General features: G+C 41.6%; 8 protein-coding genes across 9 annotated transcripts; 5 read left to right on the top strand and 3 right to left on the bottom strand.

The window, feature by feature from the left end:
• Positions 1 to 15,895: 15,895 nt before the first annotated feature.
• LOC147850502 (uncharacterized) lies at positions 15,896 to 20,637 on the top strand. The gene is made up of 6 exons (XM_087336435.1): positions 15,896 to 16,001; positions 17,138 to 17,320; positions 18,211 to 18,539; positions 19,775 to 19,862; positions 19,952 to 20,018; positions 20,263 to 20,637. Exons 2-6 carry the CDS (start codon positions 17,232 to 17,234, stop codon positions 20,320 to 20,322), a joined length of 633 nt encoding a protein of 210 aa, XP_087192561.1. The 5' UTR covers positions 15,896 to 16,001; positions 17,138 to 17,231; the 3' UTR covers positions 20,323 to 20,637.
• A 1,240-nt stretch (positions 20,638 to 21,877) lies between these two features.
• LOC147850501 (uncharacterized) lies at positions 21,878 to 24,135 on the bottom strand. Of its 2 annotated transcripts, none has more exons than XM_087336837.1 (2): positions 23,949 to 24,135; positions 21,878 to 23,346 (listed from the first exon to the last, which is right to left on the bottom strand). In XM_087336837.1, the coding sequence occupies exon 2, from the start codon at positions 23,232 to 23,234 to the stop codon at positions 21,966 to 21,968; it is 1,269 nt and encodes a 422-aa protein (XP_087192963.1). In that variant the 5' UTR covers positions 23,235 to 23,346; positions 23,949 to 24,135; the 3' UTR covers positions 21,878 to 21,965. The 2 variants fall into 2 exon arrangements, with proteins under 2 accessions (XP_087192963.1, XP_087192964.1); XM_087336838.1 differs by having other exon boundaries at positions 21,878 to 23,179.
• Positions 24,136 to 27,188: 3,053 nt separating this feature from the next.
• Positions 27,189 to 31,003, bottom strand: LOC147850500 (Thioredoxin superfamily protein). The gene is made up of 4 exons (XM_087336816.1): positions 30,721 to 31,003; positions 28,608 to 28,751; positions 28,309 to 28,517; positions 27,189 to 27,673 (listed from the first exon to the last, which is right to left on the bottom strand). The coding sequence occupies exons 1-4, from the start codon at positions 30,960 to 30,962 to the stop codon at positions 27,507 to 27,509; spliced, it is 762 nt and encodes a 253-aa protein (XP_087192942.1). The 5' UTR covers positions 30,963 to 31,003; the 3' UTR covers positions 27,189 to 27,506.
• Positions 31,004 to 33,297: 2,294 nt separating this feature from the next.
• TPR1 (Tetratricopeptide repeat (TPR)-like superfamily protein) lies at positions 33,298 to 44,709 on the top strand. The gene is made up of 5 exons (XM_087336570.1): positions 33,298 to 33,613; positions 33,798 to 33,977; positions 43,343 to 43,469; positions 43,706 to 43,819; positions 44,452 to 44,709. The coding sequence occupies exons 1-5, from the start codon at positions 33,320 to 33,322 to the stop codon at positions 44,565 to 44,567; spliced, it is 831 nt and encodes a 276-aa protein (XP_087192696.1). The 5' UTR covers positions 33,298 to 33,319; the 3' UTR covers positions 44,568 to 44,709.
• Positions 44,710 to 46,606: 1,897 nt separating this feature from the next.
• Positions 46,607 to 50,473, top strand: LOC147850498 (5'-adenylylsulfate reductase-like 5). Its single transcript, XM_087336138.1, has 4 exons — positions 46,607 to 47,031; positions 47,528 to 47,706; positions 49,129 to 49,253; positions 49,367 to 50,473. Exons 1-4 carry the CDS (start codon positions 46,801 to 46,803, stop codon positions 49,567 to 49,569), a joined length of 738 nt encoding a protein of 245 aa, XP_087192264.1. The 5' UTR covers positions 46,607 to 46,800; the 3' UTR covers positions 49,570 to 50,473.
• Positions 50,474 to 50,814: 341 nt separating this feature from the next.
• On the bottom strand, positions 50,815 to 56,323 carry LOC147850497 (uncharacterized). Its single transcript, XM_087336159.1, has 8 exons — positions 56,200 to 56,323; positions 53,681 to 53,775; positions 53,351 to 53,587; positions 52,961 to 53,069; positions 51,872 to 51,917; positions 51,467 to 51,555; positions 51,292 to 51,350; positions 50,815 to 51,222 (listed from the first exon to the last, which is right to left on the bottom strand). Exons 1-8 carry the CDS (start codon positions 56,251 to 56,253, stop codon positions 51,087 to 51,089), a joined length of 825 nt encoding a protein of 274 aa, XP_087192285.1. The 5' UTR covers positions 56,254 to 56,323; the 3' UTR covers positions 50,815 to 51,086.
• Positions 56,324 to 59,903: 3,580 nt separating this feature from the next.
• LOC147850496 (uncharacterized) lies at positions 59,904 to 61,778 on the top strand. Its single transcript, XM_087336169.1, has 3 exons — positions 59,904 to 60,146; positions 61,116 to 61,194; positions 61,539 to 61,778. Exons 1-3 carry the CDS (start codon positions 59,992 to 59,994, stop codon positions 61,605 to 61,607), a joined length of 303 nt encoding a protein of 100 aa, XP_087192295.1. The 5' UTR covers positions 59,904 to 59,991; the 3' UTR covers positions 61,608 to 61,778.
• Positions 61,779 to 63,748: 1,970 nt separating this feature from the next.
• Positions 63,749 to 68,084, top strand: LOC147850495 (uncharacterized). The gene is made up of 4 exons (XM_087336171.1): positions 63,749 to 64,157; positions 66,174 to 66,382; positions 66,994 to 67,101; positions 67,245 to 68,084. Exons 1-4 carry the CDS (start codon positions 63,800 to 63,802, stop codon positions 68,022 to 68,024), a joined length of 1,455 nt encoding a protein of 484 aa, XP_087192297.1. The 5' UTR covers positions 63,749 to 63,799; the 3' UTR covers positions 68,025 to 68,084.
• The last annotated feature ends 53,812 nt before the right edge of the window (positions 68,085 to 121,896 follow it).

Genomic DNA, 121,896 nt, shown 5'->3' with positions numbered 1-121,896 from the left:
TCATTTAATCCTCCAAGGTGGGAAAGGGCATTTACGAGGCTTCAAGTGATGGTGGGGGTAAGGGGATATTTGTCTTGTAGATGGTTTCAAGATAATGATGTGGAGGAATATGGCATTATATGTAGATCTCTAGTTGTATCGTTGATGTACATATAACACCATCTTCCTCCACATCATAGTCTTGAAACCATCTGCAAGAGAAATATCCCCTTACCCCCACCATCACTTGAAGCCTCGTAAATGCCCCGCCCCACCTGGGAGGATTAAATGACCATACCATAGAGGATGAGTGCCCAAAAAGCACCTGCACTTGGTCCCACATAGTTCACCCCCCTCTCAAGGAAGTAAAATATTTTGACCTTTCATTTATATGCAAAGTAAGAAAGGATTTCCACGCATCAACTGACGCTCCTGGCCCTACATCGAGCTTGGCCCAATCCAATCTTGTACGGGACACCAACATGTGCCCTGATGACAAACACATATTCGGATTCCACACCAAGTGTTGTTCAAGTATTCCTCCTCATATGTTGGTACACCATGTCCCAACCCTTTATGTAAATGCTACCATGCTCTTAGCTGACTAATTAAAAATTTGTCTTCCCAATTCCTAGTCATAACATGTTATTGAAATGGGCTTGTAATGGAGTCTTCAAGATCGTGGCTTCATTTGAGCAGACAACCAATGGGAAGAATCAAATCCTCAAACACTCACATCTTAAAACATTTGCACAATATAGACAATAAGAAAATAATAAATAGCTCATTTTAAAGTAACCCACACTTAAGTAAATGTAAATAGTTGAAAAATAAACATATAAAGAACACAACTCTTGATTAACGAAGGAAATGATACAATGGTTGGTTTTAGATTAGATTGGCTTTCAACAACCTAGCACTCAAGAACTATGAAGCGCAATACTAAAGGTTGCCTCTCAATCAACAACTAAAACGACACCATTGCTAAAATACCCTAAACTAAGGTTTAATAAGATAATAGATATTATTATTGTCCTTAGAGCTTGGATGTGAGCAATGGAACAAAATGTGAGAGGTGACAACAACGATCAATCCCTTGTAAAACAACTATTTTTCTTGCCTACCTCCCTCCCTCTTACATAGTGCTCCATGACCTTGCACTAAAATCACGTCTTACTTTAAGTGATTGATAGGTATTGGAAGGTTAAGTCTTGATGTCCCTACTTATCTATCTTGTGGGTTCTAATTATTTACATTGTTGGGACTTACATATCCTATTTTCCAAGCTTACACGACCTGCCATTGGGCAACTAGCAAACATGGTCGACATATCTCATTCTTAGCAATTTGTGATTGGTTATTTGCATTGTCTAATGTTTTGCATGTGAGGTGGTTGAATTCAATATATTCCCTTGATGTTATTATAGGGCAATGCATGTGTCATGCTTATAATTTTTTTCAATTACATAATTGGGATGTGTACTAGGAAAGATAATAATATGTGTAAAGCATACATACATGTGTGAGTAGATAAGTTTATGTTTATGACAAGTTTATTGTTTAATTTTCAATATTGACCACTTTGTAGCCATGCAAGTTCTTAAGCTATGAGTTTCTGTATATTATCCTATGCAGGGCAAAATTTTAACAGGTGTCATGCCCGTCAAAGGCCATTTTGCCCGTCAAAAACATACAGATAGTAAAAATGCCCATCAAGTGACATACAAAGTTTCAAATTCCATTTTCATGTGAAAAACCCCTAAAAGCTATACATGTCAAATGACATGCTAAAATTCTATTTTTCATGTCATATATATTATATATATGTGACATATTATCATATAAATATATCATATATGTATGTACTATGAAATGTATATAATAATATATTTTTATAACATGCTTAAAATAATATCATCATCATGTAATAATGATATATATTTTTAAACCTTTATTCTTTACTAATAATATTAGTTTAAATTTGATTGAAATTTTAAACAATAACCTTTATTAAATACTATAAGAGTGTAAACTCTAGGTTTGATTTTAATGTTTTTTTTTTTTCCAAAAAAAAACTCCTTCCATTAGTTATAAAATTTTATAAATGAGGCGATTATGTACAAATCCTTAAAGGGACGCGATAGTTCCATCTAATGTGGAAGCCCACTGACTCAAGAAAGGGAGAGGACGACCATTGTTGGATGAAGGCTATGCGTTGTCTTTCAACTCCCTCGGAGCCACCTTTAAGGCCATCATATTGGCTCTTCAGAGTGGCTACAATTTCACTCCATATCTCTTGCAGTAACCTTGTTGGATGGGTGGTTTTGTTGGAGAAGACTCGCCTACATCGTTGTTTCCATAGAATCCAAAGGGTTATTGGGCTGACCAATTCCAACACCTCTTGTGATTTGTCATTAAGAGGAAAATAGTGGACATTGCCGCTGGAGGAGAAAAGAACCTCTTGTGCTTTTATCACCAAAGTCATCCCCTCCTCCTGATGCTCGTATCGGCCAATTGTAGCCTGCCATGATAGCCAACATATATTTCCCCACTTGATTGAACCTTGCACCTGGCATAATTGCAACAAGCGGCCAACCCCCCGCCATGTTCTATGGGACGTTGGGCAGTCCCACAGAGCGTGTTGTATGGATTCTACTACATGTGGGCACTCTACACAATTAGGAGAGCTAAGGTTCCCACGTTGCCATGCTCCCACTGGTAGGGACTTATGTATTAATAGCCATTGGAAAGTGGTAATTCGCCTCGCGTGTTGTTGCTTCCAGATTTTCTGCCAAAACTTGGTGATTATTGCGGAGGGAACTTGAAATGTGTGCCAGACCTTCGCAACAGTCGGTTCTCGGGCAGCTTGAGCAGCTAGAATGTCGCGACCCAATCTAGTTGTGAATTGGAAGAAAGGGATGGGTTTGCTTCCTTGCCCCGCGTAGGGATCACGCCATGTCCATTGCAAAGGGTCCCAACTGATCTTACGTAGCCATGTGTTTTCATGAGTACATATATGCCAATCGGGTTGTACTTTGATCGGATCAGGATCTACAATCCATTTATGACCAGTGTACGCGAGTACTCAAATGGCGTTATTCTGTGTGGGTGTCTCAGTGTCTCTCACTTCATGGCCTTCAAGCATGTCTGGTGATCCCCTACCTCTCGGGATCAGAGAGCCCTCCTCCTCGTGGCCTATCCATTTCTCCATTGTCGTCCTTTGAGTAGCAGATTCCCTAATCAGTAGCGCGTTAATGATTTTCGATCTCATAGTCCATCCGCCCCTGATTCCATGGAGTATGTTCGCTTGATCTTGTAGTGGCATTGACATAAACCATCGCCAACATTCTATACTTTTGCCTGGACCTTCTGCAATGTATCCCCATGACAACCCCCTACGTGATCCCAGTAGTTGATTGGATTCATCCTTGAGACATGGGTTCCATAGGATACGTTGACTGAGCCAGGCAGGTTCGGATCTCGGTTGATCACACTGGAGCCCCCGACGAATGTCACACCATGCCTTCCACATGGATGCACTGAATCTGTCCTCCAAATGGCGGGAGAAACTAGGTTTGAGATCCATGTTTAGAATCCATCCCGTTTGGGGGGCCCAATTGACCCCTTTTCGTGGCCTAAAGTAAGCGAAACATTACCTCAGTAGCATTTTCCAACAATCATTTCCTGGTTGGAGTCCTCGCACCACAAATTTGGCAAGTAAGGCTTTCGATTGTGAAAGGGGATCAAGAAGACCCAATCCCCCTCTCGACTTAGGCGTTGTGAGTATAGGCCACGCCACCTTGGCGCGAGCTACATGGTCTTTGAATCTGATGTATACTTTCCTTGGAGATTGTCCAGCATGATAGACTGTACCATGCTGTTGCGAGGAGTACCTGATTTGCCACTATGATGCGACCTGCTAGCGACAATTTTTTAGAGCTCCAATGTATCAACTTTTGTCGAATGGAGAGGATAACAGGTGCAATCATAGTCTCTGGCGGTATGTTGAAGCCAATTTGGAAGCCCAAATATTTGGTGCTCGCTCCTTGATTGATCCACTTGAAAGCGGGGTGAGGGTGCCACGCCGGATGTGTTTCCTAAGAAAGCCATATTGCACAGGATTTGTGCCAATTGATCATGGCGTTGGATCGCTTGCAAAATAAAACTAGCCCACTTTCTAGCTTTTGGAGGTTTTCCAGGTCCCCTTGCAGGTAGACTGTTGTGTCATCTGCAAATTCTATATCCATGATGCTTTGGTAAGAATGAGGTATGGGAACACCACGTAGGTTGAGATGCCGTGAGTTGAGAAAGCAAGAGAGTGCTTCGGCGTATAATAGAAATAAGGATGGAACTAGTGGACATCCCTGCCGTATAGAGCGGGATATTCGGAAAAAGGGGCCCCTTTCACTTGTCAGTGAAACACAATTGCTGCCATTCCTATAAAATCCTGCAATGCCTTTGATCCATGCCTCATGAAAGCCGAGTTTCCTCATCACACTTTCTAGAAAGTTCCAACATACCCTGTCATAGGCTTTCTCAAAATCTAGTAGCACCACCGCTACCTTCTTGTTGGTCTGCTTGGCAAGGGCTACTGCTTCCCAAAATGAGAAGAGGTTGTCTAGGATGCTCCGATTTCTAACGAAACCTGTCTGTGACGGATGAATGAGTTCAGGAAGAAGTGGAGTTAAACGGCGTGCCACGATTTTTGCGAGCAACTTATAGACAATATTGAGAAGAGTAATGGGCCGCCACTTGTGAATATCGTTGGCATTCCCACCACTTTTAGGAATGAGATGTATCATCCCCTGTCCAAATTCCTCCGGCATGAGGTGATGATCTCCTCATATGCCTAGAGGAGGTCTTCTTTAATAGTGCCCCAAAGGCATGTGAAAAAGTGCGGGGTGAGACCGTCAATTCCGGGGCATCTCTCAGCATCTAAGTCAGTGAGGGCCTCCCATATCTCAATGATTGATAGAGGGCGCACAAGCCAGGTATTCATTTCCGGTGTTACTTTCTCAGGTATGCTTTGGAGGATAATATCATCGCTTATGTCTTCCCCTGTAGCTATCATGTCTTCGGTAAGTAGGCGGCTATAATACCTTGTGGCAATATTCCTCATTTCGTCGCCATCCTCAGACTGTGGTTGTTCCATCCTCCCGGTTGAGGTTGCGCATCACAGTTCTAGCGTGCCTCGGGCCTTTGGAGTGGAAGAATTCCTTTGTGGTTGTCCCCTACTCGAATCCATCGCGCCATGCTGCCAAGAAATTCCATGTCATATATTGCCTTTTTTGTCATGCTAAGTTCCTGTTTGGCCGTGGCGACTTGTCCTGCGATCCAACTACAAGATGGGTATCTCTGTTGGAGGCGTTGTAAGGCTATTAGTCCCTGTTTTGTCCTCTGTCGCTTCTCCTGAGCATCCTTGCGTCTGGTCTTGACAATCTCATGTAGGAGAGTAGAGGCTCTTGTTAATTAAGCTAAAAGTTTGTCCGTTGCTGATGAGCCATTGACGGGTAATGACCATTGGTTGGATAGTTGGTCCTTCACGTCTATAAGTGTGTAAATAGTGTGTGGGATGCGACTCTGGAATGGACCCCATTTTCGATGCAATTGAAAATTACCAGCTACCGGGTAATGGTCAGAGAAAGTCGTGCCTGGAGTTATGCGACACCACCCTCCCTTCGCTTCTAAAGCCTCCCCCACATAAATGCGGTCAATGCGAGATAGGGTGGGTCCACTATTCCGCCTGTCTGATCGGGAGAATCGGAGAGAGTCCCTTTTTAGTTGGAAGTTGGTAGAATGCCAGATGTCTCACAGGTTAAGGTGGACACATAGCTTCTCCCATTGTTTGCGTTCCCTTCCTTGTAGAACTATGGGGTTGTTGTTGGAGCTATCATGAATGGATTCGATCATATTAAAATCCCCTCCAATGCACCACTCTTCCGCACCCACTACTTGTAGGCGGATGCGGTCCCAGAATGTTGCTCTTTCTGTTCTGTTGTTTGGAGCATAAAAATTCATGAAGTTCCATCGTTGCCCTTGGATGGTCAGCGTGCAAAAATGTGCCCTACCAGGTATAAGCGATGTAGGGGATGAACAAGGCCGTCAGTGCGGAAGAGATCACACAATATGAAACTGTGAGGAAGAAATACTTGTGTATGAGAAAGGCAAGAACAAAGATGCACATAGAGAGAGAGAGAGAGAGAGAGAACGAGAGGCACAAAGAATATATCTATATTCATAAAAGGGCAACTACTACAACAATGAACAACCAAAAAAAAACTTTACAAAAGGTTACAAAGTCACTTTATATAGTGACTCACTTAGGGCAACTGCCCTTTATGTTATTTACAGAAATAGCCCGAACTTGGGCTCTCTAAGAGGATAGTGTGAATACGTCCATTATACATTTGTATTCGACACTCCCCCGTAATGGGCGTATACATGGGTTATCTAAAAAAAAATACGGGTATAGGCATAGGTTCTTGGACAGGTTGGTTTTGTTCGAATCGGCATGATCCGTAGACAGAAGACCAAACTAGTCGGGTCGGAAAAGCTGAAGCCGATCGTCAGTGAACCGATGTCTGTTGTCCGAAACCGTCCTGCACTATGTCCGACTTCAACCGGACCGATATGTTGTTACGCCCATATGTTGCCGAAGAGACTGGAACCGGTCTGCCGAAAGACACTTGGTCATTCCATCTACGACATTATCGGTTGTGGATATCTTCTCTAAACCGATTTTCCCGGAAATGACGTAGTCCCGAACAAAGTGATATCGAACTTCGATATGCTTGGAGGCGTTGTGATGAACCGGATTTTTCGACAAAGCAACGACACTCTGACTGTCGCTGTAGACAACTGGAGCCGAGTCGGAGTCGACTTGCCGAAACGTGTGCGCCAGCCGACCGAGCCATAAAGCTTCTTTCGCTACGTCGTAGGCAGCTACATATTTTGCTTCGGTCGTTGAGGTGGTTGTGCACTCCTGAAGTTTCGACTTCCACAAGATTGCTCCATTGCCGAATTTAAAGCAATATCCGGTTGTTGACTTGCGACTGTCCACACAACCGGCGAAGTCCGAGTCGGTGTAACCGACTACGCTTGAAGTTGAGTTCGGACCGAAAAGGATGTCGTGGTCTTTTGTGCCAGCTAAATATCTGAACACATGCTTGACTGCGTTCCAGTGTGATCGGCTGAGATTGTGCATAAATCTGCTGATGACTCCTACGGCGTGAGAGATATCAGGTTGTGTCGCGACCATCGCGTACATTAGAGAGCCTACTGCCAGTGCATACGGTACCGACTTCATATCTTCCCCCTCCGGACCGGATGTCGGGCAGTCTCGCTGAGAAAGCCGAAGATGATTGGGGAGCGGGGTCGAAGCAGACTTGGCCGATTGCATGTTGAAGCGTTCCAAGACACGTCCGATGTAGTCGGTTTGAGACAGAAAAAGTTGTCTTTTGGCGCGATTCCGACTAACCTTCCTTCCGAGTATGTGTCTTGCTGGACTGAGGTCCTTCATGGCAAACTTCAATCGCAGTTTCCGAACGAGTTCGGTGAGCTCTCCGGTATGCCGACCGGAGAGTAGCATGTCGTCCACGTAGATGATGAGGAAGACGAGAGAACCGTCTTGAGCGGTTTTGGTGAAGAGGCAGTGGTCCTCATCGCTTTTGGAGAAGCCGACCGACTAGATGAAATCGTCGAACTTCTTGTACCACTGTCGGGGTGCCTGTTTCAGGCCGTAAAGACTCTTCCTGAGTCGGCAAAGTAGATGTTCCTGACCGGTGGCCACAAAGCCTTTCGGTTGCTCCATGTAGATTTCCTCCTTTAGATCACCGTGGAGGAATGCCATTTTCACATCTAGCTGAATTAGCTCCAAATTGTTGGCAGCCACAACACCGAGCATGAAACGAAGGGTTGTCATTTTCACCACTAGCGAAAAGATGTCGTCGAAGTCGACGCCATATTCCTGTCGAAATCCCTTTGCAACTAATTTGGCCTTGTACTTTGGGGTGGTCGAGTCAGACGTCTCCTTTAGTCTATAGACCCACTTGCAAGGAAGAGCACGTCGATTCTTCGATAAGTCGACCAGATCCCAAGTCTTGTTGGCGCGGATGGAGTGCATTTCCGACTCCATTGCCAGATGCCAGGTGGCTGAATCGGCAGTTGCCGATGCTTCTTCGTAGGACGTCAGTTCGCCGGCATCGGTGAAGAAAATTACGGGAGAGTACCTCTCCGGAGGTTGCGACAATCTCTCGGATCTTCGAGGTATGACTGGACTGGTCGCACCGGGTGTCGATGTCGGATGGTCGGAAGCCGAGCAATTCAGTTGTGCCGAATCTGTGGATTCGGTGCGAGAGAAGTCGGTTACCCGTGAAACCGATCTCACGTTGTGTGATGGGCCGTCATGAAGGGTTGGCACTTCGGAAAATATTACCCTTCGGACTTCAATAGGCCTTTCGGCCATTTTGTGCATAGTCGACTCGTTGAACATGACGTCCGAACGTCGGACGATTTGCCTATGCTCGGGGTCCCAGAGTCGGTATCCGATCTCGTTGTCGTGTCCATACCCGAGGAAAACACATTTCCTTGATCTTGGTTCGAGTTTTCGGCGGTCGTCTTTCGGTATGAGGGCGTATGCCTCGCAACCGAAAATCCTCAGCTTATCATAATTCGGCTTTCTCTCGATCCATATTTCCTGAGGTATCTTAAGTCCTAGAGGTCTACTTGGCGACATATTGATTATGTGTACTGCCGTGAGTAGAGCCTCTGCCCATAAGCCATCCGACAGTCCGGAGTGTTGGAGCATGGATACAACGTGTTCTTGAATTGTCCGATTCATGCGTTCTGCAATTCCGTTCTGCTCCGGACTATATGGTGTCGTATATTCACGTCTAATGCCGCGTTCTCGGCAAAATTTGACGAACTCATCAGATTTGAAGTTTGAACTCACCTCCATTGTCGGTTCGGAGGCACTTCAATTTCCGACCGGTCTGGTTTTTGATCATTGCGAGCCAATCTGAGAAGATCGAGAACACCCGATCTTTGGTTCTGATGGGGTAAGCCCACACCTTCCGAGTCGAGTCGTCAATGAAACTGACGAAGTACGAGGCACCACCGAGTGACTAATGTGGCATCGGGCCACATACGTCCGAGTGGACCAAATCAAACGGGCTCAACTCTCTTGGTTCTGATATCGGGTGTGATGCAGCTACCTGTTTGCCGTACTGGCAATGCTCGCAAAACTGATGGTCTGAGAAGGAGAGTTTCGGGATGTATCCGGCTCTGGATAGGTGCGTGATGCCGGCCTTGCTGAGGTGTCTAAGTCGTCCATGCCATAAGGATGACACAGGGATATCTACCAGAAATAAGTCACCCTCTCTAAGTGTGACATACAAAGGGTACAATGAGTGTACCTTTGGTCCTCTAGCAAGCAGGAGGTTCCCTCTGTGGAGTGTCCACCCTCCTGATGAGAAACCAGCACGGATGCCAACTTCATCAAGTTGTCCAACTGAGATCAAGGGCCGTGAGAGCTCAGGAACGTGTCGGACGTTGTGTAGTACGAGTGTAGAGCCACCCGAAAGGTTGAGCTCTACGGTGCCGATTTCGATGATAGCACAGTGCTGTGAATTTCCGACCCGAACTGAGTCGGAGTGCCGGTCCGAATATTGCCGAAACTGTGATCGGTGAGGTGTCACGTGATACGACGCGCCCGAGTCCAGAAGCCATGTGCTCGATTCCTCAATCGTAAGCAGAACTTCTGATTCGACTGGATTCTCTATGGACAATATGTTCGGGTCGGTCGTCAATATCTCGGCTGAAGAGCCGATGTAGTTGACTTCCTCATGCCGGTTACTCCTCTGATCAGCTCTCTGAGCTTTGTCTGTCCTTGACTTGAGTACCCGACAATCGGCCTTGATATGTCCCGGTTTCTTGCAGTAGTTGCAGATTCGGGTTTCCCGGGACTTGCTGCGGCTTCGCTGATTTGTTGGCGATCGGGAAGAGCTTCTTCCCTGGTTGTTCGATCGGTCGGTCGAACCTTGTACTACATAGGCTTCTTCTGCCGAGTCTTTGGTGAAAAACTTTCTCTGAGCTGCTTCAGTCAGGATTGCACTTGTGACTTCGGAGTACTTGATGGTAGTCGTAGAAGCGTTGCACACAGTTGTAACGAAGGTTTCCCAAGAGGAGGGGAGATTGCTCATGAGTATCATTGCTCTGAGTTCATCCTCGATTGTCGTCCCCTGTGACGAGATTTGGGAGCTCAAACTTTCGTACTCGTTAAGGTGTGCCTGAACCGAATTAGAGTCTTTCATTCGCAAGTTGTAGAGGCACCGGATCAAATACATCTTTGTTGAGGCGACCTTCTTTTCGTAGGTTTCCGACAACTTCTTCCAAAGTTCGAAGGTTGTCGTGCACGATTGCACTGTGAAGTACATTGACTCCGACAAGTGCATCCGAATCGTGGCGCGGACGATTCTGTCCAGCTTCTGCCACTCATTTGCCTTGTATATTTCTGGAGCAGTTTCATTCTCAATCGGATTGATCTGACCCTTGACTATAAGATAGTCCTGCATTTGCTCCTTCCAAAAATTGAAGTTCGAACCGTCGAACCTCCTTAGACTCATTTCCGATGAGCAGGATGTTGATGCCATCAGATTCGGTTTCGGTTGACAAAGCTGGGTTCGGAGTTGACTACGAACTTTGTTGGAGTGCAACCGATCGGTTCACCCGATATCGTTCTAGTCGGATTTGAACCCGAGTCGGTTCGGTTTTGGATATATGTATTGTTGAACTTGCTCGAATTGACTCTGGTAACTTGAGGGACATAACCGACTGGTCTCCCTGAATGTTGCTGAGTCGGAGTGAGCCCGGTTCGCTTCCGGATATATATGCCAAATACCGATTGTCTGGACCGATTTTGCTTCGGGTGGCTGCAGTGACGAGAGAGACGGATCCAATTGATCCTCCCGAATGTCGAACAGCCGGATGAAGCACGAATTGGGGTTGTTGTCTTGAGACCGATCTGCACCGAGTGGTTACAATGGGCGGCGAGCAGCGTTCGGTGACTTGTTCGGATGCCGTTTAACCGAGTGGAGCACGATCGTGTCAATGTTGCACAAGGGGATTTCACCTCGAGCGGTTACGATCACGAGGAACAGAGTACAGCCGGCTGGCTTACTCCAAGCGAAGATGATCTAACGCGATGAGATGCAAGCCTCGTTTTTCTTCTTCTTCTCTCTTCTCTGTTTCTTCAAATACAAAATAGAAAGAAAAAAAAAACAGAATGTTGTGATCCAAAGATTCGAATGGCGGCCGACAGCGGGATGAAGGACATCCAAGCTCTGATACCAAATGTAGGGGATGAACAAGGCCGTCTGTGCGGAAGAGATCACACAGTATGAAACTGTGAGGAAGAAATACCTGTGTATGAGAAAGGCAAGAACAAAGACGCACATAGAGAGAGAGAGAGAGAACGAGATGCACAAAGAATATATCTATATTCATAAAAGGGCAACAACTACAACAATGAACAACCAAAAAAAAACTTTACAAAAGGTTACAAAGTCACTTTATATAGTGACTCACTTAGGGCAACTGCCCTTTATGTTATTTACAGAAATAGCCTGAACTTGGGCTCTCTAAGAGGATAGTGTGAATACGTCCATTATACATTTGTATTCGACAAGTGATTCTTGGTGTATTAAGCCTTGGGCTAGATGTTCCCGAATCAAAGTGCAAATACCACCATGATTTCCATCCTCCCCAATTGTTGGCTCCCAAATCGTTCGCCATGATCCTGGTAGAAGGTCTCCGACTTCCTGTAATTGTGTGCTATCGAGGTGGTGTTCCTGCAACATGATGATGTCAGCACCACTCCCTAGTAAATGTTCTTCAAGATCCCTTCTTAGTTTCCATCTATTTTGTTGGTCTAGTCTACTTCTGAGTCCTTGCACATTCCATGTTATAATCTTCATACTCATGGAATGGGGTGGGAGGTTGCCAGTTGTGCCTGGTGCTTTGTACAACAGGTCGTGAGTGGGGAGCACTCACCATTTAGACATCCAGACATTTCCAAGGATGGAATAGTGGTCCACATCCATGAGTGGAGTTTGTGGGCTATCTTGTGGGCTTCAATCGCCCCTTCATGCTTCTCATAGAAATAGACAAAGCTTGGAGTTAGTTGGGTGTTTATGATAGTCCGCAGGTGGATGTGGCAAAGATGGGGGTCCTCTTCATCCATGGTGCACCAGAATTTAGTGTTATGCCAATGTTGCTTTAGTTCATTCATGAGCTCTTCATCTCTTATTTGTGCTACAAAGCACGCTGCTTGGCTACATAACATATCTTTAATCTTGGATTTCGACCAATCTTCCTGAGTCGAAAGCAAGAGTGGAAAGGAGATTGAGGTCGTCGGAACTCCGCTATTGATTTTAATGTTTTAAGTTTTAAGTTTTAAGTTAAAACTTAATTTTTTACTAAACTTCTTTTTCGATACAATAACCTTTTTATTTTTATTTTTCCAAAAAAAAACTCCTTCCATTAGTTATAAAATTTTACAGATGAGATTAGTATATACAAATCCCTGTAGGGACACGATAGGTCCATCTTATGTGGATGCCCACCGACTCAATAAAGGGGGAGGACGACCATTGTTGGATGAAGGTTAGTCGTTGTCTTTCAACTACATCAGAGTCACCCTTGAGGCCATCATATTGGCTCTTTAGAGTGGTTATCACGTCACTCCATATCTCTTGCATTAACACTATTGGCTACACGGTTTGGTTGGAAAAGACCCGTCTACACCGTTGTTTCCATAGAATCCAAAGAGTTATTGGGCTGACCAATTCCAACACAACTTGATATTTGGCATTGATAGGAGTTGAGTGGACATTATCAATGGTGGAGAAAAAAACCTTTTATGCTTTTATAACCAAAGTCATCCCCTCTTCCTGATGTTGATGCGCATATTTGTTAATTGGGGCCTGCCATGATAGCCAATATACATTCCCCTACTTGATTGAGCCTTGCACCTGGCATAATTGCAATAAGCGGCCAACCCCCCCGCCATATTCGATGGGACTCTGGGCAGTCCCATAGAGTGTGTCGTATTGATTCTACTACAGTTGGACACGCTACACAATTAGGAGAGTTGAGGTTCCCACGTTGCAATGCACCAACCGGTAGTGACTTATGTATTAATAGCCATTGGAAAGTGGTGATTCGCCTCGCGTGTTGTTGTTTCCAGAGTTTTTGCCAAAACTTGGTGATAATTGTGTTAGGAACATGATATGTTTTCTAAACCTTTGCAGCTGTCGGATCTCAGACAAATTGAGCAAATATAATATGGTGACCCAGTCTAGTTGTGAATTGAAAGAAAGGGATAGGTTTGCTTCTTTGCCCCGCGTAAGGATCACACCATGTCCATTGCAATGGGTCCCAACTGACCTTACGTAGCCATGTGTTTTCATGAGTACATATGTGCCAATCTAGTTGTACTTTGATCGGATCAAGATCTACAATCCATTTATGCCTAGTATATGTTAGTACTCGAATTGCCTTACGTTTTGTTGATGCCTCGTTGTCCTGCAGTTCAAAGCCTTCAATCCTGTCTGGTGTGTCCCTACCTCTTGGGAGCAAATAGCCCTCCTCCGTGTAGCATGTCCATTTCTCCGTTGTCGTCCTTTGATGAGCGACTTCCCTAAAATAACCATTTTATTTCCAAAAAAATAGCTTCTTTTTTTCAAAAAAATAACCTTGTCTTCATACTTAATAGTGAAAACATTAACATGATATTTATTTTATGTATTTCATTATCTTTGTCAGGTAGTTATGTTTATTTGTGTTATAGTAATAACATCTATAACAATGTAGCATTATATATAGAGCTTTTCATTTTTAAAATTTGTATGTCAAATGACATGTTAGTTTTTGCAATATTATGTCATATGACATACATCTTTAAAAATGCCCGTCAAAAAACTTTGATACTAGCCCGTCAAATTTAGGCCCTAATCCTATGTACATTGAATTAAGTAATGGAAGTAGTAAATTTTTGGGGAAAAAATAAAAATAAATATTGACCACTTCTTATATCCTTCCGATCACAAAAAATCTAACATGTGAACTTATACCTAGCCTTAAACTCTTCAAATCACAACTCACTTGACTCCTTGTTACATAGTATTTAGACACAATAAATCCTAATTTGTATAAAAAATATACACACAAATGTCTCTCACCTTATGATGCATTTGAATGCATACATCATAAAAATTAGAATAGATGAACATTCAAATTTATGACCCTCTAAAAATATTGTGACTCTTTTTATGTTTAATTAAAGTTAAGTTTTCTCTAGATATCCTTATACTCGATGATGTGATCCTAGACAATGCTTGATGTTTTTTAGTACTAAAAGTTGAGATGTGATGTAAACACTCTTTTCAAATCAGGTTGGAAGATTCATAAGACATTGGGGAGGAGGAGGGGTCATAAGGGACCCCATTCAACTAGAAGTCATTCAAGCTATGACTCCAAGGGTCATTGTGTTCAAACTACCATATGTAATACATACATATGGTGCAAGAGTGCAACATAATCTTGTCTAACTTGGTATCCTCTCTTTGGTATGACATCCAATCAATCCATTTTTTTGGAAAATGATATATCATTAGGAGAGCCATCTTCAACCTCATTGAGATACCTTGTCTACAATATCTAGGTTCGTTCACAAATATGCATGTGTAGAAGAATCTCTATAACTCCCCATGACCATGTATAAAGTGGTATGGAATGCCCTTAGAGGTGGGGCCCATTGGAAAAAGTCCACAAGGATAAAGACAACTATATAAATCAAAGAGGAGGAAAATTGCATTGATATGCCTCGTAATAGTGGGTTTATCTAATGTTCTATGAGAGCACGTAAGGGATGATGCAGAGAACAAAGTTCAAATTGACAAGTTGTTTCGATGGTTAAAGGAAACATTTCAAAGTGTTAGTCAAGGCCAGAGACAATGACTTCTTCCTTCGTCTACTTAGGAGTGGGTTGATCCATGGTCATTCATCATAGTCATGGTTGAAACACGATGGTGTAGTAAATGATGTCGCCACAATAACATTGGGTGCATTTAGTGAATACCATTATGGGTGATTGGAAAAGGGAAGGGGGGGGGGGGGGGGGGGGCAAGGAAGACATGTAAGAGTACACTCAAAGGTAGGCTTTCATGCTCATAAGGTGGTGGGGTTTCAAAAGATGCTACAACTACATGCATATCGTCGGGCAGGGGCGGGAGGTAACATTGCACGAGGGATAGAAGAACAACACACACATACGTACATACAAGCATTGCATATATACATGCATGCATACAGGCGTACATACATTACATACATACATACATACAAGCAATGCATACATACATACAAGCATTGTATACATACATACATACAAACATACAAGCATTGTATACATACATACATACAAACATACAAGCATTGCATATATACATGCATGGATACAGACATACATACAAGCATTGTATACATACATACAAGCATTACATACATACATACATACATACAAACATACAAGCATTGCATATATACATGCATGGATACAGACATACATACAAGCATTGTATACATACATACATACGTATATACATACACATACATACAAGCATTGCATACATACATACATACATACATACATACATACATACATGTAGGAGGCAAAGCAAGCTGAGAGGATGAGGATGAGTTTTCAAGAGATATTTTCACAGAGAGAGAGAGAGACAGATGGATTACACAAAAGACAGAGAGATATACATATGTGTTGTGTATATATAAAAAGATAGAGAAACAGAGGAGCAGGGGAGAGTGGAGACTGATGTAGAAGAAGAAGAAGAAGAAGAAGAAGAGCAGGCTGTGGGTATCAGAAACACAGCAAAGAAAGAAACGTATTCTTCATCTTTCTCTCGCCCACGCTCAGATCTGCGGAGCTTCCTCAATTTCTATCATATCATGTAAGTTCTCTTTCTCCCCCTTTCGTCCATGTAAGTCTTCCCTTCCCTTCCTCTCTCTCTCTCTCTCTCTCTCTCTCTGCGCTTCGAACGTTTCTTTCTTTCTTCCCCTCCTCCCATTGCCTTTTGGCCTAAAATTTGACTCTTTACAGATCGCATATTAAGTACCTTCCTGACGTAGTAAAGGATCTGTAGGTTGTAATTTGCCTTCAGAAAAACAACCAATAGGTAGCACTATATTTGGCATTTCTTCTTCATGCAGGTAACGAAGCTCAAGACTTGGAGGTCTGTTGCTTATTTGACTTCCACTTTCATCTGCTTCTTCCTTGTTTTCCCTTCAATGGTATATATTTATGCTAAATCTCAGCGCATTATCGCATCTTGTGGTTCTATTTGGACTCATTAACAACCGTTTCCTCCCACAGAGCTCCATCTTTGGATACAGTTTAGTTGAGCTCAATCTTATGGCTGAAAGATCTGTAGGTCTAGTTGAAGCGTTGTGTTTATGCTTCTTGTTGTTTCTATCTGAAATCGTTAATGTCTTCTTGTGGCTATATTTTGATTTGCCATTGAATATTGTCTAATTGAGCGTCTGTCTCACCACTGGAAGATCTATAGTTTCAGGTAAAACCTCTGCGTTTTAATTCCTTTTGAAAGTCAATGGGTGAAAGATCCGTCTTCTGTATATTTATATCTTGTTGTAAATTTTGGCTTCATATCCTTATGCCGCGTGCGTGTATCATCTATGATCCTCCTAGATTCCTAAATGTCTGTGCGTATATGTATATACATGTATATATATATATATATATTATGAACAGATCCATGGAATTCTATATTTGTATTTGTATATAGTAAAATAGACTGGGGAACTATGTCTGCTTTGTTCTTTATTTAACCGATGCATGATAAATAAAACAGAGGATGTGGAAAATGTCGTATAAAACATATGCTGAGGATAAGTCCTCAAAAAAATCATTCACTTTGTCTGAATTTCGAAACTAATAGTGGTAAAAAGATTGCAAAAATCGAAGTTTGAAGTAGAATGCTCTATCATGCCTTGCTATTTGCAAGCATACCTAATTCTATGCTCAGGCAATGCATCTTAGAATGGTGATAATATTTGGCTTTTCTTGCAGTGAATTTCGTCCACATAAAGCAGAGGGGACCTGTCGACCTGTTCAGACATTTATCTACATTGATTGCTGTCAGGTTAAGCAATGTGCCTCCTTGATGATGAAAGATTTGTGGAATCATAGTGATTGGAGCACGTGTTCTTTGGGTCACACAAGCATCTTTACAGAGCGATTCGTGTGCATGGGGTCTGATTCTCAGCAAATGCATTTCTTTTAATGTTCTTGATGCTGTAATGCATGAATGATCTAGATTCTATGCACATGTTTCCATATATTAGGTTCATATTTCATGAATGTGTTGGTCTGATCCGAGGAACCCTGAAATACACCAGAGTTGTACTTTTTCTCTGAATGCCCCATAATTTTCATTGTTTCATCGTATTGACCTTGGTTAAAGCCTCTCGACAGCAATCAATAGCTTTTTTGTAAATAAAGATGGTCCCATTCTGCATGTTCAGTGAGTATAACAATGCGGTAGAAAGAAAACCCATTTGTTTTTTAAACTGTGAGGGTTCGAGCCCCTCTATTTCCGATTGGACAATATAAAGAAAAAACCTGATCTTCAATAGATCAGATAGGTTTTTAGATCGATGTACCTCTATTAGGAGGTAGCTATACTGCTCATGTCATCCACTCATAACTCGATTGATTATGGAAAATTCTGTATTTCCAAACTGAGGGTGCTTCAACTCTGTTTCTGTCTATTTGGGTTAGAAATCATAAATGAACCATTCAGCAAGCCAAAAAGAATAAATGGTCCATTTGAATTAAAGCCACATGAAATTCTGTATTTCCAAACTGAGGGTGCTTCAACTCTGTTTCTGTCTATTTGGGTTAGAAATCATAAATGAACCATTCAGCAAGCCAAAAAGAATAAATGGTCCATTTGAATTAAAGCCACATGAAAACTTTGGGGCATCTAAGGAAATAATGAGAAACTCTGGGACATTTTGTAGTTTTCCCCTTTAGTAATCCTGACATCCTTAGCCAAATTCTGTCTGCACTGATTGAGATATTGCTTGAATGTTTTAAAATTGAGTGTTTTTGCTCACGTGTTGGGCCTTACCACAGAACAGTGGCTGTCTTGGAGGATGTGCAAAAACTACATCTGATGCAGCTGTAGAAAGGTCTTCGAGAAGACACGAAAGATCTTCAAGGAGACACGAGAGATCTTCAAGGAGACACGAGAGATCTTCAAGAAGGCATATTTCAAGAAGAGAATCCCGTGGCTATAGTCTTTCACGTAGAGAGTGGTGGGTTACAAGTTCTGATGAGATGGACAACAATTTTACCAACTCGAGATCATCACAACGAAGCAATTCTTCTGTTAGTGGCATTGGTACTACTCAGGATGGCAGAAATTCGAATAATAATACTGCCAATGGCACCACATTTGTTAATCACGGTAAAATTCAATCATCAGCTGTGGATTCTATACCAATGCTTGGGTTAAGAAGGTTTTTTTTGGGTATTTGCATCTTCATGCTTTTCCAAATGTGGCAATGGGAATATTCCATTTTTTAATGTTATGTTAAAGGGTTTTAGGTTTAATAAGATTTGCATGTGAATTTGGTTTCTGTCTTGTTTTGTATTAGTATTTATGCATAAATGTGTATGTCGGTTTCTGTACGTAAATATATGTACTTACTTATTTATCTTTCCATTCGTCTGATTCAGCATGTGAACATGTGCAATCCAAGGTGTTTCCTCAATTCCGGAATGTTTTATTTGGCATAATTGTATTTCCATACTAAGAGCATTTCATTTTTGAAATCACCTTAGTCATTTCTCATTATCTCATGTTAGCCTCATTAATTTATGCCCTGTTTAAACAGTCATATTTCTTCCTATTTTGAAACTTCTGCCCCCACAATTGTTGGCAACTGTGTTTATAATTCGTTTGGAGCATGTTTGTTTGTAAGGTTATCTATACAAGAGTATAAATAAATAAAGACAACATTGGCTGCAAATTCATGGTAAGGAGCAATTTTGTAATATATATCTTTCTCTTTCAAGAATGAGGATAGTTTAGGCTTAACCCATTTGGTGATACTAACGTCATTATAACATGAGAACGTCATTTTATTTTTAACATGGTAACTGCATGATGTGAATATACACTATGGTGTCATCAGTGATGGGTTGCAGAGAATATAAAAAAGGTGCCAGCTTAGGCTGACATGCATATTTGGACATAACCATTAAGGAGAGTTGTATCACCACTTGAAGAGAACAAACATGTATGAAAGAAGCTTTTCAAAAGAACCCTAAGAACTTAGAAGGGGCTGTAACACAACTAGGAAAAATCACAAACTATAAAATTATTAAATAAGCTCATTATCCTCCAATGGTTCTTTGATAAATTCATTTTTATACATTATTGTTTTTTATGTTATTGTACGGATTGCTTGAATAATGCTAATTGCTTTATATATTACGTTTTATATCACATATTACACTGTCTTATCTGAAGTTCTGTGGGTCTTCTTCATTTATTTGTACAAGTTTGCTTTCATCACTTAAAATGTTTATTTGGTCATCAAAGTCTATCCGAGACAAATTTGTTTCAAGAGCCTTTGCTGGATTTTTGTTAACCTTTACTGCATATATGTTAATTTGTATGTTGTGGGTTCTTTACAGCTCTCATACTTTGGCAAGATAGGAGGAGAGAATGGGTTGGAAACAGACCAGAACCTCGGCATCGAGAACCACGTGAGCCAGTGCTAAGGTACGTTTTCTTCATTTATCCGTTTTGTTTCTTTTTCCATTCAGTACACCTTAGGTACCCATAGCTGAAATAATAGAATGGCATTGCAGCTGGGCAACTACATATGATGATCTGCTTGCAACTAGCAGACAGTTTCCCAGGCCAATACCTTTGACGGTAAATTTTAGACTATTATTTTTTGGTTTATGGCAACTGTTTGTGTTTGGACTGCCTGTAGAACATACATTTTTTTGTAACAATGTGTATTTGAAAGTTAGGACTGTTTGGAGAACATAAGATTTATGGGTTTGTAGGGATGAACTGGTTTTCATCACTTTACATTGTGCTTCTGGACAGTTTGGAAAATATAGGATTTCTTGGTTTGCCATAACAAACTGCTTCACTGCATTCAATGTTACAGGAAATGGTTGATTTTCTGGTAGATGTTTGGGAGCAGGAGGGCCTTTATGATAATTTTTGATACCAAGTTCAGCTGAGCATGAATTACCTCGGTGTATGGAATTCCCTTCAATTTCTGGAAAAATCCATTAAAAAATTCAATGTGCAACTCTGGTTGTGAGATACACAAGGGATCCAATCGCTCTTATGTGCTTGAAATATGTGAAATTACTCAAACCATCCGAGGGAACTATGTCATTGTATTGTGTTAGCTTCAGGTTTTCTCCATTAATCTCACACCCTTTGATTGAGGGTGTCTGAAAATCTTTACTGATGATTTGTGTTGCATGAGTACTTCTAAACCTACAAGAAAGATGAGTAAAAACATTTTTGTGAAGCTGTTTTTTCGTAGAAATGTCAGTATTTACACACTAGACATGTTTGTGAAGCGATTTACCATATAGATTGAGATGACAGTATTCCATTGTTATCGAGTTGAGTGAGGAGTGTCATCATGACAACCTTGAATGTTTTGAGGATATGGTTGAACAGTAGTTATCATAGTTTCTTTGTTATTATATTTCTTTACTAAGAGCTTAATTAACCCATAAACAAACTTAGTATGAATACAGAATAAATCTGAGCATAGCTTCAACATAATAGGTTTACATAAACTTTTACTTTTATCTGCATATGATCCAGAATTCATTACATTAAGGGGTTTATAGTGTGTTTATAACATGAAAATTCTTTCAATTTTGCATGCCAATTGACATCATATGATGTTCAGATGCTTTCCCATAGCAAATGCTCAAAATAGCATTGGTTAAGCTAGTAATGATGTTTGAGACTAAGTGTTTACAGTTAGACATCTTTTGTAATGAGATTGAGACTTTTAGTTTATTTATGGTGACATCTCTACTGAAGTGCATCACAATGTGAAAAATATTAACATTCAATAGTGAATATAAATGTTCAGTACCATATGACCAAAAGGGGAGAGAAAATCAATAATTCAAAGGTCACTGCAACCTGTACAATTAATATAAAAAACACCAGTAAAATTATAAATATTTTGATTATTTTCTCTTGTACAGCAACTGATGTTATACTAATATTGGGTGGGGTTGCATAGAAAAGTGATAGGCTAAGGACTCCAGAACACCTATATCTTGTTTCATATACTCAAAGGACTCTCTGCTAATTTTGAAATTTCGCAGATGCAATGTGACTAAAAGATAAAACATGATCAAATATTGAAGAAAGAGGTCTTATGTTAGGAGTTCAAATAAATCGAAATTTGTTTAAGATCTTATGTTGGAGATGAATGTTCTGCAAAAGTAGGATAAATAAATAGATATCTTGTTAACATTCACAGGAGACTGACTGCTATCTATGTGATGTGCCTAGCCAATCTCATCTTCTAGCATGTTTGAATAGAGAAGCTTTAAAAACCTTCACGGGCGTCTTTTACATAAACTAGAAAAGATTTCATGCAATATATTTTTACCTGCAACAAATCTAAGTTCCTTTCATGTGAAATAACTTCCTAAACATTCATATATAAGGTGGCCTAGCACTGCATTGATTTTAGGAGCACCAAAGAAATCTGGCATAGGAACCTAACTAAAACTATCACAACAAAATTGCCATCAGCTAGAAGGGCTTAATAATCAACCAAAACACTGTCATTGGGCTACTATAAATCGACTTCAATCACATCAACTAAGGAACAAAAGAATTATTTTCTTTTTGTACATGGAGATAAACTTGGGGTTTGATGAGGATAGATCCATCAACTTTAAAGCCATGGAAAACAGTGAATTGGACCAAGGGTAGGAAAAACCCATTTGAAACATAGTTCATTGCATCCATTGTTAGTTCATCAAACTCCGAATCTGGATCAGGATGAAGGATTTCAACTTGATGAATGCGCATAGTGGTAGCAATTACGCTTTGTAGCTCCCAAACATGTTTAGAAGTACTAATGAATTGGATCTTGAGAGGTTCGGACCATTTCTCCTCCTCCCATCCTGCAAATATTTCTAATGCTTTCCTCCCCTTCTTGCAAAACCTTTCAAACTGGAATTCTTCATTCTCCTTTCTTGACATTTTTGAATCTGAGCTGCTAACTATTACTCTTTGTGTCCAAGCAGGAATATTTGAAGCCTTGAATAATATCATGGAAATGCAATGTTCCAAGCCATGTTTTGTATGCGAAAATCTCTCAAAAACAGGACTACCCAGATATGGTTTCATTATCCAAACCCTATCTTCCCTATTTTGAAAGTCCATAACTTCTGAGTCTTTCTCTAGGAACAATAAACTTGTTAACATCCTAATTCCTTCTCTAGCCATCTCAGTGGATCTTTTAAGAGAACACAAACTTCCAGTAGATGGTGATAACATCACACAACTTTGGTTTTGATGATGACTGAAACGACTTCTTAACCCTATCTTATCAGAATCATTGTTTTCTACGAGATTCTTCTGGATACTATCAACCATTTCATGCAATCCTTCAAAGGCTATCTCAACTTGCTTTGTTACAACATCGATTGCATAAAGAAGACGACCAAATTCATTTCCCATATTCAAATCAAAATTCTCAAGGTCTTGATTGATCTTGTTAGTTTCATCTGAACTGCTTGAGTTTCTACATCTTAGACTTGGATTTGCCAGCACTAATTTCATCGTCTTGCCATATACATCCTGTGATTCCTCTGGCTGGATAAGATGTTCTGTCTTTGTCTCCTCTGATCTATCTACTTGAGTGTTCGTTGATGTTCGAAAGCTTGTTTTCTTGGAATAATGTCTTGTATGATTTAATGGATATGATTCATAGCTAGGATGAATGCACTTTTCTTTGAACTCATCATTTATGCTTTCCATTGCTCTCAACATTTTGCTCGTCTTTGTGTTTCCATTGGGTTCAGCATCTGGTACAGTATGACACAGCATGTTTGCACTCTCATTTCTGATACATTTACTCATTCAAAAGCATATAATCAATGCTATGTCTTCATTCCCAAAGAATGAATTTCCACATGATTTTGATCACTCACAAGCATGAGTGCAGATGTAATCACAAATTTTCCCACAATATCTACACATTCAAAGTATGCATCTATATCGTGTTTTTTATTCTGAGAGAGAAATTTTCACCAGAATTAAAGATTTAAATTGTGCATCTACACCATGTTTCCGCTCTTCAAGAAAATCATGGATTTTTTTCCATCAAATCTGATCATTCTAAGCAAGGCCAAGGGTGCATTTATGGCGTGTTTTCATTCTGAGAGAGTGGACTTTTGAACCAAATTTGATCAATCCAAAGACCATGCACTTATACCAATGTTTCCACTCTCAGGGAGAACACAAGTTTCCTTTTTCCATCAAATTTGATCACTCAAAGTATGGTCAACAGTGTCAGAAATATAAGAGAAAAATGTCTGTAAATCGTACAAATAGAATAAACAGTAAGTATCACAGGGATGACCACGAACGCCTGAAAGTTTAATTTAAAGATTAATCCTTCGATGTTAAACCCAAAAGAAAATAAATAAATCCAAAAGCTCAAGACCATCTCTTCTTTCTGCCACACCCTAACCACTAATGAAAAACCACATATCACAGAGAAAACCTCAAATGCTGTTCTCAGTTTTTTTCTTTTTTTCTTTTAGAGTCTGGAAAAAAGAAGAAGAAACTTACCTTGCAGAGGAGAGGAATGAGGTTCTGCTATGCTTCATTTTCTTCCATTCCATTCCATTTCTTTCCCAGAACCCCAAATGAAGCATTACCTTCAGTTCTGTTCTTTACACACCTCTCCTCTCCTCTTCTTTTCCTTAATATCCTTCCTCTTCATCATCATGCAGACCTCCAACCTGTCTATATCTTTATGCTATTATTGCATCTCCCCTGTCTATTCTTATACATATATACATATATATATATATATACATAATACATATATATGTATACATATACATATGTATGTATATGTATATATGTATACATATATATGTATGTATGTATGTATGTTATATTGACTTCTCTTTTTCATATGTATACATTATATGTATGTGTACATACATATCTCATTACACACACTCTGTTTTATTTTTTTGTTCTTTTACTCTCTCCCTCATGTGTTCAAATTTCAATCCCAACTCTCCCCCCTTCCTCTCTTAACCATATTAATATATATATATATATATGTACATATGTATGTATTTTCTTCCCGAAAGCACTCTCGGCTTTTGCACATGTAACGTCTCTCTCGTTTCTCTCTTTGCAATATGACCATGACTTGCCCTGCCTTACACGCGATGTCTTGCTTTTCGCGTTCTTAATCCTATATTATATATGACCAACCAATCTCTTACCACCACCTCCCGCCCTAAACACGTTGCGGCCTCCTGTTTAAATAATATGATCACGACTTGTAGCTTGTAATGTCTCGTTTTTCATCTTCTTAACCCTACATGAGTGTCTTCTTAACCCTATAAGAGTGCCAATGTCTTGTTACCGCCACCTTTCACTGAGGCGCTGCATTTTACAGTAGCAAGAGTGTGTCATAACTTGGAAGCTTTTTGCGAAGCGAAGAAAGTGATAAGAAGTGTCGTATGTTTACAACGTCTATAAGAGGTAGTACAATGGAACACAATTGCAATATCTTGAAAATTTCCATTTAGCAAAGAAAGTGATAGTAAAATGTAGGAGGGAAGCGATGTTGTTTGCTTTTCATTTTTCCTTTATTTGAGATGTTTTTGCAATGTCAAGAATGAGTGGCTAAAGCTAAGGATGGTAGGTACTTTCTCGTCAATTAGAATTCAAAATAGTGTATTCACAAACATTTGTGAAATCCCCTTTACAACCGAACGCGATTGTTATTTTTACTTAAATTAGTATAGATATTAAATTAACACAACGATACCCAAAAAACCTTCCTAACCGTACTATAATAATGAGGATTTTTATTATAAGGTAAACCCCTCTAAGGTGTTGTATAAGACTACAAAAGGCATAAATGTAGCTTGAAGAGCTCAACTACGAGAACTGGCAACTTAAGTTTCCTAGCAATCTACATACTTCTTGTGGTACTCCATGGACAACATGAAACGAGAACCAATCTCACATACTCCAATTGTACCACAAACCCTAATACCAAAGGTAGCCAAACATGACTTTATACAATGCAAAGGTCATAGTTTTGACTCCCTAAGCAAAAACCTAGTGAAAGGGGAACAATAACACATGTTTTATTGTTATTAAAGGTCGTTGCCATAATTTTAAATGTTCTACCTTTATGTTTTTCTTTTCTTTTCATAATATTATGATATATGTGGGTTGTTTTTTATAATCTTACGATGCATTTGCTTTTTGTAAAAGGGCAATGGTATTATTTCCTCAACATTATCAATGTCAATTTTGTAAAACCAATTTTAGGGGTACACCACTAGTAAACATTTTCTTAAACTAAACTAGCAAACATGAATAGACTTTATCATGAAAACTAGTAAACCCATTGCTCAAGACTTATTTTGTCATTATACTTGCATATTTTATGTTTACAAGTTCAAGAAGGCAACCTAATAAAGCCACAAGCAATAGTCTATGAAGGCGTCTAAAGTTTCTTAAACGATGTATAAAGGCGACATTGTCACATTGTACTCTATGATGTGATGTCTTTTTTTTCCAAAAAAAGATACTACATTAGTATTAGAAAACTCCATAAGACGAAACATACAAGATATACCACAGATCCCCTATATTTTTCTAAATTCTAACTATCAACTTAAATAAATACTTTGGTGTTGAGTAAAACCACTCCACCTTATCAAAAAACGGGTAATTTCAGTAATTTGGATAGAGATTGTGCATAATCTCATAGGGTTGTTGAATATGATGTGATGTCTTTATTTTTCATTCTTTTTCTTAATCATGTAGCATTGTTTCTAATATGGATTTCCTTAGATATCAATGTTAAATAAACCAATGTATGTGTTTAAACACATTGAGCATCATGCACTTATGAACTCTTGTCAATTTCTCTTAGTTTTTTACTTTTCTTATGAGATTTGGTTCAAACCATTCATGATACAAATGCGTCCATGAAAACAAATAGAGTGTTAGTTGATCAACGATAGTAATTATATGCGTGGGAATGAGCTTATGAGGTTTTATGTTCAGGTTTTCTAAAACACTTGGGAGAAGTAGGTTTATACACAGTATCAAGCATATGCAACATTTTTTCGAAGTCTATGCAGATCACATTTCAAAAACCATGGAAATGCATAGACAAAACAAATTATCAAATTTCAGATCACGGCTTGAGAACATGGTTTCCCACCACAATTGTATTTTCAAGAATATTGTTGTATCACCAAGCCTTGCAACCATTGTTGGTATTGTCCATAGAAGGGACCAACTTTTGATGACATACAAATATAAATAACTATGTTGAAAGGTATATAATGAATCAAAATAATATCACCACATTTTGAAGTTGTTGTGTTCCACGGGGACAATATGCATTCATAATCCATTCAATTACAGATTGAATAATCTCAATATACTCTCAATGGAATGCTTAATAAAATCTTTACCGACACTATGACAATGCAGTCATGAACACATTGAAATGTAATAGACGTGAATATTCTTCAAGGATGGCATGCAAATGATTCTTATGCGCCCCAAGTAATGTCTATGATATCATTTGTTATGAGCAAGATGCAGATGAATGCCAATGGTAATGGAGATCTCCCTTAAAACCTAATTCAGCATAGAAATTTACTTGGTTGTCTACTACTGGAAACCCTAAACCCATGCATGCTCACCTTCATAGGATTCCACCATTCTAATAAAGTTTAGTGCATAATAAGACGGCAAGTTCCTTTCAAAAATTCTCAATCTTCCTTACTTCACCAATCACCAGAAGGTGTTCAATGAGATCAATCAAAACCTTGTGATTTGAACCTCACCAGCAACCCTACAAATTTTATTTTGGGCGCACCTTTTCTTTGAAAACATTCACTGTGTTCAGAAGTAACACTCTTCCCTCCTGAGAGAATAGTTATATGGTACAAAAATCAGTTGCAAAAAGCAAACAACTCCTCATTTGTGTGCTTGTCCATAGTAAAAACCACTCTAGAAAACAAGTGAATAACCTTGCTCAGCCACATTTACATATTATGTAATGAACTCGTAAAAAACTCTATCTCTCCAGTATGAAAAAAATACTGCATGCTTAAACAATCTGGAGATTCAATCTTCATCATCTGATTCATCATGATCTTCTTGTTCGCGAGTCAAGACGATTTTCTCAAGAAATGCTTTTCTGACTCTATCAGCAACATCTTCTTTGCTTGTCTCTGCATCTTCACCACTACCCACAAGCACTGGACCGTATTGACATAAGGTGAAAGCAACGTCTGTATTAACACAGAAAAAGGTGATGGATCATAAGTTTAAAAAAGGGCAGCTTGCATAACCAGCAAACCTCTGTTAGACTACAAATATTAAGGTTCTGTACATATATAGCAACACTTTAAATATTAGGCAAAGCTGATGTAAGATTGCCAGATACTGAATAGGTTTAATGCCAGTTGAAGTTTTGAGTTTATCTTATCACAAGATCAACTTTATGTCGAAGATAATTTCAGAAATTAATGCGGCATCACAGACATCCAAAGGATGCATCAAAAAATGTTCAAGAACAGCTGCAACAAACCTACAGAGCTCATACCCAATAACCCTTATGGCTAAAAGAAAGCATTTCCCATGACTTTGCTGAAAAGTTTGAATGACATATAACCAGTCTGATACTCAAGAAAGTAAAAATTCTGTCATTTTTATTTGGAAGATCGAACATAAAAATGATTAGGAAGACCTGTACACTCAAACTCAGCAACAGTCAAATAAAGCATTTTCCATGAATTTCTAAAGTTTGAATGCAAAATATAATCAGTCTAATATGCATAATAGACGTATCATAAATCCTGGCAGTTGTATTTCAAAGATTAACCATGTAAAACATGAACTTAATAGGTGAAATCATGTTAAATACCTTCAGGTGTGCATCGACGACCTCCAAAATTATGCAGACCTACTAATGTTGCCTTAACATTCGTCTGATTGTAGATTAGAACTGTAGGCACGTTCCGATCAGGATAATTGGGAATACACTCTGTGGAGATAATCTTTACGAATTTGGTTCCTGTGTACTTTCTTGCTAGTTCTTCAAAGCATAAACCCAACAACTCACAATCTGGAATCCTGGAATGATTCCAAACTCAATTCACATAAACAATCAACCATAGAAACAATATATATAAACCAAGAAGTTTGAAGGGAGCAAGCATATACCCATTTTTGAATAGATGTACAACCACCCAAACATCTGGTGAAGCATTGGATACTTCACGTATGAAATCTGCACCCACAATGTGAAGCACCGATCCGAAACGTGGTTTGCTGTTAAGGTTTTTCAGCTCTGCTAGTCGTTTTTTCCTGACAATTAGACAATGGCAAACTAATTTTTTTCTGTCCATCATTATTAAGTTAAGATCCAACAAATTTCAAATTCATGTGTTATCCATTAAGATTTGAGCAAACATCAGAGGCTTGATATTGAGGTGTGGTGTAGATCCATGAGAATTGTACAGTAAAGAGAACCATTGGGTCATGAGGCCCTGTTTGAGGTATTTATGTATTTGTGATTAGTGGGGCCAAATTTCAATCCATAATAATTTGAAGTCATAAGAAATCACAATAGAATCATATTTCTCTAGGCCAGAGCACAATTTTGTTCAAAACTTTGAATCATTCATAAAGTTTTAGAATCCATACTAGGTTTTCTGTTAATGAAAGCATCAAATTCAAACTCCAACTTTTGGGCAACAGCTTGTCGCAATTGTGAAAACCACTTGCAGTTCAATTTTTTCTCTACATCTATGATGAGGTTCAAAACGCAAATAATGGTGTCCCATGTGTTTACAAAATCCTACAGGTATATGACTAGCCCGTTTTGATTGGCCAACGAAGTTGCCATTCTTGGTCTTACATCATCCACATGACACATATTGCAAATTCAACCACATTAATGTCTATCTGTTTCTTCTTTTTGCAAATGTGAACTTGCATCCGAAAATTCTGCATGATTGATGCTTAATCTTCTCTTTTTTTTGAGAGGTGGCTAATCAACGATGTTTTTCTTTCTTCTTTGCCAGTCATCTACAGAGCTCAACGAGACAGATGCTTAGAATGCATTATGATTGTATATTTTTTATTCTACTGGGATTTAATGGGATCATGATTTGTATCTTTTTATTCAGCTATGCAACCATCAGCATGGTTCCTAGTAGTAGTCATCATGACTCACCACCACCTTTGTAACATTGACTTCTTTTATGAATCACTCTTAGCATTTATATGATACGTAATTTGACATATAATTCATCAATTGATGCTCTGTATTTGTCTTTATGCTTAATTTGAAATCATGGCTAGATTCTGAATCGTGATGCAGTCATGTATGAGATTTTATCTGCAATTATCATGGTAAAATATCCATAAAGAAATAGAGAATCACGACTGAACCCCATGTTCTGCACTTGCTTTTCTGCATGAACACCAAGTTCTACACATCTATACATCCAAATGAAAGCAGTACACCAACCAAACCAGCATTTAATGTAATTTCTACTTGCAAAGTTTGAATTTTGATGAAGTTAAGAGGCTTTATATAATACAATGTTCGAACTACTGAAGTATATCTCCTAATAAATGAATTCCAGCATTTAATGTAATTTCTACTTGCAAAGTTTGAATTTTGATGAAGTTAAGAGGCTTTATATAATACAATGTTCGAACTACTGAAGTATATCTCCTAATAAATGAATTCCAGCATTTAATGTAATTTCTACTTGCAAAGTTTGAATTTTGATGAAGTTAAGAGGCTTTATATAATACAATGTTCGAACTACTGAAGTATATCTCCTAATAAATGAATTCCACAACATCAAATAAAGGTTAATAAACATTTGCTAAATTAGTTTTGTCTAAACACCAGGACAATGTACCCTCTCCAGTCACCATTTGAATATCCATTGGTAATGATTTGTGAATTTGTCTGTTCTCTGCCATGTGATGGTTTCTATGATTGATTGAATTTCTCCATCTCTCTTCCATTTTCTCAAACCCATTAATAAGTGTTTTCTTCAAAATTTGCTTCTTCCCTGTAATAACCTCAAGATTATCTTGTTGTTTAGGTTTCAGCTCTCATAGTGTTGATGAGATATCATATAATATCATGATTGCAACAATTTTGTGTCTTGAAAAACACTATGGTTTCTCTTCGAAGACATTAGTGCAACTTTTTCTTTCTCTCGTTCTATTCTTCACTAATTTCTCTCCTCTATCTAATTAATCCTCGAGATCTCTATCTTTGGAGAGAGAGAGAGAGAGAGAGAGATCCAACCTGTATTCTTCGAGGAATCGATCATCATCGAGAGTGGCATCATCCTCGAGGTCGAGTAATTCTTCTTCGGTTTTCTCATCGATCCAATCTTCGTCTTTGTGAGCATTTTCGGCGGAGGGAGGGGTCCAAGCAGGAGGTTTGAAGGGCTTTTCCTTGGCAGGGAAGTTGCCAAGCTTCCTTTGTATGTCATCCCATTCTGTGGTGGTGCCCTCCACGTCTTTATACACGAAATGGTCACCCATTCTCTCTCTCTCTCTCTGGTTCTAACAGTCTTCTGCTTGTCTGCTGCTTCTGATACTGCTCCTCTCTCGCGGTAGATTAGATCTGAACCCTTCTCTTGTAAAATCCTTCTTTCTTTCTTTCTTTCTTCTGCAGGGAGGATTATCCGGTAGCCTGAATAAATCTCTGAATATCAAAGCTTGCTTTTTGTTGGGTTTATTTGAAGAAAGCAAAAGCAAAATGTGTGTTTTTTGGAAGAAAAAGAAAAAGAAAAGCAAAAGGTGTGGCAAAATGTCTTGTTCTCGTGGGTAGAATATATATACATAATACATATATGTATGTATGTATGTATATATATATACATATGTTCTTGTTCTCATGGGTAGGATATATATACATATATGTATGTATGTATGTATATATATATATATGTTCTTGTTCTCATGGGTAGAATATATATACATATATGTATGTATGTATGTATGTATGTATGTATATGTATATGTATGTATGTATATATGTACATATATGTATGTATGTATATGTGTACATATATGCATGTATATATATATACATATGTTCTTGTTCTCATGGGTAGAATATATATACATACATATATGTATGTATGTATATATATATATATATATATATATATATGTTCTTGTTCTCATGGGTAGAATATATATACATATATGTATGTATGTATGTATGTATGTATGTATGTATGTATGTATGTATGTATGTATATGTATATGTATGTATGTATATATGTACATATATGTATGTATGTATATGTGTACATATATGTATGTATGTATGTATGTGTGTATATGTGTACATATATGCATGTATATATGTGTGTATGTATGTATGTATATGTGTACATATATGCATGTATGTATGTATGTATGTATGTGATGTACATACACACATATGTGTACAAATATATCAATCTTTTCGGTAAAGTATTTTTTTTGTTCTTGTGGGTTTGCAAACATACAAACCATTGATTCCTCGATATGTCCATGTACATAATGTCAGTCTTGTATGCTTTTTTATGTTAAGTTTCGCTCGATGATTTCTTATTGCACATGGCAAAGTTTTTCCAAACATAACCCTAGGCCATGCTTTCTTGTATTGTTTATAAAGAAGGGGGAATCACAAATGCCAAATGTCCAAACCTAACCCTAACCCATGCTTTGTTGTAATATTTATAGAAAAGGGAATCAAGAATGCAAATATTTATTGAGGCACTATATCCATTCCATTCCAAAGTCTCGTTAGTGACGAGAATTCAAGTTAACGAGGAACAAGGAAGGTCGAACATACTTTTGATACTTTGTTCGTGACAAAAGAAACCCAATGCCACATTCAATAATACACCTCAAAATCAAATCATCTACTCCCCACTCTTTTGTTTGCTATGTTGGTGTACACAGTGTTAGGAGTCAACAACGGTTTGGGAGTTTTCAAACTTGAACCAAAGCAACTCCTAATATAGGTTAAGGCTTAACCGGTGTAGGAGCCAATTTAGTCAAACCAATTGGCCTTAACTGGTTTACCCCAAAACGGTTCAGTTTGGCTTGAACCATCCCAAACCAGTTAAGGAAGTTCAAGCTTAAAACGAACTGAACCAAACCACTAAACTGCCAAATCATTTAAAAACAATTGAATGGCTCGGTTCAAGCTTGAGCCAGGCCGTTGCCGACTCCTACTACACACACTTTTTTTGTGACTACACTTCATACAATCCTAGCTTGTAATTCATCCAAGTTATTAGACGAATCACTAAACCCTACTCCTAATCACTCCAGTTTCACCAAACCAACGTTATTTGGCATGGGGATGAGTCACAACAAAGCTTTTCCAAGGACATGTTTATCTGTATAGCTAAAAACGCTGTCTTATCATGTCATAATATAGAGGTGGTTAGCCTCAAGAAACAGGGTGTCAATATTGTGGCAATAGTTTAGACATATGCCAGGATATCATAGAATATGAGCCTACAACGTTTATCACGTCATAATATAGAGGTGGTTAGCCACAAGAAATAGGGTGCCAATAGTTTAGACATTTGTCAGGATATAATAGAATATGTACATATGTACATATATATGTATATATATATATATATATATGTATATATATATATATATATACACATGTAGAATATGTTAGCATATTCTTGAAGTTTTTGAAAGCCCTGGGGGATATATTCTGGTGGTGTCTGATAACTTTAATATCGTGTCGAAACGCGTGTCGGGGGGAAGGCATCGGAATGTCCGAGGGGCGGGATAGGTGTGAACACAGCAGGGCGACCATATTATTAGTTCCTGCCTTTCTACAGAGGAATCAAAATTCAGAAGAGAAACAAGCAAGCATGGTGATCATAGAGCCTGCTGCTCTAGAAGAGCACCCAAAACCAGAAGAAGATGAAGGAATTAAGAAGACAAGCAACTGCTCCGATGCAAGCAAGAGCCGTGAGCCTGGTATTTCAGTTGGAGGAGACAGAGGAGATCCAGATATTGTTGGACATAGAAAACAAGAGGATGATGATTGGGAGACTGCGAGTGAAGGCGATGGAGACGATGAAGGCGATGGTGCCAAGCCTTCTCGGGGTTCGAAGCTGCAAGAAAGCTTCGAAGACGCCATGACCGAAGAGGAACAAACACAGGTAAGAGCTCATCAACTGAAATAACTGATCGAAGTTGGAACCAATGTGTCCATATACATGGCCATGTATGTATGATGCACATATGTGCATACGCATATGCACACCCATAACTATTTGCATGTTCAAATTAACAAAGGTTAAGCTTTTTGTCAGCTGTTTCCTGTTCTATTTCTTTTCCTCTTAGAGGGCGTTGTCGCAAGCAAATGCCTCTAAATCTGAAGGGAACCAATTATATGCGGCTGGAAAATATGATGAAGCATTGGTATGTTATAAGACTGTGTTGGAGGTTGCTCCCGAGGAGGAAAGCAGTAAAGAGATTCGTTCAATGTGTTATTCCAACTCTGCTATGTGTTATTTGCAACTGGTAAATCTTTCTTATCTGAATGCATATTTTTTGTGGATTAGTTTCGATTGTAATAAAGTGTTATAGTAATGTCTTCAAAAGACATCACATTCCAGAGAGATGATGATGGTAAATGAGAGTTTTTATTCTCATCTGTGGAGGTCAAATATGATCAATGGTACCAAAAGTGAAACATTTTTACATTGATGCGAGGAATTGAGTTGTGACTCTTGATGTTCAAGGAATTTACTAATATAGATAGATAGATATATTTTGAAGGTCTATGGGAGAATGATTACGATCTGTAAGATGGGGTGTAACCCATGGTTTATTAGGGTTGAGAGAGAGATTTTATTATTGCCCGTTGGAATCCAAATATGGAACCACAGGAATTGTGTTGTTGCCCGTTGGAGAGAGAGAGAGAGAGAGAGAGAGAGAGAGAGAGAGAGAGAGAGAGAGAGAGAGAGAGAGAGAGAGAGAGATTTTATTATTGCCCATTGGAGTCCAAATATGTAACCACTGGAATTGTATTATTGCTCATTGGAGTCCATCAAGTAAACTGATCGAATGGACCTAAAGCAGAGAAGCTGCATGATAGATGAATTGGAGGAGAAAGAAAGAAGAAGAAAGATATATTAATGTCTTTTAAGAGGCCAAAATGGTCTATAAGACCAAACAAGAGATTGCATCTTAAGTGTTGTCTCGTCTTTGAGAACAACAATTCAAAATAGAATAACTATTACTCAGTAAATATAGAAGTAAATAAGATAAAAACAAATGAGGGAATCTGGATTTTGGCACATGTGAGATTCTCAAGTTAGATATATTGTAACTTTTGTCTTCGGAAGATCTCTCTAGCATAGGTCGATCTAGAATGGAGAGGTCTCCAAAGTGAGGGAAGTAGCTGCGATGGTGGGAGATAATGGCCTTTATCTGTCGATGATAAGGGTGTTGCGGACGTGTCCATGGGGCCGGGGCCTACGTGCACGACAAATTGTTGTTACCCGATCTATTGTAACCCCTTTGTTATGTCTTGGTCGGGAGTCCATTTGTGTATCCCTTGATTGGCTCGTAGCATTAGTAGGAGTGATGGGGCTAAAGAAAGTTGTGATTGTTCTTTGTGGATGAGCTTGTGTGGCTGTATTCTTCAACAACTTTTCCCGATGTCTCTTCAGCTCTAGCAAGAAAAATCCTAGGCACCGTTGGTCCTCATTCTATTACCATGCGTAGTGGGCCAAAGTATTGTTTAAAGAGCCAATGGTATCTCCCTCTTATTTCATAAAAGACACTACAGTGACAAACATAGTGTTCTTGGATTCCACTCCTTGATTACACAATTGGCAAATTCTTTCTTCTAGAGGTATTCGTGTATATCTGCCTTCCTCAATCTGTAACTGATGTAATGAAGTTCGCAGTTGCCCTATCACATTGCGCTGCGCATAGGATAGATGTATGTCCATATAAGGTGGCCTGATGATGAATCCATCCTTTGATGTGTGTGTAAGAAGTGTGTCTTATAGTGGGCCATCTTCGTACCGAGTGAAATTTTGGGGCTGATCCATGTTATCTTGTTTTCCAAGTTAATAATATCAGTTCGGATCACTCTATTGTTTTCCACTTTGGTCATATTTAGATGGGGAGAGTCCAAGCTATATTGGAATGGGGGTAGTGCTTCATACTCATGCCATGTGACTCGAACCATTCCTGCATTTCAGCATACCAACAATGAATGTCTCCATTTTCAGCCAGTTGTCTTCATGACATAAGTGCCACCCTTGGGTACCTTTGTTTCGGGAGCTCCCAAAGGCGTTGGATACATGTCATTGATTGGAACAATGCCACGGTGATTATAGGTGCTGATCCCATCTCTGCTTAGATTATATCATGGGGCACCGATGCTTTGCTCCTGATCATGCAGGCAATCATTGACACTAGTGGTCTCTCTAAATCTTTCCAATGATTCACCTTGTTAAGACTCGGTCCCCACGTTTCTACTCCATAGAGAAGAGTTGGTGTGACAAGTGTATCAAATAACCACAACTTCGTTTGTGGCTCTTGGAACTGCAAATGTGCACATTGCCTCTCGAGAGCACCAAGGGTTGTATATCCACGAGAAAGTGAGGCACAAGCAGCCTCCTGTACAGAGAACCTAGGCCTTGTAAATGTTACTCCTAGTATGTGTAGGAGCATGTCTATTCCACCTTTTCCTCGCCCAAGAAGAATTTTGGTTCTGATCTGGTTACCCATGCTTGAGTGGTGTTGAACACCATCACTTTAGTTTTATCCATGTTTATTGACAAACCTTTGTCAGTACAAAATAGTTTTAACTCATTGAGATCTTCTTTGAGGCGAATGGAAATATAAAATCTGAAATGGAAACTAAGCTAGTTGATGATTTCACGAATTTGAACTTCCATGAGTTTTGTTCTATGATCAGATATAGAAATTTGGCGGCTCAGCTTGACTTGGGGATCCTTGACCCAAGCATCTTGGCTCCAAGTCGATTGAAAAGAGCAAAGCTTGAGCTGAGCTGAGCTGACCAAGCCTAAGCTGCTTGAACTGAAGCCATGTGGCACCGGAGTTGACTTGAGCAAATGCGTTAATGGCTTGAGTTGTGTGGGAAATGGGAATAGGAAGGAGGCAAGGGTGAGCAACTTGAGCCGTCCCCAAGCTGAGCTGGAAATCGGGGGTTGAAGTCATACTGAGCTTGCAAGCCGTGGCTGAAGCCGCTGCTTTGCCGATTCCTAATCATATACAAGCAAAGAGTATTTCTGGTGTTGTTGATGATGGTTTCATTTGTATAAGGAGTTCTTGAAAGCTAATACAACATCGTATTTTGCAACAATGCCAGATGGATTCCAAGGTGATGCGTTCTTCTATTTTTGTTATTATTGGCAACATAGGTTACACATCCACTTTTTCTGCTCGATATTCAACTGAACCCTGTTTCTTTTTTAAAGGACTCAGTAATTTTCACAATATTGAGTAATACTTTGCCTTCAATTGTACTCCAACTCAGATCTATGTTGTGTAAAGGACTAAGTAGTTTGTATATAGAGGATCCACTATATACACAACAAAGATTAGTTAGATTGTATGTGCTATGTGTGCATGTATTAGAGAGAGGGAGAGAGATAGATAGATTTTATTATCATCTTTGGAGGTAAAATAGAACTATGTAATGTATGTCAAAGTGAGTGAGAGATAGATAGAAATCAAGAAAGAAAGAAAGAAAGATTAATGTCTTTTAAGAGGCCAAAATGGCTTCTAAGACGAAATGAGAGATTATATCTTTAAATGTTCTCATCTTTGAGAACAACAAACCAAAATAAATGTAACTAAGTAAAATAGTAAATAGAAATAGAATTGAGATGCGACTAAAGAATCTTGTCATTGATACATTTAAGATTCTCAAGTCAAAACACAATGCAATTTTTGTCTTCAAAAGGTATCTAGCATAGGTTGATCCAAAATGGAAAGGTCTCCAAAGCAAGGAATGCACTTGTGATGGGAGGAGATAATGGCCTTTATCTATCGATGACAAGGGTGGTGAGATTGTGGTCCCTGAGCCCAAGGCCTATGTTCACAACAAATTGCTATTGCCCGATCTATTGTAACCCTATACAATATCCTGGTTGGGAGCCTATTTGTATAGCCCGTGATTGACTTGTAGCATGAATAGGAGTGATGGGGCTAAAGAAAGCTGCAATTGTTCTTTGTTAATGAGCTTGTGTGGCTGTGTTGTTGTCTTTCAACAACTTCTCCTTGTGTCTCTTGAATTCTAACAAGAAAAGCCCCAAGCTTGTTAGTCCTTATATTCCATTATCTTGTGTAGTGAGCTGAACTCTTGCTTAACGGGCAATGGTATCTCCCTCTTATTTCATTAGAAACAACACAATCACAAACATAGTGTTTGTTAGATTTTATTCCCTGATGACACAATTGGGATATTCTTTCTTCTAGAGGTAGTCATGCATATCTTCCTATGTCAATGTCTTAACTAATGTGAAGAAGTTCGCAATTGCTCTATCACATTGTGCAATGCATAGGAAAGATGCATGTCCATATCAGAGGGGTTGATGATGAATCCATCATTGATGTCTGTAAAAAGGGTCTTATAGTGGGCCGTCTTCCTACCAAGAGATGTTGTGGGGCTGATCCATGTTATCTACTTTTCCAACTTGATGATACTGGTTTTGATCACTCAGTTCTTTTCCACTTTGGTTATGTTTAGATGGGGACAATCCAAGCTATATTGGAGTAGAGGTAGTGCATTTATGTTTATGCTATGTGACTCGAACCATTGTTGGATTTCAGCATTTATGTTTATATTGGAGTAGGGGTAGTGCATTTATGTTTATGCTGTATGTCTTGAACCATTGTTGGATTTCAATGAATATCTCCATGTTCAACAAGTTTTTTTGATGGCATAAGTGGCAACCTTGAATACCTTCGTTTGGGGAGCCCCCAAAGCCATTGAATATTGGGGGATTCTGGTTCGGATCTTGTTACCCATGCCGTGTGGTGTTAAACATTGTCACTTAGTTTTATCTATGTGTGTTTGTAGTTCTGGAGTGCCAAAGGTCAGCACAATATCAACATATAGTAATATTGGTATGGCTATATTCACTACACATGCTCCTAGACTGCTGGATCTCTCTATGTAATGTGACCTTATCTAGAGAGAGAGAGAGAGAGAGAGAGAGAGAGAGAGAGAGAGAGAGATATTAACGTTGTCTAAGGCCAAAATTGGCCCATGAGACAAATGGTTTACAACAAAAAATGGGATATTTAGCCATTCATCAAAAGTAAAAAATAAAAATAAAAATAGAGTTTTAAGCTAAATAGTTCTAGTAAAATAACAAACATGTTATATATAAAAAACATGTACTACAATGAAAATGATGTTATACTAGGCCTAATTTCATTTCCATCCAAGTCTCTCGAAGAGAAGCGGGAGGTTAAAAGGTTTCAATGTGGGTGTGGCCCGTGGTCCCAATGTGAAAGGTACCCCAACCATAGCTTCTAGTCGACGTAGCTCATGTTCCCTTATCTTCTTAATCTTTTCCACTCCGTGTTGACTTGTTTTGAAGCTCGACATCCGAGGGTGTTTAGTTGTTCTTTGCATTTCTGCTTCCTCAAGAGAGAGGTCGAGCGGCGTAAGTGTATCCACATTCATTGTCTCCCCTTGTTCCTGAAAAATTACACTAGTTACATGTTGATGAATAGTAAAAGGGTTATGGTTAACACTTTGTAATTTATTCTCCCTATGTTGTTTTAGCTCTAAGATATACCTACCTAGTCTCTTTACATCGGGGGTATCTAATAGTTTGGAGAGGGTGGGAGAGGCTCCTAATATGTCTTGGTATTTCGTCCGTATCTCGGCATAAGTTGGGCACTTGCATGTGAAGTGATACTTATCCTCTATCTCTATGCCATAACCTACATAACCTTTCCTCTCTAGGGACTCTATTAGCCCGACCATTCTCAATCTCAAGTTGGTGAGATGATATCCTAAGTTGTCCAATGGCCACCCTTAGCATTTGATAAGAATGTATCTAGATATCTTGGTCGTGTAATAAAACCTAACTTAGAGAAGTGCAAGAAGTGTTCCTTATAGTATAAAATTTTAGATGGGAGTGGCTCTCATGGGGTGATCCATTTATATCGAGTGTAAATTTGCCATATTTCTTGGCGTATCACTTCATTATGGTCTTCATGAGAGATTAGAGTTTGATTAGTCCTGTGGTTGTACTTAAGGGGAGGTAGGTTATTAATGTCTATGCCGTTTGCAAGTAACCAACTCACCATAGCGCTATACCAAGAGCAAGTGTCTCCGGACAAATGTAGGGATCGGGATGCCTCAAAGGCTCGACGGGATATCCTATCTTGTGGTTGGCTATGTATCCGATGAATAAAAACTACCACTTGAAAAAGTGCTTCTATTAACATCCGGGGCAGACTTAACTCTGCTCTAATAATGTCATGTGGTACTATCGATTTGCTTCGGAGTTGACATGCTAACATCGTCACCAAAGGTCTCTCTAATTGCGTCCACATGAAAGATGGTAGACCTAGAGCCCATACTACTGATGCATACATGAGGGAAGGGGTCACTAATGAGTCGAAGAGTCATCCCTTAGTTTGTGGCTCTTGAAAGTATGCGTAGTGGCATTGTCTCTCTAAGAGTGAGAGGGATGCATGCCCTCCCGTTAGCCTATCTTTGGGTGCCTTGGTCATCGAGAATTTACCTGAGCGAGCACTAAAAGTGACTCCCAAGTATACATATGATCCAACTACCTCAACTAGTTTATGAGAGAGGATTAGGTGACATTTACTCCTAACTCAGGATGATGTATGAAAGATAAGGACTTGAGTTTTTGCTAGATTCACTACCAGTCCTTGTTATGTACAAAAGTCATCTATGGCATTAAGATGCTTTTGTAGGTCGTGTTCCAACTCCGAGAGCAAGACAATGTCGTCTGCGTAGAGTAAGAGACTAACTTGGGTATCCCCAATAGCTACTCCCTTGCCTCCCTTACGAGCAATAAAATCAGTGATCTCATCAATGTAGATCCCAAAAAGAGTCGGTGATAGGGGGCAACTCTGTTTTACACCAATGGTGCTCATGAAACAATCGGATAGGCCACCTTGGCATCTTACGCACCTAGAGACTTGCTCATATAGGGCATAAATGGCCCAGATCATGTCATTTGGTATCTCCAAGCTCTTAAGTCTATCAAACAACCTCTACCTAGGAACTGTGTCAAAGGCTTTGCGGAAGTCCACAAAGCAGCAATATAATTTCTTCTTACAAGCCTTCGTCTGGTCAATTAAGCACCTAAGTGTGAAGATATGGTCAATAGTGGAGAAGGCTCGTCTAAAGCCAGCCTGCTCAGGTGCTCGAAGACTTAATGTTTCCATGTAATCGTTGAGCTCCGCTTCCATTATTGCACTATATAGTTTAGCGAGCGTATGACCTATTATAATGGTCCTATATGTATTTGAGTCCATTGGGTCCCCTCCTTTATGTATAGGGGCCACTGTGTTCATGGTCCATTGTGGTGGAAAACCCTCGGCGAGGGCGCGGTTGAAGATTAGAGTGAGAAAGGGGGTTAGGCACTCTCGAGCATATATGATATGCTCGGCTCACAATCCTGTGCGGTCCATGGATTTCCTATGTTGTAATTTTTTTATCACCTTCGTGACCCTAGAGATCGTGAAAAGTGTCCCCATGGTAGGTCGAGGTGTGGAAAGTATTGGAATGGGTGGTTGGTTCGGGACATGGTAGAGTCTCTCGATATATGTGTGCCAAATATTGGGATCCTCAATGGGTGTTTGTGGTCGTGGTTCCCGTAGTCTCTTCCATGCAAGGGCGCAGTCCCTACTCATGAGCATATGGTAGAGTTCCCAATATTGAGATGCTTCCCAAGCTCGTCTTTTATGATGTGTCATCTTGTGCATCTCTTTGCGAGCCTATACTGAGGAAATAGTACCACTAAGTCACGACACTTTAAGTTGTCTATACAACTCTCTACAATCCTTATCATACCACTTGTTCTGTGGCATAGACCCTATTCTACTATGATTGTAGTGTTTCGTGTATAGGAAGCTACTAATTGCTGCTGAGTGAAGGATGTGTGCGAGTTTTGTAGTGAGGTTCTCTAAAGGCAAGGAAGAATCAAAAGAGGAGAGATGGGCTTGAACATGTCGGGAGTAGATGTCAGTGAGCTCATGCGTGAAATGTATTATGGTGTGATGGTTTGGTTGACTAGAGTTGGTGGCGTGGGAGGTGTCGCATTTTAGCAAGCTATGGTCTGCACCAATGGGGCATGGGGCCACCCGGAAGGAGTTAACCATGTGGGTAGCTTCAGGGCGTCCTATTAGGTAATCAACTGTGCTGTCCCCTACTGCATGTGGGAAACATGTGAGCTCTTCCGAGCCCGGCCACTTGGCTAAGCCATTATATATGATCATCTGGTGTCGGCTTCCAAGTTCAAGCAGATGATGGCCAAAGCTTGTGGCATCCGCACCTTGATCCTTTGATGTACGTGTTATGTCTAAGGCTAAAGGGTCGACATTCACCATTTCTAGGTTTCTATCCATCTGAAATATTGTGCATTGTCGGGATTTGGTTTCTAGAGAGGGAGAGAGAGGCAATACACAAGATTAACGGGATGATATACACTGATATTCACGAACTATGTAACTCAAGTATAAATTAATGCTAATCAACACTATATCAACTATAAAATCAACCCTAGATACAATAGAGGATTATATAGAACATTTTGTGAATCAATCTATCATAATGGGCAAGTGAGTGGCATATCTTAAGTATCTACTTCATTCACTACAAGGTATCTCCCATACATTTATTACAAGGGTTGAGCTTGATATTGCAACTGTTGGGCTGTTCACCATTAGCATGGAAGGGTTCCAATGTGGCCGAGTAAAAAATGGACTTATGTCATCATGTCCCTTTCTTTTCTTCTATGCCCACATCCAAGTGTGATTTGACTTTCCAATTTGCTAACCATTTCCGGTTGTATTGGACCTAGCTGGATGCAATAAATTTGTTTTGCTGTGGTAAGCATACGGTTTCCCATATAGCCTTGGGAAGGTTATTACTGCCCTTCCTTCTAATATGTACGTGTACTACTTGAAAGGCATAAAACTCTTACTGTCCTTTGTCTATTTCTAGAAGCGTTATGGAGTATCTGGTTCTGCTTTTAATGGTGGCATATGACTAACTTTTACATCTTCACCGTTTTATTCTGGGAGCTCAGACCTCTGTTTCATATAGTCAAGTAATGATAGACCTGACTGTAGTATCTGCATTGTAATCTCCTTTTTGTTTGCGGAGACATGCTTGGTAGGTCTCTGTGTCTTGGTCTATGGTCAATCCTTGAGGTCAGAACTCCAAATACACTCTGATAATATAGTAGTGATGAAATTGTATCCATGGGGATGAAAGTAGTATGTGTAGCGTTTGTGAATCCACTGTCCGTTGTAGCTTCCTGGGGCTCTAATAGAAAAAGTCCAAGATGTCTGTTCTCTGGGAACCTCAGAATCTCTACGAAGGTAGGCTGCGCACAGAACAGGGTAATATCTCTGGCACTGATTACTGTGAAGGCTGGAGGTCTTTGTGTTGCCATGGCATGATAAACAAATAGATTCAGTCTGCATGCACTCTCACTGAAGGTATCGAGTGTCTTTGTATATGAAGTCCATCTAAACCTAATCATGTGCTCACCAATGAGATGGGCAATAGTGCCTCCAATAGTTCTCTCGGCTTGCCTTGGTCACTCTGTCTCTTCTTCTTTATGAAAATGAAATAAAAACAGACAAAGCAATGACTAACTTTAAGTTGCTGTATTTTTCAGAGCCAGTACAAAGAAGCAGTAGAGCAAAGTACAAAGGCTTTGGAACTTAACCCAGCTTATGTCAAAGCCTTAGTAAGGAGAGCTCAAGCACATGAAAAGTTAGATCAACTTGATGAGGCTTTGACAGGTTTGCAAACAACTTTATTCTTGGAGTTATTCCTATTCTTATCCTCACATGTTTTGCGATTGTGTTCATTTTATATCCTACTTATTGGTATCAAGGAGTACTATAGAAGTTGCATATAAGATAATTGTGTTATTTTCATATCCATCATTGTTGAATACAACCTATGCGTACAGCTCTGAAATAAGAATAGAGATGGTTTGATTATTGGGTTTCTAAAAGAATTCACTGTTTTGCAGATTATAAGAAGGTAGTGGAGTTGAATCCAGGAAACCAGCAAGCTATTGCGAGTGCAAGGAGGCTTGAACCCATTGTAGCAGAAAGAAGAGAAAAGCTCAAAGAGGAAATGCTTGGTAGGTCTGCATGGTTAATTGATTTTGTATTTTTGTTCATTGATGTGATTTTTAAAATACCTTATCACTGCAAGAATGCGTGTTCTCATTTCCTTTCTGTTGATTGAGACACACAATCCTAATTAGGTCTTCCTGGCATAATGTTGCAAGAAGGATGTGTACTTGTTCATTGTGATTTCTTTGTTTTATGATGCCTAGTATTAATCAAAGTATATACATTCATGTCCCATATAAATCTGTGTATTTTTTGTATATTTTTCTTTGTTTCAATTAGCGAGCCATCTGCTGCTTTATTTTTTTGCATGTACACTTTCTTGTGCTCTAAGTAGAATTTCTTATGCTTTTTCTGTTTTTATTTATTTATTTATTCTTGTGCTCATTGTTTGGGACTCCAATCAATGACCTAAGCTTTACAAATAAACTAATAAACAGGTCACAGCCAATAGAGTTGCTAATTTTCAGTCCAAATCCTAAACTTGACAACCAATATAACTGTCTAATAGTTCGATTCACCACATGCAAACCTAACCTTTGTTTTCCTGTTCAATAAATCAAACACAGTGATTGTATGGGTTCTTGATGATATACAGTTTTTGGTCTTCTCATTGTCATTGTTTTGTTTTACTATACAGGAAAACTGAAAGATCTTGGAAACTCAGTTTTAGGGCGATTTGGCATGAGTGTGGACAATTTTAAGGCCGTAAAGGATCCAAACACTGGATCATACTCAATTTCTTTCCAAAAATGACCTATATAAGCAGCACCCCAAATCAACTTGTGATGAGCGTGCATTAATTCTTGTTTTCACTTGAAAAAGATTCATTGCATTAGAAATGTATAATTTTAGATAATGGATCCATATTTTCAATCAAAAGTGACCACGAAGTATATATGCTTTTCTTTTTCTTTTTTTGGATATGTCACACACCTACCTAGTTTGTACGGACATTAACTTTATTTTAGAGTTGGACATTTAGTGATGTTCTGAATCTTTTGTTGCAAACATTTAGTTTGTATCATGAAATGGAAAATGAAGAGAGAATAGGGAACTTTGGATTTTATATGGAAGATGTATGAGCTGTCTTGTCGTATTTAAGAAATTTAAAGAATTTGAAGTAAACATATGGGAGATGGAATTTCAAAATTCTTCACAAACATTTGTTGTGAAGCAAGGATGCCCATTTCACCATGCTGTCTTTGGTTAATGCATTCAGAGTTGGAGCAAAATGGTTGGCAAATTTGTAAAACAAGATGGCATTATAAAAATTACCTTTAAGAATGTAGTCATCATGCTATTGGTTTGCATAGATAGATAATGTGGTGCTTTCAACAAATAGTATAGAGTGATGCCGAAAACTTAAATCATTGTATTGGAAAAAATTTGCATGCATATTAAGTTGAGTATCACTAACTCTAAAATGTAAGTTGTGATCGTTAAGCCTCACAATAACAAAAAGTTTGACAATGCAGATGATAATGAGTTGGTTGAAACACTAGATAGCTTTAAGCTCCTTGGCCTCGAGGTTCCTTACATTTATAAATGGAATGAATGTGCTACTTTGTTGCTTGGAAGAAAGAAAGAAGGCTTACTATACATTTGAGAGCAATGGAAGAGAAATTAAATGTTAGTTTCTTATGAAATATCTCATTGAGACTTTGGTGACGCCCATGGTGAACTATGGAGTAGTATCATTTTGTAAGTCTTCTTAGAAGAGTTGGAAAATGTCCAAAAGTGAGCTGTAAGTAGAGACACAAATGCAATGCATGTTCTTATTTCTTCAGACAATATTGATTCCCATTGAGATCATGGGCATGGAGAGAGAGAGTTGATGAGTACATGCTCAAGGTTAAAAGGAACTCCTCACATTGACTTTCTTAAAATTGCATGGGAAGTACATAAAAAAAATCAACATACAAAAGCCATAGCTTGAGTTTTGGATGGATGCAAGATATCAAGAAATATTTTGGAAGATGGAATGCAATACACTTGCTTCAAGATGCATCGATACATTCTTTAAGGAGGTGTTTTTACACTTCAAATTATCAACTTACGAAAGATGTGCTACAAAGACATATTCTTCTTTGAATGGGGAAACCACCGTCATTAGTACATTTTAGATCTATATCTTTGTCTACCATCCACACCGTTGCTTATGTATGACATGTTGCATATTCTTATTGATGTGATATAGGGTATTGGGGCACAAGTGAGCAAACTTTTCTTTCTATGCATAGTTTGCCCTGCCCTTGAACAAGAGCATCACACTTTGATATAAATGCTCCGCACTTGAGCTCATTTAAGCTTGCTTTCCACACATTGTCGATCTGGATTCTAATCGAAATCCTCTACACATGGCCACACGTTTCTCTTTAGTTACAAATGTGCACGCTCAATTGCAACATTTTCCATAAGGAGAACTCTTAAACATCAAGAGGCACTACTCACTTTGCTTCAAACATACTACCTAAAAGTGCTATACTCTCTGCGTGTTTTTAGGGTGGTAATAAAATCCTTCAGTGTCTCTCTCAAGTGTGATCTTTGCGGTGGGGCTTGGCCCCCATCCCATTGGATTGCGATCCGTCCATAGCATAGAGCTACCCAAGGGTTTGGCAACAATATATATGTATATATATATTATTATTATTATTATATATACTCACTCGATAGAACCCCTAGTGTTTGCTTAACCTCCTACATAATTTCTTCATGTGAACCCACCCTTAACTTCTCCTTTTTTCAAAAATATACTCTTCACAGTCTGCATCATCTTCACTTCACTCATTGTGTCTCTTCACACTCCCCTCCCACCCCCCTCCTCCGGGGGTTCTGTCTGCGTCTTCTCTTGTGTGTGATCGTTTTCCTGTGTGTTTTTAGGGTTTCTCAGAGAACTGACGCATCTCTATTTACTCAGAGTTTCGAAGAAGCATCTCGCCATTATCCAGAGTCTTCATTCGCATCGATATTTGACAGTGTTTTCACCATGAGTTTCCATGCTCAAACCAGCCCGCCTTTCCCATTTCAATCCTTCTTCTCGATTCTTCTTCTTCATAGTCTTTCCTTATCCTTCTTCATCCAGCAAGCTGACGGAGTTCTGTGCAAACCTCATGATTTTTACGAGGCTTTCTTCTTGCTACATAATCAGTGTCCTCTCCATAGCCATATTGAAAGCAGCTTCTTTGATATAGCCACAATTTCTGCAAAGGTCTCAGAGGTATTTATTGCTTGGATTTTCATGCCCTTGTCTTCTCATTTCTTACTTGCCTTTCTTTTGCCTGGTATTCTTATGTCTTTCTTTGGCCTGTTTTTTCATTCTTGTTTTTGTTTGATATCGTGATTTTCTTTGTTTTCTCAAATATCGTTTCATCATTATTATCTTCTACTTACTCTTGCGTCTTTTTTCTCTCATGTTATTGTGCTTGTTTTCTCAATGTTCTGGTTTTTTCTGACGTCTTTTTTTGCCTGCATTTTCGTGCCATTTTTATTCTTATATCTCAGTTTCATGCTTTTTTCTCGTTGCATCTTCAAGTGTTTCTGCATGCATTTTCATATCATTCTTATCGCGTATTTATTGTATTATTTTGCTCGTATCCTCCGCTTGTTTGGCTTATGCTCTCTTTCTTCTTTTGTTCGCTCAATCCTTTTCATTCGTGTAGTTTGACATCTTGCTGTGCTTTTTCTCTGATATCTTTTTTTATTATTCCTCTCAGATTAATGTGTATAGTTTAGATAAGGTTCTCGAGAGTGGAGGTCGCATGTATACTGCAGTTCTTTTCTATGCAGAATGGTGTCCCTTTTCTAGAACTCTTCGCGAAACATTCGAGTCTTTGGCAATGTCGTTTCCTACTATTTCTCATCTTGCGATAGAATCATCTTCTTTGTGGCCAAGGTAATAATAATCCTACTATTTCTCATCTTGCAATAGAGATTGTGGCTAAGAATGTATTGTTATCCCTTATTACACCATCAGATCTATGAGAATGCATGGTCAAGGGTAGTATAGGTTGCTTTATAGCAAAATTATGTCTTACCACACCAGTATGCTTTTGAGATTGTAGAGGACAGTTTCATCGTCCATACTGAATGGCTGAGGATGATACTCTTAGATGTCCAGAGTCCTGCTTTCCTCGATTATGGATATTCATTTGCACGCATGGTTCTGTTGTAGAAATATAGCATTATAAATATTCATTTGCAAATATATCCATTCTGAATAGTTGCACTAAGAAATGGAGCTCTGCCTTTTGTCCTTTGTTATTTCATTGCATTACAGCTATAATCATTTTTAATGCCGGGACTTATCAACACTTTTTTTTTAACTAAAAGGGAAGGAGACACCATTTTTCTGTTTCTAAAACCTTAGTTTGATGATGACGCGTCATATTCCACCGAGGAAAGCAGGTTGTAGTGTGTATCAATACACTGTGACACAAGAACCTCTTTTGAATTGTAAAGACAAGATGTTAATAAGTTCGATTATCATTTAACTTAAAAAGTTTATGATTTCATTGGAGTGTTACTTTAATAAATCTAAGAAACCTAGGAACAAATTGCTAGGTATTATAATATTGTAAATTTAAATACTAGTATTCGTCAGTTATTTCGTTCAATTTTCATTCAAGTTTTATAATAACTCTGCCCCGAATTTGGCTAACGTTTACAAGTTATGTTTTGACAACAATACTGCTTCAAGATATGATGTTGCCTTACGTTAATACTGAAGTGTGAGCGCCTGTAGCTTAGAGAAATCTAGTCAAAAAGCCTCAACTTCAAGACCACGTATAGATTTTTGAGGCGATTTGATATTTTTCCGTTCAGGTTTTTTAAAGACTGCACAGATTATGAATGGAAATAGTGTGGAAAATAGATACCTTGGCTGCCTATCATTCTCATGTGTGAACCGCAACAGAGAAATTCATGTGTGTTGCAGATATTTATGTCGAATGTGAAATTATTATATTATAGGATTATCTGGGATAAAATGATTATTTTCCACAAAGAATATATCAGAGGGAGGTAATTTTATGCTAGGTCTTTTTCTCAGAGATTTTATGCTATAGATCAAATATTCAAGGATGTTTGTACACTCATTACTTCAACTAATAGAATTTCAGTCTCTATTTTTATTTATATATTTTCTCTCTGTCTATCTCATGCTCATTTGGCATACGCTTTAAGTGTTTGTGGTCAGAATATTCCAGTCTTGTTAAAATATGCAACAAACTTTCATATATTTTGGTATAAGAAGGATTCATTACATTTCTTTGCTTGTCTTTCTAATTTTATTCAGATTGTTTCTTTATCGTGACAGTGCACTTTCTCAACATGGAGTCTACAGTATACCGGCCCTTTTCTTGTACAACAAAAGAAAACAAACTCGTTATTATGGACCTCGTACTTTTGAATCTATTGGCCTTTTCTACACAAAATTAACAGGTAACCTGGTGAATGCAAAGCTATGTTATAAATTACTGTTAGGAAAAAAGCAATGTTATATTACATCTTACAGGTGGCAAATTATATATTCTTTGCACAAATAATTCTTTCAGGTGTCTTCCCTACGCTCGTCTCCTCTAAGACTGAAAGTGGTACTGCAGCGATGAGTTATACCTTGGATCACAGATGGAAGCTGTCAAAGAGTGAGAATCTATGGCTAATGTTTACAGTGTCATTTCTGCTCTCAAGATTCTTGTTTTATCTCTTGTCAAGGATTCTGGTGAACATCAGACGCTTCTGTAATAAAGATGGTTGACAAATTCCTTTGTGACGAGATGCTCAAAGAAAGGAAAATAAGTGGTAAAGTTTTCAATGAAGACTAAAGGTAAGAAAACCTGACGATAGAGGATTCTCTGGTCGAGGCATTCTTTGTGTGTTTGGTTGGTCTCCAAATATCCTCGTTTGCTGCTGTCAACACTCACAGAAAACGGTTCCAAATGATTGTAAAAGAGTGCTTTCGTAGAGCTGTTCTACACGCTGAATCTGCAATCACAGAAAGCGGTTGTAAAAGTGTGCTTTCGTAGGGCCGTTCTACACGCTGAATCTGCACTCACAGAAAGCAGTTCCAAATGAGTTGTAAAAGTGTGCCTTGGTAGAGCTGTTCTACACGCGGAATCTGCAATCACAGAAAGCAGCTCCACATGAGTTCTAAAAGTGAGCTTCATAGACTTGTTCTACACGCACGCCGAATCTGTGAACACTCACAGAGAGCAGTTTTAACTGAGTTGTAAAAGTGACCTTTATATAGATCTAAAGGCAGAATTTGTTACTATTATCAAGGTTTCAAATGGATGCAAGGTCAGCGTGTTACTGAAGTAGTCATAGTATTGCTGAAAGCTATCAGAGTTCATGCATTTAATCAGAGTGTCGGTGAAGAAGGCAGAGAGTTGCTATATCTCATTCTTCTTCTTTTGTGAGTATAAAGAAACTCATTTTTCAACTACAATTCATAACGAGAAGCAGACCACACATAATGATTGGTAGTAAATGAACTAATCGAATAATGGAGTAATAAAATAGGTACTGCGGGTAGATATAACTTGGAAGGTGATAGAAATTCAGGATTTTGCTGAAATCCATGGGTAAGATGGAAGTAAATAAAAAGGTTCCGAACACTACCATCTACACCCACGTTGTGCATGAGTTTCGAAAGAGATGGATCACACCTTGCCAACACAAGTCACAGTAACAGTCTAAATTATTTCAAAAGGTAAATGTGGTCTGTAATACTGTGTGTATGGCTGATTACGTCATCAAATAGACCTATACAATCTAAAATACATGAATCCATTGTCTGACAGTCAGGATAATTCCTCTGTAAATTGCAATTGTATATGATTAAAAAATGTGCTAATTTTGTCTCTATTTGATTGGATAGGTTTGATGTGTTTACCATTTTATAGACTGTTCTGACTTTTAATATCGGACATAAGAGGTTTGAGCCATGTTTGTGCATAGTCATGTTCCTTTGGATTGACTTGGAATAAACAGGTTGTGCTCATTGGTTGAAAATTACTGAATATTGATCATTTCCTTACATGGATGAATTGACTCACTACATTGAATTTGCAAAAAGCCTAATGATACTCAAAATGTGTATATAAATAATATATGCAACCTTACAGTTGCCAAAATATGCAAATATCCATTTTGGAGGATCATATGCATTTTTTACTGTAGAGTAATGAAGAATTGATCTGCAATAATCGGGTATATATATATATATATATATGTAAATGTATATTGAGCATGTACTAATATTTTATAAAGCAATTATGAGGTAGAGTTTTCGAACATTTTTGTTGCAGGTGTTTCTTTTACATCATCCAATTGTGACCATTTGTAGTAATCATCAAGCAAATGCTCAATGAATACTGGTACCATGCGGTCCACCATTGCTTGCAGTATTCTGCATGGCATACAAAAATTGTAAGAAAATTGACTTGTCTATTTACGTATATAAAATTCAGAAACATACACATTTCCTGGTAGTTCCACAGCTGAAAGTGGCAGGACTGTGAATGGAAGCGTATACACCTGTATAAACACAACACTAAACAATTAAAAAAAGTGACCTTGTAATTGCCATTGCAATGATAAATCTCTAAAAACAGAGTATTCAAACAGAGGGAAAGAAATATGACAGATGCTACCTCCAAAGCAACATTCAACTGCATGTGTACATTCAGTTCACTGTTGGTGCCAGAATTTGAGTCCCATGTTAAGTGATTGCGCATACTTGCTGTAAATACAAGCATTATAAACTATTTATGTAGAGAGTATTCCTTTTACAGTCAAGTACAAACTATGGATAATGACTGCTTATCACCAATGATTTTGTTTTTTTTCTCTTGCATTTAACATCCTGATTCTCAAACAACAGTCAGAACCCTTATTTTCAGTGTATCGTCAAAATGTTGTAAATAGCACCTCACCATTCCTTGGCACTAGTTATTTTCTAGGGTAACTACTCATTCTAAAATATTTATAGTAGCACATTTCATTCTAGGGTAACTAATTATCTTAGGATGCATTAAGCTAAGAAAGGTACAAAATACCTGAAAATCGTTTATTTTGGCTCTCAACAATTTCAGACCCTTGAAACTGTGCCATGAGTGGAAATTGTCAGATTAACAGACTTAAATAAGATGACAATTACATCATTGCAAAGAAAATGAACATGTGACCAAATTAAAACTTCCATGCAATATATAAGCTTGTAACTGTCTGTTAAGGGCCTCCTGTACATCTAACAGCAATTTTTTCTACAAGAATGGAGAAGTTGCTTCTCTTTAAATCTCATATTTATACACAATTGACATCTTAAGTGGCATGTCAGACACAGGGGGGGTAGTTCTATTGAGACATAAAAATCTCAAAATTTTAAATTCTAGTAATTTCAGTGGTATATATCAACTGCAAGATTTTCAAGATGCTCGACATTCTGATGTTCCGGAAGTACTTCCACCTCTGGATATATAGAAGATTATGTTACTGAATATGTGAAAAGTTGTGGGATATATGAACTTACAAGATGATAATGTGATTAAAATAATAATAATAATAATAATGCATTTAGTCTGTTATATTAAATGCATGAAGAGTCAGGGGTAGAGGGGGTTCTGGACCTGGTGAAAACTGATCAAACCATAAATCAGGAATTTATATATATATATATATATATATATTCCAGCATATTGTGAGAACATTTTCAGATATAGTATCTTGTTCAGTCTGTTAGGCCATTTTGATCTCGTCAATGTATCTCTCTTTTTTCTGAATAAAAGCTTTTGCGAGAACTTGCATTGGGTGGAACGTTAGCACAACAGATGCTGCTCTTAGCATTTGTGGTCACCATATCTCTCTACATTTTTGGAAAAGGTGTTTTGAAGTTGCATAAAAACTGAGATCCTACTCTTGCCTAAGTACAGTAAAAAGGCATGGATAAATGTATCATAAGATATTGAGAACTTAATAGGTGTACATAATGTCAACGAATATGATTTTCTCCAATGTAGAAAAAGACTGTCAATGATACAAATATTATTATTAACATTTTTCATTAATTCACTTATATACAACAGCATGATTGTGATCATCCAGTGAAGTGAAAATAAGAAAATACAAATTACATGTATAATACTCACCTTGCATGACAACATTTCAACCACGCATTCCTGCTGATTAGATGAAACATAAAGATCCACTATAGGAGCCACTTCAAAATCTAAAATTTCCATCTTTGGTAGCATACACCTGCATCTCCACCAAGATCCAAACGAGCATCATCATAAAATGATAGAACCTTCTCTCAATTAAGCAAAAATATGTCCTGACAAAGCAAACCATGCAGCCACATAATAAACAATCTGTTTTGATATTGATATTGATGTTTATGTTGGTTTGAATAAACCAAGGTTTTCAAAAGGTGGAACAAACAGTTAGATATGAATAATAACATATATAGAAATTCAACAACAGAGATTGATTCAATCCATTCTTTAGATCCACTCAGTTATGATGAAGAAGTAAAGTACCTGAACGTATTGCCACCAATTTGCTCATAACTTTGCAGAGAATTGATGTTCAGCATGGATTCCATTCCTGCTTGATGACGCAAAAACTCATCTAATGGTTTCAGTTTCCCTGTATTATTGCAGAAATGGATAGGAAGTGGAATTGTTTGCCTCCTTTCAACAAAAAGGTTGGCAATTTTCTTCTTTCCTGAACTATTTAATTGGTCACTTTGAACTTGTGATATAATTTTCACTTCTCTGCAAAAAACTAAATGGAGAAATCTTCAATAAACAAGGTTTCAACACGGATGAAATGAGGTCACTGTTATAGTGTAAAACATAGTGATAGACCTTAATGTTGCATACTGTCTATTGGATAAACATGGCCATTCAAAGTTGAAGCTAAATAGACTTTCGGCGATCTGCAGAGACCTGTATGGATAAACCTTTCACAAAACAAGTATAAATATTTTAGTTAAATAATTCCAGAAATATAAATGAAAAGAACGTTAGAGTTCATAAAAATGTCCTGATTATGATTCTGAAATTTTCTCTGTCCTAAAAAGAAGAACCAGTTTAACTTGTGATTGTTTTCAGCACATATCCTAACTTTATTGCATCCTACATAGTTATAATAATCCATAAGACTACTATTTATGATTCTGTGATTTCTTTTTTTCTTTATAAAAAGAAACTGGTTTAATTTTTTAGTTTCTTCAGCATATCATCTCTCCTTTTAACTTGATTCAATCCTAAATGCTAACGAGGGAATAACCCTTCGTAGCTGAATATTTAGAAACCAATAAGAACAGTTTAGAAATGTAACCCAGGGAGAATTACAATGGATGTGTTCACACCAAGAAAACCAAGGACATTGTAAGGTCCAAACTTTTTCAACACGCCTTAACCTTCCATACTACAGCATGCCTTGTGACCATCTAGTTCAGGTGCATTTTAGTTTTTTGTACCGATTTCAGCTAATCTTTTTGTACCATTGCTTGTCTTCTACTTGACACACATTTCTGCTTAACTTTGTTATACCAATGCATGCATGCTCCTTCCTCGGCCATCTTTATCATGATATTGGAGTTTCTCTCATGCTACCTTAGCATCAGACCTAGTTTCAGGATTTTTGTCAGTTGCATAGATCCTTATCTTTTAAACCAGACAACCTTCCTTAACTCCATATTCATTACAATCTATGTAGATTCTAAATGGACCTTAATTAACAAACGTGGATTGATCATTGACAAGGAAGGGACCCTTAAAATCCTACTATTTCGACAATAGTAAATGTTTGTGTTCTTTAGCAACATGTTTTCCACTGTTCCTTAGAATCCTCCTTTTGCATAGATCCTTTATATATACTCTTTTAAAAACCAGACAACCTTCCTTAAATCCATATTGTACAATCTATGTAGATTTTAAATGGACCTTAATTTACAAACGTGGATTGATCATTGACAAGGAAGGGGCCCTTAAAATCCTACTATTTCGACAAAATGTTTGTGTTCTTTAGCAACATGTTTTCCACTGTTCCTTAGAATCCTCCTTTTGCATAGATCCTTTATATATACTCTTTTAAAAACCAGACAACCTTCCTTAAATCCATATTGTACAATCTATGTAGATTTTAAATGGACCTTAATTTACAAACGTGGATTGATCATTGACAAGGAAGGGGCCCTTAAAATCCTACTATTTCGACAAAATGTTTGTGTTCTTTAGCAACATGTTTTCTACTCTTCCTTAGAATCCTCCTTTTGCATAGATCCTTCATATATACTCTTTTAAACCAGACAACCTTCCTGAAGTTCATATTCGTATAATCTATGTAGATTTAAATGGACCTTAATTTACAAACGTGAATTGATCATTGACAAGGAAGGAGCCCTTAAAATCCTACTATTTCGACAAAGTATTTGTGTTCTTTAGCAACATGTTTTCCAGTCTTCCTTAGAATCCTCCAGTTTGCATGTGCTCCTTACTTAAGACCCTCTCATCTCCATATGACACTTCTTCCTAACTGATGACACTTCTTCCAACTGGCACTTCATCCTTAAAATCCTAACTTTCACAATAAACTTCTTCTTATCAATTCATTTTCAGATTAGATACTTCTTTAAAAATCTTCACGGCCTCCACATGCCACTGCTTGCTTCTTCTTACCAATTCAATTTTAGACAAAATCCATGCATGCAGGAAGACGCTATTTGTAAGGACATGTGAAAAAGTTGCAAGTATATGTAGAAATGGTCCACGCGCCATTTCTTCCATAAAACTCCGATCTCCAGCATTCTACTTCTTCCTTAATAACCTAACCATCTCCAACTTTCCACTTCTTGCCAATTCATTTCCATACCAAATCTAACCAAGAAATAAAAAGGCTATTTCTAAGAAATTGTGAAGTAGGATGTACATGTAGAAACCATGACGATTTTACACTTCTCATTTCTTTCTTAAAAACCTAACTATCTACAATACAAGGCTTCTTTCTAAAACGAAAAGATTACAGTGAATCTTTACATGGCCAAATCTATACAAGAAAGGAATCGATTTTGCGAAAGAAGCAAACAATTACAGCGGAAAATATTATCTGGCCAATTTAACAAGGGAAGCAACTAATATATTTGCGAGAAAGAAACAAAAAGTAACAGTGAAAAATAAGATTTTCTGTCAAAGTCTAAGCAAGACCGCAAGCAATTCTTTATTAGAAAGAGAGAAATGTTAACACACAAAAAAAACATTACCTGGCCAAATCGATGCAAGCAATGCTTCCGATAACGAAGATATTAGGGAGAGAAATGAAACATTACCTGGTCACCTCTATCCAGGAAAGCAATCAATTTATACAGTGCGAGATAGATTACCTGGTGGTAGCGATGAGGTGAGAGTGGTAAGAAGATGGAACACAGAGCAGCCATTGAGATAGAGAGAGAGAGAGCTCGAAGGTGGGGAGACGAGTTTTCAGGACGAGAATCAGAAGGAATAACTCATCTCTACGAGAGAGAGAGAGAGAGAGAGAGAGAGAGAGAGAGAGAGCCAAGGAATTCAATGCTTGGGGCTAGTGGATTTGCAGGTTCTGATTTTTGTATCTAAGGAATGCGTTTCTTCTGTAGAAGAAAGAGAGAGATTTCGGCCTCTGGAAAGAGAGGCAACATTTTTATGAGTAATATGCGACCATCTCTTCTTCCTCCTCCTTCTTCTTTTGTGTGTGTGTGTGTGTCTGTAGGTCTCTCTCTAATATCTATCTATCTATTTATATATACATATATATATCTATATGTACACAGTACATATATGTATTATGTACATATATGTATATATATATATATATATATATAATATGTACATATGTCTACATATCTACTATCTATATGTAGCAGAAGTATCAATAGCAGCAGCTCTACTTCTTTCTTTGTGTCTCTATATTTTTAGTTCTCCCTTTCCTTCTTTAGCCCCCCCACTCCCCCCCAAATTTAGATTGCCATCTCCATAAAAAAGATTGTGTGTTGCCTCAGTCACCCTCCATTCTTCGATCGTCATTGTTCGTTGATCATCGTTGTTGATACCAACTATGATATGTGATTACAGTATGTATGACCACGTGTTTCTATATGTTGTGTGTGTACACATGATAACTTGATAGAAGCATCTCCCGTTTGGAATAATAGGATGTGCGAAATTCCAATATATGATTGTCTTCTTCTTGTGAGATTGTATAAGTGGCAAGCTATGTATAATATAGTTGCGTTGTTCTTTTATAATGAAGTACATTACCCCATGCATGGGCTATCTTGCTTACTTGTGGTTGTAGCAATCAATTCTATGTGCATGTGTATGGAAGCATGGTGCAATTGTCCAACATTGCTTAGGTTGTCCATATTTCAAATTGCATACAAATTCCAATCAATGTCTAATACCCATGTTGAATGCATCGAATACCCACGTTGCTTGTTTCCTTATCTACTTGTGATGTCCAATCAAAGTTGCCATGTAAAAACAAGCTACACTCGTTTTTCATAGTTTGTGAATTTTCTTGTTAATCCCAACATTGAGTTACACAATAGGGAAAGTCTTCCTAGTGAACTTAGCATGGCTTGATATTGATATAATGACATGTATCCCATACCCATGCAATTTACATGATATCTATGTCTATGCAAAACTAGATGAAGTCTACCATGGTTAGGTCTTACTCATGCAATTTAAGTGACATTTATGTGTATGCAAGAACTAGGTGAAGCATACCATGGTTAGGTCTTTCGTTCCTTTGTCCTTTAGCAAACTCACATTAGAGCTTGCCATGTGTAAAAGAGTTGGTCATTCCTATCTTTCTTGAGATTTTGATGTTCATTTCTTTGACAATGTGCCAAGCCTTTCAAAAAGGGAACTAGGATGCTTGTGCACAATCCACATTTATCAATTCTAGTCATGAACTTAATGTTTAACCAATAAATCGTCACGATGAAGAAGCTCTCTAGTCACATGTTCACGGTGATAATGCAAGAGTTGAGAGCACCAATGTTTCTATGGTGGATTGACATGGGCAAATCAAGTGTAAAATAAAGTTGTTTGTTTTCTCTTGAGTGACCAAAATACATCCTTATTTCACTCCCCCTTGAGACAACACTATCTAAGTATCATATACAATTAATCCAACAAAGATGGACCATAGAGTGGTGTTAGTTTTAGCAGGGAAGAAGTTCGGAAATGAAGGTTTAGGGAAGGGCGAGAAATGGTAATAATAAAATAACAAGATTGTGTTAGGAATTATTGAATTTTAGCTTAGACGATTAAGTTTCGTGTGATTTTTATTTATTTATTTATTCCCCAAAAAAATATTCTTCATTAGTAGAATTTTGCATACATGATGAAATGACTAGACTAAAAACATTGCAGTGGTTGTAGCCATGATGATCTCTGAAAACCACAACTAATGGAAGTGAAAGACCAAAAAGGAATACCATGAGACATCTTACATGTAATGAACATAGAATTTGTCCTCCGTTCGAATGTGAGCATGTCCTTTAGTTCCCCAATGAAAACAATTTTCCTTTGCTTTCCTTTAACCTATTCTCCACCTTGGAATAAAACATTGTGGGCTACCTTGGATAGCCCACAACTATCCTCTCCCATGTCGAAACTGACCATCTCCTTCATCTCCACGATCATCGAGAATATACTTCTATGAAACCTCCATACCATCAACACTCTGCTTTATCACAACCTTCATGTTCTCACATCAGCCATGTCGACGGTTACCACCAAAATCATGTACCTATAACAACAAAATGATATAGTGTCCTCATCTCCTCAAGAAAATATGCTTCGACCCCCACACCATCTTCACTCATCCTTATCACAAAACAAAAATGTGCTTTATTTAGTCAGCATCAACCATCTCGTTGATTTCTGCCACGGTCTTGTACAAACAACAACACAATGAGTCTAGAATGTTTCCTCATCTCCTCATGATATGCTTCGGCCCCCATACTGTCATCACTCATCCTAGTAAAAACAGAAAATCAGCTTCATTTAGTCCACAACAACCATCTCGCTCTTGCCAATTATCACAGCAAACATTTTACCTACAAAAAAATAAAATGTGAATCCTCTCTACCTCTTCTCATGGAAATATGCTTCAATTATATATATATACTTATATACTTACACTACTTGAATTACTGAATGTGTGAGAAAACAATGCAAACATTTTTAATGGGCTTGGGAGGCAAGACACATGATTGACCGGACCCAAAAAGAGCGTTAGGAAAGAGTGTCCTCTATTCAAAAGACGTGTGCCCCACATGCATGGCTTCTATATTTTCTCAAGATGACTCTTGTTCTAAGCAAAGTGAGTGTATTTTGGAACATAGACTATTACGATAGGGATAGTAGAGGGTACTTTGTGAAAATCGAGGTGCATCTTGGCAAATTTTCAGTTTTTCCATTATATATATGTAGGGATAGTATTTGAAGTTGAAAACTTCGAATACTTACTTTGGGATGGAAAGAAACCTGTTATTTGAAAGCCAAGCATATAACATTACACGAATGTATTAGATTGGAATCATGTTCAAAGACCTCTTAATATTTTGGCCTATATGTAGCTATAACTATCATGTTTTTGGACGACATTCTTTAATATGGTAAGCAAAGGCGTAGGCAAGTAAATTTCCACATCCAAATTTCTATGTGCAGTAATTGGGAGAGATTGATGGCTAATTAGGAGGTCATTATGGGTAGTTAGTCAGTCAGATGGCTTTCTGTTAACTGAAGAGGACATGTATTGGCTTGTTAAGTCGATGATATGTATAATATATGTTTGATTAACTAACTAAATCCCTTGCTCCTTTAATTTTATGAAAAGGGGCAAGGCAGGGGCATTTTGATAATTATCCGAAACTCAACCTTTTTACTCCTCGAGTAGGAATCGGCAATGGCTCAACTCAAGCCTACACCGAACCGTTAAAGCTTTTTGAAAACGGTTTGAAGGTTCGGTTCAGTTCGGTTTAGGCTTGAGCTTCCTTAACCGGTAGACCTCGAGTTTATTTTCTCTGCGAACTCCGGTTGCAGATAAAGAAGGAAAGGCGAGAAGAAGAAGAAGAAGAAGACAGAGAAGGAGAGGAAGAGGAAGAGGAAGAGGTCGGCCTGTGGCTATGGAGAAGATGTTTGGACCTGCGTATGGAGGAGACCCTGGCATCCCTCACTCAGGGAAGGATGGCTTCACCAACATCTTCTGGGGATGTGTCACTGCTTCTGCATACTCTCTCGTCTGCCCTTACTACTGGCAGCAATGCAACAATCACTACAAGTATGTCAGGAAGAAGCAATCTGAAGAGTCGGATATCTTCTTCTATTTTGTTTGTTCATCTTCTCCGTTCTCCCGTTTGTTTTGTGTTCCTTGCCTTTCTTTCTCTCCATTTTTTCTGGTTCTTGCATTTTCTCCTTGTTTCGTCTTCTTCTGTTTAATTCCGTTTCTTTCTTTCTTTCATTCATATCTCTGTCCCTTTTATTTGTCTGAAGAGTTGTGAAAATATCCTCTTAAGTATATTTTTCATTTTCCGTTGCATCATTTTCTGCTATGGCTATTTTTCTCTCTGAAGTATATAATATAGATTTCGTTATTAGTAAAATAGATTGAGTTGTATAGATACTAGTAGTCTATGAAACGTGGTGTTGCCTTATGTGCAGGTTGTTAATATTCTTAGTTCTCTTACTGTATTCTTATTCTGACGGAATTTTTGTGCATTTTTTTGCTTCTGTAGAGCACAATTGCGAGTTTTGTTTTCCCCTTATTTTCTGGGTTTTGCTACTGATTTTCATTGGTCATTCTGTATGATGTATGTCAAGTCTAAGTTTTTCTTTTGTCAATAATATACATTTTATTGCTTTGTTCTTGTAAATAATTGCAAAGGTTTTGCTTTTGAAAGTTTTATTTCATCAATATTTTGGTGCTGCCTTAGATTCCCAAGGGTTTTGATCCTTCATTTTTTTATTAAAATTTCTGCAGGGCTTATGTCAAATCTAAGTTATTTTTTGTAAATACTCTTATTTTGTGTACCTTTATTCCTATAGAAACTTGCACACGATTCGTTTTATAAGCTTATGTTTCGTGAATATTGTGGTGTTATTTTAGATTCCTAAGGGTTTTTTCCTACAGAAATTTATGCAAGTTTATTTGAACACGTGGGGTTTTAACAATAAATATGTAGCTCATCTAGGTTTCTTAGTCATTTTTGCAGATACTTCCCTTTATTTATTATTGTTTTTATTTTTGTAGTTGGCATGACCTTGCCATGATGTGTGAGAACCACAGATTTAAGCAAGCTTTGAAGAAAAAGCAGAGATATGTACCTCTGGTAAGTAAATACTTCATCCTGCTCTTCTTCTTTTCTTTATATGCTGGTTTCAAAATTCATAAGAACTTAATGAATGAGAAAAAGAAAAAGAACCATTATATTAACTTTGAGAGGAAAGGAAAGTTAAGTGAATCACCATCGGTTGGGTAACTTTTTTTATTGTATCAGTTTGTTTCTTCAGGTAGTAATCTGGAAATTGTTATTAACTTTCGATCATATTGGTTTGTTTATGGATGGTAGCCTTGAAATTATCATTGAGTTTTGTTTGATTGACTTGTTTATCGATAGTATTCTCAATATTGTTTCTAATAATTCATTTTATTGGTTTGTTTATTGATTTGCAGTGGAATAAATTCATGCACCGGAATGAAAGGGATGCATACTACCAGAATTGGGCGGACTATTTTCCTTGACCATTGCATTTTTTTACCTGCTTTGAACGTGGTTAATAATAGAATTTTAATCTCTTAGTTATTGCCTTTATCATTGTCTTTGAGTCATTTAGTCTTGTAAACAAAATTGACTTTGGATTTCATGGTCTATATGCTTCTTTTGTCCACCTGAAAGTGACATGATTAGCTGAAGAGTATTCCCTTGAGTGCTGAATATGAGTGAAGATTCTTGATATTTTTGGTCATGATCATTGAGGAAGGTGCTTAATCTTTTCCAGCAATGAAATTAGGTGATATATGTGGAAATTTGTTAATATTACCTTCAATCTCCAATTGAAAATTTAAGTGTATGTGGTGTTGGTTTCAGGCACCATTACTGAATTGGGTCTGGATTAATTGGAAAAATAAAGCTAAGCTGACATATGGTACTTGTAATAGAAAACTAATTTTCCTGTCAATGAGAGTTTTTGGAGTTTATGTATATAAACTTGGTGATTACTGTAAATGGCATGCTAGTCTCTAGGAAGCTCCAACTAATTTTGTGTTTGGGTACATAGAAAACTAATATAATCAGGCTTATGAATGTGTTTGATTGGAAAGTCATTCTTGCCACTGAGCCTGTTAGATAAAGGAGCAGGTGCTATATATTATGTGGTTAGCTGATGGCTTCAAATAAATTCTCTGGATTGTTTTTGAATGAAGAATGTGGATATGATAATGTTGTGCTATCCCATATTCTAGTTTTATCCTTTTAGGAGCTTTTCAGTTATTCCTTATTGGTTTCATTAATTTTCCATAGCATCACTTGAAACCTCTACGAGATATTCCACATCCTATATTTTGAACCATTTTCTTAATGTCAACTACTCTTTGTGATTCTTTTGTAGTTTACATCTAACATTGCAAGCAACGTGTGGTAAAGTATGATTCAACATATTTGTGACTTCTGTAATGTATTGATATACTTTTTGTAGCGCCAATATCTCTATAGGTCCAACACATGTTTCTAAGAGCATAACTTGGTAGGAGGTGGTGGATTTAACTCCAAATAGTCTTCTTAAAAACATCTTTTGAATCTTCTCAATGTAATCCCACGCATTAAGAAAGATAGTGCCTCGCCACATTTCTTCTCCATTAAGCAAAACTTGTGGTACCATGGCATTTACTAACATTAGTTTCACTTCCCATCCATAAGTATCAGCGTCGTTGCATTAGTTTTCCAGCATATAATGACTTTCCCAAGCAGCTTGAAGTCTAGACTTTAGACTCAAAGCATACGCTACCATTTATTTGTGGTAGCTATATTGATACTAGATACATACTCAAAGCTTTGTACAAATTGTACATGTTCTTTCCTGATAGGCAAGCATAGGGCATTAGTGAGGCTGGAGGGTTTGCACTACTATCATTTTTGTTTTATCCACATGTATAGTTAGTGCCTACTTTATAGGAATCATCAATGGTTTGGTTTTGTCTTATTCGATTTGGCCTTGTCCAAACCAAACTGATTAAGCCTTAATAGTTTTGGGAGTTTTCAAACTTGAACTGAAGTAGCTCCTAAACTAGTTTAGCGAAACTGATTAAAGCTTTAACCGGTTTGGGAACCAATTTAACCCAAAGAGTTCAGTTCGGCTTGAGCCATCCCAAACCGAACTCAAACCAATCAAGGAATCTCAGGCCTTAACGTAGTCGAGCCGAAGCGCGAAACTATCAAACCGTTTAAAGAAGGTTTAACGGCTTGAGTGATACCATCGACATCATATGAAAAGATAACCACGTGATCTGCATACATATATATATATGATATACATATGATATATGTATGTACTATGTATAAGACCGAACTCAAACCAATCAAGGAATCTCAGGCCTTAACGTAGTCGAGCCGAAGCGCCAAACTATCAAACCGTTTAAAGAAGGTTTAACGGCTTGAGTGATACCACCGGCATCATATGAAAAGATAACCACGTGATCAGCATACATATACATATGATGTATGTATGTACTATGTATAAGACCAAAGAAGAGAAAGTGCTAAAAGCCTTTGGCTGTAGGGGTATCATCTGTAATTTTGGAAACGGCCAGGGGCATACTCAGGAACACAGATACATATATGTCGTTTTCTTTTTCAAATTCAAAATACGAACAGAGAGAGAAAAGGATAATCAGCAGAGGCGATGCACGAACCCTAATCCGAAGCCCCCACCCCTCCCATGGAAGCTGCAGACTCAGGAAGAGAAGGGAAGGCAGGTAGAGATGGAAGGGCATCAAGAGAAGTTCGAGAAGATGACCTTCTTTTCTGTGTGGACAGATGGTCTTGCAACAAGAATAACTACAAGCTCTTCTTCCTCACTCACCTTCACTCCGATCATACGAAAGGTCTCTCTGAAAGCTGGCAGAAAGGACCGATCTACTGTTCTTCTATCACTTCTGATTTGATCCTTCTCAAATTCCCTGCTTTCGATCGATCCCTCATTCACAGTTTACCTCTTGGGATCCCCTCGCTCATCTCCATCCCGAATCATGATCATCTCCTTGAAGTTACTGCCATTGATGCCGATCATTGTCCTGGTATGCTTTGTCTTCTTCTATTTTTAACTTTTTTCCATCCAGCTTCAATATAACTGTTTGTTTCTATCTGTCATTTCTGCTTCCCTCTCTCTGTCTTTCTTGCCCTTTAAATCTTCTTTTCTCTGTCATTTTGTACTGTTATACTGCATTTCTTCAGTAATATTTCTTTGTTCGAGAGCTGTTTATTTTGCTATATATCTGGTTGAAGTTTGAATTCCTGAGTAGGTTTCATTTCGAGTGCCTGAATTTTACATGCTCCTCTTTTTCTAAAAAACTAGTTTTCTCCTTCAATCGTTCTTTACTATGTCTGCTATTCACTGCTGTTTGGTTGCGATTCATATGTTCTTTGAGATATTTAACATAAATAAATTTTTTCTCATTAATTCTTCAAATCATACCTGCTTTTTTTTGCTATTTGGTTGCAATTCTGGCTTTCTGACATGTTTTTTTATGATAATTTCAATCGTTAATGTGTCTACCATTCTTTTTCTTTCTACAATTAAGGTTTCTCTCTGTCATTCTTTAATATGCCCACTTTTATCTGTCATCTGCATCTGGCATCAAACTGCTATCTTGTTTGTCTCTCTCTCTCTCTCAGGATACTGTTCCATGTTCCTTCTGTAATTTAGGCTTTTGAATCAAAAGTTCTCCAATGTCTGTAATTTTCTCTATGATCTGGTTGCAATTTTCCTTTTTGGTTCCTTTCATTATGATGATTTCAAATCCTTCACGGGTCCATCACTTGCTATCTTTCTGAAACATAGTTTTGTCTTAAAAGTTCTTCAATGTCTGATTTCCTCTGTCATTTATATTGGAGTTTGACATGATACATGACTTTCCTCTAGAATGCTCATTTTTAATTTCTAAATTTAGGTGTTTCTTTGTTCATTTTTCTTCCATGCGTGTCCTTTTCTCTGTCATTTGGTTGAAATGTTGGCCTTTTGGTACGTTTCATCATGGTAACTTCAAATTCATGTCGTTTTTGTGCTTTTCCTTTTGGCAATATTATTCTTTCTCCTTCAACTGGTTCATTGCAATCTATATTTGGTTAACTGGCTTTCATCTGTAATGCTCTTTTTTCTTTCCGGAATTGAGGTGTTTCTTTGTTCGTTTGTCTTCATTGTGTGGTCCTTTTCTCTGTGATTTGGTTGACATGTCAGCTTTTTGGGAAGTTTCATCATGGTAATTTCAAGTCCATGATATTTTTATTTTATTTTTCTTTTCATAGCATTGTTCTTCGTCCTTCAATATGTCTGCTGTTTCATTGCAATCTGGATTTGGTACATTAACTTTTTTCTACAATGTTTCATTTTTCGTTCTGAAATGGTGTTTCTTTATTCACACTTCTTCAATGTGTGCCCTTAACTCTGTTATTTGCTTGAAATGTTGGCTTTTTGGTACATTTCATCATGGTGATTTCAAATCCTTGATGTTTTTTTTGGCAACATTGTTTGTTCTCTTTTAATATGTCCACTGTTTCATTGCAATCTCGATTTGGTACACTGGCTTTCCTCTATAATGTTCCTTTTTCCTTTATGAAATTTGGTGTTTCTTCTTTCATTCTTCTTCAGGGTGTCTCATTTCTGTCATTTGGTTGAAATGTCAGCATTTTGGTACATTTAATCATGGTAATTTACATTGTGCTTCTGTTATTTCCTTTCTTTTTGCAACGTGGTTCTTTCTCCTTCAATATGTCTGCTATTTCATGCAATCTGAACTTAACTTTGGTTTTCTAGTAGCTCTTATGATAATGATGATTACAAATTGTTATTGTGTTCGTTAAACACTTTCCTTTTTTTTTATGAATCGTTCTTCAACATATCTGCTTTTGTCTCTCATATTTGGATTTCATCTGCCTTTCATGGTGGTGATTTCAAATAATCGATATGTTCTTTGAAACAGTTCCCATTTTTCTTAACAGTATTTGTCTTTGCCATTTAAGTGGTTTCAAATAGGCTCCTCACATCGTGATGATTTCAAATCCGTGACTTGGTCTTTGGAATATTTCCTTATCAGGTTCTGTTATGTTTATTTTCCGTGGTCCTTTTGGTTGCATTTTCCACACTGGAGATTTTCGATGGGAATCTGGCAGCCCAAAAGTCGAGATAATGAAACATGGCATTGCTAATGCTATTTCTAGTTCCCGTGTGGATCTCCTTTGCTTGGACAACACTTTTTGCAATGCACGAATCTCTTTTCCTCCTCGCCATGTTGCTGCTCAACAGGTTTCTTCCAAATTCTGCCTTGTTCATGCATTATAGTGAATGCGTTGAAGTATGTACCATGGAGAAAGTATGAAATGCATCTTATATTGGTCTCACTCTTTAACATAGTATCTGGATTCCGAAGTTCCATATATTTGCCTTCAAACCTTAAAAGTTATTTCTTAAGCATCTCATAATATGAGAAACAGCTTGCCTCTATGAAAAGAAGGCATACACTGAATGAGGAAATCAGAAAAATTTGATAAATTTAAATTCGAAATTAATTGCTATATGCATCATGCAATATATGTAAACCTTTGAATCAATTTATGGTTGCTGGAAAGGAGGGTAAGAAACTGATTATAATGCTCAATGTGAACGAGTAGAATGATAGTGCTATTCGTCTCTCAGGAAGAAAAAATAAAATGACCAAGTTTTCAATGTGCATAAGGAGAATAATGATGCTAATTTTTGGGGACAAGAAAAGGACCCTAAATCAGGATTGATATCTTAAAAGCTTGTTTATGTTTCATGGTGTATTGAATGAAGAGGGTTGCATAGTGAGAGATTTTCTTTTCAGCAAACTTATCTGAAGCATTAATCTCTCTCATATATTGAATGAAAGGATTCAGGTGCTTGATATAATTGTCAGTCATAAAGATCATGATGTACTCCTTGGAGTAGATATGTTGGGGAAGGAGGAGCTTCTGATTTCAATATCAAATGCTTTGCAAACCAAGGTTCATATACTTGAATTTAAGATTCTTGCTAACATTCATATTCTCTGAACCACCAATGAATTCAAAATTTCAAAGTTTCCACTCTTGGATACTATGAGTTTTAATTGTTGGATTCACACATTCTTTTCTTCGTGAAATTACAGATTTGGGTTTGGCCTGAACGTTTGCAAACAATGAGAATGCTTGGAATTTCAGATTTTTTCACGACTGATACAACAATTACCAGGATTTGTGCAGTTCCTCGATATAGTATTTCATTGGAAACACTTCGAATGCTGAATGAAACAAAGCCTACAATAGCTATAGTTCCTAGCGGTCTCTGGAGTCTACGCAATACTTCTACGTCAAACACATGTCTAGATGGAGATTTATATGAATATTGTGTTTTGGAGAAAACCAAGCTTTCCACTAATCAATTTTCTAGGATGGATGGAAGTATGCTACAGAAACCATTTGTGAAGAAAAAAATATTTTTTGTCTCATATTCACTTCATAGCTGTTTCTTAGAGCTTAGAGACTTTATAGAATTTGTGAATCCTATCTCCATAAAGGGAAATACACATCTTTCTTATGTGGATATCAATCCCCAAAGTTTATATCATGCCAAAGTACAAAGCATATGCTCCCAAAGAGATCTCGAGGTAAACAACAAACACGAGACTTTCCATCATAATGGGAATCTAGCATCCGGAAACATTGAAACAATGAGCTCGACTCTTCATTCTATTGTTCAAATGGATAAAGGAAAGGCTTCAGGTCATCTCCACATTGTTGATGGGGATAGTAACAAAAAACGAGATGGTGATAATAGAAGAAAATTGAGATCAAGGATTAGTCTTAGGAAGATTGCATGTTTGCGATCCAAACATGCTTGGGCTATGCTCCGAAAGAGGAAAGGCGGAGGATCGTTGATAAATGACTAAGGAGTGATTAAAAGATCAAATGTATAACCATCCAATTCTGTTTGAGGCTATGCTATCAAATCATGATGCAAATAATTAGTTGCTTCCTCATTACACCAGTGTATTTGATGAGATTTCAATTGTTGGGTGCTGTAGTAATATTTCTTCTAAAGACCACAAAAATGTTGACTAACATGGAACCAGTGTATTACCGAGTACTTCTTGTCCTAGTGCTCTATTTCTTGCAGCATCCTAATAATTCTTGCACCTTATGGGTTGAGAGATTTCTGAAGTTCTCAACTTAAACAACATGTTTCAAGTTGTATTTGCTATAATTCCTAGGGTCCTAAGAAATTTCCAACCTTCATAGTGAAGAGATTTGTAAGATTTCAAATTAATGACACATTGTAGGCATTGCTAAATGAGTGAAATGCGTATTGTTATTGTAATCTAGACCTTTTTGGTGCTAAAGTTGTTAGCAACTCAAATTTTCTATACTTAACAAGGTATGTGCACCCATCAACTTGGTGATAGAATTTTCAATTTTATAAGTGAAACTTTGTTGGGAAATTGGTCTCTCTGGATGGGATCCGGCGATGAATAAAGAGGACCCGGTAAGAATCGGAAGAGATCCAGAAATTAGAGGAGACCTGGTGAGAATTGGAAGAGAGTCGGTGAAAACTAAAAGAGAAGACATATTTGTAGATATGTTTTGAGTAACCCTATTGAGGCTATATTTATAAATAGCCCTAAGTTCATATAAGTATAAATATGACTTAAGGCAATCACTTTGTAAGGTTGTAGTTGTCATACTATTGTAATTGTTGTACAGAGAGTGACAAAGAGAGAGTGTGAGATATAGAGAGATACTCTGCTGTAACCGCTAGTTGGTGAAGATACAAAGCTCGAGGTCGTTGCCTTTGAGGCTCTGATTGTAGCTTTCTCCCATAGTGATTGTTGGAGTCTGTGGGCTCTCGTGGTTTTTTTTCATATTTGGGTTTTCCACGTAAACATCATGTGTATTTCCTTTTTGTACTCTCCATTTCCCATTTCTGTGTTTTATTCTCATAGATGTGATTCAAGACTTGGTTGTGGCCGAGCAATATTTTGTGCCAATCCTTGACAAGTGGTATCAGAGTGAATAAGACGAGAAATGGAAGAATTGTTCTGTGGCATGTTCAAGCTCACCGGCTCCAACTACTCGGTGTGGAAGTTGAAGATGAGGGATATGTTGGTGGTCAAAGATCTTTGGTTGCCAGTTTAGTTCGGGGCCAAGAGACTAGATAAGATCAACGCCACAGTGTGGGAGGTGATGCACATGAAGACGACGACATACATCTGGTGCTTCATCGACATGAGCTGTACAACAACTTTAATGAAGAGAGCAAGAGCAAGGCTCATGAACTCTGGGAGAAGATCGACATCATGTTCCAAAACAAGAATGTCGTTAAGCGGGTTTTAGTATTTCGGAAGCTAGTGAGGCTTCGGTACCAGGATGACTCTAGTATGGCGGAGCACATGAATGCCTTCCAAGGGCTGATACATCAAGCAACCTCGTTGGAAGTACCTCTCGCCGATGAGGTACTAGCATTGCTCCTACTCGGTTCCCTATCGGATCACTGGGAGACGTTAGTTGTCACGTTGGGCAACGCCGGGCCAAAAGGAAAACAGTTGTCCCTAGCAAGGGTAAAATCAAGGTTGCTAGATGAAGAAGCTCACCGGAAGGATTGGGAGTCCGCAACCGATCCGAAGGCCTTGGTCACAGAAGATGACCACAACCGGGGAAGAGGCCGGTATTGGAGTCCCCAAAACCGGGACAAATCGGGGACGAGGTCGAAGTCAAGGGGAAGGCCCACGTGCTTCTATTGTGGGAAGCCGGGACACCTCCAGAAGAACAGCCGACATTTCCGGAAGGAGAAGGAAACCAACACTACCGGTTCGAAGAAGAGTTCGGACTAGAGAGGCTGGATCAAAAAAGAACGTCGGCGATCGCGACAAGTGAAGAAGAATTGATGCTCATTACCAAAGAGAATGAGTTAAACCTTGTCGGCGACGAGACAACATGGGTTGTCGATTCTGGAGTGTCGTTCCACCTGACACCGGATCGGAAATGCTTCTCATCCTACACAACCGGTGATCGTGGTTGTGTCCGGATGGGGAATGAAGGCACATGCCGAATTATCGGCATAGGAGATGTGTTGTTGACGACATCAACCGGATGCAAATTGCTGCTGAAGGATGTCCGACACGTTCCAGAGGTTCTATTGAACCTGATATCAGTCGGTTGACTAGATGATGAAGGCTACACGTGTAGCATCCGGAACGATGTTATGAAATTCAGCAAGGGAAGCTTGATAGTGGCTCGAGCCTGGAAGATCAACACATTGTACTTGATGAATGCCCGGATATGCCGGGAAGAAGTGAACGTAGCATCTGACACTACCGGTGAGATGTGGCACAAAAAACTGCGTCACATGAGTGAGAAGGGGATGAAGAGGCTTGCCGAAGACAACCTCATTCCGGTGAAGGATGTGTAACTTGAGAAGTGCACCAATTGCTTGGCCGGCAAGCAAAAATGAACCTCCTTTTGATCAAGACCACCGATTAGACAGAATGCACCACTAGAGCTGGTGCATACCGATGTGTGTCAAGTGGACAAGAAGTCACATGCCGGATCGTAGTACTTTGTGACGTTCATAGATGACCAAAGTCGGAAGTTGTGGGTCTCACCATTGAAGACGAAGGATCAAGTGATATCCGTCTTCAAGGAGGTCCACGCGAGAGTGGAAAGAGAAATCGGCCAGAAGCTGAAGGCGGTTCGAGCAGATAACGGAGCATGCTAGCACATGCAAAGATACTCAAGACATTTTGGGCTAAGGCGTTGACGACGACGACCTATGTGATAAATAGATCACCCTCGACACCCTTGGAAGGAGACTCACCTCAGAAAGTATGGACCGGTAAAGATGTATCTTATCGGCATCTGAAGGTGTTTGGGTGTCTTGCATATGTGCAAGTTGCAAAGGACAAGAGAGCAAAGCTGGATCCGAAGTCCAGGCCATGCATATTCCTTGGATACGGTGATGATGAGTTCGGTTATCGGGTGTGGGATCTGGTCGACAAGAAGGTGTTCTACAGTCGGGACATAGTCTTCATGGAAGACATGACCATTGGCGACTGGGAGTCGGAGAAGGTGATGAACTCCGGATCATTCATTGAAAACCGGCTTGAGGACACAAGGACTTACCCGGTTGAAAACCGGACGCTAACCGGTAACCGGATGACACTCGACGAACCGGCCGGATATGGACAAAGAACCGAACCGACCGAAGAAGAAGACATCGAAACTAGACAAGATCCCGAATAAGATTAAGATGAGGAACAAACGGAGGAACCGACAGTCAGAAACTAGGGATGGAGATATCCTCTCCGAGAGAGAAGAGCCCTTCGGAGATTTCTAGATGCAGAGCATGTGTTGCTAATCGATGAGGGGGAGCCGAAAAGCTTCAAAGAAGCAAAGAGAGACACCCACAACCGCAAGTGGTTAAGTGCCATTCAGGATGAGATGGATTCCCTGCATGAGAACCACACATATGAACTAACGGAGTTGCTGAAAGAGAAGAGAGCAATCCGGAACTGTTATTCGCTTAGCCGGACAAGGCCTAACACAAGGTGTCACGGAGACACTTCACCAAAGGGTGATTACGGCATAGGATCAAGATTCAACGATTACACCGACTTACGTAGGTTACACGATTAGATTGCTTTGGTTAATTACACGCGTAAGATATAACAGTGATTACAGAACGGAAATCAAGACAGAAGTATAAACATCATAATCTCTATTAATTATCCGCTGCTATTACAATGGGGTCCGGGCCTTTAAATAGGTTTCCGGCCCGTAGTACAAAACGGTGCCCCTCGCACCTATTCGGGATCCGTCCGGATCTGGAACGGCATACCGTTTCCAGTCCGTCCGTCCACACTATCCTCATTTACAACCATATATAATTAATTCCTTCACTCCGTATTTTGGACTCCTTGCCGGCCGGTAACACATGGCACGCCCGTGGGACAGTACCTTGTACGTCGAACCCTTCTCGGCCCCTTCATTGTTCACCCAAATTGTCCAAAATACTTTGCTCAAGAATTTCCACTTGTTCTTCTTGTTGTGGTTGTTGCGGCTGTGCTTGCTGCTGCTGCTGTGGTTGCGGTTGGAACTGAGGCTGCTCCGGCTGCTCTCCTTGCTGCTGCTGCTCCGTTTGTTTCGCTGACTCCGGCTGCTCCGTTTGTCTTTCTGACTCCGGCATCTCAGTTTGACTGCTTCCAGTCCGGTCTCCTTCGAGTAGCGGTTCCTCATCACTGAGGTTGACCGTAACTGGTTCTCGTTCTTTCTCTCCCCGGATCCGGGACCTCTCGTAGCTTTCAAACTGGATCTGCGCCTCCAGCCTGTCGTCGTCCAGCTGAGCTACAAGTTGCCGGACTTGCTCTAGTTGGTCCTCTGCCAAGGCTTGAAAGTCTTCGGCAAGCTCATCTCTTATGCCGGTGAAGTCTTCGGAAGTCAGCATATAGCAATCATCTCCCTCCTTCCGCCGGTTCTCTACGTCAACCCGGAGCAATTGGAGTTCCGCCGCGTTCGTGGCCCACTTGGTCCACCATTTGACGGAGCCGTTGTCAATCAAGCTCTTGGTCTGGTTCAACCAGGCCCGCATTATATCTTGGATGCGACTTGCTCCCATTTGAGCTCTGCTTTCCACCACTTGTCGCTCCTCCTTCAACTGCTTGATGAGATTTGCCGTATCCTCCGCCTGCTCTCTGTAGCGCGTCAGCTGCCCTTGATATGTCGTTTGCAGCCTCTGCAGTACCTCCGCCGCTCTTTCTTTTTCCGCCTGCTGTTGCCTGAGGAGCTCTGTCCGAACCTTCTCCGCCTCTTCCAACCGTCTTCTGTTTTCCGCTTGTTCCTTGGCGAATGCGGTTGCGGTCCGATCAACGGCTTGCCGGAGCTCATCCGTCCGTTCCTTGTGCTCCGTTTGCAACCGTTTATACTCCCGGTGCAATTGCTCAAATTCCTCCGTTTTTTGTTTGAGCTTGCCGTTGATTTGGCGATGGTTCCGGTCCTCCCGGTCCTTTACCTGCCGGAGTTCCTCTTTCAGGCGCTCTACTTCTGTTTCGGCGTTCCTCCGGAGCTTGTCCTTCTCTTGCAGCATTTTCTCCTTTTCCTCCTTGAGCCGGTCGTATGCTTGGTGGCCTTTCCGTAAGCTCTCCTCGGCCCGGCGTAGATTCTCAGCAGTCTTTTTGAGTTCTGCCTCCGCTGCCGTCTTCAATTCTCTTTCGCGGCTCCTCAGCGCTTCCTGGGCAGCTAGCTCATCCTTTAAATCCGCAAGCTCTTGGGCTTGTGCCGCATTTCTCTCCGGAACGGTTTCCGTTGCCGGGGTCTGATTGCTATGTACAGGTTGATTTGACACTTTATTCTGTACATTGCCCGGAGTCACCGGTGCTTGGACTTGTGTTGTCACAGCCACTTGAGCCCTGTCCAAGTCTTGTTCCAGGCTCCGGATTCTGGACCGGGCCGTCTCTAGATCTACGGTTGTGACGAGCAACCGTTCCTGGTGCGCTCTCTCTTCCGCCTCTATATACTCGACCACTCCGGCGATTTGCTCGCCTACCCACCGTAGCCACATGCTACTGGTGCCTTGTTGTTGTACTGGTCGGGTCGGCTCATTCCCTGTGGAATTGTCTGGCCTGAGTGCCTGCATATGCCGTTCTGGTTCTACTCCTTGGCCGCCGTGTGTGCTGGCTGTGCTCGCCGGCTATTGCGTTCCGGTTCCCGCCGTCTCCGCAGCCGTTGGCATGACTTCTTCTATAGAAGTCGCCAAGACCGGTTCCCTATGCACCGGTTCCGGTTCTTCCCTTGTGGTTTGCTCAGGTTGAGTTGGGGGCGTTTCGGCCTCTCGCGGGTACGACCGCTCCCCTCCTGTCTCGGCGGTCCTACTTCTTGACCGTCGTTGGAGGTGCTCTTCTGGCTCCTCCGTTTCCTCTTCCTGTGTCACGGCATGTTTCTGTGCCGTCAAGGGTTCCGGTTCCTTCTGTCCCGGTCTCCGTAAGGTTATCTTGACGGGTCGGACCGGTGACACCTCCTCCGGTTCTGGGACCCGTTTCTTCCCTTTCGTCGCCTTCGACGCCAGCAGCTGCTGTCGTTTGGACGCCGGCTTCGAGGTGCTTCCTTCCGATACTCTTGGCCGCTTCTTTGGCTGGGCGGTTTCGACCGGCAGCACGAGCAATGTTATCCATTGAGCTACGGCGTGCCACAGCTTCCGGCCCTCCTTGCCGTCCTTCCCTCGTACCATGTCGATTGCCATGCACAACCCGTCTGCAATCAACACCGGCCAATCCACCTTGACCCCTTCATAGGTGGCTATGATCATCCCTGCCCGATTTTTTGGCATGACAGGGGGTCGGGGGTACACGTGACCGTACTCATGGAGCACTCGAGCTATCTCCCTGAATAGCGGATCTTCGCCGCCCTGCGTCCGATAGCCTTTGCCGGCAACAGAGTACTCACCGAAATATCGGGTGAGTTGCTCCGAGGTTGGGTTATCGATCTGAAAGATTCCTCCCTCCGGAAGGCCTGTTAGCGCGCGGATCGCTTCCTCGGTGATGACCTCTGTGGCGAGCTCCTTGATGACCCGGTCGGCTTCTCTGTGCGGCGGTGCCTCCATGATGGCCAAGAACCCCTCCAGTCCGTTTTGCCTGAACCATTTCCTGGCCGCTTCCGACAGCGTTTGTGGTTCCATGTCTGCTTCAAGGTCGAGGGAAGATGGCGAGGTAGAGTGGTGATGAGGGTGAGAGTGAGAGAGAGAGCGTTCTGAGCGCGGGGGTTCTCTGCGTGCAGGTTCGCGTTTGCTCAGCTTCCACTGCCTTGGTGCTTCTGTGCTTCTTGGCTCGCGAAAAAAGAAGGTCTCCATGCGCTCCTCTTTTTCTCTGTGCGTCTTGGCGCCTTTTTTCGAGCGTGCGCACGTCGTGTACCGATTTAGTATTAAGTACGTGGCGGCTCTTAAATGCCCACTACGTACCTTTTCGCGCCTTGCTTTCACACCCGTTCATACCTCGATTTTTAATGATTTTTTTTTTTTTTTTTTTTTTTTTTTTTTCTATTCATGACGGTGTGTGACCTTACACATCCGTAGGTCCCTTCGGACCCTGACCGTTTTCCTTACGGGTTGCCGTGTCTTCCTTTGTCTCTGCTACGGGTTCCCCGTCGTCTTTTTCTTCCGGATCGATCCGTACCGATCCCGGTATAGTGCCGGTGCGCTGCATAAACGGGTTCTTTGGCATCGGTCCTTTATAGGGCTTTAGTCGAAATCCGTTCACCCACTTGCCTAGTACTTCACCGGCAAGTGTCCCTATCTGATAGGACCCGTTGTATTCCCGTGTCAGCCAATACGGGCCTGTCCATCTGAACCGGAGTTTACCCGGCATCTTGCCCATCCTCGTTTGGAATACTAGCACCGGCTTTCCGATTTCGAACATCTTTTCGTTACCTTTCCGGTGACGGTCAACGAACGCTTTCCGTCGTCGTTGCTCCAGTTCCATGTGGAGGATGCTGGCCAGCCGTTGCTCCTCCAGTTCGCATAGTGCTGCTAGCCGCATTTCCTCCGACTTCTTTTCATTCAGCCGTTCCCGTAGTTGGATCCGTAAGCTTGGTACCTGAAACTCGACCGGCATGACCGCTTCTAAGCCGAATGCTAACCGGAACGGCGTTGTCCGGATACTCGTTTTGTATGCCGTTCTGTACGCCCATAGCGCACTATGGAGCTTTGTGTCCCAGTCCGTCCGGTTTTCATTGACAATTTTGCGGAGAATGTTCTGCAGCGTTTTGTTGGTGGACTCTGCTAACCCGTTCGCCTGTGGGTAATACGGTGTGCTTCTTTTATGGACCACGGCATAGAACGTTGTTAAGCTTTCCACTACCTGGCCGAGGAAGTGGCCTCCTTGGTCGCTGATTAATTCAATCGGACATCCATATCGGCACCAAATGTTTTCGTACAGGAATTTTGCTGTCGATGACGCGGTGTTGTCTCTCAGGGCCTTAGCTTCCACCCATTTAGTGCAATAATCCGTTGCCACGATGACATAACGATTACCCGTTCTCATTGCCGGTGGCTTGAATGGTCCGACAAAATCCAACCCCCACTTCTGGAATGGCTCTAGTGGAAGTACCGGTTGGTGTGGCATCCGTGCTTGCTCCGTAGGCTGGCCCATTCGTTGGCATAGGTCACATTCCTTAGCATACTTGACGGCATCTTTTAGCGTCGTGGGCCACCATAAGCCGCTCTGCCATACCTTCCTTGCCGTCGCTTCCCCGGCATAGTGTCCCCCGGCAACCCCACAGTGTGCTTCTCGTAAGATTACTTCTTTCTCGTCACTACGGACTGCCCGTCTCCATATTCCATCTGCTCCTTTGTGGTAGAGGGTGTCCCGTAACAGACAGAAATTGCGGCTCTGCACCGCCAGTCGTTTCCTCTCGTCCCGGTTCATTTCCTCCGGTGGCAGGCCCGTGCTTAGGAACTGGTGCATGTTTGTCAGCCATTTATCTTCTGATGCCACCGTGTCGTCCGCTGCCGTTTCCGGGGTGATACGGAATAACTCCGCGTCCGGGAATTCATCCGCTACTCCGTCGCCTGGTTCTCCGGACTCTAACCGGCTCAGGTAGTCTGTTACGGCATGCTGGATACCGGGCCGGTGGAAAATCTCGAATTCGAACTCCTGCAACAGTAAGGTCCAACGGGCCAACTTACCGGTCAGGGACGCCTTGGAAACTAAGTAGAGGAGCGCCGAGTGATCCACATGGAAGGAGAACTTCCTTCCCAATAGGTAGTGACGAAACTTTGTTACACTGTAGATCATGCCCAGGGCCTCCCGTTCCGTCGTTGAATAGTTCTTCTCCGCTTGGGACAGCTTCCAGCTGGCGTAATATACCGGCCGGTACCATTTAGGCTCCGTAAGTTGCATTAAGGCGCTGCCAATAGCGATGTCGGAAGCGTCCACGAACACATGAAATTCCTTGCTCCAATCCGGAGGCTGCACGACGGGTGCTTGCGATAAAAGTACCTTCAGGGCATTGTATGCCTTATCCTCCGTATCCGTCCATTGGAACGGTGTCCGATGTACCGCGGTGTGTAATGGTGTAGCCAAATCAGCCAAGTGACGGAGCATCCGGCTGTGCCACCGGATCTGTCCTAAGAATCGGCTTAGTGCTTTGGCTGTTTTCGGTGCCGGTGCCCCTAGTATGGCGTTTACTTTGTCCGGGTCGACCGCAATGCCCTCCTTACTGACAATGTGTCCCAGCAATATTCCACTTGAGACTCCAAAGATGCATTTCGCTGGGTTTAAGCTTAGCCGGTACAACCTACACTTTTCAAGGCATAACCGTAGGTGCTGCAAATGGTCTTTTCCCCGGCTATAAACTGCAAAATCATCCAGGAAAACTTGCATGAAGGCAGGAATGTATTCGACGAAGATCTCCATGATGATTCGCTGGAACGTTGCTGGTGCCGTTTTTAGGCCGAACATCATGACTTCGGCCACAAACACCCCCCATTCGGTGACGAACGCTGTCTTCTCCTGGTCGTCCGGGTGCATCCGGATTTGATTGTAACCACTGAATCCGTCTAGAAAGCTATAAACTTCATGGCCGGCGACGGCATCCAGTACTCCGTCCGTGAACGGAAGAGGGAATGCATCCGTAATTGTCGCGGCATTTAGTTTTCTGTAATCTACACACACACGGATTTTACCGTTCTTCTTGGGGACGACGACGATGGGGCTCAGCCACGTCGCTTTCTTTACCGGCCGGATGAAGCCCACTCTTAGGAGTTTGTCGATTTCCTCCTTCACTTTGGCGGCGTAGTTGGGGTTCATTCGGTAACGTCGTTGCGCCACTGGTTTCGCGTCCTTGCCTAAGTGGATCTGATGCTGATATAACTGAGGGTCCAGCCCTCGCATGTGCTCGTATGACCAGGCGAATACGTCGCGAAACTCCGTAAGAAGTTTGATCATCGCCGCTTTATCTTCCGGCTTCATTTCTTTGGCGATGTGTACCGGCTTTGATTCGTCCTTGCTTCCTAGGTTTACTTCGTCGAGCTGGGATGCTTTTACCCGTTGGGAAACGGCCATTTCCCGTTCCAATGCTTCCTGTGTTTGCCGTAATTCCCGAATCGCATCTTTGTCTGGTTCGGCTTCGGTGTCGTCCCGCTGCGGCAAGTATGGGGCTACGGCTTCAGCTACGTCAATCTCGAAGAGTGGTACGATCTTCGGGTGTTCCTCCAAGTACTGGGCTTCTTCGTCGTCTGCCAATCCTTCAAGCATGTTCACACATTCCGCGTACAGCGGTGTGCATTCCTTACCGTTGCTCGTCTGTGGTTGTGTCGGAACCCGGACCTTGGCTTTTCCGCGCCGGAAGGTGATCATATTTTTCCGCCAATTTTGCTTGATGTGTGCAGTTTTCAACCATGGTCTGCCCAGCAACAGTGGGTACGCGCCTTGCGCCTGTAGCTGCAGCACTACAGCCGAGATGTGAAATGTGTGGCCTCCTATGGTGACTTCCAATTTCCGTATTAAACCCGTCGGTCGTACCGAACTCGTATCCGCCATCCGTAGCCAGAACGGGCATGGCTCCCATTCATGTATTCCCAAGGCATCACACGTACGGAGGCTTATTACGTTCACCCCGGAACCTCCATCGATTACCGTGCCGGGAAGTTCGTGCCCTTTGACAATAGCTGTAATCGCCGGACTACTAGTGTCCACCACCGTCGGTCCCTCCTCCGGGTTTGAGAAGAGGACTGGTGCCGGTGGGGCTATGCCGTCTGTCATGCCCGTTTTTAGCCCTTCCGTAAATCGCGGCACGAGCTGCAAGAGTCTTCCTAACGGCAACGTGATCTGACATTCTTGCAGTGCTTGCCATGTCTCGTTTTCTGGGTGGCTACCGCCGGCACTCCCTATGCTATTTGCCTTTTGCCGTTCCGCGTCCGCGACGTTCTTTTCATTGGCTTCCTTCACCCATTCCGTCGCCTGTTTTCGTATGGCCTCTTGTGTTTCCCACTCTTTGGCCATGCCTTTCGACCGTGTGGTTACTTGCTGTACATCCGTCACTTCCGGAACCACCATATTAACTGCTGGTCGTTTCTCGTAGCTCTTTACCGGGCACTGGTTACTGTAGTGGCCTTCCTGCCTGCAGTAGTAGCAGTACTCTTTACGGGTATTGCTGGATTCAGCATTGCTGGTAGCCGGAGTTGGTCCCGTAGCGAGTGGTGCGTTCTGTGCCGGTTGGCTCCTTGGGATTCCATGTTCCGGGTCCCTAGGGTGACCACCTTTCTTGAAGTTACGTTTCTTATTATTCTTATGTTTATTTCGGTAGTCCGGCCGTGGTGGATCGTAACATCGGCCGTAGTCCTCCTGGTGCCTTCGGTAACCAGGGGAATGGTCTCTGTCGTATTGCTCGTGTCGCCTGTTGGGCTCTCGATAACGGTCCGATCGCTCATACCGGTCGTAGTTATCACGCCGATTCCCGTACTGGCCATCATTCTCTTGCCTGTCTCCGTACCGGACATCTTGTGCCGGTGGGTACCGGTTCCCTCTTTGCCAACGATCGTCATCTTCGTCTCGGCTGCTTCTTGGCTCGATCCGTCGGACGGGTGGTGCTTGTCGATTTAACAGGTTGTACTCGCACCGGTCCGTTGTATGACTCTTGGATTGACAAATCACACACTGAGTGCGCATGGTGCACTCTACTGCCGAGTGTCCGGCATTCAAGCAGATTGTGCATTGAATTGCCTGCCGGAACCGGAGATCTTCCTCGGTGGGTAACGCCCGTTGCAGTGTTCCCAGCGTAAGCCATGAGCTTGTCTTTTCCATTTCTCTGACCCGGTCAATGACCTGGTCGATGGTGCATCCTCGAAAGTCGATTACCGTACACACCGTGCGTAACGGTTCCCGGAGTGCGTTTAAAAATATCGTGCGTAATTCCTCCTCCGGGGGTGCACGGGCAAGCTGGCTATGCATTCGTTGGAAACGGATGACGAATTGGGGAATGCTTTCCCCTGCCTCCTGTCGGATCGTATAAAACAGGCCCACCATAGTCGTCTGGTCGACTTCCTTGTGGAAAAAATGCAAGAATTTTGCTTTTAATTCCGCAAATGTTGTGATGGTCGCCGGGTCCTGCGACCGCCGCCATCGTGTCGCAGGTCCCTCCAACGTGACTCCGAATTCCGCTATCTTCGAGCGTTCTTCTTCCTCCGGTGTCATTCGCTGGGACGTGTGATTTGCTTCCCATGTCTGCTCGAAGTCATCAACATGCGCTTCCGCGTCCGGATCATCGCGATACTTTGAGTATTGGAACGGCATGTCGTCGTCCAGTATTAGGCCGCGGTTTAGTGGCGTTTGTTGATCTTTTTCCGGTTCTTTCTCCGGTTCCACTTCCGGTTCTTTTGCCGGTCCTTTTTCCGGCTCTTTTTCCGGTACCTTTGCCGGGAAGTTCGTTGGTGTTGGTGGCTTTGCGTCTTCCACTTCCGGTTCCGGATAGCCCTGGTTGAGCGGTTCCGGTTCTGGAGTCGGCACGGTATCCGACCCGTCGTCTTCCGGGCCGCCGGGGGTATCGTTGCTGCTCCGGTAGTTCGTGTGCACGCTGTATCCCCCTTCGGACTCCGATTCGTAGGCTGAAAAGGCTTCTGCCTCGTTTTCTCCGCTTGCCAGCGCCTCCAGGAGTCGTTCGGTTTCCCGGAGACTACTTAGACTGCTTCCGTCGTCCTGGTCGCGAGTTTGCCGTAACCGGAGAGATTCCTCCGCGACTCTCCGGATCTCGTTGGAGAACGAACGATCCGAGCGAATTTCCTGCGCTGCTTGCTGGAAAGTCTCACGCCGTCTTTGCCGTTCGGCGATGCGTCGAGCTCGGTCTGTAACCAAGTCGTGCGTTGGTCTAGTCATCCATTACCGTCGTTCGCTGCGAGAAAGCAGGAATCGTGGTCGCCAAAACTGTGTTATTCGCTTAGCCGGACAAGGCCTAACACAAGGTGTCACGGAGACACTTCACCAAAGGGTGATTACGGCATAGGATCAAGATTCAACGATTACACCGACTTACGTAGGTTACACGATTAGATTGCTTTGGTTAATTACACGCGTAAGATATAACAGTGATTACAGAACGGAAATCAAGACAGAAGTATAAACATCATAATCTCTATTAATTATCCGCTGCTATTACAATGGGGTCCGGGCCTTTAAATAGGTTTCCGGCCCGTAGTACAAAACGGTGCCCCTCGCACCTATTCGGGATCCGTCCGGATCTGGAACGGCATACCGTTTCCAGTCCGTCCGTCCACACTATCCTCATTTACAACCATATATAATTAATTCCTTCACTCCGTTGTCGTGAAGATTTTCGTCCATAGGCGGAAAACCGAGCGAAGCAAGCAAACCCGCGATGTGCAACGTTGCACATCACCATGTTGTATTTCTATTTATCGATAGTGATAAGTATGGTGCTAGAAATGCACCTTAGGATTTGTAAAGTGTAGAGGTGATGTGCTTTTGCGCGCACATCCACGTGAGAGAGAGAGATAGGTACATAGTAGTTCGTGTAGAGGTGGGAGTTAAGACCCATCCTTCCCACCTCCCCTAAAATCAAGGGAAATATCCCCATTGATTGAAAGGGGATATTTTGTAGCACCCTTTTATGTAACGGTCTTCCCTCCTTGTGCTATAAAGGGAGAGGAAGAGCACCATTGTGGGGGTTGCCTTATTTTGGAGTGTGAGTGAGGTATACCATTTCGTTTTAGGGTTAGGGTTTCGTTTAGGGTTTCTTTTCTTCTTCGTCGGATTAGGGTTTCGGGTTTATCATAGTCGTTCGGTGCGGCCTACGCGGCCGCCATTTTGTAATCGGTTTTCGTTTCTAATATATCTCGTTGAGCATTTGGCCTCCATCTTCCTCTTGTTCATTCTTCCTCTTCTTGTGCTAAGCTCCATTCCGAAGTCCTATTCCTTCTCCCCTTCTCCTTAGTCCGAGACCCCCGTGGTTCCGCCCTTCTCCACGCACGCGCGTAACAACGCGACATCTTTGGTGAACCCGACGTGAAGGGCGGCAAGGGAGAAAGAGATGGAGGAAGGCTTCGACTTCGAGGAGATGATGACAAAGATCTTGATGGACGCCGGACGGAAGAGGGCGAGGCGAGAGGCGGCTCAACAAGCGGTCGAAAGGGTGGTCCGTCTAGTCGGCCGGTTCGATGGGAAGGAGGTCCCAAAATTTTTGAGAGCCTACGATGCGGAAATGACGGGGATGGGCGTGGACGAAGCGACGAGGCTAGAGTTCTTTCGTCGAGCGGCGGCCGCATCAAAGTACGAGGAGGTCAAGGAGCTCCAAGAAGCTCACGAATCGTGGGAGTCCTTTGAAGGGGCTCTAATGGAGGCATACGGGTGCGCGGAATCGGAGGTAGGAGGTCGGCGAGAGTTCGATCGGTGGGTGGCGTCGGTGAGGCGCCATCGGAGCGCAATAGAGGCATTCCGAGAGTTCGAGCGTCGTTTCTCTCAACTCTCGGAGTGGGAACGAAGATCGGTGGGGGCGGACAAAGTCCTCCTATTTTTGGAGACGGTCCATCATGAGGAGAGGATGGACATCATGTTCGAGCTTCAAGACGATTATGGGGCGCATGGTCTCACCGAGGAGTGGCCCGAAGTGGAATGGGTGTGTCGGCAACATGAGGCGAGGCGGTCGGCCACAACACGGCCCGCGAGCGGGGGAGAAGAGAGAGCGACGACCGACTACGCCATGCCGCCGGACGAGAGCTCATCGCGAACCGGTTTGGAGGGGCTCGACCTACAAGCGCTAATACGGGAGGCGTGCGGGCTCGTAATGGCGAAAATCGAAGCCGAAGAATGGCTTATTGCGGGGTCGGGCCCGAGCGGATCGGAGGACGCGGAGGAAGGAGCTTCCTCACACATGGAGGACGGGGCCTATGCGGAGGCCGAAAGAGAATGGTACATCGGTACCACGGGAGAGGGTGCGGAGCGAGCCGCCCTCTCGACATGGGGGAAAAGAACGACCGGGGACGAGGTCGGGGACGGTGAGGCGGCGATCGCCTATTCGAGCGGACATGGCGGATTCGGGACACGGTGGCCCGAATCATCGAGTACGGAGGAGACAAGCGGCGGTGCCGCAACCTTCCACGCACCGGTTCAAGAGACCACGGCGGCCGGCCCGAGCGCCCGCGTGAGACCGAGGGAGAAGAACGGTGGTGGCGGCAAGGCGGGCAACCGAGACAACGGTAAGGAGACCGCGGAAGAGGCGGCGGCAAGCATAACCGATGCTTGCATATACGGAGGCGGGGTAGCCACGGACAACGACGTCCGAGCGGAGGTGGCTACGGACATTACATCGACGAGCGGCGGTCCCGCGACCTTACACGCGTCATTCCTAGAGATCACGGCGGCCGGCCCGAGTGCCCGCGTAAGACCTATGGTGAAAGGCGGTGGCGGTGGCAAGGCGGGCGACCACGGCGTCGACACGAGAGAAGGTGCGGAGCAAGCGACCCTCTCATCTCGGGGAAAAAGAACGGCCATGGACGAGGCCGATATCTACGGAGCGATGGACGCCACTTCGAGAGTGGGCGGAAGTTTCGGGACGCGGTTGCACGAAACGTTCTACGAGGATTTCGCGAGCATACTCGAGGCTTGCGAAATGGAGGAGGAAGACGAAACGAGCGATGGTGTCGCGACCTTCCACACACCGGCCCTAGAGGCTTCGGCGGTCGGCCCGAGTGCCGGCACGAGACCTAGAGCTACGGACGGTGGCGGCGGCAAGGCGGACAACCGAGATGAGGACGAGACCGGCGAAGAAGAGGCGGCGGCAAGCATACTTGATGCTTGCGAAACCGAAGACGGGGTAGCCACGGACGACGATGTCCGAATGGAGGTGGCTACGGACGAGAGGAGTGGTGGTGTCGCGACCTTCCACACACCGGTCCTGGAGACTCCGGCACCCGGCCCGAGAGCCGGCGAGAGGCCTAGAGTGACGGACGGTGGCGGCGGCAAGGCGGGCCACCGAAACGACGACGACATGGGAGAGGGTGCGGAGCGAGCAACCCTCTCGTCTTGCGGCGAATGGACGGCCAAGGATGAGGCCGGTGACTACAAAGCGGAGAGCGCCACTTCGAAAGTGGGCGGAAGATTCGGGGCACGGCGGCCCAAAACATCGAGCGGAGAGGAGGCGAGCGGTGGTGCCGCGACCTTCCACACACCGGCCCTAGAGGCTTCGGCGGTCGGCCCGAGTGCCGGCACGAGACCTAGAACGACGGGCGGTGGTGGCGGCAAGGCGGGCAAACAAAATGACGCGGAGAACGGCGAAGAAGAGGTGGTGGCAAGCATACTAGAGGCTTACGGAATCGGAGATGGGGGAGCCGCGGACAACGACGTCCGAACGAAAGCGGCTACGGAGACAACAAGCGGCGGTGCCGGGTCCTTACCCACACCAATCCTAGAGGCTCCAATGGCCGGACCGAGTGCCGGCATAAGGCTTAGTGCGACGGGAGGTGACGGCGGCAAGGCGGGCAACGGAAACGAGAAGGAAGATTGGAGCGGACGGAGGCAAGACCCCTTGACACCGGGGCCGGAGACTTCGGCGGTTGTGCTCGAATGCCAACGTGAGACCGGAGAGATGGGCGGTGACCGTGAGAGGGTGAGGCCCGGAGAGAGCGCATACGAAGACGAGTATGCGGGCCCCGGAATGGGCGTATACGGTGGGTCCGACGGAGAGGACCGGAGCGGAAACGAGGAGAGAATCGGGAACCGACCCGACCGGAATACGGCACGGAAGAAGAAGAGAGTAAGGGCCGGCGAACCGGGCCCAAACCGAAGGAAGCCGGCAAGACCGATTGGCCGGTTACGGTTATGGTTACGGTTACGATGGGAGCCGGTAAGCGCGAGATGGAGGCTAACCGGGCACGACGACCATGGTTCGGGGGGAAAACGGAAACAAACGAGACCCTCCATACCCACTCTAGAGACTACGGCGGTTGCGGATCAACATAAGACCGGAGAAACGGCGGGTGGCGGCGAGGAGTCGGAGACCGGAGCGTACGAGGTTACCGGAACGGATATCCGGTACGAGATGGTGGACGGGTGGGTCCAAGACGGCGAGCCCGTGTCGGAACGGGCTACGGCGACAAAGGAGGAGAAGACCGACACGGAGGTCGGATCTACGGCGGAAGAGCGAGACGAGATGCATGCAATACGGCCGATGGAGGGCCAAGACACAAGCATGCCTACGAAGGAGCCACATCGAGCGACCGAAGATGACGGTCGGATCACGCCTTCGAGAGGCGAATACGAGGAGGAAGGCGGCGACGACAAGACCTGGCACGATGCTAGGGAAGATTGGTGGGAAGAGGTGGCCTACGGAGAGGCTAAGACCGGCGGCCACGAAGATAAGGCCCGAGAGGGATCCTCCACACCGGCTATAGAGACTCCGGCGGTCGGCGCGAGTGCCGACGTGAGACCAAGAGTGGCGGACGGTGGCGGCGAGGGGACGAAGGCCACAACGGATGAAGGCACCGAGAGAGGCATACGGGAGGTCGCGGAGAACGAAGATGTATGCGCCCAAAAGAACGAACACGACATCACGAAGGATGTGTGCGGTCGAGCGGACCAAGAGGGCCAAGAGGGTGTTCCTCCGAGCGAAACGGAGGTCGGGGAAGAAAGGTACCTTTCCGAAAGGGTACGCGAAGAGGAGCGGAATGCGAAACGTGCAATGCGGCCGCATGAGGGCCAAGCAACGAGCACGGGAACGATGGTATGCTCTACGGCGAGAGAGCACGGCAAGCACGGGAAAGGCGGAATCCGGCGTGCAACCGGAGAGATCGGGAGAGCATCCGGAGGCTATACGAGGCGGACAAAAGAAGAGCAACCGGGTCGGCAACGGCGTTCGGGAGGACCGATCGGGGAAGAAGGCGCGGGCATCGGAAACGGCGGTCCGGATGTAGACGGTGGTTCAAAGAATCACGATGGACGTGGCGGATCGGGTGGAGGCAACGACTCGGCGAACGTCGTCAAGTGTGGCGGATCGGACGGAGCCGACGGTTCGAGACCATTCGACGGAGATGGTGGGCCGGAAGGCGACGGTGGTTCGTGTGGACGGGGTGGACTTGCTCGAAGTGGAAGACGAAGCCGGGCAAGCCCACGAGGTTGTCAAGGGCTCGGTTGGCCGCCTTGGCCGAAAATCTCGCGTTTTGTTCCCCTTTTGGCACATACCGGTGGATGTGCGGTTAGGTGGGGGCGGATGTCGTGAAGATTTTCGTCCATAGGCGGAAAACCGAGCGAAGCAAGCAAACCCGCGATGTGCAACGTTGCACATCACCATGTTGTATTTCTATTTATCGATAGTGATAAGTATGGTGCTAGAAATGCACCTTAGGATTTGTAAAGTGTAGAGGTGATGTGCTTTTGCGCGCACATCCACGTGAGAGAGAGAGATAGGTACATAGTAGTTCGTGTAGAGGTGGGAGTTAAGACCCATCCTTCCCACCTCCCCTAAAATCAAGGGAAATATCCCCATTGATTGAAAGGGGATATTTTGTAGCACCCTTTTATGTAACGGTCTTCCCTCCTTGTGCTATAAAGGGAGAGGAAGAGCACCATTGTGGGGGTTGCCTTATTTTGGAGTGTGAGTGAGGTATACCATTTCGTTTTAGGGTTAGGGTTTCGTTTAGGGTTTCTTTTCTTCTTCGTCGGATTAGGGTTTCGGGTTTATCATAGTCGTTCGGTGCGGCCTACGCGGCCGCCATTTTGTAATCGGTTTTCGTTTCTAATATATCTCGTTGAGCATTTGGCCTCCATCTTCCTCTTGTTCATTCTTCCTCTTCTTGTGCTAAGCTCCATTCCGAAGTCCTATTCCTTCTCCCCTTCTCCTTAGTCCGAGACCCCCGTGGTTCCGCCCTTCTCCACGCACGCGCGTAACAACGCGACACCGTATTTTGGACTCCTTGCCGGCCGGTAACAGGAACAAGTGGGTGTACAAGTTGAAACCGGGAGATGCCGGAAATCCACCCAGATATAAGGCCCGAATCGTGGTGAAGGGCTTCCAGCAGAAGAAAGGAGTGGATTTCGATGAGATCTTTGCTCCGGTAGTAAAGATGACATCCATCTGGACGATATTGGGCGATCCCGGAAGAGAGTGCTAGAACGCGGTCAAGTGGATACTTTGGTATCTGAAAGGCACCTCGAGTATGTGCCTCCGGATTGGCTCCGGAAAACCCCAACTGAATGGTTTCATGGATTCAGATATGTCGGTTGATGCAAATACTAGCCGGTCGACATCCAGATATGCAGGGGGAGCTGTTTCGTGGCAGTCAAGGCTGTAGAAGACGGTTGCATTGTCAACCACGGAGGCGGAGTACATGGCAGTTGTAGAAGCCGGCAAGGAGATAATCTGGATGAAGGACTTCATCAGAGAGCTAGGGATCCAACAGGAGGAATACCGGCTCTACTGCGATAGTCAAAGCGCCATCCACCTTGCAAAGAACGCGGCCTACCATTCCCGAACGAAACATATCCAGCGAAGGTACCACTGGATCCGGGAGAGAGTAGAAGATCAAGAGTTCGTGTTGACGAAGATCCACACGGAGGAGAACGGGTCGGACATGCTAACCAAGGTCCTGACAACCGACAAGCTGGACGCGTGTCGAAAGCGGATCGGGCTCACAAGATATCCCATGTCGGAGTGAAGGGGGAGATTGTTGGGAAATCGGTCTCTTCGGATGGGATCCGGTGATGAATAAAGAGGACTTGGTGAGAATCGAAAGAGATCCGGAAACCGGAGGAGATCCGATGAGAACCGGAAGAGAAGACATATCTGTAAATATGTTTTGAATAAGCCTATTGAGGCTATATTTGTAAATAGCCCTAAGTTCATATAAGTATAAATATGACTGAGGGCAATCACTTTGTAAGGTTGTAGTTGTCATACTGTTGTAACTGTTGTACAGAGAGCGAGAGCGAGAGCGAGAGTGTGTGAGATACAGAGAGATACTCTATTGTAACCGCTGGTTGGCGAAGATACAGAGCTCGAGGTCGTTGCCTCTAAGGCTTTGATTGTAGCTTTCTCCCATAGTGATAGTTGGAGTCTGTGGGCTCCCGTGGTTTTTTCCATATTTGGGTTTTCCACGTAAACATCCTGTGTATTTCCTTTGTGTTTTGTTCATTTCCCATTTCTGTGTTTCATTCTCATAGAAATGATTCAAGACTCGGTTGTGGCCGAGCAATATTCCACGCTAATCCTCGACAAACTCTTATGAGTAAATGAGCACTCAAAGATAACAACCAAACAAGAGAGGGCATACCATTTTCAAGCATGAAGGGTGCACAAAAAATCACAACTTATTATGCCAAATTACATGTGTAGATGATAAAATATAATTGCTATCCAAATTGGTACCTACCTAGTTAATGTGCCTCTTTGGCTTAATTTATTCCTAGTATGAATATGCTTGCAATATACTTGCAATCTATTAATAGTGTGTCACTTGGTAATGTATCTACGTGACTATAAGATGTGCATTTGTAATTGAGGAGATACATCAAAGTTATGGCTAACTGAAGAATAATATAGAAGCTTGTTTTTGTTTGATTGATTCCTAATTCTGTAATTATGTTAATGTTTGTGACATAGCCACATGGTGAAAACATGGTTTTGTTGTACCTTTTCATGTAACGAAATCTCAAAGCTCTAGTGCAGAAACATTAGTTTCAAAGATGCGAATCCTGATTAGAGATTTTAAATTTTAGTGCCCAAGTAACTAGATATTGAGGAAAGTTTCCATGTGTTTTTTCAAAGGATGTGTGCTATACAAGCATATGGCCAACATGATGAATAAAAGAGGCTAATAGCCATCGTTGAGGTTGATACAATGCCATCAAAGCCTAAACTAATTTCTTCTAGGAGATATAAGTTTGTCAATATCTACATTATTTTCGCGTATATAGACAAGTTATTTATACTTTAACATAGTTTATGGTGTCCTATATATGATTTTTTTTCTTTCAAAAAAACATATCATTCCATTAGTTTTAAAAAGCATATCAACTACGAAATACAAATAGATGGAAAGGAAGCGACTATCCTTCCCAAGCCCGTCTTGTGTAAGACAATTGCTAGCCATGAACCCTTCGTTTGATAGACTTGATTGAGCACTTCATCAAATTTCCCATTCTCATCATATCTTGCAATTAGAGCATTCCAAGAGACGTGTTCCTGAACTGAAAGCTTGTTAAATACTACCATGAATTTGCATATGCTCGAAGCAAATCAATCTTCCTCATCATGTTCATGTTCAACATATCCAAATATCTACAGTCCACAAACCTACACTTTGGATTGGATGCTTGTCAAACAGTTCTTGTGCTTGTATTAAGATACCATTTTTTGCATACATATCAAATAAAACATATATAATATGCTGAAATTAGTGCATTCCAAGAAGCCACATCCCAAACCGGAAGCCCATTGAGCACTTTTCTATGCTTTTCCTACTTGACCACATACCATTTTTTGCATACATATCAAATAAAACATATATAATATGCTGAAATTAGTGCATTCCAAGAAGCTACATCCCAAACCGGAAGCCCGTTGAGCACTTTTCTATGCTTTTCCTACTTGACCACATTTGGCATACATATCCAATTCCATGAGGCCAAATCCCTATATATGAAATTTATATTAAGACAAACTGCAATTCTTCATCATTGGTTTGAAATCTTGTCCCAAATTTATTAAACATGATAGACATATGTAATGTTATTTTAAATGATATTAATAGTCAATACTTTTTTAAAGTATTCTTTCTTGTGGCTTCACGTTTGTTATGCATCCAGTGATGCCTATTTGTCAAGCATGTGGTTTAACAAATACTATGGACCTTATGTAACATTTCATCGATGGAATATACAAAATTTTGAAATACAAAGAGTAGTCCCCATATAGATTCATTTGTGATCCTTTCATTAATGAGTCTATTCCTAAAAAATCCTACTTTCACACTACGTTATTCTTACACGAGCTTGGGAAATGGAGACCTTGAAAAAACTCATTATTTGTAGATTTAATAATGTTAATAAATTCCGTAATATTGTGATTTTGGTTGATTGATGTAGAGCTTAGTTAACAAAATTTCTACTAGGGGTTCACTAAGCTTTTGCCTTTTAATTATAGTGATGACACTTAAATATTATTCATTAGGTAACGAAGGCTTGCATTTAGTAGACAACACACTAAATAGCGTCCATTATTTCATTGTTGATAGTCGAGACCATTGACCAAATATGGTTCCTTATTTGGTTGATAGATTTAGAGCTTTGATAATGTAAATACTATGAAGGGGCTCATTGAAATTTTGTTTTTTAATTGTAATGATATCCACTTAAACATTATCTATTGGGTGATGCTAACTAAGGCTTCCATTTCAATAGATGACTCAAAAAATTGTGTTTGTTATTTCAACATAAAGGCCATTGACCAAATATGGTTTATTCACATTAAAGGAGTAAATTATCCATTTAAATTTATAAATGAGCTCATTACATAAATTAGTGAAGTGGAGGCACTGGAATTTTCTAAATTACGACTTAGGCAAGAATAGAAGAAATGGAAGTGACCATTGCGTGTGTGTAAAGGTATCAATCATGTGATCATGTGTAGATCTGTAATGTGAAAGTACTGATGATAACTTGTTACTATCAAGTAGCCACAATCATATGATGTTTTGTGACACAATATTTATGATCTAGTAGAGTTAAGACATGTGGTCGACTATTTTTCTCCAACTGATCATATAAGATTGTGTTGTTGGTTGTACCGTCTCATCGGACAATTAATAATCCCATCCATCATAAGTTACATTTCATCTATTATTTCAATCAACTATGCTAAAATTTCTTGCATTGACTTAAATAAACCAGTCACGATTAACAAATATTCGAGAGAAAGAAGAGATCAATGATGAAGAGTATACATGAGGTTGGGGCAAAGTAGCCATTACAAGTATTAATGTTTGGATAGAAATAAGTGCACAATGGGATATTTATACCAAGAAAACACCTAGGTGTAGGTTGAGGGTCTAAACCATAGCAATGTAGACCATGGCAACCCAATGAGTTATAAACAATAAGTTACATAATCAATCCTTTAATCAAGGTTATGTTTTTGTAAACTTTGGTTTTGGGTTTGTTAATTCTTTAATGGACTTTAAGAAGCCCATGCATATCCTTCATTAATTAAAAACATATCTCCCTAAAACTTTGGCATGAGTGAAGGGCCCTTCATTATATTGCTTAAGGTTTATTATTATCATCAATGTGTATGTGTGTGCAAGAAAGAGTATGTACACGTGTGCACAATGTGCATGTGTAAGAAAATACATGTGTGAATTAGTGGCAGCTAATAACATCCCTCATTTCAAAATGTACATTCAAGATATGATGTCTCATGAATGTCTGTGTCAAGCTACATTGAAGCTGCCATCATAGATGTATTCCCAGTCCATGGTTGTTATTCCTAGGCCAACAAATGCTTTATTAATTAAAAGTTGTGAGATAAAAGAAAGTCATGTACATTTGTATTGCATATAGTTAGGATTAAGCCATATCCACCATTAAGTAGCATAAACCACCTTTGAGGTATAAACATAAGATATCCTTTGTATGCATTTCTTTGTGAAACAAGAGTGTTACACACATTACACATTTAGATCAAAAGGTCCATAATCTGTCAAGGTGTCTATTTAGACGTGCATACTTTCACTCACCTTTCCCATCAATATTCTATACAAAGATCTAATTTTGAAGAGGTCTCTTAAAAGAATCGATAAATGTTACCTATTAGTATCTCCAAGAAGATGATTAAGTTGTAGACATAAATGTAAAGCAACACAATTAATTCGTTTCAATAATGGAAGAAACATGATAGAATATGATAATTATTACATAATATATATAAGATGTTAAATCTATTCTCCCATATGGCAAATCCAAATCTCAAATATGTTGAAAAGAGTAGTTCCACTAGGCAAGTGTTAGTATTTGTTTCCTAATGCCCTAAAGACCAATAACATTTATGAAAGACCTAACAACAACATAATATAACTATAACTCATTTTGTTTGAGTGAAGGTAAAGGTATATTGTAATTACCTATAGAGTCAATCAACGGTTGTCTTTATATTTCGAATATTTGAAATGAAAGGATTGATTCTACTATGATGAACACTAGTTTATAAGGAGAACCCAAAATCAAATAACTTCTTCTATTATGGAGAGTGATTAGTAATTTATTGAACCCCAAACTTCAAAATCTAAGACATATTTTTTTCCACAAAATTCGATTTGATGTGTATGTTTCTTTGATCACTATCTTTATTGATGTTCTTGTTGTCATGAGGTGAGTGTAGTAAAAGGTCAAATATGCACACGGACAACACATATTTACGTTTGTAGATATTATCGAATATTATGAGACGTTGTGTCTCTTAAATAGATGAGAAGTTCAACATAAAGATTTTATAATGAAATGTTTTTTTTATTCAACTAACTTGCATGATTAAAATCTATACTACTTATAAAACTACAAATGGCATTGGGTAAAAAAACAAACAAAAGGAAGCTTTGTCGTGATTCATCGTGACCTGGATGCTCTGACATGCCAAGTAAAAGGGTCTTGGGAAATCAATGGCACTTCGTGCTTGAGTACATAGAAGCAAATCATGAGCAATTACATTGATTGTCTACATCGAGTAATAAGAAAACTCATAATACATGTGGTCCAATGTTGTATCATGCGTACATGTGAAATCAATTGATCATCATGTCAGCTTGTAAAGGTGCTTGATTAACATCCTCCTTTATAGAGTTTCCCTCAAAGATCACTTTGTCACACAACTACGCGTTGTCATAAAGAGGACAAATTGTCACATTTTCGTGGTAAGATCAAGAAAGTTTGTCGCATATGGATGGGTCTCCAAATCTTGTACTTGATGAAAATCCAACTCTTCATTAGTGTTGTAGAAAATTTGCTTGAAGAAGAATACCAATCCCAAGGGTTCTGGATTATTGCACGTCATTTAGAAGAGTCCAAAGATTGTCACATTTGTATACGTAGTTATCCACATCTTATAGCTAACAAAAATGTACTTCATCATTGTTTTCTATAGTATCAATACCATTGTCACAAAGAATAATGATTATGACATCTTATATAGTTACACAAAATGACAATGAAAATCAAACTCTTCAATATTTAACACTGGAATTTAATCACCATGACGAGGTCAAAGGTAAGATGATTTACCAATTCGGGGTAGGAGGTGTAGCTACAATAAGTTAGAGAATACATATCTCCATTTAACCTTAGAATTGTTTTGTGGAGAAATAGATACACGAGAAGTGAGATTAGGGGTTAAATTAGAATTATGAAGTTGTATGAGTTTGAAGACTGTTATGGTATTAACAATTTTTGACATGTTATAAATACAAGGCAATGCAATCAAGAAATGTAGGTGATGGATGCAACAATGCATAAAACATTCATTAACTTGACAATGCCCATATAAATGTGATAAACGTAATATAAAGGGGCACTTAGTACAACATTAAATGCTCTTGCTTACACACATGTAAGAAATATGTCCTTTTCTTTATATACCCAAGAAACTTTCTTCATGTTTCATGGACCTACACACATTTATGCTCTCCTCTACTTCACTCTCTCCTTGTTCTGTCCCATCTACATACACTTTATAGTTCTTCAATAGTTTCATAAAAAACCACAACCATATTTTTGGGTACTGATATTTACCAATGATTTTACTCTAAGGTTTGTCCACAATGCACATATGAGTATCAAATTAACAGTAAAATGCAATTGATCATATTCTCCGTATGACCATGTATATGTTTATTCTACATATCTTTACTCATTTATCTACCATATCCAATTACCACACAATTACATGGTAGTAAGTAAGGTGTCCCTGCCCATGAATTAGAAAATAGTGTTTGTTTGTTCCTATTTTTAGATCAACTAGTATTTGCATGCATGCAAGATGGTATGCATATGCCAAACGTCCATGCCCTAAGGACATCACATTATTGATTCTAGGTGACAACCAAGAATTCCCAAGAATAGGGTTCAAATCCTAGAATGGTTTCAATGTCTTGTGCAGGAGGAAGGAATCAAAGTTTATGTATGTCATAGGATACATTAAGTTGGTGGTTAGTATGAAGATGAACATGCATGGACTCTCCCTAACTAAATGATGTGGCCCACCATGACTAAACGTACTAGAACATAGAAAAGTTTTGCTTCTTTGGTTGTTGCATACAAACACAGATGTGTAACACTTCTAGGGTGCTTGATGGTTGTGTTGAATGTGGGCGTGCATGGCCTTAGGTGTAAATATTCGAATAGACAAACATGTGTGGGTGTGTAGCACCTTTGAGTGTGAGTGTTTATGATGGAGTGCTCAGTTCCATCGAAACTCTTTGTAAAAGTTTCGTATGTGAGCCATCCTCAATATTAAACATAATTGTCGCCGCTTGTATATACAATCTTGAATGGTTTTCATGGGATCTTGGTACAATATCAATACGAGGCATGGTATGCTTTTTTGAATATCTTACAAGATCATGATGTAAGTGAGACATCCAAAAAGTCTTGGTAAATTGTGTGATGATGAGAGGAGGTTTACATCAAAGGCTTTTTGGTGAAGAAGAATTGAGCAAATAAGGGAGTGACTTGGAGTCTGTTGTTACAATGTCATTCATGACTAGAGAGAGAGAGAGAATCCTTCATGTAATAATTGCCAAAAATGCTAGCATTGATCCAAAAAATGATGGTAAATGTGGGTGTATATAACGATCACTCGCTAACAAATGTCAAGGGTTGATACCACACAATTTTCAATAGGTTTTTGTAGTTTGGATCTCTCTTTAAGAGTCCTCCACAATTCCTAGTCTCTAGCTCTAGATGTCTCTCCACCATTTGGTTTTACAACGGTGTTCGTGTTCAGCAAGTTGTGTCAACTCCTCCTAGGACTAGGAACTTCCCGAATCAATCGATCCTAGCACTAAAAACTTCCCGAATCGATCGATCCTAGAACCAACAACTTCCCAAATTGATCGATCAATCCTAGAACCAATAACTTATCTTCCCGAATCAATCAATCAGGCATATGCCCTAAAAGTGAATTTCCCCCTACTACTAAACCCATTCATCGGACCCTAACCCTACAAGAGACGCGCACCGCGCAGGGGCCTGGCATGGGTTCATAACTATGTGAATAAGGCATTATCAATAGAAGGTGCGTAGTTGGGAATAGCGTATGTATGTATGTATTAGCAAGCGTGTGAAACAAACCCTAAACCCCTAAACCCTAACCCTAACCCTAACCCTAACCCTAGCGAGCCGGTCCACATGAACAGTAGTAGCTGCCGCTTCGTCAGTAATAGTAATGGCTGCCGCAGATATCCCTGCGCCTTCTGCAGACGCGAGTTCCGGTCCGCGCAGGCTCTCGGCGGCCACATGAACGTCCACCGCCGCGACCGCGCCCGCCTCCATCGCACCGAGCGCCTGCGTCGCCATGCCCCTGGCCCTCCGCCTCCATCATCTTATCCCATGCCCTGGGAGAACCTCCTAGGAAGAATCCCTCACCACCACCACCGCCAAGATGATGATGATGATGATGATTGTGAAGACGACGACGACGACGACGGTGAAGATCCCCATCCTTTCAGCCGCCTCCACTTCCCCCCCATGCCGCCGGTGCCGCCATCGCTGGGCCGCCCCCCGCAATTACTCACGCTAAACCGTAATTCCGGTAATTTAGGAAAACGAAAGGAAATCCTAGATTTCTAGCTCATTCCCAACGAGTGAATGGATGGATGGATGGATGGTTTGATTGATTGATTTAACTGAATGTCTCGAACATGATCTTTCTTTTTCCATATTATTTTTTGTTTAGTCTTCCGATTAGTAGGAAATGGATCGAATACTGATTCGGTGTGATACTTTCCTGGCGCCAGATAGAAGGACTGGGAGGGGCTTCCCGAGGATCGGAGAAGCGATTGCTGAGCGGAGAACAGCAACACCATCGACAGTGGAGGAGGGGGAGTGGGAAAGTAGCAGGTGTGGCAACCATGAGCGATCATCACAGGCAGTTCCATCACTCTTGCGGAAGCAGGGATCACCATGGCAGCCTTACTACAGAGGGCAGACAGGAGAGGAGAAGAATCCATCGCTCGCAGGAGCAGGAGCCGCAGCAGCAGCAGCAACAGGAGGAGCTGGAGGAGGAGTTTCTGTTCTTAAATTAGACCTAGAGCTGCATCTCTAAGCCCCTCATTTTTTTAAAACTAATTAATTAAAATTAACGAGGCTAATAATTCATAAATAGTAACATTTTCTGTCCAAAGCAATGCATAAGTCCAGTTGATCTATATTATTACTATTATTATTATGATTATAATTTATAATAATAATAATAATAATAATAATAATAATTATTATTATTATCATTATTGTGCCCTATCTAGGGCCGTGTTCACACATCGCCGATGATGATGGTCGGAGAATCGTGTTATTATTGTTACAAACTTTGTAGCCTTTCTCTCTGGTAAAACCACACCAATTATATTTAGTCGTAGGTGAAAACGCATTGTTTCAAATACGTAAAAAGCCTTCTTGCAAACCTATCTGTAGGCCGAGAGGGACATCCTGTAAAGCGATTAGCAAGCCCTTGAATATATGCATTCGAGGATATGATCCTCCCCCCACATGCCTCGACATCCGATTTTTTTTTTTCCACATGAGTTTGCCTTTCAAGCTTTTCAAACATAGACTTTCCACCCCCTCCCATGTCTACATCGACACACGACACATATATGCTCTTCTTCTACTCTCTCTGGTAGAGTACAATAATATGATGGGTTTTATGTTCCTTTTTAGACGCATCTTTGCTCACTAGCGAAGGATTCGAGTAGAGATAATTATATTCTTTCGTGACCCAAAACCAATCGAGTTTTATGTTCCTTTCGATGCATCGACTCCTCAACAATGTTAACTCTTTGGTCACTAGAGAGGATTAGAGTAGAGATAATTACAGTTTTCCATCCATTTGATATTGGTCAGCTTCCGTTTCCACCCATCACTTTGCCAAAAAATCTATTCTTTTATTAGCGGCATTTATATACCATGCGGTATTGTTGCACCCAACAATAGTATGTATGTGCGAATGAATAGAAATGGCAATGTGCTTGCAAGGCTCAGTTTTAAAATAAGATTGATTAACCATGCTAAACATTTTGAACTTTCTCTCATATGTAAGAAGTCTATCATGCTCTTATCCCTAGTTTAAGTTGAACCGAAGCCAAAACAAAAAAAGTTTGTAACAATTCTCTTGTATATGTTGGCACTAATTTTTGATTGTGAAACATAGAAATACATGAGGAATTAGACACACATGTGCACCTACACATTGATAAATTGAACTTTTGGGGCATTTTGATGTCGTTTTTTCTCCTCGTGATTGAGATAATTGCGTGTTGAATCAAGATAGGTAGCATGATCTTGATTTTTGGTCACCAACTCAAAGCAACAATCAAAACATTTATGACAATGTTAGGGAGTGCACAACTCTTGTGAAGTTGTGTGTATAATATGGTATAAACTTTTCCTTGACATCAACAAAATGAGTAGTCGTTTAACATCCATTGTCTGAAAGATGCCCAATCTCTACTATTGCCTTTATTTGTAAGTTCGACATTGTACTAGATCAATGTCAACATAGTGGGCATGACCTCTCAAAATTACAATCCTAAACATAACGTTGAGAGATAAAAATGTTTTAGATGGTTGAAACATAGGTATATATTGTATCTATAGGTTTTGCTACGTCCAAAGAAAGAGGCATACCAATGATTTACTTACAACTATGTTGCACTTCAATATCCCATATATTAAGCTATACCTACCTAGTCTCTTTATATCCAGGGTATCTAATAGTTTGGAGAGGGTGGGAGAGGGTCCTAGTATGTCTTGGTATTTCGCCCTGTTGAGAATCAAGCTCAACATAGAGCAACGTGTGAACACACCTTTTGAGAATCTATGATTACTCAAAGGTCAAGAGTCACACCACCACTCTCTACACATTAAACTATGTGTCATAGATTCATATTCTATGACACATAACTAATGGTTCCACATTCCCCATGACCGTAAGACTTCACATTCCTCAAGGCTTTAGTGAGAGAGTGACCATAAATGAAGAGAGAGGGTGACTCTATATAGAGCACCGTCCTCCTACTCCATATTAAGTCGGTTGTGACTCCTTGTAACGCTATTTTGTATCTCATATTGTACTTGTTAATATACATCTCCTTCTTCTTCTTGAGTACTTCATATTGCCTCTTATCTATCTTGTGTTTCTCTCCTCTCCTCTCTTCTCTTCTCTCACACATACACACATAACTCACATCTCTTCCGCTTCACAAGAATCATATCTGATTCTTTACATGGTATCAGAGTGATTTGGTAGCTTGCTCTAGCCCACTCGCCTCATTGTGATCGTGTGTTGTGCTCTATGCCGACGTTCAAGAAGAACCGGCTCATCGCTATCGTAGTGCGACTACATAGCTCGTGTTCGAGAGAGAAGGAAAAGAAAAGAAAGAAGAAATCTACATCGACAATGAATACTCAAATGGGGAGCGCTCTCCCTAGCGAGAAGTTGGATCGCAACAACTTTGCATCTTGGGAGTACAAGATGCACCAATACCTTGTCGGCCAAGGCTATTGGAGCTACATCAAAGGAGCACAAGAAAATCGGCCCAACCCGGAAGACGCCGACTATGCAACGTGGGAGCAAGCGGCAAGTCGAGTGATGTATTGCTTGGTGACATGTGTTCACGACCACATGCTCGGGTACATTAGAGAAGCCAAGACGCCGAAGGAAGCGTGGGAGAATCTACGAAAGATTTTCTCCACCAACACAACCACAAGGAAGCTTCAACTTCGCCAAGAGTTGAATAATGTCCAACAAAGGGATGTCTGTCACAATCTACACTTTGAAGATCAAGGAGCTTTGCGACTCGCTCAACTCGATAAGCGTAAACGTGGAGGATGACGAGATGGTGCAAATATGCCTCGACGGCCTTGCACCACGGTTCGACATGATGTGGACCGCCGTACTAGCACGAGAGAATCTGACAGGAACTACACGCTCCCAATGAACAACGCTCGGCCACAACCAAGCTTAGAATAAAAAACACAGAAAACGGGGAATGAATGCACGACACAATGGAGAGAGAAGAGTACACAAGATGTTTACGTGGAAAACCCAAACACGGGAAAAACCATGCCAGTCCACTGACTGCTAACTATCACTATGTAACAATATACAATAGATGAACACAGAGGCAACGACCTCTTGTTCACTATCTTCGCCACAGGCGGCGGTTACAACAGAGATACGAACTCTTTCTCTCTCTCTCTCTCTCTCTCTCTGTACACTGTCGCGCTCTAATCTTGCGCCAACAAGAATGACAACAACATACTAAGTTTGCCCTACGTCATATTTATACTAATATGACTTTTCGGCTATTTACAAATATAGCCCTGATGGACTCTCAGAAACATATTTACGAATATGTCCCTTCATCCGGTGAGCACTTCTCACTGGGCCTTCACCATCCGGCTCTTGCCCGGTACTCCTCATCCGGTTCTCACCGGGTCTTCCGTAACCGGGTACTCCTCATCCAGTTGGAAGGTAATTCGCCTCACGTTGGAAGGTAACTCCCCATTTATGACCAGTGTATGCGAGTACTCGAATGGCGTTATTTTGTGTAGGTGTCTCAGTGTCTCGCAATTCATGGCCTTCGAGCCTGTCTGGTGATCCCCTACCTCTCGGGATCAGAGAGCCCTCTTCCTCGTGGCCTATCCATTTCTCCATTGTCGTCCTTTGAGTAGCATATTCCCTAATCAGTAGTGCGTTAATGATTTCCGATCTCATAGTCCATCCGCCCTTGATTCCATGGAGTATGTTCGCTTGATCTTGTAGTGGCATTGACATAAACCGTCGCCAACATTCTATACTTTTGCCTGGACCTTCTGCAATGTATCCCCATGAAAACTCCTTACATGATCCCAGTAGTTGATTAGATTCATCCTTGAGACATGGGTTCCATAGGATACGTTGACTGAGCCAGGCAGGTTCAGATCTCGGTTGATCACACTGGAGCCCTCGACGAATGTCACACCATGCCTTCCACATGGATGCACTGAATCTGTCCTCCAAATGGCGGGAGAAACTAGGTTTGAGATCCATGTTTAGAATCCATCCCGTTTGGGGGGCCCAATTGACCCCTTTTCGTGGCCTAAAGTAAGCGAAACGTAACCTCAATAGCATTTTCCAACAATCATTTCCTGGTTGGAGTCCTCGCACCACAAATTTGGCAAGTAAGGCTTTCGATTGTGAAAGGGGATCAATAAGACCCAATTTGATAACGAATTTCTTCCTCTTAATTTTCATTAAAAAAAAAAAACCGTGTTTTTTCTCCTCCCCCTTCCTTCTTTTATAGATGCTCTCATGCATATGATGCATGTGAGGGTACAAGACATGCATAAATTGCATGTTTGCCATTTGGCGCTTATGTATTACATGTGGTGCATGATAACCATGTCACTCATTTTAGCTCTCATGTATGAGAATTTACATGTAAAAGTATAATGATAGAAATATAAATTCAACTAAATAGCATGGCTTAATGGTAAGCCAATTGACTCCTAACTTGGAGGTGCAAGGTTCGAATCCTTACTTGCCCTCCTTGTATATGTATATATGTATATATATTTATATATTTATTTATCTAGTCGCCGGACGCCGGTTTGTCGGATGTCGTCGGTTACCGGTGCCTCGCCGGATGCCGTTGTCTCACCGGCGCCGGATGCCGCCGGATCACTGGCTCCGGATGCCGTCGGTTATCGGTGCCTCGTCGGATGCCGGATTGCCGCCGGATCACCGGCTCCATCGCCGGTCTGGTTTTGGTTGGTCAAAACTCTTTACGAGTAGCTAGCCCACCTCCACTCTTAGTTCAAGTTACCTTAAACTCTCTATGCTCCACACATAGAAACAAAGATAATATCTTTTGCTCTACCTTATATATGATGAGAGCCGTATTTGTCGTGCCTATGTGGGATATCTCATAATTTTCTCTTTTCCTTTCACAAACTTTATACCCTTATATCTTGACATTTAGTTGTCCGTTTCTCGTGTAATAAAGTGCATTCGAAACCTCCATCATTTTGTACTTAGATATTAAATTGATTTAAAATGTTATCTTCACAATTATTGTATTATGTGATTCATATTCGATTTCGTACGTTTTATGGGATTTTCACACTATTGCTGAAAATCTTCACGACACCGCTGAAGCACCTTTGTCACGTATTTCTCCTGTGACAGCCACAATTGCTTCGTTGGCCGGTTCCGGATGATATGCATCCCCAACATCTGTCTTGCCGGACCCAAGTCTTTAATTGCGAAGGTTCGATTGAGAGCCTTCTTCAGCATCCGTATTCTGGCTTGGTCCCATTCGACGATCAACATGTCATCCATGTATAGAAGGAGTATTATGAAGTCGCCTCCTTCGAACTTCTTCACAAACACGCAGTGATCAGCCCGCGTCTTGTGGTACCGTTGATCGGTCATGAAGGAGTCGAACTTCCGGTACCATTGTCGAGGAACCTGCTTTAGGCTGTACAGGCTCTTCTTTAACCGACAAACCAGGTGCTCCTTCCCTTTCTCCACGAATCCTTCCGGTTGTTGCATGTAGATCTCCTCTTCGAGGTCAACGTGAAGGAATACCGTCTTCACGTCTAGTTGCTCTACCTCGAGGTCCATGCTTGCCGCTTTACTCGAGGCAAATATCTCGGGGGTTTGCCGGCATCTCCCGGTTTCAACTTGTACACCCACTTGTTTCGAAGTGCCCTCTTTCCTTTCGGCAACTCCACCAATTCATACGTATGGTTCTCATGCAGGGAATCCATCTCATCCTGCATGGCACTTAACCATTTGCGGCTATGGGCGTCACTTTTAGCTTCCTCGAAGCTTTCTGGCTCCCCCCAATCGGTTAGCAACACATGCTCTGCATTCGGAAATCTCCGGGGGGCCCTTCTCTCTCTGAGAGGATATCTTCGTCTTTGGGCTTCAATAACCGGCTCCTCCATTTGCTCTTCATTTGAATCTGATTCGGGGTCTTGGCCGGTTCCGGTTTCAGCTTCCTCTACTTCTTCTTTTGCCGGTTTGGTATCCTCACCGTAACCAGCTAGTTCCTCGAGTGCTAACTGGTCTCTTGCTAGTTGGGTCTGCTCATTGTAGAATCGATCCTTACCGGTCGACTCGGAGTTCATTATCTTCTTCTCCGACTCCTAGTCGGCGAGCATCTTGTCCTCCATGAAGATAATATCTCGACTCCGGAATACCTTCTTGTCGACTAGATCCCACACTCGGTAGCCGAACTCATCATCGCCGTAACCGAGGAATATGCATGGACGGGTCTTCGGATCTAGTTTTCCTCTCCGGTCCTTAGCTATATGAACATACGCAAGAAACCTGAATACCTTCAGATGCCGGTAGGACACTTCCTTACCGGTCCAGACTCTCTGTGGCGTGTCTCCGTCCAAAGGTACCGAGGGTGATCTGTTTATCACATATGTCGCCGTCGACAGTGCCTCAGCTCAAAACTTCTTGGGTAGTTTTGCATGCGCCAGCATACTCTGGACCCTCTCCATTATGGTCCGGTTCATCCTCTCGGCCAGCCCATTTAGTTCCAGCGTCTTCGGCACGGTAAATTCGAGCCGTATTCCCTTCGAGCGATAGTACTCCTCGAACTGCCCCCGGTATTCACCTTCGTTATCTACTCGAGCCGCCTTCAGCTTCCGGCCGGTTTCTCTTTCCACTCTCGCGTGGAGCTCTTTGAAGACGGACAACACCTGATCCTTCGTCTTCAACGGTGTGGCCCACAACTTCTGGCTGTGGTCATCTATGAATGTCACGAAGTACTGCGATCCGGCATGTGACTTCGTGTCCACTTGACATACATCAGTATGCACCAACTCCAGTGGTGCATTACGTCTCATCGGTGGCCTCGATCGGAAGGAGGTTCGGTTTTATTTACCGGTCAGACAATCAGTGCACTTCTCCAACTACACGTTCTTCACTGGAATGAGGTTGTCGTTTGCAAGCCTCTTCATCCCCTTCTCGCTCATGTGACATAGCCTTTTGTGCCACAGCTCACCGGCAATATCGGATGCCACGGTCACTTCTTCCAGGCATAACCGGGCATTCATCAGGTACAACGTGTTGACCTTCCGGGCCCGAGCCACAATCAGGCTCCCTTTGCTGAACTTCATAACACCGTTCCGGATGCTACCCGTGTAGCCTTCATCATCTAGCCGACCGGTTGATATCAGGTTCAGACAAACCTCCGGAACGTGTCAGACATCCTTCAGCAGCAGCTTGCATCCGGTTGGTGTTGTCAACCACACATCTCCTATGCCGACAATTTGGCATGTACCTTCATTCCCCATCCGGACACAGCCGTGATCACCGGCTGAGTAGGATGAGAAGCATTTCTGGTCCGGGGTAAGGTGGAATGACGCTCCGGAGTCGACCACCCAGGTCATCTCGTCGCCGACAAGGTTTAGCTCACTCTCCTCGGTGATGAGCATCAACTCTTCTTCACTTGCCGCGATTGCCGTCGTTCCCTTCCGGTCTTTACCGTTCCGGTCCGGTGTCCACTTTGAATCGGTACCGTCGGTTTCCTTGTCTTCTCGGAAGTGCCGACAGTTCTTCTGGAAGTGTCCTGGCTTGCCACAATAGAAGCAAGTAGGCCTCCCCCTTGACTTTGACCATGTCCCCAACTTTTCCCAGTTCTGGGGGCTACGATTCCTTTGTCTTCCGTGTTCCGATTCGGTAAGGAGCGCTTTGGAGTCGAAGCTCGTATCCTTATCTTTCCGACGCGCCTCCTCATCTAGCAAGCTCAACTTCACTCTTGCTAGGGATAACCGTTTCCCTTCCGGCCCGGCGTTGCCCAAAGTGACAACCAACGTCTCCCAGCTATCTGGGAGGGAACCGAGCAGGAGTAGTGCTAGTACCTCATCAGCAAGAGGTACTTCTAATGATGTTGCCTGGTGGATCAGCCCTTGGAAGGCATTCATGTGCTCCGCCATGCTGGAGCCATCTTGGTACCAGAGTCTTACTAGCTTCCGAAATACCGAAACTTGATTAACAACATTTTTGTTTTGAAACATAATGCCGATCTTCTCCCAGAGCTCATGAGCCTTGATCTCTTCATTGAAGTTGTTGTATAGACTCATGTCGATGAAGCACCGTATGTACGCCGTTGTCTTCATGTGCATCACCTCCCATATCGTGGCATCGATTTTGTCCGGTCTCTTGTCCCCGAACTAAACCGGCAACCAAAGATCTTTAACCATGAGCATGTCCCTCATCTTCGACTTCCACACTAAATAGTTGGAGCCGGTGAGCTTGAACATGCCGCCCAACGATTCGTCCATTTTCTGTGTCGTTTCGCTCTGATACCACTTTGGCAGGAACTACACGCTCCCAATGAACAACGCTCGGCCACAACCGAGCTTAGAATCAAAAACACAGAAAACGGGGAATGAATGCACGACACAATGGAAAGAGAAGAGTACACAGGATTTTACGTGGAAAACCCAAACGCGGGAAAAACCACGGTAGTCCACTGGCTGCTAACTATCACTATGTAACAATATACAATAGATGAACACAGAGGCAACGACCTCTTGTTCACTATCTTCGCCACAGGTGGCGGTTACAACAGAGATACAAACTCTACGTCTCTTTCTTTCTCTCTCTCTCTCTCTCTGTACACTGTCGCGCTCTAATCTTGCGCCAACAAGAATGACAACAACATACTAAGTTTGCCCTACGTCATATTTATACTAATATGACTTTTCGGCTATTTACAAATATAGCCCTGATGGACTCTCAGAAACATATTTACGAATATGTCCCTTCATCCGGTGAGCACTTCTCACTGGGCCTTCACCATCCGGCTCTTGCCTGGTACTCCTCATCCGGTTCTCACCGGGTCTTCCGTAACCGGGTACTCCTCATCCGGTTCTCACCGGGTCTTCCGTAACCGGGTACTCCTCATCCGGTTCTCACCGGGTCTTCCGTAACCGGGTACTCCTCATCCAGTTGGAAGGTAATTCGCCTCACGTGTTGTTGCTTCCAGATTTTCTGCCAAAACTTGGTGATTATTGCGGAGGGAACTTGAAATGTGTGCCAGATCTTCGTAGCAGCCGGTTCTCGGGTGGCATGAGCAGCTAGAATGTGGTGACCCAATCTAGTTGTGAATTGGAAGAAAGGGATGGGTTTGCTTCCTTGCCCCGCGTAGGGATCACGCCATGTCCATTGCAAAGGGTCCCAACTGACCTTACGTAGCCATGTGTTTTCATGAGTACATATATGCCAATCGGGTTGTACTTTGATCGGATCAGGATCTACAATCCATTTATGACCAGTGTATGCGAGTACTCGAATGGCGTTATTTTGTGTAGGTGTCTCAGTGTCTCGCAATTCATGGCCTTCGAGCCTGTCTGGTGATCCCCTACCTCTCGGGATCAGAGAGCCCTCTTCCTCGTGGCCTATCCATTTCTCCATTGTCGTCCTTTGAGTAGCATATTCCCTAATCAGTAGTGCGTTAATGATTTCCGATCTCATAGTCCATCCGCCCTTGATTCCATGGAGTATGTTCGCTTGATCTTGTAGTGGCATTGACATAAACCGTCGCCAACATTCTATACTTTTGCCTGGACCTTCTGCAATGTATCCCCATGAAAACTCCTTACATGATCCCAGTAGTTGATTAGATTCATCCTTGAGACATGGGTTCCATAGGATACGTTGACTGAGCCAGGCAGGTTCAGATCTCGGTTGATCACACTGGAGCCCTCGACGAATGTCACACCATGCCTTCCACATGGATGCACTGAATCTGTCCTCCAAATGGCGGGAGAAACTAGGTTTGAGATCCATGTTTAGAATCCATCCCGTTTGGGGGGCCCAATTGACCCCTTTTCGTGGCCTAAAGTAAGCGAAACGTAACCTCAATAGCATTTTCCAACAATCATTTCCTGGTTGGAGTCCTCGCACCACAAATTTGGCAAGTAAGGCTTTCGATTGTGAAAGGGGATCAATAAGACCCAATCCCCCTCTCGACTTAGGCGTTGTGAGTATAGGCCACGCCACCTTGGCGCGAGCTACATGGTCTTCCTTACCAGACCAAATGTAGTTGCGAACCAGTCGTTGAATCTGATGTATACTCTCCTTGGAGATTGTCCAACATGATAGACTGTACCATGCTATTGCGAGGAGTACCTGATTTGCCACTATGATGCGACCTGCTAGCGACAATTTTTTAGAGCTCCAATGTATCAACTTTTGTCGAATGGAAAGGATAACGAGTGCAATCATAGTCTCCGGCGGTATGTTGAAGCCAATTTGGAAGCCCAAATATTTGGTGCTCGCTCCTTGATTGATCCACTTGAAAGTGGGGTGTGGGTGCCACACCGGATGTGTTTCTTGAGAGAGCCATATTGCACAGGATTTGTGCCAATTGATCATGGCGTTGGATCGCTTGCAAAATAAAACTAGCCCACTTTCTAGCTTTTGGAGGTTTTCCAAGTCCCCTTGCAGGTAGACTACTGTGTCATCTGGAAATTCTATATCCAGGATGCTTTGGTAAGAATGAGGTATGGGAAGACCACTGAAAAGAGAGATGATGATAGAAAAGAGAGAGAAGGAAGATATAGAAACCCAAATCTACAAAGATATATTAATAAGGAGTGATGATCATAGAAACAAGAGAAAGAAGATACATAAACTCAAGCCTACAAGGATGAATTGATCACTAGAAAAACGCACTACATGAATAGGCAAGAAAAACCCCACCAGAAAAAGGCTCTTTTTTACCACCTCACTCTTCTTGCTTTATATGAAGTTCTCCTCTAGTAGATAAGTTTCACTTGCTTTCTTTTCCACGCTTTTTTTAGAGCTTTTCCATCTCCTATTCATAGTTATGACACAACGATCTTCTAATCGTCATATCTCCCTCATCCATGCTCCAAATTTAGAGTTTTAAAAAGCTACGGATAACTCTCGTCATAAGCTTTCTAACCCATATTTACACGTGATATTTGGCTTCCAAACGAATGAGTTATGAGCGTTCGTTGTAGACTGCATTTTGGTGCCCGCTTTTTTCTTCTTTTACTTTTCTCCACGTGACTTGCTTTTTGTTTGACTTATCCTCAAGACCTTAGCTCGTGATCTTGCCCTCCGGATGTGAACGCACCATACCTTATATTCTTGTAGACTTCAATACCTTGAATTCTAAAAACACTTTCACATTTAGCCCTCCCCCTTGCTTTTTTGTGAACCATTTATGGTGAACCCTAAGCTACTAATAAAACTAAAGGTTCTCCTTCGCCTTATTCATGGCTATAGACAAAGAAGGAGAAAATAAATAGAAAAGAAACAAACTATGTGAGTAAAACCCCCGCTAGTCGATAGGAAAAACCTCACACTTCTAAACACACACACATACACATTGACAATTGCCATCACCATCTTTCTCCTTGTCAACACAAAGAAAGAGGTTACAACAATTAGTATATCTTCATCAACTTTCCAAACAGAAGTAGGTCTATGTGATACATAACTCTTGATAGAAGTAAGCATGTTAACATATGAATAAACCTTTCGAGCGAGCGAACCTTTTGCACAAACACCTTCAAAGCTTCGAGACTTGTCAGAATTGTCATATTTTGAATTATGTCGATCTTTGCTTCATCAACATGACTTTCTTCTTGGCACACCACATTCTCCACATTACCTTGTTTTTTATGTATGACCATTTCATCTAGAATCTCATCTCGAAAAGGAAGAAAAAATAAATCTCGTTTGGTTGACTCATTCAAGGGTTGGAAGTTGACGTCTTTCTCCTTTGGAACCACGACAATAAGTGAGACAAACTTCAAATCCTCCAACTTGATGTGGTGCTTGATGCCTTCTACTCTTATCTGTAAATAGTCATTTATGAATAACTTTGCAAACTTAAAAAAGAGAGAAATAAACCTTAGACCCTCTTCTCCTTGGACATCGTTTGAAATCATCTTCTTTTTCCCCTTTAGGGTGATAATACTTTTCTCTTCAATGACTTCTTCTTCCTCCTTAGACACCATGTGGAATGATTTGTTTTCCCTATCCCACGAATATTCATCAATTGTTATGCTTTCCTCTTCTTGCTTGCCAATGTCGATAGATGTTTTCTTCTCCTTTATACATTTGATTAGTTGTGGTGGATCCTTTGATGGTGATAAGTTAATGATACTCCAATCATGCATTACAAGTAAATCTCTTGGCTCTTGGTCAAATTGTTGTTGAAGAGTTGATGCCCACATAACTTTGTTGCTACTCAATGCAAATCCAAAACATAAATCATGCACAAACACCTTCATACACTGCATCTTGGCACTTACCAATGCTTCCTTACACGCATTGATCTCCAAAAGCCAATCTCCAGCTATCACTTCTAGGTTACCTTCTTCATCTTGCAACTTCGTTGTGGGTACTTCACCATCAACAACTTCTTTTGTCATATCTTCCATTTCATCTTGCACATATTCATCATCAACCACCATATCGCTTGTTGTATCAATAATGCCCTCAACATGATGTACATTGGCATCACCATCCATAACATCGCTTCTCATAACAATCTCATTAGATTCGTCTTTCACATCATCATTCTTTATATCATGGTTGCCCTCATGAACTAGATGGGGGAACTCCACATTCACAACCTCTTCTTCATTGTCTCTGGAATCACCTTCATAGACATCATTATAACTCCAAAAATTAGAATAATGATATGAGGGAACCTGTTGAATCGGACATTGCAAGTAGGCTGGTTGTTGGCTCATGACCGATCCACAATTATTATAGCTTGGATTTATGGTATATGACGCCGATACTCCATATGCTTCACCGAATAACAACTTCTTCAATTGTTGATCATAACTTTGACATACTCGAAGCAAATCATGGAAAGACCTTGGGTACTTCATATGCACTTCATATTGAAAATATGGATCTAGCCCTGCTTTGAATCTTTCCATCTTGAAGTATACATCTTCAACGCCTCCAACAAGTCCAATCCAAGTGGACCATATATCCAAAAACGTCTTCTCATACTCGAGGTAGCACATTGGTGAAACCATACGCAATTGGAAAAGTTCTCTTCGTAGATCTGTCGCATCGCGAACTCCATATCGTGCCATTAGTTTGATGATGAATCGGTAGATCCAACCATCAATTAGTGGACAACCGTTCCTCCCGTTATACAGAAAGGATCAACCCTCCCTGGAGCGCCAAAAATGAAAAGAGAGATGATGATAGAAAAGAGAGAGAAGGAAGATATAGAAACCCAAATCTACAAAGATATATTAATAAGGAGTGATGATCATAGAAACAAGAGAAAGAAGATACATAAACTCAAGCCTACAAGGATGAATTGATCACTAGAAAAACGCACTACATGAATAGGCAAGAAAAACCCCACCAGAAAAAGGCTCTTTTTTACCACCTCACTCTTCTTGCTTTATATGAAGTTCTCCTCTAGTAGATAAGTTTCGCTTGCTTTCTTTTCCACGCTTTTTTTAGAGCTTTTCCATCTCCTATTCATAGTTATGACACAACGATCTTCTAATCGTCATATCTCCCTCATCCATGCTCCAAATTTAGAGTTTTAAAAAGCTACGGATAACTCTCGTCATAAGCTTTCTAACCCATATTTACACGTGATATTTGGCTTCCAAACGAATGAGTTATGAGCGTTCGTTGTAGACTGCATTTTGGTGCCCGCTTTTTTCTTCTTTTACTTTTCTCCACGTGACTTGCTTTTTGTTTGACTTATCCTCAAGACCTTAGCTCGTGATCTTGCCCTCCGGATGTGAACGCACCATACCTTATATTCTTGTAGACTTCAATACCTTGAATTCTAAAAACACTTTCACAACCACGTAGGTTGAGATGCCGCGAGTTGAGAAAGCAAGAGAGTGCTTTGGCGTATAATAGAAATAAGGATTGAGCTAGTGGGCATCCCTGCCGTACAGAGCGGGATATTCGGAAAAAGGGGCCCCTTTCACCTGCCAGCGAAACGCAACTGCTGCCATTCCTATAAAATCCTGCAATGCCTTTGATCCATGTCTCTTGAAAGCCGAGTTTCCTCATCACACTTTCTAGAAAGTTCCAGCATACCTTGTCATAGGCTTTCTCTAGTAGCACCACCGCTACCTTCTTGTTGGTCTGCTTGGCAAGGGCTACTGCTTCCCAAAATGAGAAGAGGTTGTCTAGGATGCTCCGATTTGTAACGAAACCTATCTGTGACGGATGAATGAGTTGAGGGAGAAGTGGAGTTAAACAGTGTGCCACGATTTTTGCGAGCAACTTATAGACAGTATTGAGAAGAGTAATGGGCCGCCACTTGTGAATGTCGTTGGCATTCCCACCACTTTTAGGAATGAGATGTATCATCCCCTGTCCAAATTCCTCCGGCATGCTTCCAGAGGTGATGATCTCCTCATATGCCTGGAGGAGGTCTTCTTTAATAGTGCCCCAAAGGCATGTGAAAAAGTGCGGGGTGAGACCGTCAATTCCGGGGCAACTCTCGGCATCTAAATCAGTGAGGGCCTCCCATATCTCAATGATTGATAGGGGACGCACAAGCCAGGTATTCATTTCCGGTGTGACTTTCTCGGGTATGCTTTGGAGGATAATATCATCGCTTATGTCTTCCCCTGTAGCTATCATGTGTTCGGTAAGTAGGCGGCTATAATACCTTGTGGCAATATTCCTCATTTCGTCGCCATCCTCAGTGGTTGTTCCATCCTCCCGGTTGAGGCTGCGCATCACAGTTCTAGCGTGCCTCGGGCCTTTGGAGCGGAAGAATTCCTTTGTGGTTTTGTTCCCTACTCGAATCCATCGCGCCATGCTGCCATGAAACTCCATGTCATATATTGCCTTTTCTGCCATGCTAAGTTCATGTTTGGCCGTGGCGACTTGTCCTGCGATCCAACTACAGGATGGGTATCTCTGTTGGAGTCGTTGTAAGGCTATTAGTCCCCGTTTTGTCCTCTGTCGCTTCTCCTGAGCATCCTTGCGTCTGGTCTTGACAATCTCATGTAGGAGAGTAGAGGCTCTTGTTAATTTAGCTAAACTTTTGTCCGATGCTGATGAGCCATTGACGGGTAATGACCATTGGTTGGATAGTTGGTCCTTCACGTCTATAAGTGTGTAAATAGTGTGTGGGATGCGAGTCTGGAATGGGCCCCATTTTCGGTGCAATTGAAAATGACCAGCTACCGGGTAATGGTCAGAGAAAGTTGTGCCTGGACTTATGTGACACCACCCTCCCTTCGCTTCTAAAGCCTCCCCCACATAAATGCGGTCAATGCAAGATAGAGTGGGTCCACTATTCCGCTCGTCTGATCGGGAGAATAGGAGAGAGTCCCTTTTCCGTTGGAAGTTGGCAGAATGCCAGATGTCTCGCAGGTTAAGGTGGACACATAGCTTCTCCCATTGTTTGCGTTCCCTTCCTTGTAGAACTATGGGGTTGTTGTTGGAGCTATCATGAATGGATTCGATCATATTAAAATCCCCTCCAATGCACCACTCTTCCGCACCCACTACTTGTAGGCGGATGCGGTCCCAGAATGTTGCTCTTTCTGTTTTGTTATTTGGAGCATAAACATTCATGAAGTTCCATCGTTGCCCTTGGATGGTCAGCGTGCAAAAATGAGCCCTACCAGGTATAAGTGATTCTTGGTGTATTAAGCCTTGGGCTAGATGTTCCCGAATCAAAGTGCAAATACCACCATGATTTCCATCCTCCCCAATTGCTGGCTCCCAAATCGTTCGCCATGATCCTGGTAGAAGGTCTCCAACTTCCTTTAACTGTGTGCTATCGAGGTGGTGTTCCTGCAACATGATGATATCAACACCACTCCCAAGTAAATGTTCTTCAAGATCCCTTCTCAGTTTCCATCTATTTTGCTGGTCTAGTCTACTTCTGAGTCCTTGCACGTTCCATGTTATAATCTTCATACTCATGGAATGGGGTGGGAGGTTGCCAGTTGTGCATGGTGCTTTGTACAACAGGTCGTGAGTGGGGAGCACTCACCATTTAGACATCCAGTCATTTCCAGGGATGGAATAGTGGTCCACATCCATGAGTGGAGTTTGTGGGCTATCTTGTGGGCTTCAATTGCCCCTTCATGCTTCTCATAGAAATAGACAAAGCTTGGAGTTAGTTGGGTGTTTATGATAGTCCGCAGGTGGATGTGGCAAAGATGGGGGTCCTCTTCATCCATGGTGCACCAAAATTCAGTGTTATGCCAATGTTGCTTTAGTTCATTCATGAGCCCTTCATCTCTTATTTGTGCTACAAAGCACGTTGCTTGGCTACATAACATATCTTTAATCTTGGATTTCGACCAATCTTCCTGAGTCAGAAGCAAGAGTGGAAAGGAGATTGAGGTCGTCGGAACTCCGTTATTGTGCACCGCTGATACATGTACCCTTATTTTTTCCACTGCCTTGAGCCCTATACCTAGCCATTTCAAGGCGTTTTGTGGGTGTGGTTCAAGGTCTTGGCTAGAGGAAGCACACTCATTTGTGTCCGGGAAGACTATGATTTGAGGTGTGACATTCACACTTCTGCCTTGGGTTGTTGCTTCTGCATTGGGTGTGGTTCTACTCAAGCTCCTTATTAGGGTCTTTACATGACTTATTCGTCTGCGTTTCCTTGTTTTGTCACCTTAGGTCGTTCCTTGGGGCTTACGAAAGAACTAGGGGAATGCTCATCTGTGGGGGGGAACTCTTGTAGTAGATCAAAGCGATTGGGGCTCATAGGCGATGGAGGATTTTGTCCCGGTGATGTTTTTCGAAGGACATGGGTTTTTTCCACCACTCACCATTCCATCACAGCCTTGTCGGGTCGTGGTGGGGGAGGCTTTTGATGTCTTATGGTATCCTAACCTTCCAGAGTTTCCTTTGTAGGATCTTTAATATACGTCTTGTGGGACAATTCTTTTTTAAATGACCAAGTTTTTTGCATGCAAAACATTGCCCCGGTGCGCTAATCACTTCTATGCGTTGTTCAATTCGCATTCCGTTTTTCCCGGGAATGAGGATCTTGGAGGGAAGTTTATTGATGTCCTGCACCAAGAGGCGGATAGAGGGAAGGCCTAGGTGCTTCTTTAGTCTATCTGCTAGCGTTAGTTCCTCATCCAACATCATCCCAAAGGAGTTGCCAATAGTAGGAAGTAACATGTTGTATTCTAAGGATAGTCCAGGAAACAACATTGTTACCTTTTTCATGGAGTCATCCTGTTGTGCGGCTTTCTCTAGGTTAAAACCATGTGTCCATTTACGCATGAACAACCATGTATTTCGGACCTGGCAAGGGGAAAGTGCTATGAGGTTCGTTGCAGACTCCTTGTCTTCTAGTATGATTTGATAGAAGCCTTTACCAAGCGGTTGGACTTCTTTTATACCACGGAGTTGTGAATGAAATTGAGCTTGCAACATATCTCACAACAACCCTCTGTTTGGTTGTGATCCCATCACTCGGCATATGACCGCAATTCGCTCAAGGCGCTCTATCTCTTTCTCAAGTAGAAGCATCTCTTCGTTGTTGAAAATAATCTCAACAAGACCCCCGCTATCAAAGATGTTTTTTCCGTTATCGATCGAGGGGCCTGTTGGTGCAATGTGTTCGACAGTGGAGATGTTTGAAGGTGCCATTAGTGATAAGATTGGAATGCGTCTCTTTCTCTCTTCTCCTTTTTTTTTGGGGGTGGGGGGGGGTTGTGTACTTCCGTTTCCAACACGGCTACACAAAAGCTCCAACTATAGCAAGAGTTAAACAATATACAACAGAGGGACATGTCGATCACCAGCTATACCTTGAAGATCAAAGAACTGTGTGATGCCCTCGGTTCGATCAATGTCATAATCGACGATGATGAAATGGTGCAAATATGCCTCGGTGGCTGAGCACCATGATTTGACACGATTAGATCGGCCATTCTCGCAAGGGAGAATACTCCCTTTTTCGACATTCAGTCAATACTATTGGTGAAAGAAAATTGTGCCCGACAAAGGAGCAATGCACCCAATGGTCAGATGCTCTACTCCTAGTTGGATGATGGAAGAGGATTTGGCTGAGGAAACAGAGGCCAATTCGGCCGAGGCCGACAGGGTCAGCTGACCCGAGAATGCAATTCCCATCATTTGCAAGAGGCCAGAAACACTCCTAGGGAGTTCGACAGAAGAGGGAGCCATCCTACCAGACCGAGCCACCAAAAAAACCTGATCAAATGCGGATATTGTGGAAAACTCGGCCACTATGAAGATAAGTGCCGAAAGAAAAAATGAGAGTCGGCCTCGACTAGCTGACAACTCACTAACTATGCTACAAATTCTGATTACGACGATCACGGCGGTATGTTCATGATGAGGCATAAAGCACATTCAATGTCGGCACAAGGCCAAACAAGTACCTCCTCATCCGATAATGTATGGTTTGTCAATTCAGGAGCATCCAATCATATGACGCCTCATGAAGATTGGTTCCGAGAGTTGAGAAAGCCCGATCTACCTGGCTATGTCGAAACCGGAGACGACACAACTCACTCGATTTGGCATATCAGAAATGTCCCATTCGGGAATATGATGGCAAACAAACCTATCCCAACCATCATGAAAAACTTGGTCTCGGTAGGCCAGATTGTTGAACAAGGCATGCAAGTACGATTCAATAATGAAGGGTGCTTTATTGAGAAAGAAGGCCGACTGGTAGCTCACAGTCGAAGAGAAGGCTAGATGTTCATTCTCGAGTTGAATGAGGTGAAGTCGGCTATGTTTGCAAAAGGCCTCAAAGTCGAAATTGACTTGAAACTGTGGCACAAGTGAATTGGTCACATCAATTTCCAAAAGCTTACATGTTATGTACACATAACGTTGGTGAGGGTAGGTCGCTAATATTTACATTAGTGAAGGGTATGTTCACTAATGTTAAAAAGGGGCTAATGTGATTGGATAGAAGGAATGATAGGCGCATGCACTATCATGATTTGGGCAACCAATGAATGGAGACCCTTTTAGAATGACACATCTATTCAAGGGGCTTAGGAAAAAGTATAAATATGAGGCTTAGCTACCCTCATAACCACATTACGTCGGAAGGATGCTGTCTTAGACACTGGTGGTGCGGGCTAGGCTTTCGTGTCAACAATCTTGTTTTTCTCTTCCAAGGTATTAGTCATCCTAATATCCAGCGGTATGGGACGTCAATGGTAGGTTGGCTATGTCTAGATCATAGCTCGGGGGTGGTCGGGTGGAATGGGTTCTTCTATCCATTCTATTTTCCTTCTTTTACTTTACTTTGGTCTATTGATTAGTAATAGACTCTTAATAGTGGTATCAGAGCATTTACTAACTTTTTTTTTTGTTGTTTTTTTTATGTTTTTTGCGTGTGAGCAATGGGGATCTAACAAGGCTCGTCTTGCTCTTCACAGGATCGAAACAACATTCTTAACCCGGTATTCTTCTTTATCAATCTCTCTTTTCTTTTCTATGATGCGTTCTTCTTGGTCGAATCAAATTTGTATTACGTTTTATTTTCTTTCTTTCTACTTTCTACCATGCTACGATTTTAATTATTATTGTGCATGGGGCCGAGTGTGTTTGCACTAATCGCACACGCTCAACTCATGGGCCTTTTGCATATTGCGATGTATCTCCCACTCTCCCTTCTCTTGAGCCATCGATTATGGTAATAATTATTCTTGTGCATCGGGTCGAGTGTGTTTCCCCTAATCACACACGCTCACCTCATGACCCTTTTTCATACAATGTATCCCACTCAAGTACAAAATCCTATTTAAGGCTTTAAGGTCAACACTTCTAACTAGATTCTAGTTTATGTAACTACGAAGTTACATTGTTGACTAAATAGCTAAATTACGTTGAGCTTGATATCGCAACACTATCCTATGCGGCAAAAGAGTGAAGTGTTCAGACACTTCCAAAGTTTAAAAACGAAGTCGAAAAAGCCACAAGTTGGCATGTCCGATGCCTTCGATCAAATGGAGGCAAGGAGTATTTGTTGGACGATTTTACGGTGTATCTCTGAAAAGAAGGAATTCGACGAGAATTCTCGTGCCGACACACGCCTCAGCAAAACGGAGTGGCCGAACGAAAGAGTTAGAACATAGTAGAGGTGGCAAGGGCAATGACGAATGAGAAGAACCTGCCGAAATCGTACTGGGCAGAAGTAGCTAACATAACCGTCTATCTCATGAATTGATGTGCAACCTTTGGGGTACACGACGTAACCCCTTACGAGGAGTTCTTCGGAAAGAAGCCGGATTTATTCCATATTCGGATATTCAGCTCAATCGCCTATGTGCATATTCCCCATGAGAAGCGACAAAATCCTGACCCGAAGTCCGAGAATTTTATCCTCGTAGGGTACTCACTCGAACAAAAGGGGTACAAATGTTACAATCCATCCACCCTAAAAGTTTAGGTGAGTCGAGACGTCATTTTCGACGAGTCAGCATCTTGGTACGAACCAGAGATGACTCTGATTCCAACAACAATCGACGCATATTCAGCCGACCAAGAGCTAGAGAACGACGATCGACTCTGTCAGATGTACGACGAAAGTCTGATTACGACAAGGCTGAGCGGACCTCAAGTGCCCTCAAGTTACCAAAGCACATCTCGGCCGAGTATTGGGCTAGACAAAGGAAAGGCCAAAATGTCGAAATACAAAGATCTGATGGACAATGAGTCAACTCACTCCCTTGACAGTGAATTCGAAGGCCTGAACATACAATCATCAAGACGAATAGAACAATGAAATACTTAGTCTCTTCAAACGAGAAACTCTGTTGCTCCACCCGAGAGAAAAACCCAGTTAGTTGATTCAGCCACAAGTCGGCATGTCCGATGCCCTCGATCAAATGGTGGCAAGGAGTATTTGTCGGACGATTTTAAAGTGTATCTCTGAAAAGAAGGAATTCGACGAGAATTCTCGTGCCGACACACGCCTCAGCAAAACGGAGTAGCCGAATGAAAGAGTTAGAGCATAGTAGAGGTGGCAAGGGCAATGACGAATGAGAAGAACCTGCCGAAATCATACTGGGCAGAAGTAGCTAACACAACCATCTATCTCATGAATTGATGTACAACCTTTGGGGTACACGAAGTAACCCCTTACGAGGAGTTCTTCGAAAAGAAGTCGTATTTATTCCATGTTCGGATATTCGGCTCAATCGCCTATGTGCATATTCCCTATGTGCATCTTGGTACGAACCAGAGACGACTCCGATTCCAACAACAATCGGCCCATATTCAGCCGACCAAGAGCTAGAGAACGACGATCGACTCTGTCAGATGTACGACGAAAGTCTGATTACGACAAGGCTGAGCAGACCTCACGCGCCCTCAAGTTACCAAAGCACATCTCGGCCAAGTATTGGGCTAGACAAAGGAAAGGCCAAAATGTCGGAATACAAAGATCTGATGGACAACGAGTCAACTCACTCCCTTGACATTGAGTTCGAAGGCCTGAACATACAATCATCAAGACGAATAGACCAATGAAATACTTAGTCTCTGCAAATGAGAAACTATGTCGCTCCACCCGAGAGAAAAACCCAGTTAGTCGATTCAGCTATGATGAGTATATTATAACATATCATTATGCCTTTATGATGAAGGTGGTGACCATCCGAGAACCGAAAACATTTTTTGAGGCGGCCAAGGATCCACGATGGATTGAAGCAATGAATGAGGAAATGCAGGCACTTTGTAAAAATGAGACATGGGATCCCATTTCCTTTTCTCCACATTAGAAAGCGATCTACTATAGAAGGAGGTTCAAGGTAAAATATAATGTTGACGGTTCGGTATATCGCTACAAGGCACGACTCGTCGCTAAGGGATATGCTCAAACACATGGAGTCGATTATGAGGAGACCTTTGCCCTGGTGGCAAAGATGATGATTGTTCGGACAGTCATTGCTCTCGCCGCTGCAAAAGGATGGCACCTTCCTACAAGGCGAATTAGAAGAGGATATCTTCATGATTCAACCACCTGGTTTCGAATCGAGCAAACACCCTAAAGCAGTCTGCCGACTCAAGAAGCCAATGTATCGACTCAAGGAAGCACCACATGCTTTGGCATTCGAAGATCACCCAATATCTTCACCAAATCGGCTTCTGAATGTCAAAATCGAACAACTCCCTCTACATAAAAAAATGAGTCAATTGAAGAGAATATGCGGAATAATGCTCGGCCACAACCGAGTCTTACTATCAGTTTGTTAAGAATCACAATCACAGAGATGGGAATAAGGAGATAGATGTACGTATACACGAAACACACAGAAAGAAATTGGTACACAAGATGTTAACGTGGAAAACCTTGAGAGGGGGAAAAACCACGGGAGCCCACAAACTCCGAACTATCACTATATCAAAGAATACAACATAGTGGCATAGAGTCAACGACCTCGTGCTCATACTCTTCGCTTGGTGGTGGTTACAACAAAGAATTGCGTTGTATCTCTCTCTCTCTCTCTCTCATTGTTACGCACTGTACAACAGTTACACCAATAACTCTATACAAAATAATGACCAACGCTATCTACTCTGTTTACCCTAGGTCATATTTATACTAATATGACTTTTGGGCTATTTACAGATGTAGCCCCAATGGGCTCTCAGAAACATATTTCCATATATGTCTCTTCATTCGGTGAGAGGTTCTCACCGGGCCTTCATCATCCCATCCGGAGGGACCGAGATCCTAACATCAATCAACCTGATTTTCATCATCTTGTACATGGATGATCTTGTCATGGAGGAAAGGATCTAACCGACATTACTAAGGTAAAACCACTCCTATCTGGTAGATTCAAAATGAAAGATATGCACGAGCTCCATTACTTCCTTGTTATCGAAGTAATTCGGACACCAATTAGGATATTGATCTCTCAATGGCACTACATTCTCAACTTACTCTACAAGTTCGGGATGACTGAGTGCAAACCTGTGTCTACCCCTCTCGATCGAAACCTCAAACTCAATGCCGATTCGCGAATAGAAGATTGCGAGCCGACTCAGTATCATCAACTAATCGATAGCTTAATCTACCTTACCATCACATGACCCGACCTCTGCTACTCGATCGGTCTACTTAGCCAATTTATGCAAAAACCTCAAGACATCCATCCCAATTGTGCTAAGAGGGTACTTAAGTACGTTTGTGGGACAATGGATTATGGTATCATGTATAAGTTCGACACGATTATTCAACTTGAAGGGTACATAGATGCGGACTGGGCCGATCGACGATCAACTTTAGGATTCTTCTTCTCTCTCGGTAGCGGCACGATCTCTTGGAGTAATAAGAAGCAGCCGACACTTGCATTGTCGAGCACAGAGGCCGAATACAGGGGCGCGGGAGTCGCCACATGTGAGGCCGTCTGGTTGAAGCGCATATTGCAGGATTTTGGCGTTCCCATCAAAGATCCAATTCTCCTATATTGCGACAACATGAGCACTATCTACTTGGCTCGGAACCCCGTGTTCCACACAAGGACTAAGCATATCAAAGTGCACTATCACTTCATCTGAGAGTGCGTTCAAGCTGGAGATGTCAATTTACAACACATCAACATGACTCTTCAGGTTGCCCACATCTTCATAAAAGTCCTGGGTATCGACAAGTTGCGGCAATTCACGACGAACCTTGGTATGTCGGTCACCGACCAGCCACACATGAGGGGGAGCACCAAAAAACAATTATAACTGAACAGAAGAGGAGTCGAAGTACGATGATAATAGAGCCGAACAAGGAGCATGCAACACCTAAATAGTAAAAGATGTGCCGATTGACTTTCCGAAAGCTGATTAAGCCGAATTGAAGTTTTTCAAAGATCGAACCGAACCAACTTTTCGGCATCCATAAGTTGTGTTTGAAGGGGCGTGTTGAGAATCGATCTCAACTTCCTAATGAAATGGTTTCACACTAGCTAGAGGACATACTAGGCTAGTTTTGTAAATAGTAGAAAGGACAGTTGCCCTAGACTAGTTGGTATTTAAACCAACTCTTTGTAACTTAGTTATTGTTGGATGTAATTCTATTTTTACTAATATAGCTTCTCGTTCAAAGCTAGCTCTCTCTCTCTCTCTCTCTCTCTCTCTCTCTCTCTCTCTCTCTCTCTCTCTCTCTCTTCTTGTCTTACGTACACACACAATTTACTTCCACTGCACAACATCACCTACATCGCGCACATTTCTTTACAAGATGTTTATTTCTTTCTTTGCAATTAAGAATTGGCAACGACAACTCATTCACAGTCCGAACCCTAAACCGTTAAAATTTTTTGAAACTTGAACTGAACCACGTAACCATTAAACTGAACCATTTAAAAAAATCTAAACCGTTAAAACCATGGTTTCGTGGTTCGGTTTTGGTTTTCAACGTAGGTCAAAATTCAAAATTTAAAATATTTCATTATTTTAAATTTTAATATTTCAAAAATTTAACGATTTTCCTAAAATGTGAGAATAAGGCTTGAAAATGAAAAGATTTAATTTTAAAAAATAAAAAATAAAAAACCATTAAACCGCAGTTTCTAACTGTTGAAACCAAACCAAACTGTTTAAACCATTAAACCACAGTTTCGTGGTTCGGTTCGGTTCAAACTGAACCGTTACTGATTGTTATTTGCAATGGTTGTTAGAAATGTATCCATTATGTTCTTGGATTGTGAACGAGTTGAGAAAAGTTGTTGTAGAAGTCGAAACAGCTTAGGAATAATGTGGAATAATGTTGGTGATAAGGGATATAAATAATTATCTAAGATGCATGGGCCAAAATATGCAAGAATCTAAATGCATCATTTAACGTGGTATGATGGTATATTAATTGATGATCATGTTGGTATGTGGGAGTCGACATTGCTCTTGACTTATAGAAATTTATTGACAGAACTATCCTTTTCTATGGAGGATTTGCAAGCAAAGAATGATATGCTTGAGTGCATTCCGTGTTTATTCTCGTGAAAGATTTTGTCAACTTTGATGCAACCAATGATGCCAAATGAGATTTTCTTGCTTTGTTAGAGTTAAATCAAGATGCATGTTGTGACAATGATGGTTGTTAACTATATGTCATCCATGACACAAGTTATGAAGACAACAATGCTAACATGAAGATCAAGAAGACACTAGGAAAAAGAGGATATCAGAAATCTTACTAGAAAGCTTGTAACCAAATGGCCAACCTAATGTGAAAGAATCTCAACCACATTCTAAAATGCTATAAAAGCCACTAAAGTTTAGAACACTTCTTCCTCCTTGGGTTTCTTATTTCACTTAGTGTAATAGAGGTCTCACTGACCCAATGACATCGAGGGGAGGAAGAACTGGACATCAATTCATAAATGTGTTCCGGTGTTGTGCACATATAAACTACGTAATGGTCTAACAAAGTTGTTCTTTGAAAAGTATTGGTCTTGGATTAGACTTAATGTCACCACTACATTTAATGGAATCTTTGTGTGAGCTATATACGAATTGATTAATCAGAAGGTCTAATTTTTGTGATCTCTAAAA

The sequence above is a fragment of the Azolla caroliniana genome, unplaced genomic scaffold (assembly GCF_043228905.1).
Source record: "Azolla caroliniana isolate FFs.n. ecotype wild unplaced genomic scaffold, voAzoCaro1.0.p SCAF_21, whole genome shotgun sequence".
Classification (NCBI taxonomy): domain Eukaryota; kingdom Viridiplantae; phylum Streptophyta; class Polypodiopsida; order Salviniales; family Salviniaceae; genus Azolla; species Azolla caroliniana.
Note: the sequence above shows the minus strand (reverse complement) of the source record. Positions and strands in the feature narration are given on the sequence as shown.

Bases quoted from the DNA above. Each gene is read 5' to 3' on its own strand.
- LOC147850498 (XM_087336138.1), top strand. From the start codon at position 46,801: ATGAGTTTCCATGCTCAAACCAGCCCGCCTTTCCCATTTCAATCCTTC. The intron at 47,707-49,128 runs GTAATAATAATC...TTATCGTGACAG, and splicing joins TCATCTTCTTTGTGGCCAAG to TGCACTTTCTCAACATGGAG. The intron at 49,254-49,366 runs GTAACCTGGTGA...TAATTCTTTCAG, and splicing joins TTTCTACACAAAATTAACAG to GTGTCTTCCCTACGCTCGTC.
- LOC147850497 (XM_087336159.1), bottom strand. From the start codon at position 56,253: ATGGCTGCTCTGTGTTCCATCTTCTTACCACTCTCACCTCATCGCTAC. The intron at 53,588-53,680 runs GTCTATCACTAT...AGTTTTTTGCAG, and splicing joins AGACAGTATGCAACATTAAG to AGAAGTGAAAATTATATCAC. The intron at 51,556-51,871 runs GTATTTTGTACC...TTGTATTTACAG, and splicing joins CCAAAATAAACGATTTTCAG to CAAGTATGCGCAATCACTTA.
- LOC147850496 (XM_087336169.1), top strand. From the start codon at position 59,992: ATGGAGAAGATGTTTGGACCTGCGTATGGAGGAGACCCTGGCATCCCT. The intron at 60,147-61,115 runs GTATGTCAGGAA...TTATTTTTGTAG, and splicing joins CAATGCAACAATCACTACAA to TTGGCATGACCTTGCCATGA. The intron at 61,195-61,538 runs GTAAGTAAATAC...ATTGATTTGCAG, and splicing joins AGCAGAGATATGTACCTCTG to TGGAATAAATTCATGCACCG.
- TPR1 (XM_087336570.1), top strand. From the start codon at position 33,320: ATGGTGATCATAGAGCCTGCTGCTCTAGAAGAGCACCCAAAACCAGAA. The intron at 33,614-33,797 runs GTAAGAGCTCAT...TTTTCCTCTTAG, and splicing joins CCGAAGAGGAACAAACACAG to AGGGCGTTGTCGCAAGCAAA. The intron at 33,978-43,342 runs GTAAATCTTTCT...TGTATTTTTCAG, and splicing joins CTATGTGTTATTTGCAACTG to AGCCAGTACAAAGAAGCAGT.
- LOC147850502 (XM_087336435.1), top strand. From the start codon at position 17,232: ATGATGAAAGATTTGTGGAATCATAGTGATTGGAGCACGTGTTCTTTG. The intron at 18,540-19,774 runs GTAAAATTCAAT...GGTTCTTTACAG, and splicing joins CACCACATTTGTTAATCACG to CTCTCATACTTTGGCAAGAT. The intron at 19,863-19,951 runs GTACGTTTTCTT...ATGGCATTGCAG, and splicing joins CCACGTGAGCCAGTGCTAAG to CTGGGCAACTACATATGATG.
- LOC147850500 (XM_087336816.1), bottom strand. From the start codon at position 30,962: ATGGGTGACCATTTCGTGTATAAAGACGTGGAGGGCACCACCACAGAA. The intron at 28,752-30,720 runs GTTGGATCTCTC...TCTAATTGTCAG, and splicing joins CGATTCCTCGAAGAATACAG to GAAAAAACGACTAGCAGAGC. The intron at 27,674-28,308 runs GTATTTAACATG...GTGTTAATACAG, and splicing joins TCGTCGATGCACACCTGAAG to ACGTTGCTTTCACCTTATGT.
- LOC147850501 (XM_087336837.1), bottom strand. From the start codon at position 23,234: ATGAGTAAATGTATCAGAAATGAGAGTGCAAACATGCTGTGTCATACT.
- LOC147850495 (XM_087336171.1), top strand. From the start codon at position 63,800: ATGGAAGCTGCAGACTCAGGAAGAGAAGGGAAGGCAGGTAGAGATGGA. The intron at 66,383-66,993 runs GTTTCTTCCAAA...GAAAGGATTCAG, and splicing joins GCCATGTTGCTGCTCAACAG to GTGCTTGATATAATTGTCAG. The intron at 67,102-67,244 runs GTTCATATACTT...GTGAAATTACAG, and splicing joins CAAATGCTTTGCAAACCAAG to ATTTGGGTTTGGCCTGAACG.